Source organism: Pan paniscus, chromosome 8, assembly GCF_029289425.2.
Source record: "Pan paniscus chromosome 8, NHGRI_mPanPan1-v2.0_pri, whole genome shotgun sequence".
In the NCBI taxonomy this organism is placed as follows: domain Eukaryota; kingdom Metazoa; phylum Chordata; class Mammalia; order Primates; family Hominidae; genus Pan; species Pan paniscus.
In genome coordinates, this window is record NC_073257.2 from 112,326,643 (window position 1) to 112,469,965 (window position 143,323).

At 45.2% G+C, this 143,323-nt stretch overlaps 4 protein-coding genes and 1 long non-coding RNA gene across 5 annotated transcripts; 2 read left to right on the forward strand and 3 right to left on the reverse strand.

Annotated features, from left to right (window-relative positions):
• The first annotated feature begins 20,375 nt into the window (after positions 1-20,375).
• WNT8B (Wnt family member 8B) lies at positions 20,376-40,984 on the forward strand. The gene is made up of 6 exons (XM_057298972.1): positions 20,376-20,443; positions 36,279-36,312; positions 37,097-37,235; positions 38,237-38,362; positions 39,152-39,294; positions 39,511-40,984. The coding sequence occupies exons 1-6, from the start codon at positions 20,376-20,378 to the stop codon at positions 40,054-40,056; spliced, it is 1,056 nt and encodes a 351-aa protein (XP_057154955.1). The 3' UTR covers positions 40,057-40,984.
• On the reverse strand, positions 20,856-40,042 carry LOC129393239 (uncharacterized). Its single transcript, XR_008620017.1, has 5 exons — positions 36,208-40,042; positions 35,423-35,557; positions 28,924-28,970; positions 21,758-21,869; positions 20,856-21,296 (listed from the first exon to the last, which is right to left on the reverse strand). It is a non-coding gene; the product is annotated as an uncharacterized LOC129393239 (long non-coding RNA).
• A 2,902-nt stretch (positions 40,985-43,886) lies between the features above and the next one.
• Positions 43,887-79,493, reverse strand: SEC31B (SEC31 homolog B, COPII coat complex component). Its single transcript, XM_063607856.1, is given in 26 exon segments — positions 43,887-45,031; positions 45,263-45,334; positions 46,092-46,208; positions 46,486-46,632; positions 46,939-46,997; positions 47,244-47,558; positions 47,940-48,117; positions 52,599-52,760; positions 53,473-53,646; positions 54,350-54,495; positions 54,882-55,008; positions 55,244-55,422; positions 55,915-56,014; positions 56,370-56,468; positions 56,734-56,808; positions 59,457-59,687; positions 62,549-62,683; positions 63,228-63,389; positions 63,509-63,608; positions 64,613-64,755; positions 65,096-65,141; positions 65,143-65,231; positions 66,188-66,283; positions 66,497-66,692; positions 73,280-73,403; positions 74,055-79,493. Coding segments are annotated over 26 exon segments (3,531 nt in total). The 5' UTR covers positions 74,134-79,493; the 3' UTR covers positions 43,887-44,851.
• Positions 79,494-80,917: 1,424 nt separating this feature from the next.
• On the reverse strand, positions 80,918-93,175 carry NDUFB8 (NADH:ubiquinone oxidoreductase subunit B8). Its single transcript, XM_008950791.3, has 6 exons — positions 91,774-93,175; positions 86,862-87,496; positions 86,475-86,601; positions 84,067-84,166; positions 83,491-83,646; positions 80,918-81,096 (listed from the first exon to the last, which is right to left on the reverse strand). Exons 2-6 carry the CDS (start codon positions 86,944-86,946, stop codon positions 81,004-81,006), a joined length of 561 nt encoding a protein of 186 aa, XP_008949039.1. The 5' UTR covers positions 86,947-87,496; positions 91,774-93,175; the 3' UTR covers positions 80,918-81,003.
• Positions 92,988-110,943, forward strand: HIF1AN (hypoxia inducible factor 1 subunit alpha inhibitor). Its single transcript, XM_003825472.5, has 8 exons — positions 92,988-93,205; positions 93,482-93,732; positions 97,695-97,843; positions 102,012-102,157; positions 103,012-103,118; positions 103,587-103,650; positions 104,209-104,319; positions 105,164-110,943. The coding sequence occupies exons 1-8, from the start codon at positions 93,029-93,031 to the stop codon at positions 105,206-105,208; spliced, it is 1,050 nt and encodes a 349-aa protein (XP_003825520.2). The 5' UTR covers positions 92,988-93,028; the 3' UTR covers positions 105,209-110,943.
• Positions 110,944-143,323: the final 32,380 nt, after the last annotated feature.

The following is a 143,323-nucleotide window of genomic DNA, read 5'->3' on the forward strand; positions in this document are numbered from 1 at the left end:
CTTCCTATCTTTCAGGCCTCCCCTCATGTATCACTTCTTCAGAAATGACTTCCGTGACCACATCTGAGGTAGGCCTGTAGTCAGTCCCTATTCATTATAATTTCATAGCATATATTATCTGAAGTTATTTTGTCATTTGTTCATTATTTCCCTCTCCCAACCACCACCTTCAAGACAACAATAATTAGTTTCTTTCTTCTTCACAGCTGTATCCTCAGTGCATACAGCAGTGTCTGGCACACCACAGGCACTCACATGTTTGTTGAATGAATGAATGGGTGACCTTCAAGCAGTCTGGAAAGAGAGCAGCCAGTTCTCTACTTAAATGTTTTCAGAAAAGATTCCACCATTTTTCTGACAATAAAAATGAAGTCCAGTGTCCAATAATATTTAGTTGTCAGAATGGTTCTCCTAATATCCAACCTAATCCTTCCCAAAGCAATTTCTGTCCTGTCTCTTCTCATTTGTCTGGTGCTCAATGGAATAATTAAATTGGCTTACCATGGTCAATAATAAATATACCAGGCCTTCTCAACAATAATTCTACTTCTCATCATATCTCACATTGCTGTTCTCTCTGGTCCTTGTCAAAAGTTCTCAGTCTCAAGTTTCATCTGTGAAGCCCAGTATTCAACCCAAATATTACTGCTTGAAATAGCCTACATAAGAAAAACTCAACATATAAGTACCTACTTAAAAAGAGCAGTCCTACATCACCTACCTCTTATTAAATTTCTTTATCTGGCCAGGCACAGTGGCTCACACCTGTAATCCCAGCACTTTGGGAGGCTGAGGCAGGAGAATCGCTTGAACCCAGGAGGCACAGGTTGCAGTGAGCTGAGATTGCACCACTGCACTCCAGCCTGGGCGGCAGAGTGAGACTCAATTTCAAAAATAAAAAACAAAAAAAACTATTTATCTGTAGATTCTACATGTGTTTTCATAATGGCCTTTTGTGAAAATGCTTGGACCTTCTCAAGAACCTGCAGGTTCAAATGAGAAGAAATTTTGAAACATCTTAAAGGTTGTAGCTCCTAGAAAAGCTACCCAACATTTCTGGCCCACCTGTGGTTTCGCCACTCCACGCAAAGCGGGGTACAGGTACAGGGTCTGAAATTCCAGTGAATTTCAACCTTCCAGAAGAAGGTTGAATGAATAACCATTAAAAGCACTCTTTTCTTTTTTCTTGAGACAGAGTCTCACTCTTCACCCAGGCTGGAGTGCAGTGGCACGATCTCGGCTTACTGCAACCTCCACCTCCCAGGTTCAAGTGATTCTCGTGTCTCAGCCTCCCAAATAGCTGGGATTATAGGTGCACGCCACCACACCGGGCTAATTTTTGTATTTTCAGTAGAGATGGGGTTTTACCAGGTTGGTCAGGTTGGTCTCGAACTCCTGGCTTCAATCGATCCACCCACCTCAGCCTCTCAAACTGCTAGGATTATAGGCGTGAGCCACCGCACCTGGCCAAAAGCGTACTTTAGTGAGAAGTTATTAAGACTAAAAAAGTGGGCTTTGGGCTGGCTGCGGTGGCTCATGCCTGTAATCCAACCACTTTAGGAGGCCAGGAGGGAGATCACTAGAGCCCAGGAGTTTGAGACCAGCCTGGGCAACACAGGGAGATCCCCCTGCCATGGTCTCTACCTAAAAACTACAAAAATTAGTGGGGTGTGGTGGTGCATGCCTGTAATCCCAGCTACTTGGGAGGCTGAGGTGGGAGGATTGCTTGCACCCTGGAGGTCGAGGCTGCAGTGAGCCAAGGTCGCACCACTGCACCCCAGCCTGGGCAACAGAGTGAAACTCTGTCTCAAAAAAAAAAAAAAAAAAAAGTGGGCTTTAGGGGTAAATCTTAAAGTTGAGATGGGGAAAAAGTAAATAGAACTGAGGATCCTATAGACTGCACTAGCCAAAGTTATGATGAGACCTCAGTTTTGTTAAACAGTATAGCACTATGGTTAGAATAAGCACTGGAGTCAGGCACACCTAGGTTCAAATCCTACCTCTGCCACTTACCTACTGTGTAAATCTGGGCACCTTCCCTTGCTTCTCTAAACCTTGGTTGCTTCACTCATAAATGAGGGCAATGATATTGCATCCCTCATAGAGTCGTGAGATTAAATGACTTCATTCATGTAAACCCCTTTTTAGGGTTGTAGGAATTGCTCAGTACATTTATTTGAGTTACTACTATGAATTCCTTTTTTTTTTTTGAGATGGAGTTTCACTCTTGTTGCCCGGGCTGGAGTGCAATGGCGCAATCTCGGCTCACTGCAACCTCCACCTCCCGGGTTCAAGCAATTCTCCTGCCTCAGCCTCCCAAGTAGCTGGGATTACAAGCATGCACCACCACACCCACCTAATTTTGCATTTTTTTAGCAGAGATGGGGTATATTATAAACAACTATAAGCCAATGTATATGAAAACTTTCATCAAATGAACCATCTTCCAGGAAAAAATACAATTTACCAAGACTGACTCAAGAAGAAAGAAAAACCCTTAATAATCCTATAACAAGGCATTAAAGCAATAGCTAAAAATCAAGTCCAGGTGGTTCCACCGGTGAGTTCTTACATACATTCAAGGGCCAAATGATTCCAACTTGGGCAAATCAATTCAGAGTACAGAAAAGGACAAATCACTCCCAATTAATTTTGTGAAATTGGCAGAATTCTTATAAAACTTGACAAAAACTTTATGAATAAGGAAAATTATAGGTCATAGTCACTCAGTAATATAGATGCAAAATCCTAATAAAGTGTTAGAAAACTAAATTTAATAACATTCAAAACTGACAATACTTTATGACCAAGTTGGGTTTATCTTAGGAATGCAAGCTTGGTTTAGCATTGGAAAATCCACCAACATAATTCAAAATATTTGCATATTAATGAAAGATAATATGTTTATTCACTACATGGATACAATGTATATGAAAAAATCCACCATCAATTCATTTTTTAAAAAATAATTAATTAATTAATTTTAGTTTTTTCTTTTCTTTTTTTTTTTTGAGATGAAGTGTCTCACTCAGTCACCAGGCTGGAGTGCAGTGGCAAATTCTCAGCTCACTGCAACCTCCGCCTCCCGGGTTCAAGCAATTGTCTTGCCTCACCCTCCCGAGTAGCTGGGACTACAGGCATGCACCATAATGCCCAGCTAATTTTTGTATTTTTTAGTAGAGATGGGGTTTCACCATGTTGCCCAGGATGGTCTCGATCTCCTGATCTCATGATCTGCCCACCTCGGCCTCCCAAAGTGCTGGGATTACAGGCGTAAGACACTGCACCTGGCCAATTTTAGTTTTTTCTAAAGAGAGGGTCTTACTTCATTGCCCAGGCTGGTCTCAAATTTCTGGCTTCAAGTGATCCTCCCACCTTGACATCCCAAAGTGAATTCATTATTTTAAAAATCTTTAATGAAACTAGACATAGATGTGAACTTCCTCAATCTGATAAAGCCTCTACAAAGCTCTTTGTATTAGTTATCCATTGAAGCATAACAAATGACCCCAAAATTTGATAGCTTAACACACTGAAACACGTTTATGATCTCACACAGTTTATATGGTTTATATGGGTGAGAAATTCGGGCAGCTTAGCTGAGTGCATCCAGCTTAGTATTTCCCATGATGTTGCAGTCCAGAACATTGGCCAGTACTGCAGTCATCTGAAGGTTTGACTGGGGCTGGAGGATCCTCTTTCTAGGTGGCTGACTCACAGAGCTGGCAAATTGATGTTGGTTGCCAGCAGGAGGCCTCCTTGCTGCAGTGACCCTTCCATAGAGCTGCTTGAGTGTCCTCCCAACACAGCAGCTGGCTTCCCCCAGAGCAGGCAGACCAAGAGAGAGCAAGATGGAAACAATATCTTTTATAGTCTAGCCTCAGAAGTCACACGTGACCATTTCTGCAATATCCTATTACACAGGTCAGCTCTCTTCAGATATGGGATGTGAATATCATTAGGCAAAGATCATTTGGAGCCATATAGAGACTGGCTATCACAATTTCATGTCATATATCTTCTTTCGTGGTGAAACACTAAAATTATTCCATTTCATTAACAAGACAAAAGTTGCCACTATCATCATTTCTATTCTATTGAACTAGAGGTCTTAGTTGACACAGTAAAATTGAACAAGAAATAAAAGGAAGAAACAGTCACTATTTTCAGATCACATATGTCAATATAAAAAATGCAAAAGAATATCCCACAAAGTGTTAGAATTAAAGTGAGTAATGTTTCTGAATACAAAGTGAATATTAAAAAATAAATTGTGCCAGCAACAATCGGAAAGTACAATTTCAGGACCAGGCTCATCACCTTCCCACCTTCTGGAGTCTTCAGTGTCTATTATTCTACTCTGTGTGTCTATGTGCACTCATTGTTAGCTCTCACGAATAAGTGAAAACATGCTGTTTTCTGCTTTCTGCTTCTGAGTCATTTCAATAAGGATAATGGCCTCCAAAACATCGTATTTAACGATGAAATATTAGAAGCATTTCCACCAAAATAGGATAAGATCAGGAGGCCCATTACTATCACCAATATTACATTCAAGTTTAGTCAATGCAACAAAAGAAGAAAAAGAATAGAGAAATATAAATATTGAAAAGGAAAGGCAATTTGGTAATATCTATTAACACTTTAAGTATATATATTCACAAGTTTTAGGTGGCCAAGTGAACACATACAGTTTTTCCCTCTCACTACAGGAACCCCACCCTATTATAATGATGACAAATAACATAGAAATAAATAAAACTTACAGTGGTGAAAAAAATGAAGGGGCCCATCAGCAAATGAAGATTTCAACCAACTTTTTGAAGTTAGAGATAAGGAAAGGGTAATGAAGCCAAGAAGAAGCAGCTACTGCCTAGGGTTTGTGTGGAGGGGGTGGCAGCCAAGGACACTGGGTAGTCCACAGGATCCAGGAGGAGCTTTTAGCTGGAGGCCCCAGATACAACAGAGGGAGCAAATGAGATGTGGGAGTTATTGATTAAAAGTCTGTACATAGAACAGCTGGCCCATCAATTTCGCTCTCCCTTCATCAGCCAAGCACCTGCCCCTCCAGTAAATAATTGATGAGTTCTCCTCAAAATAACTCAAATGGCTCAATAAGAAAGGGCTCAATACCCAGAATGCAGGCTCTGGCATCACAGAACTTTCTTTCATCTGTTGTATGGGATTTGACCACCCAGATAAAAAGTTCCAAAGTGATAAAATCTGAGATTATACAACATCTGAATGTGAGTACAAGGTTTGCTGCAGGGTTTGGGGGTATTTTGGTTGTTGTTATCGTTGTTGTTTTGAGATAGGGTCTCACCCTGTCTCCCAGGCTGCAGTACAGTGGTATAATTTTGGCTCACTGCAGCCTTGACTTCCCAGGCTCCAGTGAACCTCCCACCTCAGCCTCCCAAGTAGCTGGGACTACATGTGCGAGTCACCATGCCAGACTAACTTTTGTATTTTTGGTAGACAGAGAGTTTTGCCATATTGATTAGGCTGGTCTCAAACTCCTGAGCTCAAGTTTTCCATCCGCCTTGGCCTCCCAGTGCTGGGATTACAGGTGTAAGCCACTATGACTGGCCTGTTGGAGTTTTTAGAGTGAAATGTTTAAAGGTATATGTCCTATATGTTATGGATTGAGAGCCTATATGTTATGGATTGAGTTGTGTCCTCCCAAAAGATATATTGCAGCCCTAAGCTCCAGTACCTCAGCATGTGACTTTATTTGGAAATAGAGTTGTTGTGGCAGATGTAATTAGTCAATTTAACATGAGGTCATGCTGGAGTAGCGTGGGCTCTTAATCCAACACAAATGGTGTCCTTCTAAGAAGAAAAGAGGCCAGGGGCAGTGGCTCACACCTGTAATCCCAATACTTTGGGAGGCCAAGACGGGAGGATCGCTTGAGGCCAGGAGTTTGAGACCAAGCTGGGCAACATAGTGGGACCTTGTCTCTAAAAACATATAAGAATTATCCAGGTGTGGTGGCGTGCACCTGTAGTCCTAGCTACTCAGGAGGCTGTGGCAGGAGGATCACTTGTTCCCAGGAGTTCAGGGCTGCAGTGAGCTATGACCGCACCACTGCACTCCAGCCTAGGGGACAAGCAAGACTCTGTCTCTAAAAATAAATAAATAAAAATTTTAAAAATGAAGAAGAAGAAGAAGGAAGAGAAGGAGAAGGAGAAGAAAGAAGAAGAAGAAGGAGGAGGAGGAGAGAAAGAAGGAGGGAACACCGTGTGATGACAGAGGCTGAGACCAGATTGATGTGTCCACAAGCCAAGAAATGCCAAGGATCGCCAGCAACACCAGAAGCGAAGAGTAAGGCTTGGAACAGATTCTTTCTCTGAGCCCCCCAAAGAGGAACCAATCCTGCTGACACCTTAATTTTAAACTTCTGCTCTCTAAACTGTGAGAGAATACATTTTGGTTGTTTTAAGCTTCCCATTTTGCAGTGCTTTGTAATGCAGCGGCAGCCCTAGGAAATGGATACATCTTCCACATTAGTTTTCTATATCAAGTTGTTTTTTCTCAGGCATAGTGTATTTCTTCCAATCTTGGCATCCTTGAAAAGCCAGTGGAAATGGACTAGCAAAGTAAAAAGGAATGGGTTAACCAGGACCCCTCAGTCACCGATTACTTCCTGCCTAGACTTTATTTTTATTTATTTATTTATTTTTGAGGTAGAGTCTCACTCCATCACCCAGGCTGGAGTGCAGTGGCACAATCTTGGCTCACTGCAAACTCTGCCTTTCGGGCTTAAGCAATTCTCATGCCTCAGCCTCCCAAGTAGCTGGGGTTACAGGAGTTACAGGAGTGAGCCACCACATCTGGCTAATTTTTGTATTTTTTTAGTAGAGATGGGGTTTCACCTTGTTGGCCAGGCTGGTCTCGAACTCCTGACCTCAGGTGATCCACCCTCCTCGGCCTCCCAAAGTGCTGGGATTACAGACGTGAGCCACTGCACCCGGCCCCTGCCTAGACTTTTCTTACACAAAAGATAATTCTGAGTAGAGGTCAGTTACCATGAAAGAGGCTCATTGCCACAAGTTGTTATTCAACATTAAACTGCCTCAGCCAGGTGTCACTTATTGAAGTTGATGCAGTCCTTTTTGGTTGTGCAAAGACACACTTGGCTTCTATCTACTACTCTAGGGCTTCTAGATTCTCTAAATCTTTTTCTCCTTGTCATCTATTTTAGAGCGCATTTTGCTATCTCATGTTTCTCCTTTCTGCTCTCACTATTCTTCTTTTGAAAAAAAAATTCATGGACTATTCAGGAAACAGGAGAAGCCCAACTTGACAGAGATACTATTTTCCTCTCTGTCATTCTCTCTCTCATCCAAATTTCCAGGGAAGGAAACCTGATTGGCTCAGCTGGGGAGAGTACCCACTTAGTTACATCATTTATGGTCAGGACTGAGGTCATGTGGTACAAAATTACTGCCAGAGGCCCCCCACTGGAGGTTAGATAGCCTATAAACGTGATTATGAGCTGGGCAGACACTCCAAAAGCACTCTGCTATTAGTTGTAATAATTCAATGAATACCCTTGTGTATAATCTTTATAAACATCATATGATTACTTCCTTAAAATAAATTCCTAAAGGTGGAATTTTTGGGTCAAAGTGTATTAATATGATTAAAGTTTTAAATTCATGTTATCAAATTCATCTCAAAAGCATTGGATTAATTCACACTCCTATTAGCAGTATATAAAATAGCCATTTGACAACACAATATTGGATCTTATTTTTTTAAATCTTTGCCAATTTGATGAGTTAGGTGATGTCTTGTTATTTTAATCTTCCTTTTATAATCAGTAAAGGTAAATTTTTTTTTTTTTTGAGACAATGTCTCACTCTGTCACCTAGGCTGGAGTGCAGTGGCACAATTTTGTCTCACTGCAACTTCCACCCTCTGGGGTTCAAGTGATTCTCCTGCCTCAGTCTCCAGAGTAGCTGGGATTACAGGCAGCCGCCACCACGCCCAGCTAATTTTTTGTATTTTTAGTAGAGACGGGGTTTCTCCATGTTGGCCAGGCTGGCCTCGAACTCCCAATCTCACGTGATCCTCCCATCTCGGCCTCCCAAAGGGTTGGGATTACAGGTGTGAGCCACCACTCCCGGCCAAGGTAAATATTTTCATCTGCTTCTCAGGTGTTTTTTATTTCTGACTTTTGAAGAGCCTATCCATATGAATTTGCTGTTTTAAAATTGGACATTTTTCATTCTAATGGTTTGTTATAGCTCTTTATAGATTAAAAATATTTACCTTTTTTGTTTTGTTTTTTGAGACTCACTCTGTCACCCAGGCTGGAGTGCAGTGGCTCAATCTTGGGTCACTGCAACCTCTGCTGCCGGGGTTCACGCAATTCTCCTGCCTCAGCCTCCTGAGTAGCTGGGATTACAGGCACCTGCCACCATGCCCAGCTAATTTTTGTATTTTTACTAGAGACAAGGTTTCACCATGTTGGTAATCCACCCACCTCGGCCTCCCAAAGTGCTGGGATTATAGGCGTGAGCCACCGTGCCCGGCCCAAAAATATTTACTTTCAACATACATATTAAAGATATATTTCCATTAGTCTATTTTGTTTATAGAAAGGTTTTTTTAATGCCGAGTTAAATTTAAAATGACACGTTTACCTAAATGTTAATTGTCCTCAAATCAACTTTAATAACACATTTAAAAAATACTCTAGAGAACAATAGATTCAATATTAGCAAATGAATCTTGCATACTTAGTGAGTATGAAGCGCCAAGCAAATATTCAATCACAGTGTCCTTCATTATACTAAATAGCTAATTCAATACTCTTCTATTCACTGCCATATTCAGTCTTTGTCTTTTTCACCCAGATTTCTGCAACTGGCCCTAAATTGTCTCTGCCTCCAATCTCATCCTCATCTAAGCCATTTTTCATCACTGCCAAAAAATAAGTCTTCTAATGTATACATTTTATATTACATGTCTGCTTAAACCCTTTCATGGTTTCCAATTGCCTTCATGATGATAAAACCTAAACTCCTTAGAACGGGCGCTTCCTCCCCTGCATACTACCTAATTTCTCTGGCCTTTCTTCTTCTTCTTCCTTTTTTTTTTTTTTTTTTTTTGAGACGGGGAGTCTCGCTCGGTCCCCCAGGCTGGAGTGCAATAGCATGATCTCGGCTCACTGCAACCTCTGCCTCCCAGGTTCAAGCGATTCTCCTGCCTCAGCCTCCTGAGCAGCTGGGATTACAGGCGCCTGCCACCATGCCTGGATAATTTTTGTATTTTTAGTAGAGACGGGGTTTCACCATGTTGGTCAGGCTGGTCTCGAACTCCTGACCTCAGGTGATCCGCCTGCCTTGGCCTCCTAAAGTGCTGGGATTACAGGCGTGAGTCACTGTGCCCGACCTGCCTTTCTTCTCCCTCCCTGTTCCACATACTGCAGCCACAATGGGCTAATAATAGTTCTCCAATGTACCCTGTTGCTTCACACATTTGTAATACCTTTCGTTATTCCCTCTATATGAAACCCCCTTCCTTTTTTTCACTACTGATGAACTCTTATTTCATTTTGTTTTAGACTTAACCAAGTCTCTTCATCTTCTAGGAAGTCTCTCTGCCTCTCCCCCTGTTCCTTTGGGTACACCGCCTACAAGCTCCCAAGGCACGCCATGCATATCTCTCCCTTGGCAATTTTGAATGTTTACTAGTCTGTTCTTCCAGGAAACTATCAATGTGGTGGTAGCCTCCTCTATCACTATGATTCAGAGTCTTACACAGGGCCTGACACATCATAGGCTATTACATTTTTGCCAATTAAATAGACACATTCATGCACCATGTTTTCTTAGGGAAAAGTACAACAAAGCAAATGTGCCACGATCAAAGTTTTAAATAGAGAATAAAGTGTCAGGGCATTAATAATAATAACTTAAAACAGTACTATCTCTAAGGATACTCAATATATTGCTTTTCTGCCCTCTAGCTTAATTTTCACATTTTTATGTCTAAAAGAATAACACTAAGCAAACATCTTTGGAAGATGAACTAGGATAGAAGAATATTAAGAAATTTGGTTGTCAGGGTGGGTGCAGCAGCTCATGCCTGTAATCCCAGCGCTTTGGGAGGCTGAGGCAGGTGGATCACCTAAGGTCAGGAGTTCGAGACTAGCATGGCAAACATGGTGAAACCCCGTCTCTACTAAATATACAAAAATTAGCCTGGCGTGGTGGCAGGTGCCTGTAATCTCAGCTACTTGGGAGGCTGAGGCAGGAGAATCGCTGGAACCCAAGAGGCAGAGGTTGCAGTGAGCTGAGATGCCATTGCACTCCAGCCCAGGTGACAACAGGGAGACTCCGTCTCAAAAAAAAAAAAGAAAAAAAAAGAAATTTGGCTGTAAAATGCTTCAGTATATTAGTTTCTGGTATAAAATTCCAGGAGAGAGGCGGAGATTGCAGTGAGCTGAGATCGCGCCACTGCACTCCAGTCTGGGCAACAGAGCTAGACTCCGTCTCAAAAAAATAAAATAAAATAAAATCCCGGGAGAGGCCAGTCATGGTGGCTCATGCCTGTAATCCCAGCACTTTAGGAGACTGAGGCAGGTGGAACACCTGAGGTCAAGAGTTCAAAACCAACCTGGCCAACATGGTGAATCCCTGTCTCTGCTAAAACTACAAAAATTAGCTGGGCATGGTGGTGGGTGCCTGTAATCCCAGCTACTCAGGAGGCTGAGGCAGGGAGAATTGCTTGAACCTGGGAGGCTGCAGCGAGCTGAGATGGCGCCACTGCGCTCCAGCCTGGGCGACAGACTAAGACTCTCTCTCAAAAAAAAAAAAAAAAAAAACCCAAGAGATCTAAGAATATCTGATTTTTAATTATTAATAATAGTAAATCAAATAATGTAATATAGTCTGTTTTAGAGGAAAAATGCAAATGTAGTTCATTTTTACATGGGGCCCCTGATTTGAGGGCACCAAGAGAAAATTCCAGACTTAGGATTTGAAAATAATGAGAGGGTTATAAAGTTGAAATCAAAACCTGATGGAACTCATAAATTTATTTATAATTCATTGTACCTCAACCATTGAGAAAAAGACTCTATCCTCCAGTATCAAGGTGATTAAAATAGCAATACTTAAATCCAAATTGAAATAAATTAAAAAGTTGACTTTTTTTGTTCCTTTCTTTTCACAGGTGTTGAAAAAGTTGCCTTTTAAATACCCAAAGAATAAAAAAAAAGAAAGAAAAACTGCCAATTCCTTTATTAGACTGCAAACAACCCAAATATTGAGCAAAATAAGATTACTTGTATACCTGACAATTTATACTATCCTGCTCTTTAAAAAATTAAGAGTAAGAGATACATATATATATTTTTTGAGACTGAGTCTTGCTCTGTTGCCCAGGCTGGAGTGCAGTGGTGCGATCTCAGCTCACTGCAACCTCCACCTCCCAGGTTCAAGTGATTCTCCTGCCTCAGCCTCCTGAATAGCTGGGACTACAGGTGCACACCACCACGTCCGGCTAATTTTTGTATTTTTAGTAGAGACGGGTTTCACCATGTTGGTCAGGCTGGTCTTGAACTCCTGACCTTGTGATCACCTGCCTCAGCCTCCCAAAGTGCTGGGATTACAGGCATGAGCCACCATGCCTGGCCGAGAGCTCTTTAGACCCTAACATAGAAAGTTGTATAGAGGTTCCAAGATGGCCGAATAGGAATAGCTCCAGTCTGCAGCTCCCAGCGTGAGTGACACAGAAGATGGGTGATATCTGCATTTCCAACTGAGGTAGCAGGTTCATCTCACTGGGGCTTGTCAGAGAGTGGGTGCAGCCCATGGAGCAGGGCGGGGCATTGCCTCACTGGGGAAGCTCAAGGGGTCGGGGAATTCTCTTTCCTAGCAAAGGGAAGCTGTGACATACAGTACCTGGAAAATCGGGACACTCCCACCCTAATACTGTGCTTTTCCAACGTCCTTAGCAAATGGCACACCAGGAGATTACATCCCGCGCCTGGCGCAGAGGGTCCCACGTCCACAGGGCCTCGCTCACTGCTAGCACAGCAGTCTGAGATGGAACTGCAAGGCGGCAGCAAGGCTGGGGGCAGGGCGTCCACCATTGCCGAGGGTTGAGTAGGTAAACAAAGCCGCGGGAAGCTCGAACTGGGTGGAGCCCACCGCAGCTCAAGGAGGCCTGCCTGCCTCTGTAGACTCCACCTCTGGGGGCAGGGCATAGCTGAACAAAAGGCAGCAGAAACTTCTGCAGACTTAAACGTCCCTGTCTGACAGCTTTGAAGAGAGCAGTGGTTCTCCCAGCATGGAGTTTGAGATCTGAGAACGGACAGACTGCCTCCTCAAGTGGGTCCCTGACCCCCGAGTAGCTTAACTGGGAGACACTTCCCAGTAAGGGCCGACTGACACCTCATACAGCCGGGTGCCCCTCTGAGACGAAGCTTCCAGAGGAAGCATCAGGCAGCAACATCTGCCATTCTGCAATATTTGCTGTTCTGCAGCCTCCGCTGGTGATACCCAGGAAAACCGTCTGGAGTGGACCTCCAGCAAACTCCAACGACCTGCAGCTGAGGGTCCTGACTGTTAGAAGGAAAACTAACAAACAGAAAGGACATCCACACCAAAACCCTGTCTGTACGTTACAATCATCAAAGACCAAAGGTAGATAAAACCACAAAGATGGGGAGAAACCAGAGCAGAAAAGCTGAAAATTCTAAAAATCAGAGCGCCTCTTCTCCTCCAAAGGAATGCAGCTCCTCGCCAGCAGCGGAACAAAGCTGGACAGAGAATGACTTTGACGAGTTGAGAGAAGAAGGCTTCAGATGATCTGTAGTAACGAACTTCTCCAAGCTAAAGGACGATGTTTGAACCTATCGCAGAGTAGCTAAAAACCTTGAAAAAAGATCAGACAAATGGCTAACTAGAATAAACAGTGTAGAGAAGTCCTTAAATGACCTGATGGAGCTGAAAACCATGGCATGAGAACTACGTGATGCATGCACAAGCTTCAGTAGCTGATTTGATCAAGTGGAAGAAAGGGTACCAGTGACTGAAGATCAAATGAATGAAATGAAGTGAGAGAAGTTTAGAGAAAAAAGAGTAAAAAGAAATGAACAAAGCCTCCAAGAAATATGGGACTATGTGAAAAGACCAAATCTATGTCTGATTGGTGTACCTGAAAGTGACAGGGAGAATGGAACCAAGTTGGAAAACATTCTTTAGGATATTATCCAGGAGAACTTCCCCAACCTAGCGAGGAAGGCCAACATTCAAATTCAGGAAATACAGAGAATGCCACAAAGATACTCCTTGAAAAGAGCAACTCCAAGACACATAATTGTCAGATTCACCAAAGTTGAAATGAAGGAAAAAATGTTAAGGGCAGCCAGAGAGAAAGGTCGGGTTACCCACAAAGGGAAGCCCATCAGTCTAACAGCGGATCTCTCGGCAGAAACTCTACAAGCCAGAAGAGAGTGGGGGCCAATATTCAACATTCTTAAAGAAAAGAATTTTCAACCCAGAAATTTCATATCCAGCCAAACTAAGTTTCATAAGTGAAGGAGAAATAAAATCCTTTACAGACAAGCAAATGCTGAGAGATTTTGTCACCACCAGGCCTGCCTTACAAAAGCTCCTGAAGGAAGCACTAAACATGGAAAGGAACAACCGGTACCAGCCACTACAAAAACATGCCAAATTGTAAAGACCATCAATGCTAGGAAGAAACTGCATCAACTAACGAGCAAAATAGCCAGCTAACTTCATAATGACAGGATCAAATTCACACATAACAGTATTAACCTTAAACATAAATGGGCTAAATGCTCCAATTAAAAGACACAGACTGGCAAATTGAATAAAGAGTTAAGACCCATCAGTGTGCTGTATTCAGGAAACCCATCTCACGTGTAGAGACACACATAGGCCCAAAACGAAGGGATGGAGGAAGATCTACCAAGCACATGGAAAACAAAAAAAAAGCAGGGGTTGCAATCCTAGTCTCCAATAAAACAGACTTTAAACCAACAAAGATCAAAAGAGACAAAGAAGGCCATTACACAATGGTAAAGGGATCAATTCAACAAGAAGAGCTAACTATCCTAAATATATTTATATATATTGCACCCAATACAGGAGCACCCAGATTCATAAAGCAAGTCCTTAGAGACCTACAAACAGACTTAGACTCCCACACAATAATAATGGGAGATTTTAACACCCCACTGTCAACATTAGACAGATCAATGAGACAGAAAGTTAACAAGGATATCAAGGAATTGAACTCAGCTCTGCACCGAGCAGACCTCTCCACCCCAAATCAACAGAATAGACTTATACATTCTTCTCAGCACCACATCACACTTATGCCAAAATTGACCACATAGTTGGAAGTAAAGCACTCCTCAGCAAATGTAAAAGAACAGAAATTATAACAAACTGTCTCTCAGACCACAGTGCAATCAAACTAGAACTCAGGATTAAGAAACTCACTCAAAACCGCTCAACTACATGGAAACTGAACAACCTGCTTCTGAATGACTACTGGGTACATAACGAAATGAAGGCAGAAATAAAGATGTTCTTTGAAACCAACGAGAACAAAGACACAACATACCAGAATCTCTGGGACACATTTAAAGCAGTGTGTAGAGGGAAATTCATAGCACTAAATGCCCACAAGAGAAAGCAGGAAAGTTCTAAAATTGACATCCTAACATCGCAATTAAAAGAACTAGAGAAGCAAGAGCAAACACATTCAAAAGCTGGCAGAAGGCAAGAAATAACTAAGATCAGAGCAGAACTGAAGGAGATAGAGACACAAAAAACCCTTCAAAAAAATCAATGAATCCAGGAGCTGGTTTTTTGAAAAGATCAACAAAATTGATAGACCGCTAGCAAGACTAATGAAGAAAAGAGAGAAGAATCAAATAGACGCAATAAAAAATGATAAACGGGATATCACCACCGATCCCACAGAAATACAAACTACCATCAGAGAATACTATAAATATCTCTACGCAAATAAACTAGAAAATCTAGAAGAAATGGATAAATTCCTGGACACACACACCCTCCCAAGACTAAACCAGGAAGAAATTGAATCCCTGAATAGACCAATAACAGGTTCTGAAATTGAGACAATTAATAGCCTACCAACCAAAAAAAAGTCCAGGACCAGATGGATTCACAGCCAAATTCTACCAGAGGTACAAAGAAGAGCTGGTACCATTCCTTCTGAAACTATTGCAATCAATAGAAAAAGAGAGAATCCTCCCTAATTCATTTTATGAGGCCAACATCATCCTGATACCAAAGCCTGGCAGAGACACAACAAAAAAAGAGAATTTTAGACTAATATCCCTGGTGAACACCGGCGCAAAAATCCTCAATAAAATACTGGCAAACCGAATCCAGCAACACATCAAAAAGCTTATCCACCACGGTCAAGTTGGCTTCATCCCTGGGATGCAAGGCTGGTTCAACACACGCAAATCAATAAATGTAATCCATCATATAAACAGAACCAAAGACAAAAATCACATGATTATCTCAATAGATGCAGAAAAGGCCTTCAATAAAATTCAACAGCCCTTCATGCTAAAAACTCTCAATAAACTAGGTATTGATGGGATGTATCTCAAAATAATAAGAGCTATTTATGACACATCCACAGCCAATATCATACCAAATGGGCAAAAACTGGAAGCCTTCCCTTTGAAAACTGGCACAAGACAGGGATGCCCTCTCTCAACACCCCTATTCAACATAGTGTTGGAAGTTCTGGCCATGGCAATCAGGCAAGAGAAAGAAATAAAGGGTATTCGATTAGGAAAAGAGGAAGTCAAATTGTCCCTGTTTGCAGATGACATGATTGTATATTTAGAAAACCCTATCGTCTCAGCCCAAAATCTCCTTAAGCTGGTAAGCAACTTCAGCAAAGTCTCAGGATACAAAATCAATGTGCAAAAATCACAAGCATTCCTATACACCAATAACAGACAAACAGAGAGCCAAATCATGAGTGAACTCCCATTCACAATTGCAACAAAGAGAATAAAATACCTAGGAACCCAACTTACAAGGGAAGTGAAGGACCTCTTCAAGGAGAACTACAGACCACTGCTCAACAAAATAAAAGAGGACACAAACAAACGGAAGAACATTCCATGCTCATGGATAGGAAAAATCAATATCGTGAAAATGGCCATACTGCCCAAGGTAATTTATAGATTCAATGCCATCCCCATCAAACTACCAATGACTTTCTTCACAGAATTGGAAAAAAACTACTTTAAAGTTCATATGGAACCAGAAAAGAGCCCGCATTGCCAAGACAATCCTAAGCCAAAAGAACAAAGCTGGAGGCATCACGCTACCTGACTTCAAACTATACTACAAGGCTACAGTAACCAAAACAGCATGGTACTGGTACCAAAACAGAGATATAGATCAATGGAACAGAACAGAGCCCTCAGAAATAATGCCACATATCTACAACCATCTGATCTTTGAAAAACCTGACAAAAACAAGAAATGGGGAAAGGATTCCCTATTTAATAAATGGTGCTGGGAAAACTGGCTAGCCACATGTAGAAAGCTGAAACTGGATCCCTTCCTTACACCTTATAGAAAAATTAATTCAAGATGGGTTAAAGACTTAAATGTTAGACCTAAAACCATAAAAACCCTAGAAGAAAACCTAGGCAATACCATTCAGGCCATAGGCATGGGCAAGGACTTCATGACTAAAACACCAAAAGCAATGGCAACAAAAGCCAAAATTGACAAATGGGATCTAATTAAACTAAAGAGCTTCTGCACACCAAAAGAAACTACCATCAGAGTGAACAGGCAACCTACAGAATGAGAGAAAGATTTTACAGTCTACCCATCTGACAAAGGGCTAATATCCAGAATCTACAAAGAACTTAAACAAATTTACAAGAAAAAATCAAACAACCCCATCAAAAAGTGGGCAAAGGATATGAACAGGCACTTCTCTAAAGAAGACATTTATGCAGCCAACAGACACATGAAAAAACGCTCATCATCACTGGCCATCAGAGAAATGCAAATCAAAACCACAATGAGGTACCATCTCACACCAGTTAGAATGGTGATCATTAAAAAGTCAGGAAACAACAGGCGTTGGAGAGGGTGTGGAGAAATAGGAACACTTTTACACTGTTGGTGGGACTGTAAACTAGTTCAACCATTGTGGAAGACAGTGTGGTGATTCCTCAAGGATCTAGAACTAGAAATACCATTTGACCCAGCCATCCCATTACTGGGCATATACTCAAAAGATTATAAATCATTCTGCTATACAGACACATGCACACATATGTTTATTGCAGCACTATTCACAATAGCAAAGACTTGGAACCAACCCAAATGTCCATCAATGATAGACTGGATTAAGAAAATATGGCACATATACACCATGGAATACTATGCAGCCATAAAAAAAGGATTAGTTCATGTCCTCTGTAGGGACATGGATAAAGCTAGAAACCATCATTCTGAGCAAAGTATCGCAAGGACAGAAAACCAAACACCATGTGTTCTCACACACAGCTGGGAATTGAACAATGAGAACACTTGGACACAACGTGGGGAACATCACACACGAGGGCCTGTTGTGTGGTGGGGGGAGGGGGGAGGGATAGCACTGGGAGGTATACTTAATGTAAATGACGAGTTAACAGGTACAGCACACCAACATGGCACATGTATACATATGTAACAAACCTGCACGTTGTGCACATGTACCCTAGAACTTAAAGTATAATTTAAAAAATTTAAAAATTAAAAAAATTAAAAAAAGAAAGTTGCATATTACTAAATGAGAAAAGCAATTTGCAAAATATAATTTATATAATCTCATTTTTGTGGAAAATGTTTATATACATATTTACATATGCATATAAAACCTCTTGAAAGACCATCTAAAACTTAACTGCTGTTATCCTAGAGGGGAGAAGGCGGGTCATCAAAGGGGATTTGCACTATTTATCTCTGTCATGTTTAAGTTTTTATTATAAGAATGTATTAATTTTGTGCAAAACAATAAAAGTAGGCCAGGCGTGGTGGCTCACGCCTGTAATCCCAGCACATTGGGAGACCAAGGCTGGATGATCTCGCCAAGCCAGGAGTATGAGACCAGCCTGGACAGAATAGCGAGACCCTGTCTCTAAAAATAAATAGATAGATAGATAGATAGATTAGATAGATAGATAGATAGATAGATAAACAAACAATAGAAGTCTGAACTTTCGCCTTTGTGGAAGAAATTCTAAGGGGATAGGACAGTGCCTCAATGAACTCATTTTAAATTAGCTCTCCCTTTTTACACAAAAACTGCCCAAATCTGCTCTACCTCCCAATGAATTTTTGCATCCCTTAGGAGTTCTCTAGTCAAGTAAATGGCAAAAACTGTAGTCAGGGAAGAAGTCAAGGCTGAAATCCAGGAGTCATTGCTCTTTATCTTCCTAGAACCTGACTCTTGGCCTCAAATAGACTCTACTGCTCCCTTTCTGAATGAAGAGAGAGGAGGACCTAAAGCTGTTTGTGTAGGAGCCACAACTGACCAAGCTCATCTCACAATAAGGTTTGGAGCCCCAAATAAAGACTTGGTCTAGAAGATTCCATGTGGACAACAAAATTACACAGTTAAGATACTGAGGTGAAGACCCCCTAAATTGTCTGGCCTAAGTAATGGAGAAAGTGAATTTGTGTATTAATTCTTTATTTTCTGGTTCAGTCTAGCCAGAGAGGGTTTTGGAGCAAGAGGAACAAGGTTAAAAGAAAAGAACAAAAACCATTGTCTCAGGGAGACCTTAAGAAAGGTGATGTGGATGCTAAAGTAGAAGGTGTGAAAATAGTTAGAAAGAATGAAGAAGACCTAGTATTCAATAGCACAACAGGGTGACTATCGTCAATAATAATTTCATTGTACGTGGTAACTAAAAGTATAATTAGACTGTTTGTAACACAAAGGATTAATGCTTGAGGTGATGGATACTCATTTACCCTGATGTGATTATCATGCATTCATTGTATGCCTGTATCAAAATATCTCATGTACATGTACTCCATAAATATATATACCTACTATGTACCCACAAAAGTTAATTGAAATTTTTTTAAAAAGATGGGGCTATATGGCCACATAGACATCAGTCTGGAGCCCTTTGAGGATCCCCAGTGCTGTGGCTGAGGCCACCCTCCTCCCTAGGGAACAGAAGGAGCAGAGTCCCAGAGAAGTGTGAGCGAGGGCCTGGGTGCCCTCCTGGCTCCGCCACCTGAGTTTAAGAAAGTAGGGATTTTGAGATCACCTTTGTGTGCCTATTGAAATCTCTTCCCTTCTTCGAAACTCAAATTCTACCTTCTTCAGAAAACCTCCCCTAAATAAGCCTACACTATTATAGGCAGCTTGTAGCTATTTAATACTTTATTAAACTGCATTATTTTATTGTCACCTTACTAGGCTGTAAATGTTGTTAGGGCAGAAATCATGTTTTGGTTTTTAAAAATTTCCACAATGCCTCGGGTGGTGTCGAGAATAAAATAGGCATTTGGTAAGTAATTGTGTGATGAAAAAGTTGAAAGGAAGAAAAAACCATCGGGCTTCCTGAAGTTTCTAGCCTTTCTAACTTAGACAGAGAATACACTAGATGGTAGGACTGCATCCCCACATTCTCAAATCAGAGGGTGGAGGTTCACCTGCACCTGGTGTATTTTTTTCTGAAAAAACAAAACAAACAAAAAAATGCTATCCTGAATGCAAATTCAGTCTCAAAGTGCTACAGAGGACAACCAGGAAAGCACAGTCCTTTCTGGATCCCTTTTGGGGACCAGGCTGTGTGTGTGTGTGTGTGGTGTGTGTGTGTGTGTGTGTGTGTGTGTGTCTGTGTGTAAGTGTGCATAGGTGGGGAAAGGTTGTGGTGTGATGGGAGGGGATAGGCAAGAGGGAGGAAAGAGACTCCATGCAGTGATTATGTGGAGGGGATTTGCTATGTCTCTTCCCCCCGCTTCTTTCTTTGTCCTCTTTCTCCTGGTCCCCTTCTTCTGCATTTGTCTGGGAGGATCCTGGAGTGTTCTTTTGATCGACTCAATCTTTCTCTGGCACTTGAGTTCTGATTGGCTGAAGGACTTAGAGGGGAAAAAAAACTTTAATTAAGTAGATAATCTCTTCTTTGGACGTTTGGCAGCTCCATTTCACCTCCCCTTAACTCTGTTTGGGATCGCTTACACACCAAGGAAGTTGGGCTTTGAGAATTCCATCCCACTGGCACTGAGGAGAATATTTCTCTGTCTTGCTCACCCATCTCCCAGTTTTTTGGAATTTTCTCTAGCTGTTACTCCAGAGGATTATGTTTCTTTCAAAGCCTTCTGTGTACATCTCTCTTTTCACCTGTGTCCTCCAACTCAGCCACAGCTGGTAAGTAACCTGGACTCTTACCTGGAGCTGGGAATAGGTAAGTGTATGTAATGTGTTGGGTAAAGCTCATTTAATTTCCAGAAATGTAGGAAGCCTTGAGATCTCTCCTAGGAAAAACTGTTCTATGGGGTAGGGCTCTTCCTAAATTTATGGCTGATTTTAGTGAATCTTTAGGACCCCTACCAATAAAGGACTAAATGATGGGAGCGGGGGTTCCTATTTTTATAAATTGCTATTCCACAAATATTCCCCCAAAGTGATTTGGGGGTAAATGGACAGCAGCCCTTTTCATGAAATCCTGATGTCAGCATTGTAGAGAGGAGGAAGGTAGTTCAAAGCAAGTTCTACCGTGTGTTGAATCTGATCTTGAGGTAAAGTCTGGAGACAAAATTCAATGGGATCTTACTTTGTACTTTCTGACTTTATTTTTTTTTTCAGGATATTCTAAGTAATTGCTCAAATTATCATTTCCTAGACATAAAAAATTTTATTTGAACCACTAAGCAGGCATTGGGTTAGCAAACATATTTGAAACCAGATATTTTAGAAATCTAAACGTCTTGAGAAATGTATTTAATTTGTTCAATTTACAAATATTTCTAAATTGTTCAGAAAATCAGATAATGTATATGAAAGTGCTTTGTAAATTATAAACACAAATGCTAAAGAATATCATCACCATTCTCATTTAGCTCTTGGAAACCACATAAACTATCTATACATGCAACTGTTCATTAGCAAATACACCAGTACACAATAACATACAGAATGCAGGTTGCTAGGGTGTTCGGAGTTTCTCTCCAGTTCAGATATGAGCTCAGTCTCTCTCTTCATCAGCTCTCGTTTTGACCATCTATTTAACAAAGATATAAATCCAATTGCTACATAAACTGTTGAGGAAGCAGGAAAAGAAATTTCTTTGCTGAGATAAGCTTCCTTTGAGAATTGAAAATACATTTTTATCATAAATGAGTGTAGCCGTCTTTATTGGAGTGTTGATAGGAAGTATGCCAACTTCATAAAACTATTTGCAAGTTAATACAATAATTTGCAACATTTCTGATTATAAGCAGAACCACCAATTAGTCCATTTTTAATTGGCATTTTAATTAAATATTTCAACGTTAAAAAAAAAGGTCTCTCTTCTCTCCCCCTCATGAGAACAAAAAGACAAAAGGGAGAGGAGACTATTTCAGAGCATTTCTACTGATGTTCATGGTATTCTTCAGCTGATTCAGTATCAGCAAAAGAGAAACACGAGATTCCCTTCCCTAGTCACCAGGGTGGTGTGAAGAATTGTTCTATAAAAAATACCTTTACTGTGTGTTCCCTTCCCTGCTGGAGGGGGTCATGTTCATTTCATTCCGATACTGACACAGCCACACTGAAAGGTGGCTGGGTTGCTTGTCTGTCCAAATTCAAGTGTCTGGATTCAAAAAGAAAAAAGGAAAAAGAGATGTGAAAGAAAGTTCTAATTTAAAAAAACAGGGTTTAAGAGCCCTTCTCGCCTTGCCTGACTTTGAGGAGAAAATGTACAAATCTCCTTTATAATACAATTAGATTTTAATTGCTTTTTCCTATAAGCCCGAATTTAAATTAAACATTTGTACTTCACCAAGAATCTGTTTGTGGTGGCATTTGAAAAGTGATTTTTAAATTTAACATTAAACGTTGATTATGCTTCTAATGAAACTATCAGGGTTTTGCATAAGGTCATCTTCCCCTTTATGCCATGCAGAGAAATTTGACCAACCACAGCCTTTGAAATGTTTCTCTTAATACTTCATTATCAACCTTTTATGTAAGGACCTCAAAAGCATTTAACAAATAGAGAACCACAATTTCTGCTTGGCTGTTCAATTGTAGGCCTGCCTGAAATTACTATCTAAAAGAGTCCATCTGCAGAAATTCCTGGGCTTGAAAAGGAGAGAATAATGATGACATTCACCTATAATATGCAGTTTTACTAGGTAAATCAGTACAAGATGATTTCTTTGAAAAGTATTTGCCACAGTTTTTTATAGTTGGGACACTTCCAAGGAGAACTGTCTTTTAGTAACTTGAGAAAATTATTTTCTTTGAATTTGTTTGTCTTAATCCTTATGGCTCCAAAGATAGAGAATGAGAATGCATGATAAGCCAAGCAGATGATGATGATTATAATGGTGGCCAGAGATGAACCAATTTGATTTTCCTTCCAATGCACTTACTCATCTGGAATGAGCAGGCCTAGAAAGTGTTTTACCTTAACTGGTTGGCCCCATTTTACTCCAAATGATATGTCATAATGACAGTGGGTCTTACCCAGTTCTGTTCATTTCTCACTCTCTCCCCACCTAACTCAGTCACCAAATCAGAAGGATGCCCTGGGATACAGAAGTAAACTATAGCTCTGCTCTCATTCTTCAACAGAAGTCACCACCTCTACTTCTTTCCAAAGGTCTGCAGCAGGAATTTAAACAGGGTCCATTTCTCTTCTGCAGTAGGGCAAGAATTTACCTAAAATCTTTGGATTTTATGGCAGCTTTTGAAAAACATCATCTTTTGGTCCTCTACATGCATCTTATAGAGTAACCTTTCTATGGCTCTTGAAATCTCATCTGATGATGACATGTGGGACTCCTGACTGGCAAAGGAATCAGTTATTGGAGGAGGGTCTTTGAATCCATATTCTCACCAAGCACTGCATAAAGCTGAAATTATTGATCTCCACACTATGTTCTACTACTTTTAGGTGTATTTTATGAACAATAAAATACAAACTCACTTAAAAATTACTGAATTCATACTGGGGTTCTGTCATAAGTTTTTGCCATGTTGAATTTTTCCCACTAACAGATTAAAAAAAACCATATATGATCAAGTGAAGATCCACTAAAACTGTCATGATAGGGGAGGATTCTCATCCTCAAAGATGCTGGGAATCCCTGAAGTTAAAGAAATAAAAAGTAAGGTGTGAGGAACTGCTTTGGAATCTGGAAAAAAAATACCAGTATAAAAGAGTGACTTAATAGCATTCTTGGTTCATAAAAAAAAAGTGCCTGATCCATTAAAAAAAAGCTGGGATTTGTGGAGTAGCTCTGAGGTGGGCTAGATCAGCAGCTGCACTGTAGGAAGGTCTGAGGGCTCTGAGACATAACCAGAGAAGTTTAATTCCCAGGTTTATCATTGAAGGCCTCCACAACTTGAGCCCTAGGTGTTTCTTTCCAGAATCTCTATTTCTCTTGTCATGAAAGACAATAACTATTATTATTATAATTATTAATAACAACAAAGGCTGTGAGTATCCTGGGAAAAGACACTTCATTACAGCTCTTGTTATGAAACCAGTTTGTGTGAGTGACAAGAAGGATGCTCTAAGATGCATGTTTGTTTTAGTTTTAGTTTTTGGTGGATGACAACATGACACAAAGAAGGGTCTCCTTTGTGTGCTATTACATAGTGACAAATGAGGCATTAAAAAAGGACCAGAAGAAAAGGAGTTTTAATCTAAACCCTCTCCTTCCATGGAAAGATATTCCTTTTTTTTTTTCTTTTTCCCAGCTGGGAAAATTGGTTTAATGCTGCTCTATATTGGGTGATACTATTATCTCTTGGGACTATTAATAAAATTCCTTTTTTTCTGGGCTCCAACGATGCTTGTCTATTTCCAACAGAAAAGTGGGGGAGAATTCATATGGCTTAGAGAACGAGGTCAATATAATTTTTCTTAGGATAAATCTTTATTTTTCAGAAAGTGGATTTTTTTTTTCTTACTCGGTAAAAGATCAGGCTAGGTTAACAGCTGAGGGAAACACTGAGCTTGGGTCACATAAATAAGATTCCCTATTGCCTCCCACTTGAAATATACCTGCACTCCCAGGACCTCTCAACGGAAACTACCATCCACTTTGGACAGATGCTTCAGTCTCATTATGAGCCAAACTTTTATGGTTTGTTTTTCTCAACCTTTATTGTAAGCCCCTGTTATTGATCATTTCATTTCTCTGTATGCTTCTTAGGTTAGAGTTTTCTCCAAGCCAAGAGAAAATCAGATCATAAGGGGATCATTTAAATTCACCATCATCTGACCAGTCCAAACTCGCTTTTTAAAAATAAACCTATTTTTCGCAACTTCAGCATCCTATGGTACCAGCATATTATGGGGCTATATTCCAGTAGTCCCAATAAGACCCTATAAGAGGGCTAATAGGTCAGTCTTTCTATGCAGCTCCATAGATGAAATTCTTATACTCTCCAGGCCAAATTTACACCACCCTACATTAGGAGGAATTTCCCCTTTATTCAAAACTGCAATTAGCATTTGCTGCTCTAAATCTCAGTCCTTTTTCTGTAGTCAGGTTCTTTAGGTTTATCGTATCACACTTTGAAGGTTCCATTATCCAGGACACTAAGTAGTGAATCAATAGATTGTCCACATTATCCTGTCTGGTATTTCCTCACCTTAATCCAAGGCATCTGGTGGAGCCCAGATTCCATAGATTATTGCTTTTCAGAATAATTGGTTTTGTCTTAAAATTTTCATATTATGGGAAAAACATGTTTTTACAAAGGTTGAGAACAGCATATATAACAAACCCCAATTACTCAGCTTCAACCGTTATCAATCTCTGACCAATCATGTTTCACCTATACTTTCTGTAGCATTTTTAACTGCATATTCTCTTAGTCTAAATCTTCCAAGTACTACCATGGTTCAAAACAGGAAGAAGAGGGATAGCAAAAGGATTATCTGTCCTGTGTCTGAGAGATTCAGGCCAGTAATTAGAATGAAGTTTGGGGAACATTGTACATTTCTCCCATTGCCCTTAGGAGAAGATCAAGAATACAAATTAGCAAAAGGGAATAAGTCATTCAAATACATGTTTGTGTTTATTTCTATTGGAGCTGTAAAAAGGCAGTAGAAATTGATGGTTGGATCAGATTGAGGAGAGAACATTTTACCATCTATTTGGATTTAATTCCATTAAGCAGTAAAAATGGCACTAAAGTGCCAAAGCCTGTCAATTTTCCAACCTTAAGCTGTTCACCTAGTTATTTTACAGGATAATTCTTGGAGTTACCATGTACACCCACCTTCTTGATACTGATATAAACTGGTATTGTTTCCATCGATGCAACTGAGAACATAAATGTTTTCTAAAGTCTATACTGCAGGGACCAAGGCAACAAGATCAGAAAACAAAATGGAATTATCTGCCTCCATAACGACTGTGGAAAAAGTTCCCGTGATCCCAGGCTTTCTGGGAATGGTGGCTTGAGCTGTTCCTTAGCAGCTCTCACTTAGAGACCAAGGAAAGGAGCGTGAGTATAGCTTATCCCTGCCACAGTCCTCATTTAGATGCTAAGTGCTGAAGTGCTTTTCTGTAGCTTAGTGTTTCTCAGCAGCGCTTGCTACAATACATAAAGAAGGAAAGAAATGAGGACAGGGAAGATAGCCTACCACTCTATAAAATATCCTGGAATACAAATGACATATCAGTTGCAGGGAAAAAGATGATCCCCTGAACATTTGTGCTTTGCTTGTGAAGGAATCTGCCTGAGCTTCTTTTGCAAAGATCCATGGTACAGAGTTGTCCTGTGGGCTATTACATGGCCTTTGCTAACAATCGTTTGGCAAGGGCTGGATTTGCGATAATGTGGGATTTTAATATACATTTTAATATAAGGACTACTGCTAAGATTGTCACATCTGTTTAACTTTAAAAAAATTTTTTTGTCAATTGGCTTACAAGACTTGTTTTCTCTTTTCATATTTTAGGGCACTGCATCATTATATAAAAAATTCACATTTATAAAAAACATTTTTAGAATGATTTACAGGGCTGAACTCCCTTTGAAGAAAGAAATGGACTTTAATTTGGTGAAATAGTTATGGGAATATGACCAAAAGCTACGCATTCCTGAATTTTTCTTTCTATACTCATCTTGAAAAATACCTTCCTCTGGCCCCAATCTCCACTGCAATCATTTCTCCTTTCACTTTTTTCTTTCAATGCTGTCCTCCCCCAACCAGTCAGCACTAGCTACTATCATGTCATAACTCTTCACTCTCTGCAATCTGGCTTGTGTTCTATTGCCATACTTAAATAGATCCCTCCACTGATACCAGCTTTGTTCCCTCTTGACATATTTTTAAGTAGGAGGAAATCTGATTTTGAAAGTCTGAATATTTCTCTTCCCTTTAAGACTTCAGATACCTTGTAACTTCTACCTCCTAATCCCTTCCCCTAGTTAAATAGGAAAGCCTGATTTCAATACTTTGGAATAGGTAAGAATTAGTCATGCTTTTCACCCTTGAAAAATATTTGCATTTTAAACTTAACTCTCTCAAATTGTACAGTGAATAGTTCCAAGTTCAATACCCTCAAGTATTATCAGATAAGGTAGTGAAGAAAATTTGGGGACCAACGGGATATTATTTCACAGTTATTAGTAAGACCTACTTTCTGTGTAACTGTGTGTGTGGGCACACGTGTGAACATACCTTTGTGTCTGCTCGTGCACGTGTGTTCTACAGGTCAGATGTGTGGATGCTGTGGAACAGAGACAGTCACAAGGAAACTCACTCAGAAGAGCTATCTTTAGGGTCTCCCCAGCCCAAGGCATCTTGGGAGTTCTATGAAGTGAAAAGCTGCTGTCAGAACTCATTCTAAGAGAAAGCTGCATCACTGGAGCACCTTCCAGCTATAGCCCCTGGCAGTTTCCCTACTCCATACCCTCCCCTTAGCCTTTAGCCCTTTGTCCTATATGCCTTCTGTGCTAAATCTTCAGATGGAGATCTATAGTTCACATTCATTCACTACCACTTCTCCTTTCCCCTGGGCCAGCACTCCAATTTCGGTAATCAGACGTCTCTCTCCTAAAGTAGACCAAACTGAGCCTCATGACTCAGAGACAATTTTTTTAAGACAGGATCTCACTCTGTCAGCCAGGCTGGAGTGTACAATCCTGGCTCACTGCAGCCTCGACCTCCCTAGCTCAAGTGATCTTCCCACTTCAGCCTCCCGAGTAGCTGGGACTATAGTGTATGCCACCATACCTGGCTAAGTTTTGTATTTTTTGTAGAGACAGGGTCTCATTGGTTTTTTAATATCATCATTATATCCTCTTTTCTGAGCTCCATCCCATTTATCCATCCTTATTATGATTTTTATTTTTATTTTTCGTAGAGACAGAGTCTCACTCTGTTGCCCAGGCTGGTTTCAAACTCCTGGGCTCAAGCAATCGGCCCACTTTGGCCTCCTAAAATGCTGAGATAACAGGCGTGAGCCACCATGCCCAGCTGATGACTCAGAGACATTTTATGGACATTAAGAGATGGGATTAAAGGTTGGGGAGAAGCCAGAAATATTACGTAAAGATTTGTGGGGAAAGTGATGAGAGGCAGAACAAAACAAAATCACAGGGCACTAAGATGAAAGTCCTGGGTGGTAAGAGGAAAATATCAAATTCTGCAGATTCATATTCAGAATGTTTGTTTCTTATTTTCTATTTTATTTTGTTTTATTTTATTTTTTGAGACAGAGTCTCACTCTGTCGCCTAGGCTGGAGCGCAGTGGCGCAATCTCGGCTGACTGCAACCTCCGCCTCCCAGGTTCAAGCGGATTCTCCTGCCTCAGCCTCCCAAGTAGCTGGGACTACAAGTCCACACCACCACGCCCAGCTAATTTTTGTATTCTTAGTAGAGATGGGGTTTCACCGTGTTAGCCAGGATGGTCTCAAACTCCCAACCTCAGGTGATCTGCCTGCCTCAGTCTCCCAAAGTGCTGGGATTACAGGCGTGAGCCACCATGCCAGGCCTGTGTTTTGTTTAGATACACAAATGCTTACCATCATGTTATAATTGCCCACAGTAGTCAGTACAATAACATGCTGTATAGGTTGGTAGCCTAGGAGCAATAGGCTCTACCATATAGCATGGGTGTGTAGTAGGCTATCCATCTAGGTTTGTATAAGTACATTCTATGATGTTTGCACAGTGACAAAATCACCTAACGACACATTTCTCAAAACATATCCCTGTCATGAAGCCACACACTGTATCCCCTCCCCACCTCTGCCTACAGTGTCCTTTAGCATTTGTTTCTCCCTACTCTTTTATACATAGAACCCAGTGTGAGCAGCAACAGTGCCTAGAAAATGTGCCCAGGGGATGTCGTGCTACCCAGATAAAGCAGGGCCTGTGCCCTGGCAGATGTGGTTGTTTTGTGGACATAGAAGCAGTAGGCTGGTGTAATGAAAGGATAAAAAAGTAGCAGAGACAATGTGATAATTAACTGATTGTATTCATGAGTGTGTGCGAAACATCGCTTAGGCCTCTCAGAAATATTTACCAAGAATTTTTCAGGAATTAGGAGTCCTGGATTAGCCAGTGGGAATAAGAGCAAGGGAAAAACGGGCTGCAGAAAAGCACAGCAGGTAGAGTGCATGCTCTAGAGTAGGACTGCCTAGGCTCCAGTCCTGGCTTCACCACTTACCTAGCTGTGTGAGGCTGGGTGGCCACTCTGTGTTTCAGTCTCTGTTTCTGTAAAATGAAAGATATAATAGTTTCTACCTCATATAATTGTGATCATTATATGAACTTAAAATATGTAAAACACTTCAAAGTACATGGTCAGTCCTGGCAACACAATGAGACCCTGTCTCTACAAAAAATACAAAATAAAAATATGCCGGGGGCGGTGGCTCATCCCTGTCATCCCAGCACTTTGGGAGGCCGACATGGGCGGATCACTTGAGGTCAGGAGTTCAAGACCAGCCTGGCCAACATTATGAAACCCCGTCTCTACTAAAAATACAAAAATTAGCCAGCATGGTGGCATGTGCCTGTAGTCCCAGCTACTCGGGAGGCTGAGGTGGGAGGATTTCTTTTTTTTTTTTTTTTGAGATGGAGTCTTGCTCTGTCACCCAGGCTGGAGGGCAGTGGCGCGATCTTGGCTCACTGCAAGCTCCGCCTCCTGGGTTCACGCCATTCTCCTGCCTCAGCCTCCCAAGTAGCTGGGACTACAGGCACCCGCCACCACACCCAGCTAATTTTTTGTATTTTTAGTAGAGACGGGGTTTCACCGTGGTCTCGATCTCCTGACCTCATGATCCGCCCGCCTCAGCCTCCCAAAGTGCTGGGATTACAGGCATGAGCCACCACACCTGGCCGGAAGATTTCTTGAGTCTGGACAACAGAGCAAGACCCTCTCTCTAAATAAATAAATAAAAGTACTTCGTGTGCACAGAATAAACACTCAATGAAAAGTATAGTACCCACCCCATGGAGTTGCTACGGAAATTTAAAAAGATGATACAGGTAAAGCACTTAGAAGAGTTCCTCACATACTTGAATAAATGCTAGTTGTTATTACATGGTATGATTAAACTTTATATCAGTGTATACACACACACACGTATACTGGACAGCTAACACAAGGAGAAGAAACAATTGTAAAATTTTGACTTGGCAGTGTAAAAGCACAACTAACCACAGTTATTTATGTAAATCGCTTACCACTTATGCCTAATTACTATGAAGCACAATAACAATTATGCACAGCACTAAGTGTGTCAGATTAACTTTGCTAAAGGTTTGATTATAGCACTAACCTCTGTGTACATATGCTCAGTGTTCACTCTGTTACTCTTGTAGTTGATCATCTCCTAATGTGGCACAGTCATCTGCTCACTACAATAAAAAATTAGTGGGAGCACTGGCTTGCCACAGGCTTCCTATATTTCTCAAAATCTTTTTGCAGTTCTTTTTCTCCTTACATTTTCTGCTGCATCTGATGGTCTATCCTTTTTATTTCAAAATCCTTGTATTCAATTCACTTTTATAGGCACTTACTATGTTCAAAGTACTAGATTAGGAACTGGAGGGTATACAGAGATAATTAAGGCAGCCCATACTTAAGTATAAAAGAGGAAAGGGAAACCTTCATATGAAACAGAGAAAAGTTGCTGTGAGGCTTCAAGGTGTGCTGGTTGTGGCTTCTGCACTGGTACTTATTCAAGAATAAGTGAGATTTTTAAATAATAGCTTTATTGAAATATAATCTACATACTATAAAAGGCACCCTTTAACAAATCAATGATTTTTTTTTAGCCAATTCATGGATTTGTGCAACCTTCACCACAATCCATTTTAGAACATTTTAATCACTTCAAAAAGAAACCCTTTATTCATTAGCATTCACTCCCCGTTCCTCCTCCCCTCAGTCCCTGGAAACTGTGAATCTAGTCAGTTTCCATGAGATTGCCTATGCTGGACATTTGATATAGATAGAATCATATCATTTATGGCCTTTTGTGTCTGGCTTCTTTCACTCAGAATGATATTTTCAAGGGTCATCCATGTTGTAGCTTGTATCCAGTACTTCATTCCTTTCTATGGTCAAAAAATATTCTATTATGGGTTGGACATGGTGGCTCATGCCTGTAATCTTGCACTTTGGGAGGCTGAGGCAGGCGGATTGATTGAGGTCAGGAGTTTGAGACCAGCCTGGCCAACGTGGCCAAACCCCATCTCTACTAAAAATACAAACATTAGCTGGACATGGTAGTGCATGTCTGTAATTGCAGCTTCTTGGGAGGCTGAGGCACAAGAATTGCTTGAACCCAGGAGGTGGAGGTTGTAATGAGCCAAGATGGCGCCACTGCACTCTAGCCTGTGCAACAGAGCAAGATTCTGTCTTAAAAAACAAAAAAAGGATGACTCTTCATGATTTTTGTCTGAGCAACTAGGAGGAACAGTCCTTTACTTAGATGGAGAAGACTACAGAAGGGGTAGGCTTGGGTGATGGCAGCGAGGATCAGGAGTTCAGTTTTGGACACGTTAAGTTTGAGGTGCGTATTAAACACTGAAGGAGAGATGCCAAGAATACAGTTGGATATGCAAGTCTAGAGTTCAAGCAAAGGTCTGAGAAGAGCTGGGAGGGTTCAGGAAGTCATGAACCCTTTGAATGGTCCTGAATCTGGGTAATATTGTCAGCAACTTTACAACCTCATGGGAAATGGGAAGCTTGTACCTCCATCTGGGAGTATACTGTTTTACCATGTTCTGTCTATATAGCAGCCTCCATTTGTTAAACAAAATTTATATCTTAAAACAAATTTACATCTTCAGTGTTTGTTAGCATCTTTCCTTCAATCACATAACTGCCACATAGAGGTGGCACCCATACAAACACTTAAATTCCTTCCTTTTTGGTTCCTTTGCATCTTCTCACAATACACACTCACTATGTTTTCTGCAATCTATATTTTACCCCCAAAAGGAAATCATGTCATTGTTTCATTGACCAAGAACAAGATCCTCCTCCTTTGGTACTCACTACAGGACAGTCTTCTTTTTTTTTTGAGACAGAGTCTCGCTCTGTCGCCCAGGCTGGAGTGCAGTGGCACGATCTTGGCTCACTGTAAACTCCACCTCCAGGGTTCAAGTGATTCTCCTGCCTCAGCCTCCTGAGTTGCTGGGATTACAGGCGTGCATCACCACGCCCAGCTAATTTTTGTATTTTTAGTAGAGACGGGGTTTCACCATGTTGGTCAGGCTGGTCTCAAACTCCCGACCTCAAGATCTGCCTGCCTTGGCCTCCCAAAGTGCTAGGATTACAGGCGTGAGCCACTGCACCCAGCTGAGTCTTTTCTTAATATAGGATATTTTGGATATGAACAAGCCAGCCATAAGGTTCAAATATGTCTGCAAATAACTCGGAGGTTAACAACACAAGTTGGCCGGGCGTGGTGGCTCACACCTGTAATCCCAGCACTTTGGGATGTCAAGGTGGGCGGATCACCTGAGATTGGGAGTTTGAGACCAGCCTGGCCAACATGGTGAAACCCCATCTCTACAAAAATTACAAAATTAGCTGGGTGTGGTGGCACACGCCTGTAATCCCAGCTACTCGGGAGGCTGAGACAGGAGAATTGCTTGAACTCGGGAGGCAGAGGCTGCAGTGAGCCGAGATCATGCCACTGCACTCCAATCTGGGCAAGACAGAGCAAGACTCCATTTCAAAAAACAAACAAACAAAAAAACACAAGTCCCGGGAGGCGGAGTCTGCAGTGAGCCGACATCATACCACTGTACTCCAGCCTGAGCAAGATACAGTGAGACTCTGTCTCCAAAAACAAAACAAAACAAACAACAAAAAAACCAAAAACACAAGTCACTTTATAGGAATGTTGTCCAAATAAGGCCTATAGTGTTGTTCCATGACAGGTGCTCAATTAAGTCTCATTCATTGATCAGTTGGGCTTGACCTGGACATCATACAAATCTTTGCATATTGTAGGATCTTCCAGGAAAGAATTCTCTAGAATCTCTGTCTATTACTCCCTGTAGTTCCGGCTTAGACTCCTTTCACAGGAAGACTCTTCACCCCAGCTATGGCAAAGCATTTTCTTTGTCACTCAATTTGCTTTGTTGTTTTGTTTTCTTTCCTGATAATTTCTGTCTTACGGAAAATGGGAACTAGCTCTGTCAGGCTTGGTAATGCCCAAAATCTTTGAATGTTATTCCTAACATAAAAAGTGCCTTTCTGAGTGGGAACAAGCTCAGGCCCCTTTCCCCAAAGCAAAGGGGCCTGGCTGACTCCTCTGACATGTCTTTAAGGATCAGAAATTCATGTCCAAACCTATAATGGCTTTGGAAATTGTGAATTCATTTAGGTCATTCTGAATTGTATTTTTGTGTTTTGCTGGTGCTACTACACCTGATCAAGCAGTGCTTCTTTTCAGTTGAATTAAGGTTGCCTACCAAGCTTTAAAAAGTAGGCCTTAGTGGCTGGGCGCGGTGGCTCACGCCTGTAATCCCAGCACTTTGGGAGGCCGAGGAGGGCAGATCACGAGGTCAGGAGATCGAGACCATCCTGGCTAACACAGTGAAACCCCATCTCTACTAAAAATACAAAAAAAAAAATTAGCTGGGCATGGTGGCGGGTGCCTGTAGTCCCAGCTACTCGGGAGGCTGAGGCAGGAGAATGGTGTGAACCTGGGAGGCAGAGGTTGCAGTAAGCTGAGATGGCACCACTCCAGCTTGGGTGACAGAGTGAGACTCCGTCTAAAAAAAAAATAGGCCTTAGTTTTGATAGACTTCATAGTATTTTTGATTTTCTAAAATTCTATTACAACTCGTTTAGAATCTTTTTCATCTTCTCATATGGCAGCCTCTTAGTTTGTTAATACTGGTTTTCAAAAACTACTCACATTTTTGGTGTTGTATATGTTTTTTATGAAGAAAGTCAGCCAAGCTCTTTTGGCCTGACAAGAAACTTTCTTGGTCTATTTCATTTCCAATCCCCTTTCTGGTGATGTTCAGCATCTTATTGGCCTTCAGAATTGCAGGGGTACACCAGATTTCATGGAACAATACATAATGATTTCCGTATTACTTTCTCACATTATAATGGAAAAACAAAGATAATAGATAATAGATTCTGATTTTCAAATGCCTATACTGAAGTCATTCTCCAAGTCTTTAGCCCTGCAGATCATGTGTATATGTACATATATATTTAACATTTTATTTTTAGATAATTATGGAGTTGCAAGACATGTACAGGGAAGAAACGTACAGGGAAGTCCCATGTACACTTGCCCCAACCTCCCCCAGTGTGAACATCTTACAACGTTAGTACGATATCCATGAAGCTTATTCAGACTTCACCATTTTTACATGCACTTATGTGTACATGTACTCATGTATGTGGCTTTATGCAATTTTGTCATGTGTAGCCTTGTATAACCACAGTAAAGACATTTGGCCATTCCCCCAAGACTTTCTCATGTTACTCTTTACAGCCACATCCATCCCCCATCCCAAATCCTTGGCAACCACTGATCTGTCCTCCAGCTCTATAATTATATAATTTTTATTATTTCACTATTGTTATGTAAATAGAATCATGCAGTATGTATCCTTCTGAGACTGACTTTAATCACTCCGTAACTTCCTTGAGGTTCATCCAAGTTGTTGCATGTATCAACATATCATTCCTTTTTATTGCTGAGTAATATTCCATGGTATGAATGTACCACAGTTTTTTATTTTTTATTCATTTATTTATTTATTTTATTTTATTTTTGAGTTGGAGTCTCGCTCTGTTACCCAGGCTGGAGTGCAGTGGCGTGATCTTGGCTCACTGCAAGCTCCACTTCCCAGGTTGACGCCATTCTCCTGCCTTAGCCTCCTGAGTAGCTGGAACTACAAGTGCCCACCACCACGCCTGGCTAATTTTTTGTATTTTTAGTAGAGACAGGGTTTCACCGTGTTAGCCAGGATGGTCTCGATCTCCTGACCTCATGATCTGCCTGCCTTGGCCTCCCAAAGTGCTAGGATTACAGGCGTGAGCCACCACACCCGGCCACAGTTTTTTAAACTACCCTTTGAAGGACATTGGGTAGTTTCCAATTTTTGACTATTATTAATAAAGTGGCTATGAGCATCCAGGTACAAATTTCTGAGTGAAAGTAAGTCTTTATTTCTCTGGGATAAATGCCCAAGAGTGCAATTGCTAAGTCATATGACAAGTTCATTTTTAGTTTAGTTTTGTTTTGTTTTTTGTTTGTTTTTTTTGGGGGGGGACAGAATATCACTCTGTTGCTCAGGCTGGAGTGCAGTGGTGCAATCTCAGCTCATTGCAGCCTCGGCCTCCCAGGTTCAAGCGATTCTTGTGCCTCAGCCACCTGAGTAGCTGGCATTACAGGCGCATACCACCATGCCTAGCTATTTTTTTTTTTTTTTTTTTTTTTTAGTAGAGACGGGGTTTTGCCATGATGATGCCTAGGCTGGTCTTGAACTCCTGGATTCAGGTGATCCACCTGCCTCAGCCTCCCAAAGTGCTGGGATTATGGGCGTGAGCCACTGTGCCCAGCCCATTTTTAGTTTTAAAAGGGGCAGCCAAACCATTTTTCCAAATCGCATTACTTATTTTTAGAGTTTTATTATGACTCAATCCCTAGAGAGATATTCCACTGTTTGTTTACCTCTTCCTAATTAGAGAAGTATCCTTCTAACGTCCCACGGAGTCAGATGAACGTGGATTCAAATCCTGCTTCACTCACTTATTAGCTGGGTGAGCCTGAACACGTTTAACTTTTCTGGAGTCTCAGATTTCCTGTCTGCAAAATAGAGATAATAATGCCTGAGACAGTAAGGATTTAACAAGAACAACATGTAAAATACCGAGAGTAGAGCATAAGGAACATAGTCAGGAGTTAATGCTAGTTCTCTCCCCCACTTCATGGCAGAATAATCAGCAACCATCACTATCAGGTATATGGTACTGGAAATTTTACCTGGCTTTAACAATGCAAGGAAATGATACTACTTTTATTCATGCTTTTTCTACTAAGTTTTGTGTGTGTGTGTGTTTTGTTTTTTTTGTTTTGAAACGGAATTTTGCTCTGTCGCCCAGGCTGGAGTGCAGTGGCGCAATCTCGGCTCACTGCAACCTCCACCTCCCAGGTTCAAGTGATTCTCATGCCTCAGCCTCCTGAGTAGCTGGGACTACAGGCGCCTGCCACCATGCCCCGCTAATTTTTGTATTTTTAGCAGAGACGGGGTTTCACCATGTTTGGCCATGCTGGTCTCAAACTCCCGACCTCAAGTGATCCACCTGCTTCAGCCCCCCAAAGTGCTGGGAATACAGGCATGAGCCACCCCACCTGGCTGTAAATTATCTTTAGTAGGTTTGTTATGCACAGTGTTTCCTGGGTAAAACTAGTTTCCCTTTCTTCCTATTAATGACATGTGCTGAAGTAATTCTTACCACTCTTGGAAGCAGAAACAAGTTGGTGTCTCTGCATTATATTCTGTTTTTGTTTTTTTTTTCCCTTATAGGTCGGTGAACAATTTCCTGATGACTGGTCCAAAGGTAAGAACAAATTCCATTAATTGATATGGATTTCACTAATCTTAGCCTGTTGACTAAAGATGATAAATGCAGATTTTTCATTATATCCACATATTTTATTATGCTGTATATATTACAGATAGATTGAGACCCAGAGGGTGTTAGGGACACATCTAAAACCACATAGCAAACCACTGTCAGAGCCAAGATAAGAAAGCAGGAGCACTGAATTTATGGCTAGAATTTCCAGAGCCATAAAAGTCAACAGCCTTTTATAGGTGTCAGGCTGCAAAGTCACACATCCTTCTCAGTGCCCCGTGGTGGGATGCAGTTTCCCATGTTTAAAATGCTGGAATTGTACTACATGATCTTTACATTCATGGGCATTTTCAGTTCCAAAATGTTGTTTTCTAAGATGGTCATGTGATGAGAACTCCTTAAATTTCATGAATTAGGTGATTTGGGCTCATTTTGGAGAGACAGGATAGTATAGTGAAGAAAGGTGAATAAAGGATAATAGGGACTAGAGTCTGATAAAACTGAGTTTCATTTCTAGTTCTGCCATTTGCTAGCTCTGGGACTTTGGGGAAATTACTTTAGCTCACTCCCTGGGCCTCAGTTTCCTAATCTATAATATAGTGCCTATTTCACAAGTTATTTGTGATGTCAAATGAGACAGCATATTTAAAGGCTTACTCCATTATTTTGGAGGGATGGGAGAGTGAGCAGGAAGAGGGCTGTTTGGTCAGTTTAGGGTAAATGCCTCCTAAGTTCAGTCTGAATTTTTACCCCTATGTCCCTACAGGCTTACCTGATTTACTCCAGCAGTGTGGCAGCTGGTGCCCAGAGTGGTATTGAAGAATGCAAGTATCAGTTTGCCTGGGACCGCTGGAACTGCCCTGAGAGAGCCCTGCAGCTGTCCAGCCATGGTGGGCTTCGCAGTGGTAAGAAAAGCCTCAGCCACAGCTCCCTGGACCCTCTGGTCACAGGTTAGAGCCCCAGGGATAGCCCCTTGCCTCCTCGACACCCTTATTCCTCACCTGCTCTCTTCTCTTAGGTCATCTCCCTCTCCAGGATCTTCTCTTTTCCTTTTCTACTTCCTTTTTCCCACCTGTAGAGTTTTTTCTTTCTTTCTCAACACTCTCATTGTTCAACAAATGGATCTTGCCTTACTCCCAATCCCATACCATCCTTGGCCTCCCAGGTGGCTAAAGGTCTCCTCACAATGTAAGTAATATCAGGAGGTAGGCAGGGGTCATAATTCCTCAGACCTCTTAGCCCCTTCCTCAGCAGAGAGATACTGGGCAAGTGGAGAGTGACTTGGAGACCAGATTCCCATGGAGAAGATAAAGAGTGGCCATGCCAGTAAATGAAAGAGCTACCAATCAGAGGTTCTTTTCAAGACTAACTGCACATGACTCTTAGACCCTAAGTGTTCCAGGAGGAAGTGGGGATGGGTTCTTTACAACCTAGCCTCCAGATTCATCTCCCTCCCCATTTCTTCCTCAGGCTCTTTCCAATCTAAATCATTTACAGTCATGTGTGTCAACAGTACCCTAGCCACTTGGTCATAAAATGTGTGACCTGAAAAGACAGGAGGTGAGAAGAGCAGGGCTAAGGCCAGGGATGGGGCAGACCATGGAAGAGGGTAAGATACACTATAAAGATGGGAAGGCCAGGCACAGTGGCTCAAGCCTGTAATCCCAAGCTCTTTGGGAGGACGAGGTAGGAAGACTGAGCCCAGAGTTTGAGACAAGCCTAGGCAACATAGTGAGACCGACTCTCTGCAAAAAAATAAAAGTTAAAAAATAATAATAAAGATGGGGAAATAGGATGGAGCTAGGGAAAGAGGATATAATGATGGTTATTAAAGAAAGGTAGCATGTCTGGTATTTCTTTAAGCTGAAACCCCTCCCTCTAACTCTGGATTTTTGGTTCCTGCTAGCCAATCGGGAGACAGCATTTGTGCATGCCATCAGTTCTGCTGGAGTCATGTATACCCTGACTAGAAACTGCAGCCTTGGAGATTTTGATAACTGTGGCTGTGATGACTCCCGCAACGGGCAACTGGGTGAGTAGTAATGTAGGGATGGGTACCATAGGCCAGCCAACGCACATAAAGAATGAAAAGCCTGGTGGGGGTGAAGAAGAGCTGTATTCTTCTAAATATGAAGAAAATCATGCGGAAGATGGGTGAACGAGTTTGATCCCAAGCCCTACAATGACAAGCCAGGCTAAATGTAGCTTAGAACCTTCTTTTCCCATTGAGTAGTTTCCTTAATTTAAACATAAAAATAAAGAAACAACACTCGGGGGATTCCTCTGTTGCTTCTCTCAAACACAAGGGGAACTTCCTTCCGTGTTGCCTATCCCCGTCTACTTTCCACTCTTTACCTCCAAGCGCCGTCTCCAATCTCCTGAGCCCTCCTGACCAATTTGCAACATCGTTGTTCCATATTTCAATTGTACCCCTCTTTCCCCCTCAATGCTCGAGCTTTCCTCATCTTTTTGGCACCATTTTGTCCCTTCTGGACTTCAATCACCAGCAGGGCACGTGCACCCTCTGCCCATGCGAAGAGGCACAGTTGGCAGAGGAGTGTGCTGGCACCTTGCAAAGAATCCACTCGGCAACTACTTAGGTCGTTGAGCCCTGAGCAGGGGATTGGCTGAACCTGGAAGTGGGCGTGTAAAAGTGGCAAAAACAAATCTAGACGGCAACTGATCTGGATACAGGGCACTCGCCCAACCTTAATCCTCTCCTATCCTGGACCCCCCCACCCCCAACCCAATTAGAAACAGCAGCCCAGGAGGCTCTGCGCCCGCTTGCTCAATGACCTGTCCTCCCTCTGCACTTTTCCAGGGGGACAAGGCTGGCTGTGGGGAGGCTGCAGTGACAATGTGGGCTTCGGAGAGGCGATTTCCAAGCAGTTTGTCGATGCCCTGGAAACAGGACAGGATGCACGGGCAGCCATGAACCTGCACAACAACGAGGCTGGCCGCAAGGTGAGTCCCGCAGCCCTTGGAAATAGGCAGCTGCTGGCTATATCCACTACCAGCTCCAGGTGCGGACAACTCTTCAGTTCATTTAAAAGATTGGCAAAATGAGGTACCAAGTGGGCTGGCCCAGTAGACTAACTAGACTTCTCGCAACTCCCACAGGGGCAGTTAAACTCGCCACGCGCTTAATCCCGGGCCTCTCACTCCTAGCTCTCTCCCCAGGCGGTGAAGGGCACCATGAAACGCACGTGCAAGTGCCACGGCGTGTCTGGCAGCTGCACCACGCAGACCTGTTGGCTGCAGCTGCCCGAGTTCCGCGAGGTGGGCGCGCACCTGAAGGAGAAGTACCACGCAGCACTCAAGGTGGACCTGCTGCAGGGTGCTGGCAACAGCGCGGCCGGCCGCGGCGCCATCGCCGACACCTTTCGCTCCATCTCTACCCGGGAGCTGGTGCACCTGGAGGACTCCCCGGACTACTGTCTGGAGAACAAAACGCTAGGGCTGCTGGGCACCGAAGGCCGAGAGTGCCTAAGGCGCGGGCGGGCCCTGGGTCGCTGGGAACGCCGCAGCTGCCGCCGGCTCTGCGGGGACTGCGGGCTGGCGGTGGAGGAGCGCCGGGCCGAGACCGTGTCCAGCTGCAACTGCAAGTTCCACTGGTGCTGCGCAGTCCGCTGCGAGCAGTGCCGCCGGAGGGTCACCAAGTACTTCTGTAGCCGCGCAGAGCGGCCGCGGGGGGGCGCTGCGCACAAACCCGGGAGAAAACCCTAAGGGTTTCCTCTGCCCCCTCCTTTTCCCACTGGTTCTTGGCTTCCTTTAGAGACCCCGGTAATTGTGGAACCTAGGGAATGGGGAACCCGCTCTCCCAGACCTAGGGATCCTGAGAGGGAGAGACTGCAATTTCTCCGAAGCTTGCCACTTTCCAGCCTGTTTCTCCAATTCCTCTGTGCTCTCCTAGAGCTCTGTCTGAATCCTCGCAGCCACACCTAGGTCTGAGAACTCAGGCTTTGAGTTACTGATCTTCCTAGGATTAGGAGAACAGGTGTTCCTCCTCCCCTCTCCTAGCAGCCCTAATGTCTGACCTAGCCTATCAAGCCTTAGGCGCTGGAAGAACCCTTCTCAGACACGCAGGACCCAGGTAAAGTCAAAGCTTTGCCCTTTTGCCCACTGTCGGCTACCAGGGCTCACCCACTGCTGCACCTCTCTTCTGCACAGCTCCTCCCCTGCTACCTGCTGAGCCAGATTCCCCAGGAATCTTGAATGCTTTCTCTCCTCTTCTCCCTTTCCTTTCCCAGAAAAACTGAGGAAACTGGCCCCGGAAAAGCATGTCTTTGGGGTTGGTTCCTAGAGGCAGAGGTTGAAGATGGAAGAGGGAGCTCTGGAGTGCTAACTTGAACACCAAGGGTGCTACTCATCCCTGTGGTATCATATCATGAATGGACTTTACTAGTGGGGCAATGACCTTCCTAGACAATAACCCGAGGGACTCCAGATACATACCCCGAAGGTCTAGGAAATACGTTAAGGGCAGATTACAGTCATTTCCTACCCTTTAAAGGTAACTTCTCCCTTCTCCTGACCTACTTCCTCCTAGCAACCAACTTTACCTCTTCTTCTCCAAAGGATCTTTGTTCCTCTGAGCCAAGACTGAGGTAAATAAAGCCACTTTCCTCTTCAGATCCTGGTCTGCACCTCTAGAGGCAGGTCCTAAGAAGGAGAAACTGAGACTCTTCCTTCTCACTAACCTGGTTCTCAAACAGGCAGGATTCAGAGCACTGGATATCTTCCTTCGATGAGTAAACTTCCTGCAATGAAACTGTTGCTTAATAGGAAGTTCAGCACCTTGAACCTTAATTTATTGCAGTCATTGTGATATGTGCTCTTTTTCTAGGTACTGCACTTATTCTTGAGGATATTCGGGTGGGCTGTGGTAACAGATACAACCTGTAGGCTCTCTCCTCCCTCCCATCTTGGCAGGATACCATCCTCCCTAAAGCCTCACTTCCCTGGTGGCCCAAGCAGTTATCTGGATTGAGGCTAAGCTGCCAAGGATTAGTAAATCATCTATTTAAATCTTCTAATACATTCACTCAATAGCCATGAGCTTGCTGCTTGTGGTACTTGAGTCTTCTGGTTTTATTCTCAGAGAGTACAGCAGGGACTTGTTTATGAAACAGAGCAAGACCTTGGGGAGGGAAGAACCAATCCCTGACAGACCCTCTGTAGCCCAAGGGGCTTCCCAGCCAGCTTCCTTGCCCTAGGACAGTCCCAGGTCTGGGGCTGGGCAGCTCTTCTAGAGCAGAACTGGTCAGATGCTAGACGACCTCAACCTTCCTCTCCCAGAGTAGGAGAAAGCAGTGTGGCTGGCTCCAGGTAACAAAAGCCAAGACTCTAGGGGCTCACCTGTAAGAGTCAAGGGTTCCCGTATTCCAAACTAAGGCAATGGCCAGGTCAGATCCCAAACCCTTGGCCTCACCCACACACCTTCTGGTCTTACCAACACTTACTGAGGAGAGAGTTTCCCCTTCCTGACTGGGGATACACTTCCTTTCAGGTGTTCTTAGTGCTTAATTTCCAGCTTTCTCAGCAAAAGGCCCTTCACGCCTTCCCTCTGCTTTTATCTGAACCTCCTGAATCTCCCAACTCACCTTTTCTCCTTAATCAAGAAGCAGCATATACTAACCTACCTGTCCCACTTTGCAGAATTACTTTATAATGTACACGAAGAAAGTTTGGCAAGGTAGCTAGAAAATTTAAAAGCACAATGTTGTAAAGTAAAGCTACATTCTCCAGGTCTCTTAGCATAAAAGCAGAACTATTGTGCTTCATATTTGGTAACTCCAGGTCAGCACTCTAAATACGTCAGGCCGCCAGAACATTATTTCATAGGTTATTGTTTTATACCCCCAAATGGATACCAGATTCATTCCAGTTCTACCAAGAAAACACGACTGAGATGCCTTGGATCTGTATTGCTTTTCCCTTCCTTTTGCAATATCCACTTGTTCATTTGTTCATTCAACAAACACCAGAGTAGAGATAGTGGTGAACAACCACCATTGCTGCATCATGGAGTTTAAGTTCTCATCTTACACTCAATTGCCAGGGCCGTGGTCCCTTTACAAAGTAGACAACTCCAGAACTGGTGCTTGGGAAGACATCTTTGAGGTCAGCTAGTCAAACCTTTTGTGTTACAGATTTAAACTGATGCTGAGAAAGATGACTGGCTTCTTCCCCCAACTAGTAAGTTACTGTGGGGAGAGTGCAGAGCACAGGCCCCTTCCACCTCTTGTGTGCTCTTCAGGAGCCCATCTGTCTCAGCCAGAAGACAGAAACAGAGGGAGGTCCTGAGAAGTGACAAGGACATTGGTTGGGGTGGGCAAAACACTGTCTCCTTCCTGTCCCTGGCCTGTGAGCCTAAACACAGGCAGAGCTTTTTCTTTTTGAAAAGAATCGCAGCCTCAACTGGCCTTAGCAGCAGGTTAGGGCAAAGACAGAGACGGGGTCGTCTTCGGCGCTGGTGGTGCTGGCGGTGGTGGGAGGGGAGGGCAGGCCAGGGCACTCGCCTATTGTAGGTCTGGATTGGATGCTTCCACTCATTCATTTCCTTTTAATTAACCCGCATTCCTGGAGGAGAAATATTTATGTTGGCTCCCATAGAGGCAATCCTCAGACTGGAAAGAAGGGGGAAGAAAGCCTGTCTTAGCAAAACAATATCTCTAAAGAGCTCAAGAAGAGAAAATAGGAGAACAAAATGCCATTAAAATAGCCTTCTACCCCCACTGGAGTCAATGAAAACTTCATTTCACATGCTAATCCGCCACTCCGCCCCCTTGTCTTCTCACAACACCTTTTCCGAAAGTGTTTGGGAAAAGTCTTCGCAGTCAGTACACAGCTCCCTGCAGCTCAGACTTCTCCTTGTGTTAGTTCAGGGCCCCAAGTGGGGCTCTCGCTCCAGCAGCGGCTTTTTTCTCCCCCACTTTAATTTAAACAAAGACTTCGGAGTTCATCAACCTCCCACTGAAATTCACAGCTGCTGAACAAACTAATCCCCTCTCCCGGCCTTTCTTCCCTTCAATGGGCTCTTGGCTTCAAAGACACTTTGGGAAAGGACTTTGCTAGGGCTCACACTGCTTCATCAATAGAAGTTAGTGCAAGTATTATCTGAAGAGCAAGTGGCTTTACAAACAAATACTGCCTAACAATCCCTCCCTCCCAAACACACACACATCTAGCCCGCAGACATGATGGGATCTACAACAGGATTAGGGCTAGCATCCCCTGGCTTCACACCCAGTCCCTTTGTATAGCTGAGCTCAGCCCCGAAGTGGGGTGGGGAAAACCCTGGAACTGAACACCAGGCACGGATGAAGGGAGACAATCCCCCCACCCTCAACACACCCAGCAGAGTGACCACAAATGCTGCAAGGAGAGAACCTGATTCAGTGGGACTGGACACCTTCCTTTAACTTTCTTGATTTATCTCTCCCTAAGCCTCTCCCCTGCCTTACTAGGGTGCAGGAAGCAAGAATAAAGAGGACTAGAAAGGTAATGGCAAAATAGAACCCAGAGGAGGCAATGACTGGGAGATGACAGAGGAAACCAAATCGAAGCAGCTTTATTGCACCATTAAGTACATCACTGCATCATATACAGTGCCACAAATGCAAATCCAATCGGAGAAGGTAGCCCTGAGACATGTGGTGGCTGCGAGGGAGAAGGACCCCCAACCCTTGAGGAGCAGCGCTGGAAGAGAATCATTCCTTAATATGGCTCCAATTCCAGAACTGGGCTTTATCATCACAGAAGGAATGGCCTTGGGCTAAGGCTCCAACATAGGTGGAGTCAAGGGCAGTTCCCCATAGGCTGTGGTTCCCCTGCTCCTGTCTCACAGCCTAAGACAGCTTCCGGCAAAAGGCAGTTCATCCCTTTCACCTTCCATCCAACCTAGCCCACCCTTAATAATGCCGGCAGATGAGAAATTCCATTTTAACAGCGCCAAAGTTTCCTCTCTTGGTTCTGCTCAGCACCCATCCCTCACGTCCATGAGTTGTTCAAAGGGTGAACAGCAGTCAGCTCTACCCCAGACCCTGGGCTACAGAGAAATACGGACCTGGAAATACGAAGTCAGAGGCAGGGAAAAGGTAAGGGCAGGCTCATAAACCACAGAAGGGAGAAACAAAAGACCCACATGATGGTCACAGCAGAGGCAGGCTTAAAAGTAACAATCCTGTTCACCCTCTCAGAAGCCACTTAAATAGAAGATCCCTGGGGGAGAAGATATCCTGCCCCAGGTCCTTACAGAGTGTAGTATTAGGGAGAGTGAAGAACTGATTCTATGCCCTGCCTCCAGGCCTGAGAGTGTCTTGGACAGATCCTAGAAGGCCAGACATAAAGGAGTAAAAAGCAGGCACTCAGCTGGTTTGGAGCCAAGCCTACAGCATCACATACCTGGCAGCAAGGAAAAGAGTCGGGAAAAACAGAATCTGTTGCAGAAGTCCCCTCTTCTGCAGGGAGGAGTTATGTAACAGCAGAAGTGGCCTCCTAGCAAGAGAGGCTGCCTGGTTTAGACCAGCAGCTTATGAGCGATGATGAGGACAGCCTTCAGGATAGGCATGAAGCTGGACACCTTGCTGAAGCTGCTACAGCCCGCCACCTGGGCATGCACTGCGAGGCCCTGCTCAAAGCTTCCTGCATCCACACATTGGGCAACCTCATGGAGCCCAGCCACGACATGAGGTGAGAGCTGTGGAGGGAATGACCCTTAGGTTAGTGAGCCCAACCCAGCTCCTACCCTGGCAGCATGGAAGGGATAAGGGAAGACTTAAGTTCTGGGGCCCAGTCCAGGCAAGATGCACGTATTTTGTGGGGAACCCAGGTCAGTGACACCTATGGGAAGAAAAGACACTGGGCTTCCTTTGGCCATGGTGATGGTGGAAGTGTAGGAGGCAGTGGGAGCACAGCTAGCTGTACTTACTGTCCCCTCACAGAGCTTCTCATATAGATACTCCAGACGCTGGGCTGCCTCTTCCAGCTTCCTTTTTGTCTTCTGCAGAGAAAGAAATGGATTCCAACCCCAGCCCCTAAGTCTAACACCACACAGGGCCCTAAAGAATCACAGCATATTAGGCCGGGCATGGTGGCTCACGCCTGTAATCCCAGCACCTTGGGAGGCCAAGGCGGGTGGATCATGAGGTCAGGAGATGGAGACCATCCTGGCTGACACGGTGAAACCCCGTCTCCATTAAAAATACAAAAAATTAGCCGGGCATGGTGGTGGGCACCTGTAGTCCCAGCTACTTGGGAGGCTGAGGCGGGAGAATGGCTTGAACCCGGGAGGCAGAGCTTGCAGTGAGCCGAGATCGCGCCACTGCACTCCAGCCTGGGCGACAAAGCGAGACTCCATCTCAAAAAAAAAAAAAAAAAAATCACAGCCTATTAGAGCTAGAATGGCTTCATTTCACAGAGGAGGGAATGAAGGCCCAAGAAGGGTAAGTGACTTGCTCAAGCCGACACAGCCAGCAGGGGAATGGCAGACTTCCTCACTCCTGGCTCTACCCTCCTTCCAGTACCCCTGCTGCCTTTAGGTCTCAATGCTGCTGGGTCCTACCACCAAGGAGCTGGACTTCAGACCAGACTCAAAAGTCTCTCCCCAGCTCCACATGGACGTCAATTAAGTACAAGATAGAGACAGCATGTCCAGGAGCAGTGAGAAGAGAGTCACACAAGGAACTGGTCCACAGCTGAGGGGTCCTGGAGCCAGCGAGGGGTGCGAGGAGGGCACTGTGAAGAAGGTTCAGACTTACTAAGTCAGTTGCAGACAGGGAGCAGCGTTGGAGAAGTGCCTCAAAGCTGCTCTTCAAGGACTGATGCTCTGGGGGCAGCTCCTTCCTTTCCATCTTCTCAGGTGGCAGGTGCTGAAGCTGCTGATAAAGAAGCAGGGAGAAAGGCCAGAGGGGCAAGCTGTCCTTCTCATGGCTTCCCTAAGGACTAGTCCCCAGTGACTCACAGTCACACTGTTCCCATTACAGCAGAGTTGAGGAGATGAGCAGCCTCCCTTTCTCTGCAGTAAGGACACCTGGTACCTGCCCCCAGTCTCCCTCAGCACATGCCTTGAGGAATGAGGCCCATCTACCATGACCTGCACCCAAGGAGGGCTGGAAGGTTTCCCAAGGGAGGGGAATACATTGTCCCTGTCACCTGCAGGCTGAGTTCTCCTGGAACTCCTGCGGGAGCATGACTCACACTGGAGACAGGGGGCTGTGAGGGAAGAATCCCTCGTAGCTCAGGGGTGAGGCTCATAACTGGAGCAGTAATTGGTGCTGGGGGCATAAATGTCTCTGGCAGCTAAAGAGACAGAAGGAAAGACACATGAGTCTAACCTGAGAGACTCCATGGCTCTGGTTTTGGGGAGTGGCAGGAATGACAGTGAACAAGGAGACAGAAGAGTGAGTGTGGGAAACTGGGAAGTGAGGAGACTGGTGTATGTGTGTAAGAGGGAAAGAGAAAGAAGAGGGTTCTGAGGAAAGAAGAGTAAGTGGGAGGAGGGCGGGGACAGTCTGAGAAGGGGAAGGACTGACTGAATCCTCTAAGGAATTAGAACGTGGTCATTGGTGAATGTGCGAGGGAGTGGGTAGGGAAAGATGCATTGACCTTGTTCCTCTGGAGGTTTCCCCTGGGGGCTGGGGCTTCTTTCCAGGAATCTTGAGGTCCTATAGGATAAAAAGATAGAGGTTTTTCGGCGCATAGTGAAAAACACTGGAAGTTTTTTATCTGAAGGCTGGAAGCATTCTTTGAGTTGGAGTTCACCATACCTCCCTCTGCAGACCATCTACACTCCCAGCCACCCTCCACCCAACAGGGCCCTAGCCCTCTGACTTGAGGAAAGACTCCCAAAGTAGTGAGACAGGCAGGGGAGGCAATAACCCAGAAGAGGGATCCATGGAAGGAAGACTGACCTGGGTGAGGAGTCAAGATGCCAGTGGTTGGGAGGACACTAGAGCATGGGGCACCTGGGTCCCCTGGAAGGTATGGCACAGGGAAGCTTGCAGGAGGGGCTGGGGTGTGGGAGACCATGCGGTCGGGACCTAGTGGTCTCAGAGGAAGCAGAGGGAACAGTCTAGGAGTCTCAGGCAGGGAGGTAGAGCCAGGTCGCATGATGCCTGGGCATGCCATGGGTAGAGGGGAACCAGGAAGAGGCCATGTCCCAGGGAATCCCACCGGGTTAGGAACTTGCACCCTTTGCCCTCCTAATAGCTGTGGCTGAGATGAAGCTGAAGTAGAACAGAAATAGGTCATTTGTCACTAAACTTCATTTCAGGAGCAACTCAGAGCATATCAGGGAGAAACAGGATTGCAATAAAAAAAATAAATGATTAATACATGTATATGGAAATCTATAATTTACAAAATACTTTTAACTATATTCCTTATTTGACCTTCAAAACAATCCCATAGCATTGAAATAAGCAACACAACACTTTGGTATATTGCCAAAGGTACGAAGCCCGTGATAGCATTAGGAATTCAGACTTCAACTTCCAAGCTCCTCTCACTAGACAGACATACAGCTTCCCAAATCCATGCTGGCCATGCCAATTGCTTTCCTGAGACCTCTGTGCTCTGCCCAGATAGATCTTCAGTGACTCACTCACCAGGCCTTACCCCAGGGCTCAAAGGCAAAGGCTGGATGGCCTGGGGCCCAGGTGCCCTGTAGTCACTTATATTCTGTGTCCTGGGACCCTGATAAGGGCTAGGATGGGAAGGTGCCAAGGGCATCGCTGGTGATGACTGAGGGGTGAAAACCCTTGGCCTTGGAGATGGAGTTGGGACCTATGAAGAGAAAAAAACATCAGCTCTTGGAAAGGAAAGAGAAAGGTAAATAACAGAAAACAGAAAAATAATAGGGAAAATTAATGAAACAAAAACTAGTTCTTTGAGGAAAAAAATCAATAAAATTGATAAACATCTAAAAACTGATAAAGATAAAAAGCAAGAAGATATAAATCATCATCAGAGATGAAACAGGGAATATTACAACAGACCCTGAAGCCATTAAAAATATAAACGAATACTACAGAAAACTTTACATTCATAAATCTGACAACTTATCAGAAATGGACCCATTCCTCAAGAACCATAAACTACCAAAACTCAGTCACAATGAAAGAAGATCTGGATAGTGCTATAACCATTAAAGAAATTGAGTTTGTAATTTAAAAGCTCCCAAAAAAGAAATCTCCAGGCCTAGATGGTTTCACTGGAGAATTTCACCAAACAGTCAAAGAATTAATGCAAAGTTTATGTAATCTCTTCCAGAAAATAGAAGGAACACTTCCTAACTAATTTCATGAGGCCAGTATTACCCTGATGCCAGCAACAGAAAAAGATAGCAGAAAATAAAACTACATATCAATATTTCTCATGAACTTAGACACAAAAATCCTCAACAAAATTTTAGCAAATCAAATACTGTATATAAAAAATAATATTCCACAAGAAAGTGGGATTGATTCCAGGTCATACAAAGCTGATCCAATATATTTAAAAACCAATCAATTTAATCCCCTATACCAACAAACTAAAGAATGAAAATAACATGATGACAGAAATGATGCAGAAAAAACATTTGACAAAATTCAACACCGATTCATGATCTAGTACACAAGGTGTTATGGTCTGAATATGCTCCCCAAAGTCATGTGTTGAAAACTGAATCCTCAATGCAACAGTGTTGGGAAAGCGGGACTTTTTGGAAGTGTTTAGGTCATGAGGGCTCTGCCCTCATTAATGGATTAATTCCACTACAAAAATGACTTGCAGGAGTGGGTTTGCTTTCTCTTGCACATCTGCTATCTGCCATGTGAGAACACAGCAGCAAGGCACCATCTTGGAACTAGAGGGTGGAACCGTACCTGCTGGAACCATACCTGCTGGTGCCTTGATCGTGGACTCCAGAACCATAAGAAATAAATTTCTGTTCTTTATAAATTTCCCAGTCTGTGGTATTCTGTTATAGTGGCACAAAATGGACTAAGACACAAGGAATAGAGGGAAATGTCCTTGGTCTCATAAAGAGCATCTGTGAAAAACCTAAAGCTAACATCATGCTTAATGCTGAAATATTGAATGTTTTTCCTCTAAGACTGGAAACAAGGCAAGAACATTCATGTTCACTATTTATTTATTTTTTTTTGAGACAGAGTTTCGCTCTTGGTGCCCAGGCTGGAGTGCAATGGCACAATCTCAGCTCACTGCAACCTCCACCTCCCGGGTTCAAGCGACTCTCCAGCCTTGCCTCCTGAGTAGCTGGGATTACAGGCATGTGCCACCATGCCTGGTTAATTTTATATTTTTAGTAGAGATGGGGTCTCACCATGTTGGCCGGGCTGGTCTCAACTCCTCACCTTAGGTGATCCACCCACCTCAGTTTCCCAAAGTGCTGGGATTACAGGTATGAGCCACCACGCCTGGCTTATGTTCACTATTCTTATTTAACAGAGACTGGAAGTCCTAGTCACTACAATAAGGCATAAGAAAGAAATTAAATGCATATAGATTGAAAAGAAAGAAAACTATCTATTTGCAGATTTGCAGACAGCATGACTGTCTAATAGAAAACCCCATGTAATCCACAAAAAACTTCTATAACTATTCAGGAAAGTCACAGGATATAACCAGATCAACACATAAAAATCAACTGCATTTCTATATACTCACAATGAACAAGTAGAAACCAAGAAATTTGATTTTAAACTGCTGAAGAAAAAAATTAAATACTTAGTAGGCATGAGCTGACAGGTGATATAAGAAAATTAAATACTTAAGTATGAATTGGACAAAATATGTACAGGATTGGTGTGACAAAAATTATAAAACGCTGATGGAGAAACATGCCACATTCATGGACTTAAAGACTGAACCTAGTAAAGATGTCAGTTAGGAACTTGTATTTGAATACTCATAGCAGTGTTACTCATAATACCCCAAATTGGAAACTATCCAAAGGTCCTTCAAAGTTTGAATGGCTAAAAAAATTAAAACTGGGGCCGGGCGCGGTGGCTCATGCCTATAATCCCAGCGCTTTGGGAGGCCGAGGCGGGCGGATCACGAGGTCGGGAGATCAAGACCATCCTGGCTAACATGGTGAAACCCCATCTCCACTAAAAATACAAAAAATTATCCGGGTGTGGTGGCGGGCGCCTGTAGTACCAGCTACTTGGGAGGCTGAGGCAGGAGAATGGCGTGAACCCGGGAGGCAGAGCTTCCAGTGAGCCAAGATCACGCCACTGCACTCCAGCCTGGGCAACAAAGCGAGACTCCATCTCAAAAAAAAAAAAAAAAATTAAAACCATGGTACATTCACACCATGGAATACTACTCTGCAATAAGAATGAGTGAACTACTGGTACACAGAACAACTTGAATGAACCTCAAAGAAGTTATGCTAAGGGAGAAGAGCCAATCTCAAAAGAATACATATTGCCATCATTCTATTTAAGTAACAATCATTAAATAACAATTATAGAGCTGGAGAACATATTGGTGAAGCCAAGGATGAGGGAGGCAGAATAAGTGCAGCTATAAAAGAGGTAACACAAGAGAGTCTTGTGGTGATGGTAAAATTGAGTATCTTGATTTTGGTGGTGGTTACACACCACAATGTGACAAAACTGCATAAACACACACATAACAATATGTAAAACTGGTGGAGACTGAATCTGAAATCTGAATCCATGGATTGTACTAATGGCAATTTCTTGGTTTTGATAGTGTACTGTGGTTGTGTGAGATGCCGACACGGGGCGGGGTGTTGTTGGGATGCAGGAGACATCCCAATACATTTCTTGGCCACCTCCTGTGAATCTATGGTTATTTTTAAATGAAAAGAGACGGGGAGAGGGAGCGAGAGAGGAGAGGAGGGGAAGGGGAAAAGGGGAGACAAGTGAGAGAGAAAAGGGAGGGAAAAAAGAAAAGGAATTAGGGTGGGGATCGAAGGTGGGACAAGATGAGCCATCAGAGTTTCTGCCTGGTAACTGTATCCAAATCTCCCTGGATTCTGTTCTCCGGCAGCTCTAGCAAGCTTCTGGCCTCACATCTTAACAGTATCCAATCCCCCCGGGCACTTTGGCCAGAACTTCTTTCCTCTCCCTCAGTCCCCCCAACCACACACACACCTCTCCAAACTATCAGCAATTCTGTCAGTTCTATCTACTAAGTACTAAGTATTTCAAATCCAACCTCACTGGCTAGCTTTAGTTATTTCATGTCTTCATCATCCCTTACTATAGCCTAACTCCCTCCAGCCTGGCCCTTCCTAACATACAGCTAATTATGTCACTCTTCCAAAAACTGTTCAATAGCTCCTCCCTGTCAAGTTTAAGTTCTTTAGCACACAATGCTAGGTCCTTAGTGATCTAACTCCTACCTGTTGTTCCAGCTTCATCTAACTTCACAGCCACAAATACCTGTGTTGCAGCCCCAATTAAATAATAGTAATTCTCAAAAGGCTTCGGCTTACTCTTGCTTCAGTGCCTTTGTACATGCTATTCTCTGTGCCTGAAACAGTCTTCACTTGCTCATTCCTTTGCCTAAAAACTTTTAATCTTTGAAACTCTGATCAAACATCCGACTTGTTCTGAAACACTCCCTGGACTGCCCCCACAACCTCACCATACAGAGTAAACTACTTTCATCTGTGTGATCTTATAGCCCCTTGCCATACCCCAGTCATGGTATTTATGAATTTTACTGTAGCTATTTTTTTTTTTTTTGAGACGGAGTCTCGCTCCGTTGCCAGGCTGGAGTGCAGTGGTATGATCTGGGCTCACTTCAACCTCCACCTCCCAGGTTCAAGTGATACTCCTGCCTCAGCCTCTCGAGTAGCTGGGACTACAGGCGCGTGCCACCATGCCCAGATCATTATTTTGTATTTTCAGTAGAGATGGGGTTTCACCATGTTGGCTAGGATGGTCTCGAACTCCAAACCTCATGATCTGCCCGCTTTGGCCTCCCAAAGTGCTGGGATTATAGGCGTGAGCCACAACGCCAGGCCTACTGTAGCTATTTTTTACATATCTATCTTTCCACTAGACTATGAGCTACTTGAGGGCAAGTATCACGATTTTTGCACCTTTGTGTCCTAAGAGCCTAGTAGTTCAATAAACAGTTATTTATTATAAAAAGAACTGAATCTATGTTCTATGGAAGTTGGGAATTTTCATCAGTTTTGTTCACAATATATTCCAAGTGCCCAGAACCATGCTTGGCACGTATTATTGAATGAACAAATGAATGAACAAACGAGGTCTTACCTGGTGAGAAGGCTGGGATCCCAATCTGTAAGATGATGTCTCTTTAGAGTGGAGGGTAGCTCCCACAACAATCCGGGGGAAGGGGAAAGGGGGAGACTGTTGGCCCAAGACAGCAGAACCTTGAGCATGAAAAAGTCGATCTCTTAGCTGCTGAACTGGTGGCTATAAGTTTTAATGAGGAAGAGCTGTGTCAAGAAATTAAAACAACCAAGGCCCCAGGTAGCAGTCAAATTTCAGCTGACCCTCTACACCAAGCTTGTCCAACCTGTGTTATTTTGTTGTTGTTGTTGTTGTTGTTCTGTTTTGTTTTGTTTTAGGCTTTTAGCAGCCTGAAGCCATGGTTTTTGGTTTGTCTCTAGTGATAAGTGGAAAACAGGGATGAGGAAGGGGCTTTACTGGCCCAACCAGAAACAGAAACTAAGCACCCACGACTGTATTCTGACCCTTGGACACCCCCGCTCTATACTCTAGCCCCCTTAGAGATGACTCAAGGTTCCTGAATCCCTGCCAAACACTTGCATGCCTCCCTCCTTGCTATTCTTTCTGCTTAGAATGTTCTATATCTGCTGGTAAGCTACTTCTCTTTGAAGGTCCAGCTCAGCTGTTTTAACCATTGGGAAGCCTTCCTTGACTTCTCCAGGCAAAAATCAGTCCCTTCCCTGGACTCCCACAGTGCTCAGTATAAGCTTCTGTTATGGCACTATAAGTCATCAACATCTGATCTTCCCCCAGTAGATTGTGAGGTGCTTAAGGGATTCCGTCTTATCTATCCTAGGAGCTTCAGCATTAGCATAGTGCCTGGAATATGGAAGTGCTCAATCAATGTTAGATGACTGAATGAAATGGTTTGCTCTCTCCACATGGCCCCACTTACCTGAGCACAGTCACTGGGTAGAAAGCTCATGGCAGTGGCCAGGCTGCCCTGGGCTGCCAGGAGGTTGGCATACTGAGTGACCCTGTAGGTTGTGGCAGGGCCTGGGCTCACCCCATGAGGACCCCGCAGTTGCTCCAAGCTCCTGTTAAGAACCATCACCTTCTCCATCAGGTCCTGTAAGGACAAGGATGAGGGTGGTAAGACTTCAATGAGGCATATCCTGCTCTCTAAGTCCACACAGCTCATTCAGGGATCTCCCACTATGGGTAGAGATGAGGGCACCTGGCCATACCTAGGTGAAGGCAGCAGATGATGACATGTAAGAACTGTGACAGAGAAGGGCCACCTGGCCTCACCTCCCAAGCTGTTAGGATTGGATTTAACTGGACCCATCTGGGTCTTAGATTTTTGTACATCTCTACCTCTTCCTTTTGCTTTTTTACCCTTTCTGCTTATACATCACCAACCACAGACTCTGTCATACTAATTGTTTCATGTGCAACTTTTGTCTCTCCATGAGTCTGTGACCCCCACTTTCTGTGGTCACCCACAGAACACCTGGCAGTTTAGATCCACAGAACTTTCCACAGTAGCTAATAGAAGGGCCAAGCCACAATTACTCAAGTACTGAATACATCTGTAAAACCAAACCTGAAATAGGAAAAAAATTATGAAGACTAACACTGAAGCAGCTGCTGCTTAGTCTTCTCTGAGGGAAGAGGAGAAGATCCCAGACATTCAGGACCTTTCGCTCCTCCCTAACACCGTGGTTCCAGCCTGTCCCAGAAGATTCGCCTCTGCTAGCTCTGCACATCTCCACCACTAGCCTCCTAAGGGCCTGGTGTGGAGTGGCCAGTACCCTGCAGAGAAGGGGTACCTGCAGAGCCATGGGGGACAAGGCCTGGTGGCATTTTGCCCAGCACTCCACCAGCCGCTCCACACTCCCTGAGCACACATAACAGAGTCTGGCTTCGGAGGTTAGTGCCCTGCTGCCCTCCTGTTCCATGCGAGTTCCCAGCATGTCTGCAGAGAGAGGGAAATTTCATTAATGGCACAGCTGCCCTGTGTGCCTCTCCTTCTCCTGTTTGGAAACAGGGAGAGGACCATGAGCCTGGGACAAGTAGCTGCAGTTTAAGACAACACTGAGACTCACCTTGCTGTACAGAGAAGGGGAAAGTTCTCACATCATGGTGTGACAAGACAAGGTAAAACAGGACAACAAAGGATCCCCTCTGAAAGTAGGGGCATGCACTGTGGTCCCTGCCTCCTGGCTCAGCCAGATTCTAGCCCTGACAACATTGCCTGGCCTCCCACAGCTCAGTCTGCTCCTCCACCTCCCTCCTGCATGCATCCTTTGACTCCATGCTGGAGTCACACCATTTCATCCTGAAGCCTGGGACCACACCTACCACAGAGCTCGGGAAATTTCTCTGTGCCTGAGTATGTCAGTAGCAAAGCCAGTGCCTCTCTCCAGTTCTTCAGGCTACAGGTACACACCACATCCTTCCAATTCTTTTGCACAACACAGGCTAGAAGCTGTAATGGGCAGAGAGGGAAAGAGGCCATCAGCCATCCATCCAGCATAGGCAGCAGGATTCCTGCACAGGCCTCCTGTTAGAGCACTGAGTAGGGGCAAGGGATGAGGTGGGGGTGGTTAGAGTAGAAAGAGAGAGGCAGGCAGATACTCAAACATGGGTCCCAAGGTGTGGGTATCCACCTCACAAGGTCCAAGTAATCCCCTCCCTTCTTCTCCTGCATGATGGGCAGTTACCGAGGAGATTTTGGTTTTCTTCTTGGCCAAGTAGCGCTCCTGTGTTTGCTTCAGCAGATCTGTACCCCCAGCCTGGGCCAGGATAATGGCATCAGCAAAGCGCTCCTCCTTCAGACACAGCTCCACGGCCGGACCCAGTTCCCCAAGGAGGAGAGCCTGGCTTAGGAGTCCATCAATATCTGCAGGCAGAAGCATCCCCTGTGCATTAGTTGCTCTCAAACCCCAACTTCCTGCCCCCTGCAGGGCCCACAGCACACCCTCTATATCTCTATATCACTCAGTGTGCTTGGCTCCAAACTAAATCCTCAAGTTTCACTCCTTGGCAGTAAAATGTATTTTGGTGCCCAGGTCTAAAGACAGGGCCCAAGACAAGGGAGGGAACTGATGTGGCAGTAGCACAGTGTGAGGTGTGCTTGATCACAGTAGGCAGGGCCACAGTCCTTTCAGCAAGAAGAAGAAAATCTGTTGGTAGAAGGCCTTCCATAGGAAGGACGTATCCATGAAAATCTACAACCAGAGAGAGCTCTAACTGGTAAGCGACTCACTCAGCATTTGAGATGGTGGGAGGAAGGCACGAGGCAGGGGACAAGAAGGGAATGTCTCAAGTCCAAAACCTCCGTGCCCACCTAGTCCTAAGCAGAGACTCTCTCTCTCCCTCAGGGTCAGGGTACCTTTTGTGATGGGGATCTCCCAAGGAGTCATGTTCTGAGGGACCAGCTCATCAAAGAAGGCTGAGGAAGCAGAGGCTTCCTTTGTGGTGTGTTTGGAGGCCTGTATGAGGAAGGACAGAGGTGACTACTTAGGGATGAACCCAAGACAGACAGAGAGCTGGCTTAGTAGCCCTGAGAGCTCTACTATTTGGCCGTTAATGGGTAAAACTAAAAAAATAGCCAGGTAAGGTTTGGGGAGGGCCATAGTTTATGGTTAAGACACAGCTCTCCACTCCCAGCCCAAAAGCTTAGGAACTCTGTGTCTCACTCTGGTTCTAAGAGAGTGAGGAGTCTGAAGACTTCTACAGACGCTAAACACTTACAGACAGCAAAGAAAAGGGCCAGGAAGGGAAAGATGCCCAAAAGGCAGGTTTCCTGTGTTACCATAGGTCAGGCTGACTGGACTCCTACCACACCTGGCTGCAGAAGGCCTGTTGTCTGTCACTGTTGAGGTCATTTCCCTTGGGCTGAGGACTCTCACCTAGCCCCACGTCACTCTTCAACCATGTGGCCACCTGCAGGGAGAGACCTCTGAAAACCGCTCTTTCAAGCGTAAGATCAAATAAGCATTATTCTCTTTTCCTATCTCCATACCCCACCAACTGTACTCTCTAAGATCCCTGATCTATTTTTTTCTGAGAAAAAAACAAACTCCAGGATGTAAAATGCTCACATATGCAATAATAAGGCCAGGAAGAGGTATTCTGAGGTGGTTTACTCTGGCAACATTCTCTTCTTCTCTTCAACAAGTACATGTTTCTGATGTGAAAAGCAGCTTACCTTCTTCTGAAGCTCATCTTTACTGTATCCTAAAAGCTTTAGGAATTTCATTCTGGAGTCTTGCTCTAAGGTCACCTAAGAAACCACACAACACAGAAAAGATTCCATTAAATGAACATAAATGACGCTCTTCCTACAACAAGCTGGGTATCTGTGCCAGTATACCCAATATAGTTCTTTGTACTACTAGAAGTGCCCTCGGCAGTCCAATGCCATCTCTTTTTCCTCCCTGGATCTGACTTACTGATGGGCTATCGGCAGTGTTAACATAGCCCCCTGCCCTTTGCGCATGAGAATTTGACCTTTCATTGACTTCCTAGCTCTGTTACCCTGGTAGTCTGGTGAGAGTAAAATGTCAGCTGTTCCTAGGCAATATGCTTGTGATTGGTAACTTGCATCTGGACTGGAACTATGTAACCTAGAAATAATTAATGTGAACAACATGCTATGCATTTCCCTGATTGCAGTGGCTCTTGTAACTGGACAGATTCCTTGCAGGGACTCTGGAAGCTATGCTTTTAGAATTGGTACAAGAGATATTGGCTCTTGTGGGCAAGAAGCTTCTAAGTCAGGGCAACTTACATACCTGCCTGATGTATAGTCTCATCTCCTTGCACCTGAGCTGTCTCTGGGGGGCTGAAGAAGAGAACTCTGAATTACTGCATGACTGCTGAAAGGGCTCCCACAGAAGACACCTGCCTGATGCTACCCTGCTGTGGTCCCTATCCCATATCCTTCCGAGGAGACTGCTGCTAAGTGTAGCCTACAGTAGTCTTGTGAGTCTAAATGTTTCTTTTCTTTTTTTTTTTTTAGACAGACTCTCACTGTCTCGACCAGGCTGGAGTACAGTGGCGCCATGTCGGCTCACTGCAACCTCCACCCTCAGGGTTCAAGTGATTCTCCTGTCTCAGCCTCCTGACTAGCTGGAATTACAGGCGCCCTCAACCACACCCCAGCTAATTTTCTGTATTTTTAGTAGAGACAGGGTTTCACCATGTTGGCCAGGGTGGTCTCGAACTCCTGACCCCAGCTGATCCACCCACCTCAGCCTCCCAAATTGCTGGGATTACAGGCGTGAGCCACCGCACCCAGCCTTGTGAGTCTAAATGTTTCTTTGAGAAGACCTCTGGTAGAAGTTGCACAGGTACAGTAAACAAAGTCAGCTTCCCACTCAATGTCCCAAATACCAAGGAGCAAACCTTTCTGAAGCCCCCGTAATCTTGGTTAGCTGTCCCAGGCCCTTAATTTATTCTACACTGAAACATGATTTCTAACCATACCTTTCTCATAGTCTCTCTGGGCACCCTTCTCCTTCCATGCCCTTCCCTTGGAAATGTTCACCACACCCAACCAGGAACCATCATGATGGACAGCTCTTGGGTAGCTTTTAAACCAGAATGCCTGGCCAGGCGCGGTGGCTCACGCCTATAATGCCAGCACTTTGGGAGGCTGAGGTGGGTGGATCACCTGAGTTCAGGAGTTCGAGACTAGCCTGGCCAACATGGTGAAACCCTGTCTCTACTACAAAAAAAATACAAAAAAAAAAAAACCCCTGTCTCTAAAAAAAATACAGGCGTGGTGGCAGGTGCCTGTAATCCCAGCTATTTAGGAGGCTGAGGCAGGAGAACTGCTTGAACCCGGGAGGCAGAAGTTGCAGTAAGCCAAGATCATGCCATTGTACTCCAGCCTGAGCGACAAGAGTGAAACTCTGTCTCAAAAAAACAAAAACAAAAAAACCCAGAATGCCCTGTCCTATAGGTTCCTCTGTCCTATAGGTACCACTGTCTCCTTTGTTTAGCGGAGTAAAGGCTGAACTCCTGACCACTCCCTCTCTTTCCCATCTCACCATTCCTGGAACTTGTATCCTGCTTATGACAAAAGCATCATTTCTTATTCTTTTCTTCCCACATCATTCTCTGGCTTCACTGTATAGTCAAGATCTTTCTCAAATCCTCTTTCTCTAACTTCCTGATGTCCACCTTCATAAAGCTCTACTATGCCTAAAGCTCAAATTTCAAGTCCCTCTCAGATGCCCTGGTACAGGCCCAATCCTTTTTGCTTTCTTCTAAACAATTCCAAAAATTTGCACAATCATCCCACTGACTGACCAGTCAGCTACTTCCCTTTCTTCCTTCAGATCTCTCACTTGCTCATTTCCTTTGATAGGTATAGTACTCCTCCTGGTGTCACAGGAAACTTGAAATTAAATGAGAACTGGAACTGAACCCATGCCTCCAGTGTACAGTGGCACCTGAACCCTAGGACCCACTCCAAGGACTTGCCTTGGGTTACTTGAAACCAACTCAAAGCCTTCTTATGACAATATGTCCTTCTAACTAATGTTTTTCCTTTCTCCTCTTTTTCTCTTTCCTCCCTTTTTTCTTCCTTCCCATTACCTTATCTGCCCTTTGGCATGATACCGTGAAGGTCTTTGCCTTGGCCCTGGTAAAGTACCTAGGACATCAGCCATAGTAGCAACAAAGGAAAACATCTCGTGTATTCCCCATCTTTCCTAGCCTCTTCCCAAATGGCCTTTAAGCCTCTGGTAAAGGGTGAACGTTTTGTGTCCAGATGGTGGGTATAGCGTGGGGGAAAAACTAATGGGAGTTAAGGCCTCTGTAATCTGGGTCCCAGTGTGCTTGTGCTTCTCCTGCAGTTGACAGAGGTTGGAGTTCCAGGCTTTGGGGAGACACTTCTGAGCAGCTAGCCTTCAGGCTTCCCACCTTCAGGAACTGCCACAGCATCTTTTCACTTTGCAGTAAAGCTTGCTGGCTCTTGTTCTGACAGTAATTCAGTAGATTTCCTGATCCCAAGGCCTCCTGCAGCTCAGCTGATCGCATCAGGAATTCAGATTCTGTGGTGACTTGACTGATGAAGACTAGGTGGGGGCAAGGCTGTGGCACCAGATGGGCAGGGGTGCTGGCGAGGCCAAAAGTAACCAGCTTCCCTCCAAACTGGTGAGGAAAAGCAAGAAGGGTAAAGGTTATACCTTCAAGTCAAAAAGTAACACTAAGTCAGATTCACAGAGAAGGCTATCTAATGGCTGACCCTAGGCTAGGAAATAAATAAAATAAGAGAGTTCCTGGGGGGTGGAAAAGGATCAGGAATTTAGTATTGAATTCGTCTCCCTACCAAAACCACTTCTGCACTCTTAGGACCACCCACTTCAAACTTCACCACACAATACTCACCTTCTGCTAACCTGTCCTGGTACCACCATTCTCCCAGTCACCTGGGCTAAATACCTCAGCATTAGCAAAGTCTTCATACCCCCTATAGCCAAGCAACGACAAAGTCCTACCTATTCTTGTTCACTGTCTTTCATGCAGGTCCCCTCCATCCCATTCCCAGTGCCAGTACCCCCAGATTACTAAAATAGTTTGCTAGCCTTCTGTTCTTTTCCCTCCTCTAATTAAGCCTTAGACTATCCCTCTATTGCTTGTACCAACCTGCTGCTATTCAGGAGCCTGTGTGGTTTCACAAGGCCACAGGAAAGAGCTTAAGCTCCCCTTCCTGCAGTGCACAAACCTCTGCAAAATCAGGGCCAAACCTATCTTTCCCAGCATCTCTCTCCCTGCTTGTTTATTATAATTGCTCCACATCCCTAAAATGCCTGGTGTGTTCCTGCTTCTGTGCCTTTACCCACAACACCCCCACCTGGAGTATCCGTCTCACTAAATTAGATGCCTTATATAAAGCATCTGGCACAAAACAGGACCTTAGAAAAACCCTTTTTACTCCAGCAGTTCTCAACATTGGCTGCATATTAAAACCACATGGAGAACAATCCAGACTTGCCAGGCCACACCCCAGACAATACAATCAGAAACTCTGGGGGTGGGACTAGGCATCAGTATTCTTTGAATTATTCAGGTTATTCCAATGTGTACCCAAGGCTGACAACTTTTTTTTTTTTTTTTGAGATAGAGTTTTGCTCTTGTTGCCCAGGCTGGAGTATAATGGCGCAATCTCGGCTCACCGTAACCTCCGCCTCCCAGGTTCACTCGATTCTCCTGCCTCAGCCTCCCAAGTAGCTGGGATTACAGGTATGCACCACCACGCCCGGCTAATTTTGTATTTTTAGTAGAGACAGGGGTTTCTCCATGTTGGTCAGGCTGGTCTCGAACTCCCCGACCTCAGGTGATCCACCTGCCTCGGCCTCCCAAAGTGCTGGGATTACAGGAGTAAGCCACCAGCGCCTGGCCGACAACTTTTTTTTTTTTAATTTTTACTTTAGGTTAAAAAAATTCCAATGCAGTAAATGTCCATGTTTGTTATATGGTAAACTTGTGTCATGGGGGTTTGTTGTACAGATTATTTGGCGTTGATAACTATTGCTTTACTCCCTAACTATTCACCATTTCTTTTCCCAATATCCACCTCCTAATGAACTCTCCCAGTCAGAATTCTTATTTACCGTGACTTCTGCAGCACAAAATCTACACCACAGATTAGTGCTAAACAAAACCATTTTAACTTTTGATTTATATAGTACTTGATAGTTTTACAAAGTGTGTACATATATTCTTATTTGTGGTTCATGTTAATTTTCTGGGCAGGCATCACTATCCCTGTTTTACCGATAAGAACGGTTAAGTCCTGAGAGGTTAAATGAATTGTTCAAGGTTACCCAGCTAATAAATGACAGAGCTATGATAAGAATTCAGGCCTCTTGACCTCAGAATTCTTTACCTCCCTACTTCTTTTTCTTTTTAAGCTCACAGCCTATTGAATGTGTTAGTCTTGCCTCCCCAGTAAAACTGTTGGCTTTGAAAACAAGAACTTCCGCTTTTATACATCTGTTTTCAATTCAAACCTAATATTTAAAGCATTGTACCAAGTGCTTCAGGGCCTTGTCATTCAAAGTGCTAGTCCTCCGACCAGCTGCAAGGACATCAACTGGGAGCCTGCTGAAAAATCAGAATCTTGGGCCTTACTTCCAACTCAATGAACCAGTTTCTGAATTTTAATAAGATCCCCAAGTGATGTGGATGCACATTAATAGTTTGTGAAGCACCGCTTTGGGGATATAAAAATCGGCAAGACATAGTCCCTATCCTTAAGGAGTCTATTACTTAGTAGGGTAATATGCATATATGTATATAAATAACTTTAGTATAGTTAGAATGTATCGTTACCAAAGTATAAGTCTGTGGGATTATAGAGAGAGGTTAATTTTGACTTGGGTTAAAGACAGGCATCAAGGAGGAGATAGTATTTAAGAGAGGGGCCTTGAAAGGCTGTGGTAGCATTCAATGGGCCCAGGAGAGAAGCTGAAGGTTAGGGTACAAGCAGAGACAGGAAGAGTTGAGGAGTTATTTACAAAACAGAAAGAAGTCATATGTAACTGGAACATAGAGAACATATGAGAATGAGACGGAAATGGAAAGGTAAGTGGAGCCCTGTGCAAATTTAGCCTTGTCTATAAAGCAATGGGAGGCTCAAACGTTTTGAACAGAGAAATGACAGAATAAAACGGTTTTTTTTTTTGCCTTCTTTGTAGTTCCTTACTACCAGTCCAGACACGTAAGGGTTAGAGAAAAGATGGAATCTCAGGCTATTTCTCCACAACCAAGAGTTCTAAGACAGTCAGCTCCTTTTAGACAGGACTGGCAGAAGATATAGAATGGGTGAAGTGAAGAGAAGGAAGCTATAGTAACTCTCTCCTTGAGAGGTAAAGTGGGATCCATTCTGAGACAGAGGCAGTGGGAATACGTCTGCTACAAAACTTAGCTCCATGCTGGGCACATGGTAGGCTTCACAAACACACACACACACACAAACACACACACACCTATACATCCACTACACTTACAGCAAATGAAACACCTGTTGGTCTTCTAATCCATTTGGGGGGTTTTTTCAGGGGAGGTATCAGTGATGCTTGTGCCACTTGCTCTGGCACCTGCAGTGGTGGGAGAGGCTGGCCTTTGCTGAAGGAAGAGGAGATCTGGGGGGAAAAGACACCTGCATCGCCATCCTAAAGTGGCAGTTTAGTCAGGAACTCCACCTACAAACTCCATTTTGGGAGGAATCCTTGAGACACCCAATTTGACCTAGAAAGGTCAGACTCCCATATTCCAGGGCATGGGGAAGTGAGTGGTAGCGAGGGTGGGACTCCCATGCAAGTAGGCTCTTGGAAAGACTACTACATTCAAAGTCTACAATGGAGTGTGGCACAAAATGGATCTATAGAAGAGAGAAAGATAAGAGTCATGCTCTTGAAATAACTGTCCCAGCAAAGGGGTCCCACGGTCCCTGAAATACTACAGGGCCCATCCAATAACAAGAGTCAAGGTGAAGGCCTTCTTCACATTGTGGCAGAAACTGACATCCTTTCAGGAAGATGGGCACTAGGGCAAAGGTGCAGCCCTCCCAAACCCCGGGCCCTGGTCTCCCAATCTCCAATATCTCTGCTTCTCAAGCCATATGTCTCTCTCCCACAAACAGAGACAGCCCCTTCCCTCCAGCATTCTCTACCAAGCCCTTCAAACCTTGTCAGCCTGTCTCATGTGCTGGACTTCCCAGCTCCTACCCATCACAGAGTACAAACTGATCCAGCCGTTGAAGGAGGCAGCAGAGAACACTGAAGGGTCCCGAGGGCACCACTGCACATCAAAGCACCAGCTGCTCTGTGTTGGTAGCTTATATACCACCTAATATGAGGGAACACACCATTAGGGACAGTCCATGAAACCCAAAACACATGGCTGCAGCTGAGATTCTTCTACCCTCTCTCTCCCATCCCAGCATGCCCACAGAAGGGCCAGCCTACCTCACTGCTCCCCAGGTTCCGGCACAAGATCTGGCTGTCCTTAGCACTAGTGAGCAGCAGCTCAGCATCAGCCTGGCTCCATGACACTGACAAGATCCCCCTAAAAAGAGAAGGGAAGAGGAACTAGCATTTGTTGAATGCCTACTATGAGTAGGGTGCCTTATATGTCTTTTATACATTTTATAGGGCATATCAGACCATCCATGCCCTATAAAATGCATGGTCTGATATTATCTTACAAATGAAGAAAATGAGGTTTTGAAAAATTAAGTAACTTTCCAACAGTTGCAGAGTCAGAACCCATACCAAACCTCAGAGCCTGTGCACTATGCAATGTACCACTCTGCCGCGCTTAGATCACTGCAGGATGACCTGCTTCTTTTCACTGATTAGACAGTAGAGATTATGAATCAGTATGAATCACACAAACACTCATCACTATGGGTGCTTTTAGCCCAGGAGGTAGTAAAGACCTAACCATCTAAAGTCCCCAAGGAGGCCAGGCACAGTGGCTCATGCCTGTAATCCCAACACTTTGCAAGGCCGAGCGGGGAGGATCACTTGAGCCCAGGAGATCGAGGTCACAGTGAGCCTTGATCACGCTACTGCACTCCAGCCTGGGTGACAGAGCAAGAACTGGTCTAAAAAAATAAAGGTCCCCAAGGAGATACAAAGGCACCATGGCCCTTTGGTTAGAAAGAAGAGATTGTGGAGGCTGGATAGAGGCCTCCACAGGATAGACAGGAGTCAAGTTGTTTTTATGAAGAAATCCTGGAGGAGGCAAGCTCATCACCTAAAGAAATGAACATTATCCTCATATCAGAGCCTGGAGGCTAAACACTGGTTCCAGTATTTCTCATTACCCCATTCCATTCCCATCTCTGGAATTTAGATGGAATCTCAGCCTCCTCTCCATAACCTCAGGGTCTAAGGGCCTACTCTTGGTTAAGGCTGGAGTAGGTATTGGGTGACTATATGTTGACCGGAATGGCTTTAAAGCCAGGGAGAATGTTTAGTAGCTAAAGTGAGGGATACATTGCCTCCTACCCAGCCCAGTTATATCCACCATCCCCCCAAGGATATGGATGACGTCTGAGATGCTACCTGCTGTGGCTCTCCAGCACCTTCAAGGGCGAGGAGGCAAAGCGCAAGTCCCACAGCTGAATCACGGGAAGTCGATCATCCTCTGAGCACAGCACTAACTGGGTGGCTATGTCAGGATGCCAGGCCAGGCCTGAGCAGTGCATCTGTGAACAAAGCAGATCCCAATGGGTGCTGTAACCTGACTCTTTTGCCCAGTTGAAATGGGACCACTCTGAGAGCAAGTTTTCTGTCTCTTCTGTGACTGGGAACACCACAGGCATCAGAGAGTGATGGCCAGGAATAAGTAAGGAACGGCAGAAGCTTCCAGATCAGCTCTGTTTAGCTTCCCTAAGTTTTCACTCTCAATAGGAAATGTGCTAAGCGGCTGACTCCACATGTCCGACAGCTGAAAGCAGGACTCTGGCCTGGGGCAGAGCAGCTCTAACTGCTAGGCAGGAGAGAGAAGCCAGAGCCCAAGCCTGTGTTCTGGCCTCCAATACTCACCCTGTTGCTGTGATCACTGACTTTGATGATAGGTTCATTCTTCCTGCACAACTGCCTTGCCACTGGGGTGAGCAGAAGACAGAATGTGTTGGGCTTGCCGGTTCCAAGACAGTGCCTTGATGTCCTCTGGAGGCTGCTAAGGCAGGATGGGGACAGAAAGATGACAACTTGTCACCCCCTGGACAAAGTGACATCTGCTGTTCCACTGCTCCCAGCCACCCACAGCAAGTCCAAGAATAGACATGGGGCTACCCAAACTAAGACAGTGTTGCGAAGCTGGGAGTTGAATTTTCCAGGGAGGATCCTTTAGGGTATCAGTGTAGAAGCAGAGGGGATGGCAGGCACATTTAAGTTTTACTCCTACCCAAGGTTTTACTAAGAGGATAGAGTCAAGATTTTAAAAAACAGCCCTCTTGTCTAGGACAAAAAAAGAGGGAGAGAAGGAGGAAGATGAGGGAGGGAGGAAAACAGATACCCAAGACCCCAAGAGAGAGTGAGGCCGAGAGAAAAACCACAAGATGCTATCAAATTGAAACTTAACTTACCTCATGATACTGTAAGCACAGAAGAAAGAGAAAAGGCCAGGAAGCAAAAAGATGGGCCCAGTTACAGATTGACAGACAGGCTCTCCAAGACAGAAGACCAGACCCCCAACTGCATGGCAGAGCCACATACAGGGAGAACAAAGCTGACCCTCCCCCTCCATAAAAAGGACAATGGTATGTCTGGGGTCCTACTCTTGCTCCCTCTTTGCTGGGCCCAATGCCCTACCCAACCCTGCGAAAGCTCTACTGTGATAAACAGCACTCCCATCCCTTCTTGTGGTGTCTTTTGCTCTCCCCAACTTTCATCTGCCTCCCAGAAACTCTTAGAACGAGTAATGAGCACAAACCAACTACCCCATATACACCCTCCACCCACCGGCCATCCTAACTCTTATCTGGCTGGTAGCATGTTAGTCTGTGGAGCTTTATTGCCCTCCAGTGGTAAAGTTTGATATCTCTTGAGCTCCGATTGGCTCCAGAACTCAAGACTTTTACTTAGGAGAATCAGCTGCACACTCCAGGGTTGGGTAGTGGGGGTGCTGCTCACCTGTGACTTGGATCCCAGGGTCATTGGCACATTCAAGTTATTCAGATCCCAAATGAAGATTTCAGAATCGCTGGCCCCTGAAGCCAGGAGGTTGCCCTGTATGAATAAAAGGTGTTTGGAGACATACCACCCTAGGAAGAAACAGAGCAAGAAAGGAGGAAAGAAGCCCAAATTTGGGGCTATCAAAAGCCTCCCCTGAAACAGCCTGGAAAGGGGTCAGAGTTACAGACTGGAGGCCACAAATGAATGCTTCCACTCAGATCTGTTGCTCCCTGGCTTGGCCATGTTTGACTAACTGAAATGTAGTACCTGGAAAGGATTAAAGTCGAGGGCTCTGACAGCCCCCGTGTGCTTCTGTTTCTGAGCAATCACAGGCTCCTTCCCCGAAGACAGGATGTGGGTCATATTGTATAGAATAAGCATGCCATTGTCCCCGCCGCCTGCAATAACCCCGGAGCTTTCCAGAAGCCCACTGCCAAAGCTCCCCCAGACCAGCTTGTGAAACCTATAAAGAGGAGGAACTGGCATCAGTACAAACTTAGGTTCATGTCAGTAAGCACAGGATGGGCATCTCTGTCAGCTTCTGCCATTATGCAGGCAGCCCCACCCCTAGCTGGAACTTGCCTGTCTCCTTCATTTCCCAGACAGAAGGGATGTATCCTCCGCCCAGTCCTGCCCTTTCTCTGAAAAAATGTTTCATCTACGTTACACCAGAAGCCAGGAAGCCACTGCCTCTGAGTTGTGTGGAGGCGTATATATATACATATATATGTACATTTTTAAGTTAACATTGGGGTTATATAGGCTGGTGATATATACTTCAAATAGATTACTTCACATAATCCTCACAACTCAAATAGTCAGGTAATAATAGCAACCACTTACACTGACTGAATACTTGCTATGTATCAGACACTGTTTTAAGTGCTTTAGGTGTATTAGCTGTCTGAACATTTAACAACCTCATGAAGTATTACTATTATTTCCATTTTCAATTGAGAAAACTGAGGCACAAAGAAGTTATAAAATTTCTATACACAGAGGTAGTAATTTTATCCCCATTTTAGGATAAATGCTAGGAAGTAGCAGGGTCAAGGTTCAAAGTCAGGCCCATCTTATTCCAGAGCCTGAGCTCTTAACATCATAAAATACTGTCTCCTATTGAGAGAAAGATCCAAACTCTTCTGTAACTATTAGAAGCAGGCTCCCTAGACCAACAATTCACTCTCAAACTGGAAACGAGAAAAGACCCAATGGCCTCCCCACCCCATGCCTCTCCCATGTGGCTGGCCCACTGGAGTGGCCATGTGGCTGCAAAGGGCCAGACCTGGAGACAGAGGCATGAAAGGATACACTCCCACTCAGGAAATACTTTTCTGGATTTCTGAGGATGCTTCTAACAAGATAATGCCAATGTCTTGCCCCAGAGAAAAAGATCCCTTTGGATCCCTGGATCCCTTCTAGACAAGTTTGGGTCCTCTGCAAAGCCCCTACGGAAGACATGTGAAATCCCTGAAGCCTCATAGGTGGTCTGTCTCTCACTTCATAGCTGCTAGCCAAGGACATTTCCACAGCCCTTTGGACAAGCCAGATATCATGCCAAATGAGGTTACAAGATCTCCAACTGCAAAGAAATATTCCCTGCGAACAGTCAGCAAAGCAACTGAGTAGGTGATAGGCAGGAACTTGTTAGGCCAGTCACTGGAGCAGAGCCAAGTGGTCAGAGGCAAAGTATGGAGAACCAGCTCAGACCAGGTCAGCATCTGAAGCAAAACAGCAGAGCCAACACAATGCTAGCTAAGAGGCTACTGCCAGAAAGGCTGTTTTCTAAGGTTGCAATGATCTTAATATAGCAGAAGGATGTTTTTCCATACAGGCTCAAGAGGCTGCCATGTCATCCAAGGACTGGAGCTCAGCAGGGGTAGAGGGCATGTCAACTGAGTAGCTAGAGAAGCCCACAGTAGGTCACACAGGAACCAGCGGAGGGTATGTCCAGTGAAAAACCCACATGAAGATGCAGAGGGTGCTGCGACCTCAGCATGGTCGGAACACATGACATACAGAGCACAGTAAAAGGTACCTGAGACCTCAAGGGGGAGTCACCAAAGGGCTGGAAAAGAGGGCAGTTACTTCAGAGTGGCAGTTACTTCAGTTTGCCACATACAGGGTGTGACAAAATGATTTTCTTTCTGTATGCATATAGAAAGCACATTTCTGTGGTTAACCACATCACTAGCAAGGGTAAAGCTGGCGCCTGAATAGGTTGTGATAGAGAGCAAACCTGGGCGAATGGGCTTAACACCTAGGTGGAGTTAAGTGAGGAAGGAGACTTGATGGTTCAGGGTGCTCAGGGAGTGTTCCCATCTCTACTCTGCAAATGAAAACGGAACAAGAGATGGGTGGGTGCGTACTATTCTGCAACTTTCCTGTAAGTTTGGATTTTTAAAAAATAAAAAGTTGAAAAACAAAAAAGGTGGTCTAGCTGGGCACAGTGGCTCACACCTATAATCCCAGCTACTCAGGAGGCTGGGGCAGGAGGATCACTTGTGCCCAGGAGATGGAAGCCAGCCTGGTCAATAAAGTGAGACCCTATGTCTATTTTTTAAAAAAAGAAAGAAATATCTGCTGTATAAATTGTTTCCATGATTTATTCATTCCTTTGGTTTGGATTATTTCATTTTCTTAGTAAGATTCTTTTCAAAAAAAATCCTAGCTTCATGTTAGTGAACTAAAGTGAAAAGAGTTTGTCCACATTCAAGCCAAAATAACTTGGGAAACTCAAGCCTCCCTAGAAGTCAAACAGAGTGATTAAGGCAGTACTCCAAGCTGGAGAATGAATGGAGCATTGGTTGTTTGAGAGGAAAGCTACTTTTCTGAATGCCTACGCATCTATTATGAATCCTCAATTTACAGTGGGAAAAAAAGGTTCAGAGAAGTTAGATAAAGCGTCCAAGAGGACAGCAAGTAGCAGAGCTGGGATATAAACTCAGGTCTATCCAACAACTAACCCATGCTCTATTATCTTAATGCCTCTAGAAAGAAGGCAAGTCTTGAGAACAGGAAAACTGAGAGAAGTACACAAATGATTTTTTTCTGCTTGATGTTGTCCCTTACAGAAGGCCCCCAAAGAGAGGACACAGTGCTCCCCAAGTAACTAGAATTGAGATAAAGGTAGAATGACAGAAGACAGATCCTCTACTTTCTCCATGTTACTTGAGGATGGTTCTTCCAGAGGTTATGGGGGCCACTCCAGAGAGCCAGAAACTCAGTGTATAGAGAGGGTAAGGTACAGCAGACCACACATTGGTCTCTCACCTCATTTACCCACAGCAGCTATGTTCTCAGTCAATGATATAAACAGTGTGATATTCTCCCAGAAACCTTTCTTTTTGAGTGAAATTCATCTAACAAACCCAACACTGTTTGCTTCACTGCACATGTTAATCCATATTGATTCTGACTGCATCCAGAGGCATTTATCCATGCACTCTCTTCAGTCTATTTATAGCTTGAGGCTGTCCCTTATCTATACCCATACTGGTGTTTCAGAACATTTTTCTTTCAGTCAAATATTTCTAGGTAGATAATATTTCTCTGATGCATCAAAGATTGAAGATAAGGGGATCTTCAGGATCCAAATTTGGTTGAGGCATGGGTTTGGAGAAAAGAGCAGGCAGAGAATGGGGAAGATTTTGAAAGGTGCATGTTTAGTTGATAAAAAAGAGATATAGGAAGAGGTTTAAAAATGGAAAAATGAGGAAGACTACTAGAAAATAAAAGGGAATAAGAGACTGAACATGAAACCTGAATTCAGATCTCAGCTAGTTTCTTAGAAGTCATCTGGTACAATCTCTTCTTTATACATAAGTGAGGGAACCTAAGATAACTGACTTGATTTGCCCAAGTCACACAGCTCTATTAGTATTATGGCCAATGCTACAGCCCTACACAACTGTGCCTTATGCCACAGCATGCAGAAGACACAGAAAAAAAGAGAGAGGAAGACAGAAAGCAAAGGACGAGTGTCCCTCTATCTGCCCTGATCATCTACGTCAATAGTTTATGATACTGACTGTTGAGCATCTGACCTAACCTAGACTGGAACAGAATGAAGTGGGTGTCTTAGACCCTGGGTGTCTAAGATGATTTCTTCAGAAAGGCCCCAACAGGGCTGTGTCAAAGGTAATCCCTTTGGGATTGAGGTCTTTGGGAATGTGATTTAATCTTCCAACACAGTTACAGAGGTGGGAAAAGAAAGCAGAGATAAAATACTTATCAGTAGGGTTAACTGTACTATTTATTCTGATTACTGGCCCCAAATCCCTACAGAGTGGAGCAGGAGTATGAGGTAAAGTTCATGACTCCCAAATTCAAACTAACAGCTTGAAAAACCCTTAAGACACTAAGACTAACTGTAACTGAAGTGTGGATTTGAATGCTGTTTGGTAACCCAGAAGTTTCTTCTTCTTTTTCTTTTTTTTAGGCAGGGTCTTGCTCTGTCGCCCAGGCTAAGAGTGCAGTGGTACCATCCTGTTGGTTCGCTGCAACCTCCGCCTCCCACATGCAAGCGATTCTGGTGCCTCAGCCTCCCGAGTAGCTGGGATTACAGGTGTGTGCCACCACGCCCAGCTAATTTTTGCATTTTTAGTAGAGACGGGGATTCACCATGTTGGCCAGGCTGGTCTTGAACTCCTGGCCTCAAGCGATCCACCCGTCTCAGCCTCCCAAAGTGCTGGGATTACAAGCATGAGCCACCGCACCTGGCTGGTAACCTAAAAGTTTCTAATATCACTCATTCATATAACAAATATTTATTAAATACAAATATTTATTAAATATAATGCCAGGCACTGCTCTAAGTGCCTGGAGATACAGCAATGAGTAAAACATTAAAATCTCGGCCGGGTGCAGTAGCTCACGCCTATAATCCCAGCACTTTGGGAGGCCGAGGTGGTTGGATCACCTGAGGTCAGGAGTTCGAGACCAGCCTGGCCAACATGGTGAAACCCCATCTTGACTAATAATACAAAAATTAGCTGGGCATGGTGGCGCACACCTGTAATCCCAGCTACTCAGGAGGCTGAGGCAGGAGAACTGCTTGAATGCAGGAGGTGGAGGTTGCAGTGAGCCACGATCGAGCCACCACACTCCAGCCCGGGTGACAGAGTGAGATTCTGTCTCCAGAAAACAAAACAAAACAAAAAGCCATTAAAATCTCTGCCCACATGGATCTCAAAATTCAGTTTATAAGATTATACTGCCTCTTTCTTAAGAACCCTTAGCCCTAAGGAGCCACTACTACGCTGAAGCTGTTGCTTTGCTTGCTGAGGATTAGAACTAGTGCCCCCTCACCCTTTTTTCTTTTCCTATTAGCTTTCTCAGGTTGAACCCCTTTTTTAAGCTCCAGCATATAAACATCTTGAATTAGCTCACCCCTTTGAGGGGACCCTTCTGAAATGTTTGGTTAGGGGCTAAGAGTATCTAATCATCATCAGTAAATCATCAAGTGCCTGCTCTTCAAAGGATACAGGTACTGGAAATACAAAGAGATGTAAAAAAAAAAAAAAAACCTGCAAAATAAGAGATGCTCTCATAAAGTGATGCAGGAGCTCAAGAAAGGGAAAACAACAACTAACTTTTCATTATGAAGTTAAACTATGAAAAGAAAGAGGGTACTTCCGCCTCAATATTTTAACTAATCTCTTAGAGGGACCAAGAAATGCACAAGGAGTTCATCAATCATCAGAAGGAATGTTGCCTTCTAGACCAGTAACCTCTAATATAAAAAAAATTAACAGAAATTACACTTTATTAGTAGTATAACAAAAAAGTTAGCCAGGCGTGGTGGCGCGCACCTGTAGTCCCAGCTACTCGGGAGGCTGAGGCAGGAGAATCCCTTGAACCTGGGAAACAGAGGTTGCAGTGATCCGAGATCACCCCACTGCACTCCAGACCGGGCGAGAGAGTGAGACTCCATCTCAAAAAAAAAAAAAAAAAAAAAATAGTAGAGCCAGCTGGCTCAGTGGCTCACACCTATAGTTCCAGCACTTTGGGAGGCCAAGGGGGCTGATCGCTTGAGCTCAGGAGTTCAAGACCAGCCTGGGCAACATGGCAAAACCCCATCTCTTCTAAAAATATAAAAAATTAGCTCGGTGTGGTGGCATATGCCTGCAGTCCCAGCTACTCAGGGGGTTGAGGCGGGAGGATTGCTTGAGCCCAGGAGGTGGAGGTTGCAGTGAGCCCTGATCGTGCCACTGCAATCCAGCCTGGGCGACAGAGTAAGACCTTGTTCCAAACAAAAACAAAAACGGTATAGTACATGTATACATTTATATTGAATATATAACTTGAGTATAATGAATATTCACATTTTTTCTTATGATATAAAAATTTGGAGACCATCGCTTCAGATTGTAAGCCCCAACTTTACAAGACCTTTAGAAGAAGGGCAGAATAATGGAAAGAAGGTAGGCTTTGGACACAGATAGGCCTTGACTTAAATCCTAGCTTCTCAGAGTTTCAGTTCCCTCCTATGTAAAATGGAAATATGTACTTATCACTTAGGTTTATTATGAGGAATAAATAAAATGTACAGAGCCCCTAGCACAGTGTCTGGCATGTATACATGTGCTCAATGAATGATAGTATCTAGTGCTGGAAGCCTGCAAGAGCCATGAAATCCATGAGAACCAATCAGTGTCTAAAAGCAATGAGGAGAGGATCATTCGTTCTCTTCCTTGTTGGCAGAGAGGGTGATATTGTGTAAGGTGTTTATCTTCAGAAGAGCCAAGGGAGGAAGGAGCCAATATCTCTGGGTTCAAAGACAGACCAGGTACACGTGGGTTCAGGCTTGTCTGAGGCATCTCTATCACATGCATTCAGCCTGACACTGCTATTGCTGCTGACTGGAAAGGTGGGGGTGGTTGTTTTTTAAATCCTTTTGCAAAATAAGCCCAGAATTAACTTCTCTCCAACTTGGCAAAGCTCCTTCTTCCCTCACTTGGCTCCCCATGAGCCCTGAGAAACACACACTGCTCCCAGGATTCCACGTCAGTATCTACCCTGTATACCCATCAATAGATCAGACAATACCTGCTCGAGGCAGAAAGGACTCCTTTGTGTTTCAAGTCCAGAGAAGGGTCCCTGAAATCAACCTCAAATATTTCCAATGTGCCATTTGTGCTGAAGGAGGAATCTAGCTGTTGGGCAGATGTTCCTAGGCACAAGAAAAGGCAGCATATGAGCAACAATATATGCATGGATTTCAGGTATAAGAAGGTTAAGGAGTGAAGAAGAGAAGGAACAGAAGAGGGCTGGGTATACCCTTTCTCAAAGGTAACTCCACAAAAGCAAGAAAACATTGGCTGGGCGCAGTGGCTCACGCCTGTAATACCAGCATTTTGGGACGCTGAGGTGGGCAGATCACAAGGTCAGGAGATCGAGACCATCCTGGCTAACATGGTGAAACCCTGTCTCTACTAAAACTACAAAAAAAATTAGCCGGACGTGGTGGTGGGTACCTGTAGTCCCAGCTACTCAGGAGGCTGAGGCAGGAGAATGGCGTGAACCCAGGAGGCGGAGCTTGCAGTGAGCCAAGATCGCGCCACTGCACTCCAGCCTGAGAGACAGAGTGAGACTCTGTCTCAAAAAAAAAAAAAAAAAAAAAAGACGTACCTAACCTTGAGCCATAGTCCTAGGCAGCCCTCAGGTACCCAAAACACCTAATATCTCCTTGCTTATGCTGTGAGCCACCCTATCTTTCTATGATCTGAGAGCTTTCTCTGATGTTCAATAAATAATTCTAGATACTAAGTTTCCCTTCAACTTATGTACTCCCAGTAGATCCTAATTCACAGTGTCACCATACCTGTGGCCAGATACAAAGGGTATTGGCTGGCTGGGCTCCATGCCTGGACAGCTGGCTGCTCAAGTTCCTTCAGCTTCATGGTCTATCCTGTAGGTGGCAGAAAACTGACATGGCCCTCAGCCCACTGAAAATAGAAACCAGCAAACTTAACAGCCAGATCCAGGGAGCATCTGCGGACAAGAGTTCTTGTTTGTCTTTCTCCATCACAAGATAGGGCATTTCAGGGCAACACAGAGTGACAAATACATGACCATCTGCAGATCTAAAGATAGTTCATTCACCCAATTACTGAAATGTAATGCTTTAAACCTCAAATGATACTCAACCACAATGGCTACCACAGGTCCAGTGGTGATAACCATCAAACCAGACAATCTCTCAGTGATTTCTGTCCATTTCCTTGGCTTTAAATAGCATCCATATGCTGATGATCCCCAAATTTATATCACCATCACAAATCTCTTCTCTAAGCTCCAAGTTCTTATATGCAATTTCTTTTTGTTTTTTAGACAAAGTCTTGCTCTGTCACCCAGGCTGGAGTGCAGTGGCACGATCTCAGCTCACTGCAACCCCTGCCTCCTGGGTTCAAGTGATTCTCCTGCCTCAGCCTCCCGAGTGGCTGGGATTACAGGCATGTGCCACCATGCCTGGCTAATTTTTGTATTTTTAGTAGAGATGTAGTTTTACCGCGTTGGCCAGGCTGGTCTTGAACTCCTGACCTCAAGTGATCAGCCGCTTATATGCAATTTCCAATCAAATATTTCACTTGGATATAGTAGATACCTAATGGGGGAGGGAACTCCCATTTTAGTCTGTCTAAAATGGAATTCTCTATTCCACCATCTTTTATGGGTTTTTTTATTTGTTTTTTTCAGAAAGGAGCAAAGTCACAATCTCTTCTGTCCTTCCTCTAGTTTTTTTCATCTTGGTAAATGGTTCCACTATCCACCCAATTGCTCAACCCAGAAGCCTGAAAATCCCTCTTGATCCCTCCTTCTCCCTCATTCTCTTCTAATCCATCATTTAGTCTCCCTGATTTTACCTCCAAAATATATCTTAATCTGTCTACTTTTCTCTATTTTCGCTGCCAAGAGCCTTTTTGATTGTATCATCTCTCACCTGGAGTACTCCAACAGTCTCCCAACTAGCTATCCCCTTTCTACTCAAGCCATTACCCAATTCGTTCTTTACACAGCAGCAGGAGTGAACTTCTAAAATAAAAAATAATTTTGGCATTCCATGCTTAAAATCTTTCAATGATTTCTATCACACACAGAATAAAATTCAAACTTCTTTGAGCCCTGCCCAAAGGCTCCAGCCTACCACTTCATCTTTTAATACTTTTCTCATTCATTGTGCTTCAGCCACACTAGCCTTTAATTTCCTGACATTTTCCTTCCTTAGAGCCTTTACAAATGCTGTTCGCTATACTTTCAATGCTCTTCCCTTCACTTTCGACATGACTGGCTCCTTAACATATCTTTCTGGGCTCAGCTTCTTACTTCCCCAAATAAGTGAACTACCCAATCACAAAAAGCCTCAGTTTTTTTCTTCCTAGTAATTTATAATTACATATTTATTTACATTGACATTGTCAGTCTCTTCCACTAATATGCAAGCTCCATGAGAGCTGACACCGTGTCCGCTTTTGTTCACCATGTTGTAACTAGTTTCCAAACGAATGTCTGGCACATGGTAAAAGCTCGAATGTGGACATCCATTTTAACTCTGTGGTTTCTGATCTAATTCCAATGTATATTCAAGGTCCCATCCCAACAGGCTAGCAAACAGGTAGAAATGATTTTTAAAAATTACACTGAACTTGAGGAGAAAGCTTGGGACCTACTGTGACCTGCTTGAGTAAGCTAGTCAGATCAGTCTCACCTACAAAAGCAGGAGATAGTATTACTTAATCTCTAAGGTACTTTCCAGCGTGAAGAAAGTTTAAGCCTGCCCATTAAGCCAAGATTTCCAAAGGACCTTTAAACACTTGTGGCTACTATCACGTATCCTGTGACCAGCTCAACACTCTACTATACAGTCACCAGTGCCACCTGCTGGTCACAGCCATTTTAATGTTTCTGGGAAAAGATTCCCTAATAACAAAAATAGGAGCTGCGATAAGCAGCTGTGCATTTGATGTGCATATCTCAGCTAATTCTCTCAGTGGTCCTATCAGGTAAGTACTACGATTATCCCCATTTTCCAGAGACGACAACTGGCTAGGCCGGGATGTGAACCCCCATCAGCATCAAGAGCCCGTATTTCTAACCACTGTACTAGTCGCAAGTAAACCCTAGAAAGTGTTTTAATCGCTGACAAGTCTAGGAACTGGGAAAATGGGCTCTTAATTCACATTGTTAAGAGGCATCTATTCACAAAAAAAGGGCCCCCGCTGGGGTCAGATTGGCCATGGGGGCGTGAGGGGGAGATGACCAATGAAATGCTCGACAGACCTGCCGTGCAGGAGGGCACCAGCTACCCTTGGCAGTCCAGTCCCTAGGGAGGACGGTCAGCACAGCCTCTTTCCCGCTGTCGCCGAAGCGCGGCGCGCCAGGGTCAGCAATGACAGGCCTTCCCGCCCAGCCCAAACGCAGCGACACCGGACGGCCTCGGCTGGGCCAGGTCAGGACCAAGGCGGATGGGAAGGCGCAAGGCAGCGCTGAACAGGGAGACCCTCATCCGGCTGGGGGTTCCCGTGCGGCAGGGACAGTAGAGCCGGATCCAATTCAAGGGTAGACGTAGTGGAGGCCCCCGGGGCCCGGACCTGCGGGCAGGGCAGGCGCGGGCCGGGGGGTCCGCAGCAAGCGGGCTCCCCTCGGCGCTCTGCCGAGAAAGGAGCAGTGCTCCGGGTCCCCAGCGCAATCTCTGCTACCAGGGACCCCAGACCGGCGGGGCGAACCAACCTGTGCGGAAGACCCCGGACAAGGGTCAGGCGCGGCGGCCGGAGCCGGTCCTCTGGCAGGGCTCTCGCGCGGAGCCGGGCGCTGTGGACGGCGGCTGCGGAGGACCAAAAGCGGCGCGGACCCCGGCAGGGCACCGCCGGAAACACGCTCCGCGGGCGCCGAGCCCGAAACACTGACAGACCCACGGAGAACGTTTCCAAACAGGATTATAGCTTTTAACTGGGCCTCCCTCACCTACCCTGTGATTGCGCAGTGGGTCAGATCTGGACCAGTAAGTTCTGGTCTATTCAGTTTGAGCCAGGCTCTAGGGCCAGTCTCTGAAAAGGGAAAATACTAACTCATTATCTATGTATTGAAGCGGGAGAAGACCCGGCCCTGGCCCCAGGAGCCCTCAGTGGAATCCATTTAGTTGAAAACGTAAAAAGCAATCGAGGCTGTAAATGGCAGTTAGTGTTGCACTGCAGCCCAGCAGAAACTGGTGCCCAAAACTTGGTTGAATTAAGGGCTATAAGTGTATGGAGGGTGAGACTACAGGGCCAGGGGCTTCCTGAAGTATTTGAGGAACATAGGAGGGGTGTTATCCTCTGGAGCTGCAAGAACACAGGTGATATTCCAGCCGATAATGTATTTTTTATGTTGAAGAAATTGTGCCACTTCCAAATAAAAATGTTCTGTAGACAGGTCGGGTGCAGTGGCTCACACCTGTAATCCCAGCACGATGGGAGGCCAAGGTGGGCATATCACCAAAGGTCAGGAGTTCGAGACCAGCCTGGCCAACATGGTGAAACTCCGTCGCTACCAAAAATATAAAAATTAGCCGGGCATGGTGGTGCAGGCCTGTAGTCCCAGTTACTCAGGAGGCTGAGGCATGAGAATAGCTTGAACCCGGGAGGTGGAGGTTGCAGTGAGCTGAGATCACGCCACTGCACTCCAGCCTGGGTGACAAGAGACTCCATCTCAAAAAAAAAAAAAAAATTCTGTAGGCAGCTTTAAATCTTAGAAACTAATGCTTAACGCATGAATTCTCTGTATTCCTGCCTGATACACCTCCAAAGATGGGGGCCAGTTATCATGATGGGGCCCAACTCATTGTGACACGACTCCAGTTCCCTTCCATGTGGATTTGGCAATTTTGAAGTTAGACAGAAGGTAATTCAGTGCATTATCTGTGCCTAGCCCATGCTTCCTACCTACTAAGTACTCAAGTATTTCCTGAACTTTTTAGCTGGCACAACAGGGAATGAAGCCTGAGGAAAAGTAAACAGGGTTGAAAACTAAACCTGAGAGAAGGAGGCAGAAGAGTTACTGATGGAATACTCCTAAAGAAATTTGAACCAAAAGCTTAAGTCACAGTTTCGGGTAGGACATGATTAAACCAAATTAAAAGTGCACTTTCTCAACTCACACCTCTTAAGAATTCTTGCTGGGAGCAGTGGCTCATGCCTGTAATCCTAGCACTTTGGGAGGCTGAGGCGGGCAGATCACTTGAGGTCAGGAGTTCAAGACCAGCCTGACCAATATGGTGAAACTACATCTCTACCAAAAAATACCGAAAAAATTGGCTGGGCGTGGTGGCATGTGCCTGTAATCCCAGCTACTCGGGAGGCTGAGGCACAAGAATCACTTGAACCTGGGAGGCAGAGGTTGCAGTGAGCTGAGATCATGCCACTGCACTCCAGCCTGGGTGACAGAGTGAGACCATGTCTCAAAAAAAAAAAAATTCTTTTTGGCCTGGCATAGTGGCCCACACCCATAATCCCAACACTTTGGGAGACCAAGGCAGGTGGATTGCTTGAGCCCACAAGTTTAAGACCAGCCTGGGCAACATGGTGAAACCCTGTCTCTACAAAAAATACAAAAATTAGCCAGGTGTGGTGGTGCATCCCTGTGGTCCCAGCTGCTTGGGAGGCTACAGTGAGAGGACCACTTGGGCCTGGGAGGTAGAGGCTGCAGTGAGCTGTGATCACAACGCTACACTGCAGCCTGGGCAACAGCGTGAGACCCTGTCTCAATAGTAATAATGATAAAGAATTATTTTCACTTTGTATTATAACTGCTGGTCTCCTATGTAATATTTGAAGGTGATTACTTTGTCTTGCTCAGTTTTATATCTCCAGGGCTTATCAGTGTTTGATACATATTAGACACACAGGTGTTTGTTAAGGAAATGATTATCAAATGCTATAGAGAATGAAGACATATAAAAAGCCAGTGGGGACCTTCAAAGAATAGCATTCCACAAGTATCCACTCCCTGACCTCACAAAAGGTCTCTCACTGCCTGCACAACTAAGACTCCACATCTAATTTGAATGAACTTGCTTCTTTTGGTCACATTAAATGTATGCTTTTCTATGGGACAGGTTTTCCGGCAATATACTGTAACTTAAGAATATGTCCCCAAAGGAATATGGGTTGGTTCACTTAAAAATAGACATGAGGGCTGGGTACAGTGGCTCCTGCCTGTATTCCCAGTGCTTTAGGAAGCTGAGGCAGGACTGCTTGAGGCCAGGAGTTCGAGCCAGCCTGGGCAACATAGCAAGATCCCACCTCAACAAAAAATAAGAAACTTAGGTTCGTACATACCAGTAATCCTAGCTACTAGGGAGGCTGAGTAAGGAGGATCCCTTGAGCCCACGGGTTTGAGGTTACAGAGAGCTATGATTGTGCTACTGCACTTCCACCTGGGGAACAGAGGAAGATACTATCTCTAAATAAAACAAAAAACAGATGAATGATAAGACTCTCAAAAACATAGTTTTTCTCTAAGACTGTTATAGGAGTGTGGATGAGTCATTAAAAGTAATCAAAGCTATTAACATGTTCAGTAGTAACTCACTGACTGTCCTCCAATTCATAAATACAGGTAATGTCAACTTATTAAGAAGCTATGATTCAGAAGCTGCTTTGGAATAAGGAATATTCTTATAACGGAAATAAGATCAGAGGCAGTCGCAGCCTTAGGCAGACAGGACAAAAACACTTATCAGTCCTGTAATATACTTGAAACACGTTAGAGCACATTTTTTTTCAAGTAACCACTATTATTAAGGAGTTTTTTTTTTTTTTGAGACGGTCTGGCTCTGTCGCCCAGGCTGGAGTGCAGTGGCACCATCTCACCGCAACCTTGACCTCCTGGGTTCAAGGCAGTCTCCTGCCTCAGCCTCTGGAGTAGCTGGGATTACAAGCATACACCACTAAGCTTGGCTAATGTTTTGTATTCTTAATAGAGACGGGGTTTTGCTGTGTTAGTCAGGCTAGTCTTCAACTCCTGGCCTCAAGTGATTCACCCGCCTCGGCCTCCCAAAGTGCTGGGTTACAGGCTGAGCCACCACGCCATGCCAAGGTTTTTTTCAAGACAGGGTCTTGCTGTGTTGCCCAGGCTGGAGCAGTGTTGCAAACATGGCTCACTGCACCCTCCTGGGCTCAAATGATCCTCCCAGCTCAGCCTCCTGAACAGCTGGGACCACAGGCACGCACTGCTGTGCCCAGCGAATTTTTTGAAATTTTTTTTTGCAGAGATGAGGTCTCGTCATGTTGCCCAGGCTAGTCTCAAAGTCCTGAGCTTCAAGCAATCCTTCCACCTCAGCCTCCCAAAGTGTTGGGATAATAGGCGTGAGCTACCGGACCCAGACTAGAAAGGTTTTTTATGTGAAATAAATCTTGTTCCAACTTGGAAAGTTAGGAACATTTCTTCCTTGACCCTGTAAATGGGAAAAGGAGCGACCCTTAACACCTCCACACAGCTAAAACCCTTAAGTACCTTCACAACCCAAGTGAAATTAACAAATTAACATTTTGTGCCTAAGTCCCCATCCACCCCACCCTCTTATCCTTTAAATTTCAGAATAAGAAAACAGGGAAGACAGCAGACATCAAGCAGAAAAAAAGGGAAAAGGATGAGGTTCCTCAAGGCAGTGACTATTCCTGGGGAAATGAGGCACAAATAACACAGCGCTGAGTTTTATCAGGGATTTCATTAAGCTTAAATTTCTAGGAATGAGGGAGTCCTAGTTAAAGGACCCAAAAGCCCACGAAGCCTCCTCAGATCTCATAGTGAACCACCCGCTCAGGTTCTTTGGAGGGATCACCGCCTCGTTCCAGGTACAGATTATTGTAAGGATACTGCTTTGGTCCCTACGGAAAAAAACACAGGTCAGCAAGAACATACATTCAGTCAATACCTGGCTACACCCCACTCTGAGTTAACAATCACGCATGGTAAATGGGTACACAGTAGCCTCTGGTCAGACCCAGCTGGGCTAGGAAGGCAGGAACAGCACTCCTCTTCCTCACTCAGCCCAAGGCAGAGAGAAAGCCTAAATTGTAAGAGAAGTGGTGCCTACACTGTGAGAGAGAAGGAGAAAGGGGGAGGGAAGGGGGTTAGGGAAAGGAGGGGAAGGGAGGAAGACAGGGAGGGAGGTAAAGAAATAGAGAAGAGTGTGTTAGAGTCAGAGGCAACGCTTTCTAAATGAGACGATGCATCCATCCATCCCACTCTCTCTCGGGGTCGAGACAGACTCAATCTCCTTTAAGTCACTCAGCCTCTAATGGTTCCACCACTAAAGTGGCCCAGCAAATGAGGCGTGCAGGAGCAGTGGTGGGGGAAAGCACAGAGGAGACAAGGCTGGGACGTGCTTTAGGGGCTGCTGGCTTTACCAACAAACAGCTGTCAGAGAACACAGCTCAAGGGGAGGAGAAAAGGGTGATGTGCTTACAGAACTGAAAAATGGAAGAGCCACACTGTTTCTTGCTCTCCTTAAGTGAAGTTAGTGCTCACCCTAGCCCTACGTGCATTCTCCAGCATGGAGCCCCTGGGGCTTGGTAGGAAGGCTCGTGTCAGTGCACACAGACATACCAGCTACCTTCAGGACATTGATTGTCTCTGCAGAGGTAGCACTGGGCAGCCAACAGCAAACACAGCAGCCTCCCTGCTTTCAGCTTCTCTCCTTCCAGTACATCCTGGAGACTACTCCTGGATTAATCTTCCTAAGAACTCAGCATTCATTATGTCACTTTTCTGTTCGAAAACCCAAAATGGCTCCCTGCCACCTAGAGGCAGACCAAGTCATCACTGTATCCCCAACCGCTAGTACAGTCTGCATCTGGTACATAGTAGAGGCTCCATAAATATTTGTTTAATTAATGCTTTATTACACCATCAAGTCCAAATCCCTTAGCAATGAAATAAAAGCTGCCCGACCTAACTGACCAACTTACCTCACAATATTTTTTAACACAGTGATTTCCAAATCTAGGTGCACATCAGAATTACCTGGGAGGTTGTTAAAAATACCGCTTCTAGAACCCTACTGTGATGCTACTGAATTAGGAGCACCAAGAAGTGGGGCCTGGGAATCTGGATTTTTAGCAAGTCTCCAGGAAACCAATGCAGCTGGTTATTTAGGAACTATTCTATACCTCTATTCTACTCTAGCTAACTCACCCTCCTTTTCCTTCATTGTTTTCTTTTCTTTTTTTTTTTTTTTTTTGAGACAGAGTCTTGCTCTGTTGCCCAGGCTGGGGGGCAGTAGTGTGATTTCAGCTCACTGCAACCTCTGCCTCCCAAGTTCAAAGGATTCCTGTGCCCCAGCCTCCCAAGTAGCTGGGATTACAGGCACGCACCACCATGCCTGGCTAATTTTTTTGTATACTTTGTAGAGACAGGGTTTCACTATGTTGCCCAGGCTGGTCTTGAACTCCTGAGCTCAAGCAATCTGCCCACCTCAGCCTCCCAATGTGCCGGGATTACAGGCGCAAACCATCATACCTGGCCGCCTTCATTGTTTTCTCTTGCCCCAAATGTTTTCTCCAACTTCCACCACCCAAAGCCTGTGTGTGTGTGTGTGTGTGTGTGTGTGTGTGTGTGTGTGTGTGTGTGTGTGTGTGTGTGTGTGTTAGCATCTAGGTAGCCCTTCTCCTTGACAGTAACTCATACCACTAAGCACATACATTCACTATACACATATATACACATAGATTGTACAGAATTCCCATATATCTGTTCAAATGTTGCTCATGTAACTTATCTAAATTTTCTTAACTAAACTTCCTTAAAGCTAGAGAATTCATTTTCTATGTCCTTTACATTCTCCAAAATGTAAGTCTATGCCTGTAGTAGACACTTAATTGCTTCCAATATACTACAGGAAGTGCCCTTCACATGTCCAACAAAGGATAAGATTTTCACTCAAGATTCCTTAACTCTACTGTGAAAGATCACTTAATGAAATATTGTTAATAAATATAATCCCCAAATGGCAACTCTGGTGACTAGCTGGTTTCCACACACTCATTGCTCATCTAGTCTTCAAGTGTATCTACTCACCCAGACTGGTCCAAGAAGTAGGGGTGGAGAAGTGCTGTGGTACTTGTGGCAGGCCAATGGGTCAAGGCCCTCCTATCTTCCTATCTCCTAAGACTCCAGGAAGCCAAGCTTGGTATTGACTGGATTCCTACCCCAGAGACTTCACTCCCTCAGGAAATGGGGCTAAGCAAGCGTGCCTAAGGGAGCACTTCTCGGATACTCACCACAGGCTGGTAGACAGGGTACACGTCCCCCACCCAGCACATGAATATCATGAAAGCCAGGAAACCGAAGAGCTGCATACACATGACATGCCAAGAAAGAGGTGTGGGGGATGTATCCACACGGTTCCTGTTGTACATGTCTAGGTGCCAGTGCATCTGAGGCAGAAAGACAAATAGCTGTCACATACTACTCTTCCTGCAAAATGCAGGCAAGTCCCCAGTGATTAGAGCCTGATACAAGGCTAGACAGAAGCATTCTACTGCCCTGGGACAATATGCTGAGAACCAGGTCTGAGGCACACTGCCCTACAGGATTAGATGCTGGCCTCTGTCTAGGTTCTGCTGAATAGGGACAGCTCCATCATGGAAGTGCACAACTTTCACAGTACAGAGTTTCATGATTCCCAGACGTCCCATTCAGTGTGCCACATGCAATCTCAGATCTCATATCACTGGACCTTGCTTCCTTGAGCAGGAAAGCTTAGTGTTACTTGGTCAAAGAAGTGCCATCTGAGCTAAAAAATCGCCAAGAAGACAAAGAGAGAAGGAAGGTCAAATGAGATATGGTTCTCTTACCGGTTCACCCCAGTTCAACCTCAGGCCCGGCTGGTCCCAGCTATACCATGGATCTCTCTCATGCTGTGAGCGGTCAGGGAGCTTCGGGTAGTCGCCATACCTGAAAGACAGCAAGAACTTCTGGAAAGGGCTGTGAGCAGCCTCAGACAATTCAGAGTCTCCTCATCTTATAGATGAGAAACAAAGTGACAGAGATAACTGCCTCACCTAAGGACAAAGGAACTAAACCTTAAGGCAAGAGCTCAAGTTCTAGTCACTAAGCACAGAATTAACCATATAAGTCCAAATTGTATTTAAAAGTTCATGGCAAACTCTGAAATATTTTAACGTACATAAGCCTTCCCTGGGCCAGGTGTGGTGGCTCATGCCTATAATCCCAGCACTTTGAGAGGCCGAGGTGGGCAGATCACCTAAGGTCAGGAATTCAAGACCAGACTGGTCAACATGGCGAAACCCCACCTTTACTAAAAATACAAAAATTAGCTGGGTGTGGTGGCAGGTGCCTGTAATCTCAGCTACTCAGGAGGCTGAGGCAGGAGAATCACTTGAACCCAAGAAGTGGAGGTTGCAGTGTGCCCAGATCGCGCCATTGCACTCCAGCCTAGGCAACAAGAATGAAACTGTCTGAAAAAAACAAAACAAAACAAAAAAACCCAGCTTCCCCAAACTTCTTTCAATAAAAAGAAAAAAAGTCACACAATCGTGTGATATTAGAGATGAAAGGGAATTTAGCAATCAATTACAGTCATGTGCCACATACCATTTCGGTCAATGACGGACCACATACTCGAAGGGGGTCCCATAAGTTTATAATAAAGCTGCCCTATACATATGTACCATTTTTTATCTTTTTCTCTTTTTTGAGACGGAGTCTTGCTCTTGTTGCCCAGGCTGGAGTGCAATGGCACAATCTCAGCTCACTGAAACCTCCGCCTCCCGGGTTCAAGCAATTCTCCCGCCTCAGCCTCCCAAGTAGCTGGGATTACAGGCACCTGCCACCACGCCCAGCTAATTTTTGTATTTTTAGTAGAGACAGGGTTTCACCATGTTAGCCAGGCTGGTCTTGATCTCCTGACCTCGTGATCTGCCTGCCTTGGCCTCCCAAAGTGCTGGGATTACAGGTGTGAGCCACTGTGCCTGGCCCATTTTTTATCTTTTATAGCATATTTTTATGTACCTTTTCTATGTTTAGATACACAAATACCATTGTGTTACAATTTCCCACAGTATTAAGTACAGCAATATGCTGTACAGGTTTGTGGCCTCAGAGCAACAGGCCATACCATAAAGCGGAGGTGTGTAGCAGGCTATATACCATCTAGGTTTCTGTAAGTACACTCTCTGATGTTCATACAATGAGGAGATCGCCTAACAACACATTTCTCAGAATGTATCCCTGTTGTTAAGTGACATATGACTGTACTCTGATTCCCTCATTAGATAGAAAATGAAAAATTAAAGTTTAGAGTCTGAATCCAAAGTCACCCAGCTAATTGGAATAAAAACAAAAAGGGTACAGATTAGAAAAGCACTCTTCTCGTAATAACTGTGTTCTTGACCACCCAGTTGGCATTCATCTCTGCGTCTCAAACACCTCATGGGACCTCTTGCTAAGCTGGGTTTTCCCCAACAAATCCAGGTTCATCTGACACTGGCTTCGAACAAGGCTGCTCTTGTCCACAACATAAGAAAAAACAGGAAATGATGACAACTAGACATATGCTACAGAAAATGAGTGTATAACAAGAAGAATAGAAGTTGCTGAAACCAAGATTGAAAGAGTGACATTAGGACAGGAAATAAAGGCGATGATCATCACTTCAGATAATTAACCATTGGGATGTTATGTGGGTATGGATACGGAAGAGTGTGGAAGGGATAGGATAACATCAACTGGAGTAAGTAAGGGGGCTGGCTGTTTAATCTGCTTAATAGTTGCTACGATTTCCACAGCACTAACAGAAAAACTTTTTTTTTTAAAGAGACATACACACAAATATAGAGTACTCCGTTTACAAATAAGATTCTCATGACAGGAGTCCAGCTCCAGCCTGGTCACATGCCTGGATGACAGCACCTGAGCGCAGCAGATGCTCAATCTAAATGAAACTCGACGCTCTGGATAGAGCCAAGGAAGGCTCCTGCTATTCGGGGGTCCTCAAGGGAGCCATTAAAACCTCGGCTTCCTCATTTGAGGAAACAGCTTGAGCCAACGAGAAAATTGAAGTCCTCTCAGCTGCAGCTGCTCACCCACCCCCTCCCACCTCCCTCCACAGAGAAAAGCACCCACTCCATTGACTCTGAGGGGTCACGAGAAGGTTCGGGAGAAAGGGTCACAGTCAAGCCACCCAACCCAGCCGGCCTTCTCCCATCACTACTTGGGTGCGAGCAGACCCTCTCTGTCTCACCCCATGCCATCATCCGGGTAAGGTTCGTAGTCTTCCACACGCATATTATACTTCTTGGCGGCGGCGGCCCGTTCTTCTGGGGTCCTAGGATAGGGCCCCGGGAACATGTCCTTGGTCATGTGGGAGGCTAGAACGCAGAAGAGAACAGGTCAGAAGCGAGCCCGCTCTCCAGCCGCTCCGAAGGCTTCAAGTCGCAGGGGCTGCAGAGGTCCGAGCCCGGGACTTCGCAGGATCAGTGCGACCCTCCACCCCATTTTCTGGATATATCAACGCCACCTCCACACCCTACCCGGAGGCTGCCGCCGCGGCATCCACGATCCCCCCTCCCGATACACCAAATTTCAGGTACCCCCTTCCCACACTGAGGTCTCGCCCGTTCTCGCGGACCTGTCCGTGCGCCCAGCGGCATCACGTTCCGGGATGCCCTTTGCAGCCACTGGACTCCCAGGACCCCGGCCCTGGCCACCGCCATCTTCACCTTCTTCACGTCTCCCTTCTGCACATGCGCAAAGGCCTGTCACGGCGGCTGAGCCGGGCCAAACGTGACCGAGGAAGCCGGGAGTGAAGAAAAGCCGAAGGGGCGGGGTTTAAATACGGAGTTGGGAAGCCAAGAGTTGGATAGAGGCTGGGAAGGATAAGCGGGAAGAAGGGAAAACCAGGCAGGTCTCTGACATTTCAGAATGTTGTGTCCTTTTTCTCCCTGAGCTGACTTAGACCCATCCAGGGATGATGGGAACTCGGAACCTGAGCAACTCAGGTAGACAGCTTAACCACCTCCCCCAGGAGCTGTACTAGTGAAATGAGCCTGTCTTACTCTCTTCTCTGGCTGCTTGCTTTCCTCTCCTTCACGGGCACTTCCTTCCATCCCCAAACATGATCATTCTTCAAATTCACCTGTTGGTCTTGCTTGTTCTGTTCTCCAAATGGGTTGATCTTCACTTAGACGCCAGTGCAACACACAATTCGGCCCTGAATTGGCTCCTTAGTTTCAGTCCGTGTTTCCATCTGCATGTCTCAGTCACCTCAACCCAACAAATGTAAAATTAAACCTATCACCAGAGGCAGCTCTCCAGAGACAGCTTAAAGCCTCGGAGTTGGTAGGACTTGGATAAAACAAATTACAAACCGGCCCATAATGAACAAACTCTAACTCAACAGAAGAATTGGAGACATTATTATGTTTGCATATGAATGTTTTCACTTGGGATTTGAATAACTTACACATTATAAATATGCACGTATTTCCAGTGACTTTTCAGGTGACCACTGTTTTGGAGCAGAACCTATTATTATAAACATTCTCAAGTATATATCAGAGCAATAAAAATGCATATAAGCTGGGAGCTGTGGCTCACACCTGTAATCCCAACACTTTGGGAGGCCTAGGTTGGAGAATGGCTGGAGACCAGGAGTTTGAGACCAGCCTGGGTGACATAATGAGACTTCGTCTCTTTTTTTTTAAGTTATAAAAAGTAAACAAACATGGATATATACTATTTAATATATAAATTTTGGGAAGGACTACACAGCAACTTGCTGTCTTGTAAATGAGCATCACTAGTTGATGTTCAGAATAATTGGACAACATCTGCATTCAACCAATAGCAAACCCTGATCCAATTTAGGTCAAGAAACAGAGTTGATCTAATTTATTTATTTTTATTAAGATATTATTCACATACCATAAATTCACCCTTTTAGGCCGGGTGCAGTGGCTCACGCCTGTAATCCCAGCACTTTTGGAGGCTGAGATGGGAAGATCACTTGAGGTCAGGAGTTCAAGACCAGCCTGGCCAACAGAGCAAAAACCCATCTCTACTAAAAATACAAAAATAGCTGGGCATGGTGGTGTACACTTGTAATCCCAGCTACTCGGGAGGCTGAGGCAGGAGAATCACTTGAACACAGGAGACAGAGGTTGCAATGAGCTGAGATCACGCCACTGCACTCCAGCCTGGGTGACAGGGTGAGACTGTCTCAAAAACAAAAAACAAACAAACAAAAACAAAAACAAAAAAACCTTTTAAAGTGTACAGTAGTTATTTTTAGTACATTTACAAAGTTGTGCAATCATCATCACTATCTAAAACATTTTTATCGCTTCCGAAAAAACCCATACACATTAGCACGTTGCCCCTACTTCTACCCACTGGCAACCACTAATTTACTTTCTGTTTCTATGGATTTGCCTATCAGACAGTTTATATAAATGGATCATGCAATATGTGGCCTTTTGTGTCCATTTTCTTTCACTTAGAATAATGTTTTCAAAGTTTGTCTGTGTTGTAGCACATATCAGTACTTCATTCCTTTTTGGGCTGTATAATATTCCATTATATGAATGTACAGTACAATATTTTATTTATACATTTATCAGTTAATGGACATTTGAGTTGTTTCTGCTTGTTTGGCTATTGTGAATAATGCTGCTGTGAACATTCTTGTATAAGTTTTTGTCTGGATGTATGTTTTCTATTCTTTTGGTTATATGCCTAGGAGTAGAATTGCTGGGTCATAGGGTAACTCTGTGGTTTAACTTTTGAAGAACTGCCAAATTGTTTTTCAAAGCAGCTGTGACATGTTACATCCCCATTAGCAGTGTGTGAGAGGGTTCCAGTTTCTCCACATCTTTATCAACACTTGTTATTGTCTCTTTTTAGTATCACCATGCAAGTGCCTGTGAATGGTACTTCACTGCAGTTTTCATTTGCAGTACCCTGATGACTAGTAATGCTGAGCATCTTTCCATGTGTTTATTGGCCATGGTATACCTTCTTTGGAGGAATGTCTGTTCAAACCCTTTGTTCATTTTTAAATTGGTTTGTCTTTTTATTGTTGAGTTGTAAGGATTCTTTATGTATTCTAGATACAATTCCCTGATCAGATACACAATTCATAAATATTTTCTCTGACTCTGTAGGTTTTTTTGCTTTTTTACAGTATCATTTGGAACCCTGTGTTTATCAGGAAAGGGTGTTGGAGTTTGTCAAAAGCTTTTTCTGTGTCTATTGAGATGATCATGTAGGGTTTTTTCTTTTACTAATATAGTGTATTATGTTGATTATAAATATTAATCAATAAAATATTGATTACTACATGGTGTGTTATATTGATCATTCTCAGATGTTGAACTGACCTTGCATTCCTGGAATAAATCCCACTTGGTCATAGTATATAATTCTTTTATATGGTGTTACACTGAGTTTGCTAGTATTCTGTTAGGATTTTTGCATCTATATTCATAAGAAATATTGGTCTATAGTTTTCTTTCTTTCTTTTTTTTTTTTTTTTTTGAGACAGAGTCTCACTCTGTTGCCCAGGTTGGAGTGCAGTGGTGCAATCTTGGCTCACTGCAAGCTCCGCCTCCCAGGTTCACGCCATTCTCCTGCCTCAGCCTCCTGAGTAGCTGGGACTACAGGTACCCACCACCATGCCCAGCTAATTTTTTTGTATTTTTAGTAGAGACAGGGTTTTACCATTTTAGCCAGGATGGTCTCGATCTCCTGACCTCGTGATTCACCTGCCGTGGCCTCCCAAAGTGCTGGGATTCCAGGCATGAGCCACCGCACCCAGACCAGTGTTAATTTTTTAAAAAATGTTTGGTAGGATTCATCAGTAAATCTATCTGGTCTTGAGCTTTTTTTTTCTTCTTCTTCTTTTTTTTTTTTTTTGAGACGGAATCTTGCTCTTTTGCCCAGGCTGGAGTGCAGTGGCACAATCTCAGCTCACTGCAACCTCCGCCTCCGGGGTTCAAGCGATTCTCCTGCCTCAGCCTCACAAGTAGCTGGGACTACAGGCGTGCACCACCATGCCTGGCTAATTTTTGTATTTTTGATAGCGATGGGGGTTTTACCATGTTGGCCAGGCTGGTCTCGAACTCCTGACCTCAGGTGGTCCCCCCCACCTCAGCCTCCCAAAGTTCTGAGATTACAGGCATGAGCCACTGTGCCCAGCCTTTTCTTTTCTTTTGAGACAAGGCCTAGCTCTGTCTCAAAAGGCTGGAGTGCAGTGGTGCAATCTCAGTTGACTGCAACCTCCACATTCCGGGCTCAAGTGATCCTCCCACTTCAGCTTCCCGAATAGCTGGAACTACAGGTGTGCACCATGCCTGCTAATTTTTTTTTTTTTTTTTTTTGGCTGGGGGGATTTGGTAGAGATGGGGTTTCTCCATGTTGCCCAGTCTGGTCGCGACCTTCTGGGCTCAAGTGATTCGCTTGCCTCTGCCTCCCAAAGTGTAGGGATTACAGATGTAAGCCACCATGCCCAGTTTCTGGGCTTTTCTTTATGGGATGTTTTTGATTCCTAATTCAATCTCTTGTTACAGGTCTATTCAGATTTTCCATTTCTTCTTGAATCAGCTATTATAGCTTGTGCCTTTCTAGGAATCTGTCCATTTCATCTAGGTTCTGTAATTTTTTGACATACAATTGTTTACAGTATGTCCTTATATGCTTTTTTTGGGAGGTAAAGTCAGTAGTAATATCCCTGTTTCATTACTGATTTTAGTTCTTTTAATCTTCTTGATCTTAATTTATTTCTTTATTTTTAGTAAGACAGGATCTTGCTCTGTCATCCAGGCTGGAGTGCAGTGGCATGATCATGGCTCATTGCAGCCTCCACCTCCCAGGCTCAAACAATCCTCCTACCTCAGCCTCCCTAGTAGCTGGGACTACAGGCATGCACCGAGCTAATTTTTAAAATTTTTTGTAGAGATGAGGTCTTGCTATGTTGCCCAGGCTGATCTGGAACACCCAGGCTCAAGTGATCCTCCTGCCTCAGCCTTGAAAAGTCCTGGGATTACAGGCATGTGCCACCATGCCTGGCCTAATTTATTTTTAATTCCCAAGGTTATGAATTAATACATTCTTGTAAAAATTCAAACATTCAGCCTGAGCAACATGGCAAAACCCTGTCTCTACAGAAAGAAAAAAAATTAGTCCGGCATGGTGGCGTGTGCCTTTAGTCCCAGCTACTTGGGAGGCTATGGTAGGAGGATTGCTTGAGCTGGGGAGGTGGAGGTTGCAGTGAACCAAGATTGCACCACTGCACTCCAGCCTGGGTGACAGAGTGAGATCCTAGCTCAAAAAAAAAAAAAAAATTCAAACACTGCAGATAAAATGAAAGCCTTGATTGCCCCCTGCAGCCTCAAACACTTCCACGAGGTAGCCCTATTATCGGTTTGGTGTAGCATGGTTACTATGTAGCATAATTACATAGTTAAGCCAGTGCATTCATTTCTATTACTGCATAACAAATTACTATAAATTTAGCAGCCCAAAACACCAACTTATTTTCTCACATATTCCGTAAGTCCAGGTACTGGTTGGCTGAGTCCTCAGCTCAGGGTCTTATCAGGCTGAAATCAAGGTGTTGGCTGGGTTAGCGATCTCATCTGAGGCTCCGTGTGTGTCCTTTCCCAAGTTCAGTGGTTGTTGCCAGAATTCAGTTACTTGCATTTGTAGGATTAAGGTGCCCACTTTCTTGTTGGCTGTCACCCAGGAGCCTTTCTCAGCTCCTAGAGTCCACCTGCCATTTCCTGCCATATGGCAGTTTGCTCCTTCAAGGTGAACAGGACAGCTGTGCTGTGGCTTCAAATCTCTTAGATTCTGTTTCTGACCTCTAGCCCTGATTTAAAGGGCTAGAGTGATAAGATGAAGCCCACCAGGATAAATCACCTCTTTTTGACTGCCTTAAAGTTAATTGATTAGGGACTTTAATTACATCCTTGTCATATAAGCTAACCTAATTACAGGAGTGATGCTCTATTATATTCACAGTCGTGTTTTCTTTTAAGGGGAGAAATGTACACAGGATGTGTACACTGTAGGGTACAAATCTTGGGATACATCTTAGAATTGGGCCTCTCACAGCCAGCCATAAGAACTGTCCAAGTAAGCAATAGAGGTATTAATATGGCCTTTTATAATCAGTATAGATTGTTTGAAAATGTGAGATGTCCATGGTTGGCCACTAATAACATTCGTTTCACGGCAAACATATATTCAAGTAGGAGAGATGGTGATATAGGCAGAAAAATCAAATGATGCTAAACAAAAGAAAACTGTCCTTGATTTTGAAAGAATTCAACTTGCTGTATATCTTTTGCCTAAGCCTTCAGTCAGCCTTTGCTCTACATCTACCAATGTGATCACTGCTTTTCCTTCTGACTTCTTTAGGTGGGTCAAGAGTTTGCTTTTCTCCCCATTCATGAGTGTAAAGTTTAATGCCTAACTGAACTTGCTTCCTTCTTTGACTCTTGTGTAGACTTGGGCACATGGGGCAACTTTTTTTGTGTTTTGCTCTACCAGGTCATCCCTATTCCATGGGACTAGTGTCTAGCCCCATTTCTTCAGCAGTAGAGCCTAGGATGTAGAGCTGCATACTATCATTAGGAGGCGCACCCTCAGGCCTCGGCTCCGCGTTCTTTATGTCTCTGGACCGCTCTCTCTCGCAGCTCATCTCTATGGTTTCCGTTGTGTGTGTGGTGTTTTTTTTTTTTGGTCCGGAATAGGCGGAGCTTCCGGTTCCGGTGGGGGCCGGCCCTGGCGGCGGAGATGGCGGCGACAGCGGCGGAGGCTGTGGCCTCTGGCTCTGGAGAGCCCCGGGAGGAGGCTGGAGCCCTCGGCCCCGCCTGGGATGAATCCCAGTTGCGCAGTTATTGCTTCCCGACTAGGCCCATTCCGCGTCTGAGTCAGAGCGACCCCCGGGCAGAGGAGCTTATTGAGAATGAGGTGGGGGGCGGGGCCGCGTCTAAAGGGAGAGGAGGAAGGTACCCGGTTGAGAGGTCAGAGGTGAATGGTGAAAGAGATGGGAGACTGGCAGGGCTCTAGACTAGGGCCTATGGGAAGATGGAGAGAAAGGCGAGGAGATACGGAACTTGAGGGGTTCGTGCTGATTAACGGGAGAAATTATTCTGAAGTTGAGAAGTAGTTGGGATCATGGAGGCCAACCCACCGGCTCCTTGGCTTTACTTCATTTGGTGTTTTTCACCTGTTGTTTTCATTTAGGAGCCTGTGGTGCTGACCGACACAAATCTTGTGTATCCTGCCCTGAAATGGGACCTTGAATACCTGCAAGAGAATATTGGCAATGGAGACTTCTCTGTGTACAGTGCCAGCACCCACAAGTTCTTGTACTATGATGAGAAGAAGATGGCCAATTTCCAGAACTTTAAGCCGAGGTCCAACAGGGAAGAAATGAAATTTCATGAGTTCGTTGAGAAACTGCAGGATATACAGCAGCGAGGAGGGGAAGAGAGGTAAATTCCCAAAGCTTAATTTTCTGTTGGATTTAGGGCACTCATTTTTCTTTCCTATACTTGTTTGAAGGTGTGGCAGAATTGGGTCAATTAGAGATTGGCCTCTCCCATCTCTGGATTCCTGTTGAAGGAGTAGTCTGGTCTTCCAGCCTTTAAGGGGTTTGAGTTCTTAGTGGTTCTTGGTGCTACAGCCAGCTAGTTCTGTAGCTTGAGGGATGAGGGAATGATTAAACTTGAGCTATGAATCTCTGGGTTCCCATCTTCTTCCTCATAAAGAGTTAGTTGCCTAGAAGGGTCAGGCAGGTGAATGGAAGGAGTAATATCGTCTGTGTGAAATCAGTGATGAAGCTGAAGGCATAAGCCTTGTTCAAAGTGAGAAGCCAAGGCCGGCGGGGGTGGCTCATGCCTGTAATCCCAGCACTTTGGGAGGCGGAGGCGGGAGGATTGCTTGAGTCCAGGAGTTCAAGACCAGCCTGGGAAACGTGGTGAGAGCTAGTCTCTACAAAATTAAAAACTAAAACAAAAAACCATGGTGAGAGGTCATTACTTGACTCTGCTTGCTTCAGTTTTGGAGTGCAGTTCTAGGGTTGCGAGATATTCCGATTTTCAAGAGAAGTTCAAAATCAGGATTTTTATTTAAAATCTTTTGACTTTAAATGGAGCAACTAAATCAGATTTAAAGAAAAAAAGTTGCAGGGGGCCAAACAAAAATGTTTGTCACTGGATTTAGCTCTGAAAATGCCTGTTTGTAGCCATTGTCCTTAAGTATTGTGATGACTGAGGATAGTTCAACCTGAAAAGTTGTATAGTTTGTTGTGATTCTGCAGTAAAGAAGGTCAGGATTCTCTAGCTTAGGGAAGATCAGATTAAATTTGTTTTTCCTATCACAACAGCAACACAAGACACACAAGACAGTGATTCTTCCTCTCTGCTTTTATTCCTGCTTATGAGGACAGCCTCTTATGTAGGTCCCAGACAGTATTCAGTCCCACACTATAACAACTGCCTCTGGGGAATTGCTTTTGCTCAGTACTTCACGGTGAATGACCCTCTCGCATTTGGTGTCCAACCCTGGGTTTCTCTCTAGTCTCTTGCTTCACTCACTCCTGTTCCTGACTCCTTATCAGCAGTCTGTGGCTAAGTGAATGGATTTGAAATATCTTTTTTTCTTCTTCTTAACACTTAGCAGCTGTCATAATGATGGGATTTTTGACCAGAAGAGTTTCCAAGATATGAACTGTGGTCGATCTGTCCATGATGTCTTAATATATTGGTTCAGTTATCTCATGCATTAATTTTCAAAAATTTAACACAGTATGTGTGTGCACACTGCCATATACACACACCCAACATTGAGAGATTGATTTAAATGATGCTGTTGGAGTGTGTAATTCCATTGAATGAACATATACCCAAGAATAAGCATAAGATATGTGAATCTTGTGGTTCTTCAGTCGCTTGAAGTTTCTTGTGTCCCATAGTGAGAGCATTTTGCATAAGAATGAGTGTAATCTGTACTTTATGGGTGATTAAAGAGTTTTCAAGGAAAATCTTTAATTGTTTGGAAGTTTTACCCTATCAGCTGACTTTAGCACCGACCAGCTTCACCAGTCAGCTTCACTTCAACCTGATTGGACAGGTTGTGGTGACTATGGGGTGAAATGTATTAGGATCCTCTGAGCTATTTTGAGCATTAACCATTCTGGTGTAATCATAATATTGTTTAGATTCATATATGGGGAGTATCACTGACTCTTTCAAAGTTACTTGCATATTTTTTGGGTGAATATATAATTATTATCTTTGGGGAGCGTTGCATTGAGTCTTGAGGATTTCATGTTCCTACAAAGGTAGTGTTTCCAACTCATCAAGATTTCCTATTAAGGCTGGGCATGGTAGCTCACACCTGTAATCTCAGCACTTCGGGAGGCAGATCACCTGAGGTCAGGAGTTCGAGAGCAGCGTGGCTAACATGGTGAAACCCCGTCTCTACTAAAAATACAAAAATTAGCTGGGCATGGTGGCACGTGCCTGTAGTCTCAGCTACTTGGGAGACTGAGGCAGGAGAATTGCTTGAACTCAGGAGGCGGAGGTTGCAGTGAGCCGAGATTGTGCCACTGCACTCCAGCCTGGGTGACAGTGAGACTCCGTCTCAAAAAAAAAAAAAAAAAAAGATTTCTGATTAACATTGCCTTAAACATTGTGATTCTAGGCAGTGAGATGAGATGCCTTTGAACCTTTCTTTTTTTTTTTTTTGAGACAGGGTCTTGCTCTGTCACCCAGGCTGGAGTGCAGTGGCATGATCTCAGCTTACTGCAACCTTCACTTCCCAGGCTCAAGCGATCCTCCCACGTCAGCCTGTCAAGTAGCAGGGACCACAGGCATGTGCTGCCACCACCATGCCCAGCTAATTTTGTGTATTTTTAATAAACTATTTATTTATTTAAATACATAAGGTTTTGCCATGTTGCCCAGGCTGGTCTCGAACTCCTGAGCTTAGGCAATCCACCTCCCTTGGCCTCTCCAAGTGCTGGGATTACAGGCGTGAGACACCGCACCTGGCCTCTTTGAGCCTTTTGAAATAATGATCTCAGGACCAGGACAGAGATGCTTCTGTCTTTTTTTTAGGTTTGCACACTTATTAAATGTCTCTTGTGAGCTTGTTCAAGTGTGTCTGGGTTTTCATATCTCTTAAGTAACTTATGACCTTCCTCAGGTATGTTAGGAGCCTGAGGCCTTTACCTAATAAGCTGTCTTCCTTACTTTAGCTGTAGAAGGCTGCAACAGGATAGGTGGCTGAATCAGTTAAGATAAACTAGGCTTCAAGCCAGAGCTCGGGCTAGAAACAACAGAGGCTTATTTCTCACTTACTACATGTTGATCATGGGTAATGTCATATTCTTTACATCATCTTACTCGCTCTGGCACCCAGATTTCCCCAGCAGCTACTATCTAGAACTTTGGAGTTGCTGTGGCAGAGGAAAAGAGATGTGGTAGTGGTGACTTGTTCTTAAATTACAGATGGAAACAACACAAGTCGCTTCTGTGGACATTTCCTTGGCCAGAGCAGCGTAAATAAGCAAGCCTGGCTTCAAGGGGATGAAAGAAAACTCCCACACTGAGGGAACCAGCTCTTGGTGAACAGTAATACAGTTTACCATAGTGGTCATCAAGGGCCAACGGAGATGTCTCAGGCTCTGCGAGTCTCTGGAGTAAGACTGATTCATCATTCTAGGGTCTGTGGATAGGCTTCTAGGAGTCTGAAATTGTGTGAAAGTTCTGGGTGTATGTGCATTTTTATGGGGAACCTCCGTGGATTCTTTTATTTTTATTTATTTATGTATTTATATTTTTTGAGATGGTGTCTTGCTCTTGTCACCCAGGCTGGAGTGCAATGGCACGATCTCAGCTCACTGCAACCTCTGCCTCCCAGGTTCAAGTGATTCTCCTGCCTCAGCCTCCTGAGTAGCTGGGACTTCTTCTCCAGGTTCTTTTTTTTTTTTTAATTTTATTTTTCATCTCACCCTCCTACTCTTTGGATTCTTAAAGGAGTCATTCTGTGACCCAAAAAAGGTTAAGCATCACTTCTTTAAAGAAAAAGTTTGGGGGCCAGATGCACTGTCTCACACCTGTAATCCCAGCACTTTGGGAGGCAGAAGCAGGAGGATTGCTTGAGCCCAAGAGTTTAAGACCAACCTGGACAACATATTGAGACCTTGTTTCTTTAAACAAAACAAAGAAAAACCAGTAAATTAAAAAATTTGGTGTTGAACATAACTCAATGAAGGATAAGTAAGAATTCAGTTGTATGAGAATCCATGTTGGCTAAAATTTGCCTGACTACATCTGTTCTCTGTGGGAGATTCTGGTATGGATTTGGGCTTGGATTTTCAGATGTTGAGAGGCCATGCCAGGGGCTGTGTGTGCATGCACTAATAGGATTTTCTTCTTGGGGAACATAGGTTGTATCTGCAGCAAACGCTCAATGACACTGTGGGCAGGAAGATTGTCATGGACTTCTTGGGTTTTAACTGGAACTGGATTAATAAGCAACAGGGAAAGCGTGGCTGGGGGCAGCTTACCTCTAACCTGCTGCTCATTGGCATGGAAGGTAAGAAATCTTTCAAAAGCAGCATGGCTTGGAGTCATATGAACCTGATTTCTAATCCTGTCTTCACCGCTTATTAGCTCCATGACTTTGAACAAGCCACTTCACTTTCTTAAGCCTCAGCCTACTCAGTTGTAAAAGAAACATAATAGGGGCTGGATGCCGTGGCTCACGCCTGTAATCCCAGCAGTTTGGGAGGCCAAGGTGGGTGGATGATGAGGTCAGGAGATGGAGACCATCCCGGCCAACATCATGAAACCCCGTCTCTACTAAAATACAAAGAAAACAAATCAGCTGGGCATGGTGGTGCGTGCCTGTAGTCCCAGCTACTCGGGAGGCTGAGAGAGGGGAATTGCATGAACCCAGGCGGTGGAGGTTGCAGTGAGCCAAGATCACGCCACTGCACTCCAGCCTGGCAACAGAGCAAGACTCTGTCTCAAAAGAAAGAAAAAGAAACATAATAGGGCCAGGCATGGTAGCTCATACTTGTAATCCCAGCACTTTGGGAGGCCAAGGCAGGAGGATTGCTTGAGGCCAGAAGTTTGAGGCTGCAGTGAACTATGATTGCACCACTGCACTGCAGCCTGGGCAACAGAGTGAGATCCTATCGCTTAAAAAAAGAAAAATGGAAAGAAATGAAACATGATAATGTCTTGTAAATAGTTGTGAAGTTGTGAAGATTAAATGAAATAATGTATGTCGAGTCTGTTTTTGTTTGTTGTTGTTGTTTTGTTTTTTTGAGACAGAGTCTCACTCTGTTGCCCAGGCTGGAGTGCAGTTGTGTGGTCTCGGCTCACTGCAACCTCCGCCTCCCATGTTCAAGTGATTCTCCTGCTTTAGCTCCCAAATAGCTGGCACTACAGGCGTGTGCCACCATACCCGGCTTATGTCGAGTCTTTAAGCTAGTTTCGTGTATTCTAAAAAGTTCCCTTTTCCCTTCCTCAGCTGTTATGTGAGTGTGTATACTGAGATATTAGGGACCTCTCTGAAATACAGACATGTGATGCTTAATGTCAGGGATACGTTCTGAGAAATGTGTTGTTAGGTGACTTCATCATTGTGCAAACACCATAGAGTATGGTTACACAAACCTAGATTGTGTAGCCTTCTATATGCCTAGGCTATATGGTGTAGCCTCTGACTAAACCATGTACTACATGGTATTAGCATATTACTGTGCTGAATATTATAGTCAATTCTAACACAATGGTAAGTATTTGTGTATCTAAACATACCTAAATATAGAAAAGGTATAGTAAAAGTATGGTATCAGATACTGCAGGAAAAAGGTGACAAAAGAAAAAAGTATATAAAGGTTAAAAAATGGTAGTTTGGGAATTTTTTTATTGCCAAAAAAAAAAAAAAAGATAAAAAACGGTATACCTGTATAGGGCTGCTCCATTATAATCTTACGGGAGCACTATCGTAGATGCAATCTGTTGTCGACTAAAATGTCATCATGTGGCACATGACTGTACCACTTTTCTCTACTAGATCTGTCTATATTCAGACAATTTTTATCCCTGTGAAAGAGGAAAAACTTATTTTTTTAGTGTAAATTCAACTTTATTATTTTTATTTTTATTTTTATTTTTTTGAGACAGAGTCTCGCTCTGTCGCCCAGGCTGGAGTGCAGTGGCGCGATCTCAGCTCACTACAAGCTCCGCCTCCCAGGTTCACGCCATTCTCCCACCTCAGCCTCCCAAGTAGCTGGGACTACGGGCGCCCGCCACCACACCTGGCTAATTTTTTTTGTACTTTTAGTAGAGATGGGGTTTCACCGTGTTAGCCAGAATGGTCTCGATCTCCTGACCTCATGATCCACCTGCCCCGGCCTCCCAAAGTGCTGGGATTACAGGCGTGAGCCACCGCGCCTGGCAAATTCAACTTTATCTTTTAAATAGATAATACATTCATGGAGTTCAAATTCAAAAGGTGTAAATAGGTACATAGTGATAACCACCCCTGTCTCTTAGCCTCCCAATTTCCTCCCTGGAGGTACTGCATATTATTAGTTGCTTGTGTTTTCTGCTAGAGAAATTTATGCATACACTAATAAATATGTGAATGTGTTTTTTTGTTTTTTTGTTTTTTTTCTTTTGAATGAAAGGAGAGGCCCTTAAACTCCACTCAGGAGAATGAGAGCTTTTTATGAGGCAGGGTCATTGTCTCATTCTTATTTTTATTTCTCGCAGTAGCTCAATGCCAGGCCCATGGTAGGTACTTAGTAAATGGTGAATAACCTGGGTTGAACAAGGAAACAGAGAAGTTATTTATTGTCATTCACCACTTAGCTCCTTGGTTTCTTCTTGTTTGATTGTCTGTTCTTCAGATTTGGATCCTTTGCTGCTGGTACTAATAAAGATTTCCAGCCATGTGGCTTGTGAATTGACACCACCTGCCTCTGTTTTTGTTTTTGTTTTTTATTGAGACAGTGTCTCACTCTGTCACCCATGCTGGTGTGCAGTGGCATGATAGGGCTCACTGCAGCCTTGACCTCCCAGTCTCAAACGATCCTCCCACCTCAGCCTTCCAAGTAGCTAGGACTACAGGCGTAAGCCACCATGCTTGGCTAATTTTTAAAGTATTTTTCTGTAGAGATGGGGGTCTCCCTATGTTGTCCGGACTGGTCTCGAACTCCTGGCCCCCTCTCACCTTGGCCCCCTAAGTGATCCTCTCACCTTGGCCCCCTAAAGTGTTGGGATTACAGATGTGAGCCACTGTGGCTGGTCTTACCTGCCCCTTTGAAATCAACTCTTGGTTGACTTGCCAAGAAAGAGCCAGTTCTGGTTTACTTGACTCTTTTTTTTGAGACAGAGTCTCGCTCTGTCGTCCAGACTGGAGTGCAGTGGCGTGATCTCAGCTCACTGCAAGCTCTGCCTTCTGGTTCACACCATTCTTCTGCCTCAGCGTCCCAAGTAGCTGGGACTATAGGCGCCCGCCACCATGCCCGGCTAATTTTTTTATAGTTATAGTAGAGACGGGGTTTCACCGTGTTAGCCAGGATGGTCTCGATCTCCTGACCTCATGATCCGCCCGCCTCGGCCTCCCAAAGTGTTGGCATTACAGGCGTGAGCCGCTGCGCCCGGCAGTTTACTTGACTCTTATGTCTTTCTGTTGCCTGCGTTTCCTGTGGTAGGGTGCATGGAAGTGGATCCCTCAGGTAGAGATGAGAGAGCAAGTCTCCTTTGAGGATGCACGTGGACTCTCATTACTTAAGAAAGCATCTGTCTTGGCATACCCAGACAGAGCTGGGGAAGATTGTCTAAATTCCATGCCTTGCAAAAGTGTGTGTTCAACTCATGGACTGTGCAAAGGCCAAACAACAGACGTGGTCCTAGTTAGAAAGGAGTAGATGGAACATACACTAGGGCACAACTAATTCAAGGTGGCATTTAAAATAATGTGCCATATTTAAATTATACAACACTCTCTTCAGTCATCTGTTATTCTTTCCTCCAATGAAAATCACTTGCACCAGTGAGCCCCAATGTTGCTTTAAGAAGTGTTGTCTTGGCTAGATGTGGTGGCTCACGCCTGTAATGCTAACACTTTGGGAGGCTGAGGTGGACAGGTCACTTGAGCCCAGAAGTTGGAGACCAGCCTGGGCAACGTGGTGAAACCCCATCTCTTAAAAAAACAAGTATTGCATTCGTTAGGTGTATTGAAGTGGGAGGAAAGGTGGAGAATCTTTGAGTTCCACAGAGCTACCCAAAATAAATACAGAGCTACATAATCATACAACTTAGAATGACTGGTTAACTCCTCATGTATATGTTGTTGATACCAGTCATTTCTGTTTTGCTTCCCTTGAATTCCTGCCGTAGTCAAGAAGAGTACATGGTATACACAGTTGATTACCCTACCTGATTTTTGAGGATCATTTTGATGTGCTGTTGCTTCCAGTAAGGGCAGCAGCCTTTATTTAGGGAAGTTGACTTAGCTAATAGTGGACCCTTAACCAGTGATGTTTGCTAGAGTTATTACCATACAAGCTTAACACCTAATTTTCTGAGAGTTGTAATTGGAATTTCCCTGATTCTGCCTAAATTTTGATTTGGAACTTTTAGCTGGGAGGGCAGGCTGGGTTTCTCTTTAGCACTGGGTCCTATATTCCAGCTTGTGCAATAGAACCACTGCTCTGCATAAGAAAATGCCTTTCTTCTTACAGGAAATGTGACACCTGCTCACTATGATGAGCAGCAGAACTTTTTTGCTCAGATAAAAGGTTACAAACGATGCATCTTATTCCCTCCGGATCAGTTCGAGTGCCTCTACCCATACCCTGTTCATCACCCATGTGACAGACAGAGCCAGGTGAGCTTGTGTGGTCTGAGAAGGGTATAGAACTCTAGATTCTAGTAATGCCTAGGCTGGAATGTCTTTCCCCTTCCCCGTAGTGATATGCCAGGTTCGGATTACAGGCTGTTCTTGCCTTAACACACCAAGAGGGTAATTTCATTGTAGCTCACATATTCCAGGCTCCCTGGAGTGGCCACCAGATGTTTGTAAGTATAACTAGCCCCACAGAGCTAATTCTCAGGACAGACACTGTCATTGATGCTGATGGACTCTGGTTACTCTGTTTGATTGGCTTATAAGTTTATGGAACAAAATGTGTATGTCTCCATTGGATTTAATCATTGTTTGCTTTTGTCATGGATGCTATTTCTTTTTGATAAGAAGGGTGAATAAAACTGAGCTATGTTATTTAATGTATTTCCTGGATCTAAGTGAGGTATGTGGTTAACTGTGGCCAGCCAAAGATATCCTTTCCTTTCTTCAGAAAGCTGTCTAGCTACTTCATGTGGGAGTCTTTGCTGGTTAGAATATGTTTTTGGGAAAAGTTTCTGAAGGTTTAGGTGGAGGATAATTCCTAATTCCTCATATCCTCAGCTGTGGAGTAGGTCGTCTGACCTCAGGAGCACTGAAGCCTAGGATTCTTTATCACTTAACATTCAAATGTGGACTGTCTTATATTGTTCTCTCTCAGGGTTTAATGTGCATTATATCTTCTGCTGGATATAAATTCCAAAGACTTTTTTTAAGGCATCGTTTTTTTTGGTTTTTTTTGTTTGTTTGTTTTTACTGCCAAACTGGCATATAGTAGTTTTACTGGTGAAGATTTGGTGATTGACTGATATTTTTTTTCTTTCTCTTGAACCTCTTAGGTGGACTTTGACAATCCCGACTACGAGAGGTTCCCTAATTTCCAAAATGTGGTTGGTTACGAAACAGTGGTTGGCCCTGGTGATGTTCTTTACATCCCAATGTACTGGTGAGAAGGGGGCTAGGGCTGGGGGCTATTTGGGAGCTTTCTTTTCCATTCCCCGGAAAGCCTTGTCTGTGTCGCTTCTGAGTTATGGCATGATTGGTTTTATGTGGTCTATAGGAAGGTTGGCATATCCAGACATGAGCGTACTGAACCTGTGGGGGATAGTGGGGGGAATGATAGCCCTGTCTCTAGGACAGGATGACAGTTCTTCAAGTCCAAAGAGATTCCGGAGGCTTGAGCCTAGAAAAACTGTTCTTGGCTCTTTGGTATTTAGAGACTGAACACCAGTACCTCTAACCCCCAAGTGTGTGTTTTTTTCACAGGATGAGTGTAAAGATATTGTCTTCACTATTTTCTGTAACTGGACTCCACCTAGTTTTTCAGCCCAACCCTGCCGCCCCCCCGCACTTCGCCCCTCCACCCCCGCCAAAAGTATCAGTAGTAAACAGGAGCCTGTTTGTTTTCTTGCAGGTGGCATCACATAGAGTCATTACTAAATGGGGGGATTACCATCACTGTGAACTTCTGGTATAAGGTGAATATGGTTTGCTTTTTTTGTTTTTTCCAGATGGAACTGGCTCTTGGGTGAGGTAGGTATAATAAATGATTTTGGATGGGATGGTTGACTATCCCTGGAAGTGATTGTCAGGTGTCTGGGGAGATGAAAGGGACAGGATTGAGTTGGGTTTCTTTTTTTAAAATATATTTTTTGAGACAGAGTCTTGCTCTATTCCCCAGGCTGGAGTGCAGTGGCGTGATCTCGGCTCACTGCAACTTCTGCCTCCCGGGTTCAAGTGATTCTCCTGCCTCAGCCTCCCGAGTAGTTGGGATTATAGGCACACACCACCATGCCTGGCTAATTTTTGTATTTTTAGTAGAGATGGGGTTTCACCATGTTGGCCAGGCTGGTCTCAAACTCCTGACCTCAAGTGATCCACCTGCCTCGGCCTCCCAAAGTGCTGGGATTACAGGCCTGTGCCACCGTGCCCGGCAAGAATTGGGTTTCTTAGAAGGGAGGATGGTACTAAGAACAGTAGAGTGACACTGACGCCTGCTGCTAAAGGCATTTCCTGAGCTACTGCTTCCTTTGTAGGGGGCTCCCACCCCTAAGAGAATTGAATATCCTCTCAAAGCTCATCAGAAAGTGGCCATAATGAGAAACATTGAGAAGATGCTTGGAGAGGCCTTGGGGAACCCACAAGAGGTAGGTGACTGCCCCAAGGTGGCTCAGTGGGTGGGTTGACCAAGGAAAGTCAGGATCAGAGCGACATTCTTTACAGCTTCTGTGTTTCAGTATCTGGTGTCCTCTCTCTCCATAGAGGTTATGGGTATGTTCAGAAAAATTCTTGTTTTCTGGTGATAGCTGGGCTTGACTGGCAGATCAATTATAATTAGTTCCATGCTAGTAGTAATGTTCCCCATGGGTATTATGTACCATCTGGGGACCCCCTGAGGGGATTCTTCTGGAACAGGAAGCGAGCACTAACACATCTCCTTGCACTTTCCCAGCTGTGCCAGGGCTGCTGTAGGTAATGTTGAGAGACCTGCTTCCCATGCAGGTGTGCCAGTGGCGCATTGGGTAAATGGGGGAGGTTTGTATTTGTAGGGTTCTTGCTTGCCTCTTGGAGGTAACCTCAGCATCCACAGACACCTGTGGTGTTGGGAGATAGCATCAGCCCCAGTTGCAGGTGATCATTTTTTGAGGATATGGAGGCAGTTAACATTCTGGAGAAACATGCAGACACTCTTGGGTGTTCGGGGATTATTAGCTTCTCTGACCATGTCTGTCCGTTTGGGGCAGATTACGGTAAGAGACAGGGTGTTGTGCGAGAGAAGAATAATAGTACAAGATGGACCCCTGAGGGAAAGGCTATGTCCCAGAATACTGGGTTGACCTTCAGGAAGATAGGTGATTAGAGGATTCACAAGATTGTATGAAAACATTGTCTCTGTCCTTGGCTGGACATCTGATGTCTCCAGACACACCCTGTCCAATTCCAGGGCCAGGGAACAGCCAGTTCTGATTGGCTCCTCATGTTTCTTTACAGGTGGGGCCCTTGTTGAACACAATGATCAAGGGCCGATACAACTAGCCTGCCAGGGGTCAAGGCCTCCTGCCAGGTGACTGCTATCCCGTCCACACCGCTTCATTGATGAGGACAGGAGACTCCAAGCGCTAGTATTGCACGCTGCACTTAATGGACTGGACTCTTGCCATGGCCCAGGAGGCAGGTGTTCGGAGCGAGGCAGGGCAGTTGGCACTCCACTCCTATTTGGAGGGACTTCATACCCTGCCTCTTGTGCCCCAGCACCTTCTCTCTCTGCCCCCCGCCTAAAGTCCTGCATTCAGTGTGTGGAGTCCCAGCTTTTGGTTGTCATCATGTCTGTGTGTATGTTAGTCTGTCAACTTTGGAATGTGTGCGTGTGTGTGCATGCACACGCATGTATGTATCTGTTCCCTGTTCCTTCTGGGTCAGGCTGTCACTTCCGGCTCTCAGCCCTATCTCCTGCAACCTCAGTGCCTCAGCCTGAGAGAGAGATGAGATGCTCTTGGACTCCCCACTGCATCTGGGCTGCAGGGCCAGAGCTAGTCTGACCATTAGGTCAGTCTGCCTCCTGACAGTTTTTGCGTAGTCAAGCTCTAGGCGGTATGGGAATGGCTACCGGGACTCTAATGGGGTGAAAGAGAGGGGAGCTTTGCCTTTGAGAGCCTATATAGCCTTCCTGTGAGAGAGGATTAGATAGGGTTCCAACTGGGCCTACAAGCTCAAGCCATACGTAAAAGGACCTTGGGACATAAGAACCAATGATTGTGCATAAGTTCCAAATTAGAGACACATACAGTTTCTCTCTTTCAGCACCAGCTCTTGCCCCTATGCTGGGTACCAAGGGAGTTCTCCTAGCTGTGGCTTCTCTAGGTTCTAGGGGTGCAAGCCTCTGTGTGTGTGTGTGTGTGTGTCTGTGTGTGCGTATCCACACTAGGGGTGCAAGCCTGTGTGTGTGTGTGTGTGTGTATCCACACTGGCCAGCCTCCCTACTTACCAAGGTTCTCCACTGCTTACCTTTTCCAGTGGGACAGTACAGTGTGAGCCCCCGGGAAGTACTGCCTGACCTATCCTAAGCTTTTACACTTGGATTTTAGCCATCATATGTTGGCCAGGTCTCACTGCAGCCTGCCCGAGGCTAACTGGCTAGAGCCTCCAGGCCCTATGATGCTCCCTGCCCAGGCCATATCCTTTATTCCTGCTGAGCTTCCTGGCTGAATAGATGAAATGGGGTCAAGCCCAGGCAGCTCATTCACTACCTGTGATCCACCTCAGGGCACGGGCAAACACATAGGCTTGCGTCTTAAAGCCAGCTCCTCTGCCAGACCCCGTTGTAATGTGCCACAACACCCTCAATAGTCAGGGCAACTGGTAGAGCATGGAAGTTGAATTTCCTTTTCTGTTAGGAGCTACTCATGGGAACCCCTCTCAGGGCTGCAGCTTACAGGTGGGCAGCTGTGATTGCACAACTTGAAGGGCCATCATTCACCTCTATTCAGTGGGAGTGGGGTCCCTGGGATTGGGCAATGTGGTGGCCCTGTGTCTCCTCACCTCTGCTCCTGTCTTCATCACCTTCTCTCTGGAAGGGAAGAGGAGTTGGAAGGTCTCTGGTTTTCTTTTCTTTCTTTTTTTTTTTGCCAAAGGTTTATTTCCAGCATCTGAGCTCTGGCTCTCACCCCCGAAGCTCAGTTATAGTGCACTGATGAACTGAGAGGATGCGTGTGGATGTGTGTGCATGCCTGAGTGTGTTTTTTGGGGAGGGGTGTTTATTTTTAGTACCCCATTCAGGGGTTCTCTGATGCAGTGTGGATGTGAAGACATGGTACCTTCTCAAGTGTAGCTCTTTCAAATATAGTCAATGCTGGGAAATGTGATTGCAGTGATCTCTATCTCTCCACTTCTTTTGGGAAAGAGGAGCACAGGAGCGGAGGAAAAACTTGGCCACAGTCACACTTGGAAAGATAGTAGATTATTTTCGTTCTCCTCAGCAGGTCTGCTGTATTCCTCGCTCAGCGCTCAAAGATGTGGGTGATGTGTCAAGGAGGCATGCACTCAGCTGGTCCTTGCTGAGTTATTTGCTGACACAGGTCTCACTAAGGTGGCTGAGGGGTGGGAGGGAGAAGGCTAATCTTGGAACCTTCACAGGATTGGCCTTGATCCTTGGGTAACACAAGAGTGATTCCTGATTTTTAGACACCTAATATGTGCCTAGTGCTTTTCTCTTTGTTCCTCACTATCCTGCAAGGTAGGTATTCTCACTTACAGATGAATAAATGGGCTCAGAGAGATTAGGTGATTAGTGACAATCAGTTGTAACTTAGCACTGTTTGGCTGCAAACCCCTTGCTCCTTCCTTTCCACCAAACTATGTTGATTTTCCTTCCTTACCTCCCTCCTTGTACCACAGGTTCTGTCCTCAAGATATCACCCCACTGGGCAGTATCTGAAGGCAGACCCAGCCCAAGATGGTGCAGAATATACAGCTCAGGGTGAAAGTTCTTCTGGGCTCCTGCTAACAACGTCTTGGAAAAACTGCCTGGGAAGCCATATTATGAATTAGTGCTAGAAGAAGCTGTGGGGGGAACTGAGTTCTATGTCTAATTGCATTACTTATGTGTCCTTGAATAGGACCCATAACTCCTCCCGGCATGCTTTTGCATCTATAGAACTGAAGCTGTAGTTCTAGGTGGCACTAAGGGTCTTGGTTCATATTCAGCTGCTGCTTCCCCCCAAGGAAAAGATGAGGTTTTTCCCCTTCAATTACCTTTTGAGGGATGTTTAGGCTCAAATTCTGCTTGCCACAGAGGAAACATTTCTGCTGTATTTGTTTACCTCCATCCTAGCTGGCAGTGTGGGACACACAGCAAGTGAAGGTGGGGGTTTGGGCCTGTATAGAGGTCAGCTACGCTGCAGGCTCATCTATTCACACCAGCAGGTACAGAGAAAACTAGTGTTTTGTAAAATCAAATATTTGTTGGGGGTTGGAGTTCTGGGGTTGGAGGAGGGGCTGTTCTGGGCATCAGTTGAGCAGATGCCCAGGATGCCTGGGGGAGACCAGCTTCCCCTACAAATCAGAGCTCTAAATTACAAGGTTTTTACCAACGTGAACAGTTGGGGGAAGTCGTCTGCTCTCATTTGCGTAATGGTTTTTGTCACTGGTGATTAGACACAGGATGAAGGAAAAGAAATTTGACAATTAGGAATGAGCGATCATTAATCTGAATCTGTTAGGAGACAGAGAGGGGAAGGATCCTTATCAGTGGGCCAGCCCAGTATGGGGAGACACTCCCTCCCTCTGCCCCCAGAGACTCCTGGGCTACATCCTCTTTCAGTATTGCCACAAGTGGGCAGAGCTTGTATTTCTTAACAAAGACTAGGGACCCAGTTGCCAGCCTGAGATGGATATAGGAACAGACATCTTTGGGCATGAGCCAGCAAAGATAGAAATAGATGAGTGTCAGGTACAAGCTATAAGGCAAAGAATAACAGTGGAAAAGTTTTGACATGTGTTTGCCATTTGTGGAAAACGTTTTTGTAATAGTCAACACCCCTGATAGCCCACCTGTGACAAGTACTTGTTACATTCCAGCACTGTAGGGCGTGAGGAAAATCTGGTCCTTATCAAATCCCAGGAGCTTCTGCTTAGTTGGGGAAGAAATTACATGAAGCAACCAGAGGTTATAAGGCCACACATGTATGTCGTGCACCCCGTGTGGACAAGATTAGGGACTGTTGAGAGAGGAGGAAACCAGTAGAGAGCAAAGCTCTACCCAGGCTCCTTGTAAGCCTCTGGGCTCCCCCGAGAGGGCCTCACTACTCTACGCTTCCTAGCAACGTTGATGTCCCCACAACCCCACATCAGTGCAGCTGTGGCTGTGTGGAGGGGCTCTGAGGCCAGATGTGTAAACAGGGCTGAGGTTCAGTAATAGGATGAGTCTTCAGGTGTGGAGCAGCCCACCTTGGCTCTTCCCATGTCTCTGTGTTACTTCTCATATTCTGCTGTCCTTTCAAACTTCAAGGACAGTATTAATTTATACTAGTATTTCTTCCTCAGTTTTGTGACTTGAATGCAGTGAGTGCCTTAGATGAGAGGATCCCTCAAGGTTGAAGGAATGCGGGTTGGTGGTTCTCTCTTTCAGAATGGGAACTTCCCAAAAATGGGGCTGCGTCTCGCCTCTCAGCAGGTTCCCTACCTCTGGGTCTTCCACCCTTCAAAATCTGGTACAGAATTTAGCAGGGGCTGCAGGGAATGACCCTCAGGGACCAGTTTCACCCAGATAGGGTAGATGATGAGGTATGCCTAGAAGTAGCTCAGGGCTCCAGAGTCTGGCCTTTCAGCTGGTATCTTACTCCCCTTTGAGACCTTCAGCTGCTTGTCTTCCACTGCCTGCATACTTCTCTGATGTCTTCTCAAACTGTTGGCTCTAAAGGGATGTTCCAGCCTCCCTCTCCAGAGCTGCCTGCAGTTTCCCTTATTCAGCTGTCTCCTGCCTAGTCTCTCCAGCGGCCTCCTTACCAAGACCCTTTTTCCTAAACAGTTGTCCTTCCCTCAGAAACTCCATGGCTGCAAGTGTTGAATAGACTTGTCTTTAGGATCCCTCTCTCTGGTCATCCCTGATCACCTTAGGGCCGTCTCCCTTTTCTGATTTTTGACAGCTCTGTTTATTTTGCCCATGGCTAGTCCTCTTGTTTTGTGTCTGCTGTGTGTTCTTGCCCTTCCATTGTCAGTTCTGTGCATCCTGGTTCAGCTTGTCTCACTGTGGTAGCCCCTTCTGCTTGTCTTCAGCCATCTTGGTTTAATCCTCATAGGTCATGGATGAATGGAGCCTTGCTGAGCACTTTGAGGGCATTTCTGTTGGGCACAACCTCAGAAACGGGAAGTCTTGAGGCCTGGGGGGCGTGTGGTCAGTGAGGCCTCCAGAGGTGGGTTAGGGGTGGGCACCTACAAGGGCCAGTTGAGGGGAGAGGTGCAGGGGTTGCTGAGGAGACTTTCTGAGAATGGTGTCAGGCCCGGGAAGCTGGTGCGGAAGAACTGAGCTGTCAGAAGGAGATACCAATATCCCCTTTGCAGAGTGGTGATGGGCATCAAACATGACGTGGAACATGTCCCCTTCATGGAGAGTTTCCATCTAAATGCATCTGTGTGCCTTAGGGACCAGTAGTTCAGGGGTGGTGGACTTTTTTGAGTGTCTCCTAATTTCTCTGAGGTGTCTTTGGCTCTGTGTCACCAAATGTGCCTGACCTCTGCATCCCAGTGGTTGCTGAAAGGGAAACAGTATATTGCGTAGTCAGATGTCAGGAGTAGAGATCTTAATGAGAAAGGCCCTGGCAGCTGGAGAGATGAGAGGACCTAGTGGTCAGCTTATACCCAGACTATCTCTTCACTCCTCCAAGAGTTTGAGTCCCATAGCTGATTAAAGAATTTACATATGGGCTCCCCCCTGCTTTCCCACTTAAAATCTATTCTCATATTTTGGGAAGGAGCATATGTCCTTTAACTTTCAATGGTAAACAATCTAGGATAGTGTTTAAAGGCATGGATTTTGGAGTCACATATAGTTGGTTTGAATTTCTAGCTTCACTACTTACCAGCTGGGTTTGACCTTGGTTGATTTACTTAACCTCTCTGAGCCTCAGTTTCCTCAACTATAATAACATGGGTGGAGGGAGGCATGTTGAAAATATCTACCTCAGGGTTGTTGGAATAACTGAAACAATGTTTGTAAAGCTTTAGCACAGTGCCTGGCAAGCACTTAATAAATGGCTGTGGTGGTGGTGGTTGTATTTATTATGTGATTTATTCAGAAACTTGGTTTCAGTGATCTCTAAACAGATTTCCAGTGGTTCTTTCTCTCTCAAGAAAAGCATAGGGAAAAACGAGAAACACCTTGGATAAACCATATTGAGTTGAGGGTAGACAGAAGAGTCTAGTACCTAAACTCACCCTAGAGGAAGAGAAACAGGAAGTGTCTTATGCCTCTTCTGCCTGGGCAGCCAGACTTTACTTCTGTACTACCAGCCCAGGGCCTTGGGTGAGAAGGTTTCAGGTCTGAGCTCCCCTTGCACTGTGTGAGAGGCCGTGGAGCCGAATGAGCCCTTATTACACCTGGAGAAGCTGTTGTCTCCTCACACCATGAAATGCAATAGCAGTCAAATCAGGCCCCTCTTGATTCAATTTTAGTCCATGCCTTTCCATGTATTTAAATTATATAAGTGTTGGCCAGGTGTGGTGGCTCATGCCTGTAATCCCAGCACTTTGGGAGGCTGAGGTGGGTGGATCACCTGAGGTCAGGAGTTTGAGACTATCCTGGCCAACATGGTGAAACCCTGTCTCTACTAAAAATACAAAAATTAGCCAGATGTAGTGGTGGGTACCTGTAATCCCAGCTACTCAGGAGGCTGAGACAGGAGAATCACTTGAACCTGGGAGGCGGAGGTTGCAGTGAGCTGAGATCACGTCATTGCACTCCAGCCTGGGTGACTACAGTGAGACTCCCTCTCAAAAAAAAAAAAAAAAAAAAAATTTATGAGTATGTTAAGATTGTTCTAGGGGAGAAGGGCAATCAAAATTCAGAAAAATATGAGTGGGATATTAATAGCTACCATTTGTTGAACACTTCTGTTCCAGGCACTGTATTAGTTCGTTCCCGTGTGGTGCTCTCAGATCAGTAGGGGAGACAGGCAGGCAGTTAGAATTATGGTGTATAGAGGAGAAGCATCGCACCATGTCCAGTTTTTTATGGTAGGCTTCCTGCAGAAAGTGATAAGTCCAAGCTGATATGTGGAAGATGAATAATTAACCAGGGGTTGGGGGGTTTCCCCCTTAGCTTCTCTTTCTTCCAGTCCAACAGTCCAAAACAAACACTGCTTCCCAATGCCTAAGGGTTTTGTCGTACCTTACTCCAGGGAATGGGTGAGACAGTAGATCCCAAGAAGAAAACCCTTTGGTTAGTCACAGAAATCTGAAAGTCTTGGTTGCTGGCTCAGATTTGTCCTGGAGTGGACGTAGATTGGACTTGCTTATTTGTAGCCCTCCACCGTTCTCATTTGTGTTCTGGCCTCTGGAGCCACCCTGCCAGACCCTACTTGGAAGAAATGTTGAATCAAGCTACTCAGACTTCAGCCTGAGATGTATTATGGCTGGCTGGAATTCTCAGCCCTTTCCACATCATGATCCCATTAATCTCTTGGGTCTATCCCCACCCCCAGCCACCTCTCCTCCTCACTATAAGCCAAGTCTCCCTGCAGTTCTCTATAAATACTCAGATCCTCTTGCCTCAGACCCTGGTCCCTAGCCTTGTGGGTGAAGAAGATACCTCTTTAGCTTGTGCCAACCCATCCCTCTGGGCTACAGGCCATTCTGTAGTCACCTTGCAGTCACGTCTTTCCTTCTAGATAACTGGCTCTGGGCCTTGGAAACCTCTTTGGCTCTAGCTAATTTTGCTGTTTTATTCCGTTTACTTAAAACCTATTCACTTGGTCATTGAGGTCAGAACTATCAGGAAAGCTGTGCTCCTTAACCCATCATCTAAGCTAAGCTTGGGCCAGGTTTTTATTACCTCTTGAATATATATAGTGCAATATAGTGTAGTGGTTGAGAGTGGAGTCTGCATACCTGGATCTGCCATTCTGCATGACTTTGGGCAAATGACAAACTGCCCGAAACTTGACTTGTTTTTATATATGGGGAAGACATCATTTACATTGTCAGGGTAAGGCTTAGCAGAATGACCGGTCCATAGCAAGGGCTCAGCCTTTCTGTGTCTCTCAGTCTTTACCTCTCTTCCCCATCTAGCTTTCTGACTAAGTTCCTGTTTCTAGTCTCAGGGCATATCTAGTTGTCAGCTCCTGAGCAGAGCAGAGGTATAAGTGTCAACTCCTGCTCGTGTTACCAGTTCCTACCCCTGTCAGTAACCTCTGATGCTTACAAGGATACTATCACCTATGCCATCAGTGGGGAATGACCTTCCAAAAATATTTTTAACAATACTAAAAATACCTGAAACATACTGGGTGAAAATAAGACATTGGAGCTGCTGCTCCCCAAGGAGATAAAAGGACAGTTCCTAAAGAGGCATTGAAGGTTTGTATGAGCCAGCAGCACAGTCAGAAGGCAAGAAGGAGACCCTGGGATGTGTGCAAGGATGCAGGAGACGAGATTGTCACAGAGGCTGCCATGCTAGTAAGAGTCAGAGGTTACTGATGGGTAGAGATTGTCACAGAGTCTGCCTTGCTAGTCTAGAGATAGGACCATGGATTTAAGAACGTTGCCTCCAAATTTTTGAATTGTGAATTTTTGATCATATTATTTGAACAAAACCCCACCTACAGTCTGCATTGTCATTGTTCTCACAAGGGTTTGTGTGATGCACTGACAAGAACAGAGGCTTTGGAGGTGACTCCTGGGTTTGGATCACCATTTGCCACTTGCTAATTCTAACCTTAGGTAAGTCAGTGTTTCTGGGTCTCAACCTCTTCCTCTGTGAGGGGTAGGAAATAGCACATAACTTGTAGCATTGTTATAAGGGCTCGTGATAATGTTTTTAAAACACCTGGCTCAAGCACTCAGGAAAATGTTTTATTATGAAGACCAAGTGTCTCTGAAAAGTGTTTCCTTAGTGTCTGGAGAGAAACTACAGCAGCGAGGCTTTTCTGATCCTACTCTGACTCTCAAGATAATGGTGCTTGAAGTGAAATCACAGAAGAGATGACTGGGGCAGGAAAAGCAAGATGGAAAAGATAAAGTTGTGGAAGGGACTGAAAGTCCATGAAGTGCTGGGCTGGGGACAGAAAGGGTTTAATAGGGCAGGGTCTTGAGGAACAGGACAGAGACCTTGGTTCTGGGTTGCCATCTGATTCCCAGAAGAATAAAGGAAATGGGGCAGGAGGATGTCTGTGGAGGACACAGTGTGGTTGACTGGAGAGAACACAAGCTTCTGGCCAGTGAACCTAAGTGAGAATGTCAGTGGACTTTGCACAGGCTGGGTGCCTTTGGGGGTGTTCATCTCGCTATGCTTTGGTCCCCTCATTTAAAAAAATTGGTTAATAATATGACGACCTGCCAATGTGTGTGGAAATACTATGTAAACTGAGTACTATATAAATGCTGGTTGTTGAGATATTGGGAGTGGGGGTTTCGGGAGATTTTGTTTGTTTGTTTTTTTGAGATGGAGTTTTCACTCTTGTTGCCCAGGCTGGAGTGCAGTGGCGTGATCTTGGCTCACCGCAACCTCCACCCCCTCCAGGTTCAAGCAATTCTCCTGCCTCAGCCTCCCGAGTAGCTGGGACTCAGGCGTGCGCCACCATGCCTGGCTAATTTTGTATTTTTAGTAGAGATGGGGTTTCTCCATGTTGGTCAGGCTGGTCTCGAACTCCGGACCTCAGGTGATCTATCCGCCTTGGCCTCCCAAAGTGCTGGGATTACAGGTGCGAGCTACCACACCTGGCCCTGGATTTCTTAATAGGTCCTCTTATGTGGCTATTGAGAATGAATGAGACAACTCAAGTGAAACAGTTAATTCAGAGCTTAGTGCCTAGTAAGTGCTCAATAAATGTTAGTTTCTTTTCCTCCATTTCTTAGGAAGCATCGTTTACCCAGCATAAACAGGAGGACTCAACTGTGCATGTCTTAGTGTGAACAAGTAACATCAGATTTCCCTTTTCTGAGGAGAGATCAGTTCTGTAAGAGGGAGCATGAGTGTGAATGGGGAAGAATCATGGAGAAGGGAGCAGGACTCCACAGTACTGGAGATGGAGTAGGGACCTCTGGGAATCGTTGGCATGGGGGTGTGGTGCAGAAAGGGTGATGCTAAGAGGTGAGAGTCTCAAGAAAGAAGATGGGTGTTCTAGAGGGGAAAGCTAAACGATGATAGGCAATGAGGAGCGGAGGACAAGAGCCTGAACTAAGGGTGAGGAGGCCAGCATTCTGTCAGGAGAACCTTAGGAATTGTGACCAGAAGTCAAAGTTGTTACAGCAATCCTGCATTCAACCAGGTTTCATCTGAAAAACTTAAGAGTTGCTAGGCACAGTGGTGCACACTTGTAATCCCAACACTTTGGGAGGCTTGAGTCAGGAGGAAGCTTGAGGCCAGGAGTTTGAGATCAGCCTAGGCAGCATAGTGACACCCCATCTCTTGAAAAAACAAACATTCTTAAGAGCGGTGGTTCACCTAGAAATAAAAAGCAGAAATCATCAAGATGAGAAGACATTTTGTGTTTTGACAGCCAAGGAAATTTGCCACTGAGACAAGGTATCTGACAGCCTAGATGGAATTCTAGACTTCTGTGAGAAAGTGCAGTTAGGCCCTGAATAGCGTCAAACTCAGGGATGTGAGCTGACTGACTGCCTTTTTATGTAATGGAGGCCATGTGATAGGGCTTTATGAGGCCACAAATAGCGCTTTCTGGGTCCTTTCACAGTCTAGTCAGTGGCCCAACCAACATATCTGGTTGTTCTGCAATCTCAGTCATCTGAGAAGATAACCTCCAAAATACATGCAGTGGCATCAGTTGTTTCCTTGGTAGGTGTGCATCTTTTAATGATGGAGGACTTAGGATGAAGAACAGGTGTTTTTAAAAACATCAAACCCCCACATCATTACTATTTGCTGTAAGGATCTACGCAGTTTGTATTTTAAGTCCTTGACATATGGAAGAGCATTTGTGAGAGTAACAGGTTTGCTTTGTAATGCCAACTAAAAAGTGTGTATTTATACTCGAATTTTAAGTTGAAATTTTGCTAAGTTTCTTTTTTTTTTTTTTTTTGAGACGGAGTCTCACTCTGTTGCCCAGTCTGGAGTTCAGTGGTACAATCATTGCTAAGTCTCTCTGTAGTTTTAGAACATTTAGAACGACTTAAGAGTTCCTGTATTTATAAACTTAATTTATTGGAAATATAAGTACTTGATCAGGTTTTGTCTTGGTCAGATAAATTAAGTACTTAAGGAAATCAAATACATTAATCATATAAATGCCATTTAAGTGTTTAAAGGAGTTTAGTTAAATGTAAGTTGGATCAAACATTAAACTTGTTTTATAACCAAAATAATAAGATTTGTTAGCAGAACTTAAAAGCTTAGAAAAGAGATAGGATTTTGGATATGTAACTTTGAAGAGGTGAATAGTTTGCTCTTTTTTGAGACAGGGCATTGCTTTTTGATGCAGGCTGGAGTGCAGTGGGGCAAGCATGGCTCACTGCAGCCTCAACCTCCTGGACTTAAGTGATCCTCCTGCCTCAGCCTCCCATGTAGCTGGGATCACAGGCACATGCCACCACACCTGGCTAATTTTTTATTTTTTGTAGAGACAGGGGCCTCACTTTATTGCCCAGGCGGATCTCGAACACCTGGGCTCAAGCAGTCCTGCCTCAGCCTCCCAAAGTTCTGGGATTACAGGCATAAGCCACTGTGCCTGGCCTTGAATATATTTTTTAACCCAAGTAATTTATGAATATAAATTGTTTCTATATAACCCAAAGTCACTCTCATTGACATTAAGAAACTCAGAGAGTGGGTTCTAAATGTAATATTACCACATACCCAAGTCACTTAGCCTCTACAAGTACCACGTAACTAGCAGCTGTTAAAAGATGGCCACCGCTAGTCCAGTCAGGGCCACAGACATGGTTTTGTTTGGCCAATACAAGTTTTTGAAAGTTTTAAAAAATTGACAACATTAAAGATCAGAAACTTGCACCTAAAAAGATTTCTCTCTTTGGAAAATCCGATCTGGCAGTAATGAAATCGCCTTTCCCATGTGACAGCAGTTGGCTGGAGCTGAAGAGCAACTGCCCCCTTGGCTGTGTTCCTTTCAGTTTGTCAATCTCCACTCTTCACTGTTGTACCCTAGATCTCACTCACGTGACCTGTCTGGCCCACATAGATATTTGAGGGTATGGCCCTGAACTTGAGGCACTCTGGAGTTGCTAACAACTGATGCTGGGCAGCCTAGAATAAGGGCTCAGGAAAAGTGTAGGCCCTACCTCTCTCTGTTCACATCATTCCCCCCTCCAGCCAGGCTGTCTTCCCAGCTGACCTGGCTCCAGGACTGATTCCAACCCCTATAGCAACTGTGTAAGAAGTCCCCAGGCTCAGGCTTCTCAGTGTTCACTGCTCTTGTCTGTGACCAGGCACTTTGCCTAGGCTCTGACCTCATGTCTCAGTCCTTTTGAACATTCTGGTCACCTGCCTAGTTTGACCGCAGCCTGACTTTGGTCTGTGAGGGGTCCTGGGCTCTCTGCTTTATGCAGCCACCATATCTGATCTTTGTGATGTGGTTGTGAATCTTCTGCTTCCATCTCCACCATCACTGTCCACTGCTTGGGCAATATGGTTGCTCAGCTGAGAGATTGGCAGCCCAGATTGCTAAAGGTTTAGGAGACATGAAAGGTGAGTTTGGAAGTGTTTGGATTTTCAAAAGGAGGACAGAGGCAGAAGCCAACCACAGTTTAAGGAGGCAGCTAGTAGAAGGCTTTTTAGGCAAGGGAGGCCACTGCACATTTATAGGCAGAGAAGGTGGCAGGAGAGAGAATTTAAGAGAATGAGGTCTCAGAGGAGGCATAGGATGATGGGATATGAAATAGCAAAGGCACACCCAAGGTGATCCTGAAGCTCAGAAATATTAAGTCATGCAGGAGGGGGCACCATTGGAAATATAATCCCCTAAAGTTATGAGTAAACAAATGATGGTGGGGTGTGGAGGGTAGAAAGAAGGCCTAAGCTTGATGTGGGGGCCACAGCCTGGGCAAGAGAAATTTCCAGCAAAGCCTCTGACAAATTTCTGACAAAGCCTCTCATGTTATCTAGTTGTGGCAGAAGCATCTGAACCAAATGGCTGGGAAGCTTGGTGAACAGTCAGACCCAGTGAGGGTTGATTAATGGATCCATGTCAGCCTAGACTAGAGGGAAGTCTCCAGCAGTATGCCTTAGGGCTCAGTCTGGGCCTGTGTCCTCTCTGACATTTTTATTGACAACTGACCGAAGCAGCAGGCTCATCAAGTTTGCAGGTGATAGAGCTAGGAGGGGCAGTTAATACTTTGCATGAAAGAGTCAGGATTCAAAACGATTTCAACAGGCTGGAACACTGGGCTGGAACCAACAAGATTAAACTTAACAGGGATAAATGTAGAGTCCTGCACTTAGGTTAAAACAAAATCAATGACATAAGTACCGGTTGTGGGGGCTGGCCCAGCTTGACAGCAGTTCATGAAGAAAAGACCTGGGGGGTTTAGTTGACTGCAAGCTCAATATGAGTCAACTGTGTGATGTGACTGCTAAAATCCTAACACAGCCATGAATTGCATTAACCAAACGGAGCAGCCAGATCAAGGGAGGTGTTACTCCACTGCTTCCACCTCTGAGCACTGGGTCCAATTCTGAGGTCTTTTCCCCTGCTAAAGTCAGTGACAAATGAGAATATTTTTGATAGGAAGCCACCATGGCAGTGGGCCTGAATACTGTCCGAGACTTGCCAGTGATTCTATGGTGCTGAAATTTCTGGAATGAAGGACAGGAGTCTGTAATCTGAACCCAGGCAAAGACTTTTATCTGGAGCATATTTCTAGGATTTAGGGGAAAATTTGGGGTCTGCATTTCCTCACTTCCTATGGCTGCCCAGAGGCATTGGGCTGTGACTCTCATCCCTGGCCTTCCTGAGGTCATGGGATTAGCGATTAGTTAGACGGGGTCTAGGGTAGAGGTCAGCCTGAGGGGGCGGCTATAAAACGAGTCATTGAGGTGGGAGGAAACCTGGAAATTGGGACCTCACGCACCATATTTCCCGCGCTCTCCCTTGGGACGTGCCGTCCCTGCTGCAGTCGCAGCGTGGCGCCCTCGCTCCACGCAGGGATCCTGAGCCAATGGCGGAAGCGGAGTGCGCGGCGAGGTCGCAGTTGCGTTTCTCGCACTCCCCACTGCGGGGAGCCCGTGGGCCCCGCACTGCAGGGAAGCCGCCGGCCCAGGTCTCCTGCGTGGCAAGAAGACGCCTGTGGTGTGGAAGAACCTCGCCCGCAGCCCAGCACGCGTAGAATCCAGATGTGGCTTCCGCTGGAGCCACGTGTTCCAGCCTGAGCGACGTCGCACGTGGCCTCTTGGCCGCGGAGCCCATGGCGCGGGGGGCCACTCTTCTGACGCAAGGGTCTGTGGGGCCGCGCAAGAGCCTGGGGCCCCCGACCTTCCACCGACTGGCCGTGGGCTGGCCGCAGCCCAGCTCGGCTCTGTCTCGAGTTCCTTCGCTGTTCAAAGCAGAGTGGCGGCCACGTTCGGGGGCACTGGGGCGAGGGGTCGGGCGTCGGACGGGGCCCTGGGTCTGTACCGTTTCGGGCTCGCCGGAGGGGCTGCAGGCCGGGCGGGTTTCGGGTTCCACCGCCAGAATAATTCGGCAGTTCTGGATGGGGCCCAGGAATTTGTATTTGTGACCAGTTTCCCAGGTGAGTCTGAGGTCCGTGGTCCTCTGACCTCGTTTAGGGATGAGATCTCGTCCTCAGAGCCCGGGGCGGGGCTGCCGAGGACACCGGCTTGCTCTTCAGGCAGCTCTGGCCCGGGTGGCGGGAGGAGGCGGCCGGGGCTGGGATCCGGGCGCACCCTGGAAGCTCCAGATGGGCGTTGGAGACCTAGGGCGAGATGAACCGAGGACCGTCCATGTGTGTGGGTGCCGCTCAGGAGCGGGGAGGTGGGGGTGTGGGTGGACGGGCGTGTTGAGGGTGATGGATTGCTGCAGGGAGTGGACTCAGCCTACTGGGAGGAGTGGGAGAGGGGAAAGAACTGGAGGAACGGCGGAGTCCGTTGGCCTTTTCTTGGAGAGCTGGAGATGGAGGTTGGTTCTGTCCTGATGGGGGCAGGAGGACGGGTAATGGAGGCTGCCATGCTCAGTGAGGCCCCATGGGGGCAGCCATGCTTTGTGGTTTGTGGTGAGGCACTGAGCCCCAGGATACTGACTATTCCCTTTTTTGGAGAAAGAGGGGAAGAGGATGCTCCTTAAGAGCTTCTAGGGGAAGTTTCTGCCTCCAGGGGGTTTAGGTGAACAGTGTGTGTGTGTGTGTGTGTGTGTGTAGGAAGGTTAGCATATTGGAGATTTTCAAGGGAGTTCGTCTCCAGGACACTTCCCTCACCCCTACATCCACACACAGTATCTTATGATCCTCTTGGTTTCTCTTGGGCCTCAACTCCCCAAAAGGGGGGCACTCTTGTCAGCAGCTCACAAACATGTGGATATCTGCTAACTGAAGACACTCTGAAGACTTTCCCAGAGAAACGTTATAGAAGGAACCCTCAAATTCCAAATCCTTGAATATTGGAGCTGGAAGAGAACTTACAAACCATCTGATGCCGTCTTCCCCAGTTTGGCCTTGGAGAGTAGACACCTTAAGTGAAGGCCAAGCTTCATAAGCCTCTGAGGATCCCAGTACCTGGTGTGGAGACAGGACTTGTGCATTGCCTAGAGAAGGGAGAGACACAGCAGAGTCAAGCGGTGGGTGGTGAGCTTTGATGGTGAACACCTGGGAGCTCAGAGGTGGGTAGGGGCCTATAAAAGAAGGCCCCTTGAAGGAGGGAAGCTAGAGCTGCATCTTTAAATGGGGAAAATTTATCTTTTGTGTTTTTCCCCCTGATTATGAATTTATGAAAATGAAGAAAAAATATATTGGGGCCGGGTGTGGTGGCTCACACCTGTAATCCCAGCACTTTGGGAAGCCAAGGCAGGCAGATCACTTGTGGCCAGGAGTTTGAGACCAGCCTGGCCAGCATGGTGAAACCCTGTCTCTACTGAAAATACAAAAATTAGCTAGGTGTGGTGATGCATGCCTGTAATCCCAGCTACTTGGGAGGCTGGGGCATGAGAATTGCTTGAACCCAGGAGGTGGAGGTTGCAGTGAGCCAAGATTGTGCCACTGCACTCCAGCCTGGGCAACAGAGCAAGACTCTGTCTCCAAAATATATATATATGGATGGAACACTGTGACATGTTGGTCTTCAGGGGAGCAAAGCTACAGAGGCCTGAATTTCCTGAGGTTTGGAGGGCAGTGAAGAGATGAAGAGGACAGCTCTGACCATTGTTGGAGCACAGTGAGCGCGTAGGGCAGAGGGGTCTGGCTGCAACAGAAAGTATCTGGCAACAACAGGAGGTATGAGGCTGGAACCCAGGGGAAAGAAACAGGGTTGGGCTCAGCTTCATAGAGGTAGTGAGGATTAGGCAGATGAGAACACCCAAGGAGAAAAGGAGAGAAAAGAGGGTTTGGGGGGAGGGGGGTAGGTGTGAACATGCCTGAGAGTCATTTCCCAGGTAAATAGGAGTGGAACTGAGGGTGGAGTTCAGTGAGAGGGAGGGAGGAAGAAGGACACAGGAGGAGTGGGAACCAGGGTCACCTCTGAAGAGGGGTTTGAGTGCAGGAGACAGGAGTGAGGCCCTAGTGAAGGTCATTAGATTTGGGGATGAAGAGGTCAGCAGAATGGTAGGGGTTAGAGGGTGAGTTGGTGGAGAGGAAATGGGGGCATCGCAAGTGTAAACTGCTATAGGTTATCCGTTGAGAAGTACACAAAGGACTGGAGACAGGTTGGGGTTTTGAAAAGGAAACTGCAGCAACGCTTTTTTAGCCAGGGGAAGAGGAGCAAATCTGTAGACAGAGGACATAGGAGATGGGGCCACTGGAGAGGGGGAGATGGAAGCTACCAGAGAGAGCAGACACTTGAAGGAGCTGAGTTCCAGAGGGAAGGGGGGACAGGGCCTGCAGGAGGTTGAAGCCTCAGAGAAATGGGGAGGAGAGGAAGTCATGGGGTTCAACCTGGACCCAGGTTTTGATCTCCTAAAAGTAAGAGTAAAGGTTGAGGTTGGCTTCTTCAGGTAAGGGTGGCCAGGGTGAGGCTGGGCTGGACAGACACAGAGGGAGGGGTGGAAGTGCTGTTGTGAAGAATTTGGGAGTCAAAGGAGCAATCTAGGCGTGTGATGTACTGCCTGGTAGGGCGGAGGTGCAGTGCAGCTGGGCTGGGATTTGCCTTGGGTGAAGCTGATGCTGCATCTTGGGGCAGGATGGAGTAAGCAAGCCATGGTCTGACCTGATTACAAATGATAGGTTCAGTGCCAGGCTGAGGGGCCTAGGGGCCAGGACACGATGAGGACGGTGAGGGGCCTCCCTGGGGAAGGGAGGGACAACTGCCAGAGCCTAGGCCAGGAGGGCCCGATAGATGAGTATGGGCAGCCATGCAGTGTGTGGGGTCAAAAGCCTGGACCCTGGACTCAAGAGCCTGAGTTCAAATGTGAGGCATTGTCATTGTCATGATTTTTAAGTATCTGAGGTAGGCTCTGAGTGGAGGGAAGGACAGGAGGAGGTACAGAAAGGGAGTGCTTGCTTCATGCCAAGGAGTGTTCTATATTCACGAGTCCTTTCTAAACCACCGCGAACTAGGTACTGTTTTATCATTTTACAAATTAGGAAATTGAGGTTCAGAGAAGGGAAGTAAGTTGGCCAAGGTCACACAGCCAGTTGGTGACAGTTGGTTTTCGAAGGGCTTTTTTTCTGTTGCTTTGATAACAGTCCCTTCTGAGAAGTGGCTCCAAAGTCTGACTTTCTGCTATGCCTTTTCGTCAGCTACTTACTAGGTAGGTGACCTTGGGCAAGTTACTTAATTTCTCCCTCAATTTTCTCATCTGAAAAACAGGGATAATAGTAACACTATCTCATAGGGTTGTAATGATAATGAATGAATATATGTAGAGGATTTGAAAAAAAAAACAGTGTCTAGTACATAGAAAGTGCTGCTTAAGAGGGTGCTGCCATTGCCAGCATCCTCCTCCTCCTCCTCCTCCTCATCATCATCACTCCTTACAGCCTCCAGCCAGAAGCTAAGGACTTACAGGCAGGTGAAAGAAAGTCCTGAGGCATATTAGTCATTTAGAGAAGGTCCCATGGGGAAAGGCAAGAGAGTAGCATCCAACCAGTGGTTCTCAACAAGGACATTTTTGCTGTAACAGTGGCCTGGAGGAACTACTGACTTTTTTTGTGGGGGTAGGGAGAGGGAGCAATGGGGTGGGGCAGCAGGGAGTTACTGACTTTTGGTGGCAGGAGCCAGGAGTGTTAAAAGTGGTCATTCATACCCAGTTGAGAGTGTGGAGAAGTTCAGCTGGAAAGGGTGCTTGGGATTTAACTCCTCAGAAGAGTTGCAGCTCCAGCTATTGGAGCAGCTGGAAAAGGTATGGAAATGAGCTTGGAGGTCTGTGAGGGGCTGGAAAGAATCAGACTTAGGAGGGGGCAAGGCTTCCTGGAGGGGAGGGTGGGGGTGAGGCAGGCTGAGGGATCTGGACAGTAAGCAGGGGCAATAGAGAGCCATGGGGTTCTGGATGAGGGACATGATGTATTTGGGGAGATCACTCATGCAGCCAGGGAAGAGGTTGGGTTAGAGAGGGATAAAAAGGGGGCCCATTTGGGGATTGGGAACAACCCCTAAGGCGGTAAAGACACCTGGGCTGGTCTGGGGTTTGGGGTTGGAGCATGCAGATAAAAGACCACACTGAGGCACATTTGAAGGAAAACTCCGTGTGAAGATGAAGGAGTGGTGAGTGGGCTGGGCTGGCCCTAGCAGGTGCATGACCTGGGAAGGAATTCTGGGAGAGGTGGGCTGGTCGGGGACTCAAGGTGATCACAGTGAATTTCAGGTGATGCTGGGGAGTCTGGGAGCTGTCTAGTGAGGGGCTAGAGATGCCAGTTGGAAGTTAGGACTGAAGTACCAATTTGGGAGTCATTTTTCCACATCTATTGAGTACCCCTGACACTCAATACACATATAAAATAGGGCCCCTTGGAGGGTCATTCCTATGGGGTTGCTAGTTGAATTTGAAGTCTTGCTTACAGATGAATTTGTCATACGAAAAAGCGGAGGGGTAAAGCACTGGAAACCTGCATCCTAAGCCTGGCTGGGCCCCTTCTGCATAGCGAGGGAGTGAGGAGAGAGCTGCTGGGAGAGCCAGCGAGAGGTTGGAGAACTAGGAGAGGGCATTGCCAGTGCTGCCGGCTGCAGGGAAGAGGCCTAGGAGCTGGCAGAGTAGCAGGGTGGAAGCCAGGAACAGTGGAGCTGCTGAGGGTGAAGATGACTCAGGGGCGGGAGGAATTTGGGAGTTCAAGGAGAGTGGACCGAGCCGTGGTTCAGGAGGCAAGTTGAAGAGGGTGTGTACATGAGAGCGGGGCGGTGGTGGGGTGCGGAAGCACTGAGGCCTGCAGAGGGGAAGGGAGCAGGAGAAGAGCGTTTCCCTGAACTAGGGTTCACAGGGAACCACCCCCAACCTCAGCCAACCTCAGGTCCAAAGTAGTGGATTTCTCCAGGCTCTATTCTCTGACTTCCACCTCCCCGCAACACACACACTTGACCCCCAATTTGAGGCTATTTCCTCTGCCGTGGCCTCAAGGAACATGGAGAAAAATAGCCTGTGTCCTCACTCATCTGGCTCCAGGGGATTCCCTGCCTCCTCTGCCCTCAGCATTCCCTTCCCTAGGAGAAAGCTCTGCTCCCGTAAGGTGACCTGACTTTAGAGTTTTTCCTATTTGCCATCCTCAGTGCATATGGGCTTTCAAACAGTGGGTGGGCCACCCTGCATCTCCCACTTCCCCCAGTCATCATCTGCCACTGCTATTCGGGCCCGACTAGGCTTTTCTTGGCTGTTGCTTTGATCACAGTCCCTTCTGAGAAGTGGCGCCCCGACTCCCTCCCCCACCAGCTCCCTGGTCTCTTTGAGTCTGTCACCGGAGTTAGGAATCTGCATGGGATGTTGAAAACTCCTCTCCTCTAGGAATCCTCCTCCAATTGGGCTCATTCAATTCTTATTGCTCCTTTCCTCGGTTGAGTCTGCAGATATGGAGTCCACTTAGATAACTTTGCAGATAAAAAGCGGCTCGTGCTCTGCTCTCTGACTGGGAACCATTTTTGCCTCTATTGCATTGTAATATTCTGTAAGGGAACTAGAGCTCACCTAGTCCAGGAGTTTCCAAGGATATTTTTAACTTTAGAACCTTCAATTCTGAATGTACACACACACACACACACACACACACACACACAGAGAGAGAGAGAGAGAGAGAAAAGCAGAAATACGTTGGCTGAAATTTACCCTTGCTCTAACCTTTACCCATAGCAGCCCTAGACACTCCTGAGAACCCTTAGAGTTCCACGGAGCACATTCTGAAAGCCCAATGTCTTCACTTACAGATGAGAAAGGCCCAGAGAAGTGAAGGGACTCTCCCAAGGTCACACAGCAGGAGCAAAAACTCAGGATTCCCCCAATTCCCAATTCTAGCATTCTAGGATTTATTAACATCCAGCCAAGCTCTCCCTCTAGTGTTTTTTAAAAATGTAATTTGTGTTTTTCATTCATTCACACAGCAGATATTTACTGAGCACCTACTATGTGCCCAGTACACAGTCTGCCCTTAAGACTATTAGGTACAAGTCCTAGGAGTCAATGGGAAGCAAAAACAGACACTGTCTGCCCTCATAGGGCTTTCAGTCTAGTGGTAGGGACTGAAAAACTTCATGTGTGAGAAGTGCCACAAAGGAGAGATCAACGGTATGATAAAGAGGGCTCATTAATGGGGGATTTAACTTAGTTAGAAAGTAACCCACGGCTGAAAGCTAAAGGTAAACTAGGAGAAGAGAGAAGAGTGTTCCAACAGATCCAGCAGCAGCACATGCAAAGCCCCTGTGGCAGCAGGGAGTGAGATGGGGTGAAGGGGTGAGAGAAGGCTGGTGTGGCTGGAGCTCCAGGAGCCATGGCCAGATGGGCAGGCAGGGGCCACATACCAGATGGGCTGTGCAGGCTGTTAAGTAGTGCTGGGGCTTTATTCTAGGATTAGATTTGTGTTTCAAAAAGATGTCTCCAGTTGCAAAGGGTAACTGAATGCCCTGTCCCCAACCCTGACGGAGGTGGGTTCCTTTCGTTCTGTCTCCTTCTTTGGTCTGCTTCTCTGACTAGTCGCGTTCTGCTTGGGACATTCTTAGCAGGGCTTGTTTCCACTTTTTGTGCTGTATCTATTTCAGCTGTAAGGTACATATGTGTGTATCTTAGTCTGTGAATGTATTGCCACTGTATCATTCAATAAATATTAAGTTATTAAGTGCCGCTATGAAGCAGATACTGTCAAATTATCATTATGGGCAACGAACATCATGAGTGATTGTGTGTCTGTGTGTGCAACGTTGGTGAATTGTGTCGTGTGTGAATGTGTTAACCATGTGCTCTAAGTGACTGACCACATGGGTAGCTGTGTTCTTGTATGGTTGTTGGTGTAAGTCTGTTGTAGGTGTCATTACGTGTGACTGTCATAGTGGGTTTTGTGTGTGACTTGATATGACAGCATCACGTGGCTGAGGTGGTGTGTGGTTGTGTGTGTTACTGTGCAGTGTGAATGTACGACTGTCAGCATGTGTGCCCTGACCGGGTGACACTTGGTGGGTGTGAAGCGTCTGTGGGTGGCACCGGAGACCCCATCTCCTGCTGTAAATCCAGAGCCGAATGAGCTCCCCCCAGACTATTGGGGGCGCTCTTCATGGCCCCTGGGATGATTAATGCAGGCAGTGGAGCCTCTCTGCATGGGATGTTGGAGAGCAGGAACCTCCCCCGCAGAGCTAGAGGGGAGATGGGGGCAACCTGGGGGGCCAGGGCTGGCCAGACGGGGCCAGATTAATAAAGAGGGACTTGGGGGAGGGAAGGCCAGGGCGGGCGGCTGCGGCGGGAGGCGGCCGAGATGAAAGTGTCCCGGCTGGCGGGCAGGCAGGTGGCCTCTCCTGGCCCTGTCAGCACTTTTTAATGTCCCCTTGGTTAGAATGTGTGGGAGGAGTGGGGCGAGGGAAGCAAGAGCTCACCTTTCCCAGGCCCTGGAGGAGCGGGCCGGGTCAGCTGCTAGAAGTGGGTTTTTTTGGTGGGGCGAGAGGCACGCGTAGGTGTAACTGAGAGGAAGAGCCTGGGCCATGCCACCTCCCTCTCCCACTAAAACGTCACCTTAGCTCAGTCTGTCTTGGACAGGCAGGATAGGGCAGCAGCTGGGGAAACAGAAAAGCAGAAGGGACGTAGAAAGGGATGGCTCTGTGTGTGTGTATTACTGTCCAGGGTGTGGACTGGACGTGCGTAAATTAATGCATGTGAGGCTGAGTGCCTAAGAATGTGTGAGCAAGGCAGTGTGTGTGTGTGTGTGTGTGTGTATTCAGCTCTCTGTGTGTGGGAATTTAAATGGTAAAGCAAGAGACTGGGCCCTGGCTTGGCCTGCTGTTCATGTTCGGCTTCGAGTAGGGCATTTATCCGCCCTGTGCTGTGTTGCTTGTCTCTAAGTCGAGATAAGGGTGTCTGGTTCACAGGATGAGTGTGAGTCTTCAGTCGGTGGAAATGTCTGACTGTAAGTCTCTAAGTATGCAATGTCGTTGTTAATAATTGAATGCGGGTGTGTTGGGTGACTGTGATGATGTGGATGTGTCTGGGGGCCTGGGGCTCTTTGTGGGTCAGTCACAGTGGGTGTCTGGGTGAGAGGACAAGGCTGTTAGTGTGAGCTCTGTCTGCTGTGAGTCCATTGTGAGTGGACAGGTGTGTAGATGTGTGTTTGGCAGTTGTATTGAATTATGTGGATGTATTGGTGTGGATCCGGAAGTGGTGAGTGTCAGTCTTTGTGTGCTTCTGAATGTCTGTGTCCTTATCATTGTGTGTAACTATTTGCACTGGATTCCTTTGTGTCTCTTGGGGTACATCCAAGTTGCCCTGGAGACTGAGATGGAGTGTGTGCTGGCTCTGTTGGGGATGTGTGGGGATGGGGTTGGTGTGTCTTTGTGCCCTGTGTGTGTCCCAACATGAGTGTGACTGAATGTGCCTTTGTCTCAGTGTTGTGAGTGTGATGGCATGTGTGGTGCCTTGGTGTGGCTGTGTGTGGCTGTGTGTGACTGTGTGTGACAGCGTGTGTGTGCGTGTGTGTGTTTGGTGAGCGGCTCTGCTGCCTTAAGCACCTTTCGAATACATTGGCCACAGCTCATTGAATCCTTTAACAATCTGACTCTGCTCTTCCTTCCCCGTTTTTTCTAATTCAGTTCCTCTTATTACAAAAATAAAAAATAAAGCGCTGCGCCTTTCCAGTGGCTGGCCCTACGGAGCCCCCGCCTCGGGACCAGCCTCGTTTCACTCCATTTCGGAGAAAACGGGAAGTCGGTAATTTTAAAAAATATTTTCTACTTTATTTGGGATTTAATGTTCTTACAGAATCCTGCTGCCTCCCTCTGCCCCCCCACCCATCCACCCCCAGCCCCGCATGCAAGAGGTGTAATGGCCCGTTCAGCATATTAGGGGAGCCGAGTGCGCGCGTGTGTGCACACTTGGATAAAAACACACAGAGACCCGCAGCAGACACACATACAAATACACAGCAGCTCAAACATATACTCAGACACGAACTCAAGCACTCTACCCTTATGCCACTCAATATTCACACTGAAACACCATACAAAGACAGAGACCCATTCCCAGATACTCCAAAGGGAAAGAGAACCAGGAGCACTGTCAGAGGAGAACCTCTGGAGACATGAAGGAGGCAGGTGGTCAGAGATAGGAGAAAGGAGAGAGACATGTTCACGGTGAGAGACAGTTTGGAAGCAACTTCTATGCTGTAAAGGAATGTGAATTGAGTAGTCCAGGGGAATGAGTCGGGGGGTTGATCCCTGGGCCAGGTGTGCCCCATTTTGTACAAGGGAACACCGTATGGTCAAGAAATGATTACTCAAGGTCATGCAGGGAGTCGAGAAGATGTGGGGCTGGGTGCAGTGGCTCACACCTGTAATCTCAGCACTTTGGGAGGCCAAGGAGGGCGGATCACCTGAGACCAGGAGTGTGAGACCAGCCTTGCCAACATGGTGAAACCCCGTCTCTACTAAAAATACAAAAATTAGCTGGGCGTGGTGGCGGGGGCCTGTAATTCCAACTACTCAGGAGGCTGAGGCAGGAGAATTGCTTGAACCCAGGAGGTGGAGGTTGCAGTGAGCCAAGATCGTGCCACTGCACTCTAGCCTGGGTGACAAGAGCGAAACTCTGTCTCAGAAAAAAAAAAAAAAAAAATGGTCAGGCGCAGTGGCTCACGCCTGTAGTCCCAGCACTTTGGGAGGCCGAGGTGGGTGGATCACAAGGTCAAGAGTTTGAGACCAGCCTGGCCGACATGGTGAAACCCCGTCTCTACTAAAAATACAACAATTAGCTGGGCATGGTGGCATGTGCTTGTAGTTCCAGCTACTCGGGAGGCTGAGGCAGGAGGATCACTTGAACCTGGGAGGCAGAGGTTGCAGTGAGCAGAGATCGTGCCACTGCACTCCAGCCTGGGTGAGAGTGAGACTCCCTCCCCCCCTCCCCAAAAAAAAAAAAAGAGTAGATGTGGGAACAGAAATAAGGAATCCTGTGCCCTCCTATGGGGGCCTCAGGGCACTAAACACTGTGTGTATGTGTGTGTTTTTGTGTGTGTAAGATGTGCTTTTGAACGACACTGGCTTAAGTGCCATCCACATACTAGGATCAACAAATGTTTGCAGAGGCTGGCAGTACCTGACGCGGCAGTGTATATCTGCAAATGTATATTTGAGGACTTGTGTGTACGCACGCATGGGGGGGATCATGCTTGTCCTATTCGCTTCCGTATCCCCATCACTTAACAAAGGGCTTGGCACATAGTACTCAATCAATATTTATCCAAGCATGAATGAAGGAATAGAAATCCTCAGGGATCTCAGGTATAGGAGGGCCTGATCACTGGTAGAGACCGTGGCAGCTCAGCCTCTGGGTGGGGCCTGGGAAGGTGAGACATAGTAACTCTGGCCAACTTGCTGCCATCACTGTTGCTATGAGGGGCCCTGTGGTCTGTGCTCTGTCTAAGGTAATGAGTTTCATGAGTTATTTCAGACCATTCTGTGTGGTGGGCATGGGGAGGGGGAAGGAAACAAAAGACCTGTCCACTTGTTAAACATGGGACAGGTAAGGGAGAGAAGGGCAGTAGTGGACGGAAACTCAAGATGGATAGATAGCGACAGATCGGCATACTGACGAAAGACACCAACTGGTGGATATATTTATTTCTAGGTAGACCAAAAGACAAATAGAGACATAGATAAATAGATGTACAGATAGACACAGACTGACATGAATAGGCAGGCAGGCAGACAGTCCTGAGGAGTGACTGAGAGATAGACCAACAGACAGGCAGACAAATCAATAGACAGACAGATGGACAGCTGGTTGCACAGAGAAGATGGATGCATAGCTCAGGACACAGAATGGAGCCAGCTCTGCTGATGGCCTACCCCGCAGCCAGGCCCCACATTCCATCGTTCTTTGTTAAGGAACCCACTTTCATGGGTTTGAAGTCCAATGCTTTGGAGAAAGTTAAACACTTCACTTGTCCTACAGGTGACTCTTAATTGTTCTAGGAAAATCATGGTAACTCCATTCATCTTGGATGGATGATTTGGGAATGGACATATGATACAACTTTTTTTTTTTTATACAAAGTTTTGCTCTTGTTGCTCAGGCTGTAGTGCAATGGTGCGATCTTGGCTCACCGCAACCTCTGCCCCCCGGGTTCAAGTGATTCTCCTGCCTCAGCCTCCTGAGTAGCTGGGATTACAGGCATGCACCACCACACCCAGCTTATTTTGTATTTTTAGTAGAAACACGGTTTCTCCATGTTGGTCAGGCTGGTCTTGAACTCCCGACCTCAGGTGATCCACCTGCCTCGGCCTCCCAAAGTGCTGGGATTACAGGTGTGAGCCAGCACGCCTGGCCTATGATACAATTCTGACCATCGATATGTGGGAGGTAGTCTATTACGAAGCCTTTTGGGAAATTTTACCGCAGTCTTAAAAAAGGATAGATGGAAGGGATGTGCCCCTTTCCTCCTTCTGGATTCTTGACTTTGCTATGTGAAGATGTAATGTGTTGGGTTGCTCCAGCCTTTTTGACACCCTGAAGTTCAGCCTGAGTTCAAAAGCTGACATGCCAAGGATGACAGAGAAGAGATGTGAAAGGAATCTAGGTGCTGGTGATGCCATGGGGCCACATTAATCAAAGAGATAAACAGGTGAACTGAGGAGCTGACAGTTGGAAAGATCATCAGACTCTGAGCCCCTGATGTTTATGTTTAGCACCTGTTACATACTTGTTTGTATTGACTATGTTATTTTCTAGTTTGGGAAAAACATTCTGTCTCTGTGTCTCTGTCTCTGTCCCTTCCTCCCTCTCTCCTCTCTCTGCCCCCTTCTCTCCCTCTTCCCCTCTATTTTCCTTTTCCCTCTCCCCTACCCTCCCTCTCTGCCTCCTCCTTCCCCATCTACCTGCTCCTGTCTCTAAGAGTCCCCATACGCATGGCTCAGCTCTGCCTCCCATTATAAGGCATTTACTTGTGTGTCACAGGCTGCCTCTGAGCAGGGCCTGGGTTTGGGATGATGAGGGGAGAGGCTGGGAACCATGTGAAGGCAGAGTACCTCCTTCCACCCCCTACCCCATGCCCGGCGAGCTCAAGCAGTCTTTCCCCCAAATCCATCAACTTAGTCCTGGCCTAGGGTTCTTTTCCTGACCACCCCCTCTTCCTTCCTGCCAGGATTCCAAGGACCTGGGGTTATACCTCTGAAGTAAGTCATTTTTGAGACCTGTTCACTTTTCAGGCTTGAGTCCAGCCTTTGGACTTGCTTTTTTTTTTTTTTTTTTTTTTTTGCGATGGAGCCTCGCTCTGTTGCCAGGCTGGAGTGCAATGGCGCGATCTTGGCTTACTGCAACCTCTGTCTCCCGGGTTCAAGCGATTCTCCTGCCTCAGCCTCCTGAGTAGCTGGGACTACAGGCACCTGCCACTGCACCCAGCTAATTTTTGTATTTTTAGTAGAGACAGGATTTCACCATATTGGCCAGGATGGTCTGGAACTCCTGACCTCAGGTGATCCACCTGCTTTGGCCTCCCAAAGTGCTGGGATTATAAGCATGAGCCACTGCGCCGGCCGGGACTTACATTTTTGTTATGGGGCATGGAAATGATGGCAAACAGATGGCCGCAAGGGCAGGGAGGACCACCAACCCCCCACAAAAAAACTTGGCTCTCCCCGTTTTTGTGTTCATCTCAGTTGTTGGCCACTTTATGAATCTCTGAGTCTCTCAATTCAACAAATAAATATCAAGCTTTTACTCTGTACAAGGCACTGGCTGGTGCCATGGGAGACAAATGAGAAATAAGACACATTCCTCTTCTGGAGGAATCTTCTCTTTTTCTTCTTCCCTTTGTATGTATCTCTCTTTGGGTGTTTCTGTCTTTCTCTTAGTCAAATGATCAAGAAATTTTCATAGGATAGGCTCTGTACGCCATGTATTTGGGCTTGCTTTCCTCCTGTAACTCCGCCCTCTCTCCATGCCATCAGCACTCTCCCTGCACTGTCCATCTCCAGGTCCCACTTACACTGCAGCAAGATGATGAGAGTTACGTGCTTTCCGAGAACACGAAACCCCGAGGGACCGATGACTCTTTGATGGTCCCCTTCTCCTTTCGCCCAGGATAATCAATCTGTCAGGGGACCAGGGGAATGTAGGAGATGACTTCACAAGCATGCAGGCAAAGGGTGACCCCAGGATATATTCCTCCTGGCTGTTATGGCTTCCCTCCTCATCTTTGCCCCCCATCTCCTGTTGCCTGGCTATTCTTTCTGAAGCATTATTCCAAGCAAGTGCCCCACTGGCAAAGATGGTTCAGTGTGGCATTCCAAGCTCTGCACCATATGGACCCAACTCACCCCTTCCAATTCCACTACTCCCACCCCCCACAAGACCTTCAAGACTGGCCACCTTCCCTGACAGCCAGCAGTTTCCTGCTTCACCACCATCCACATTATATTAATACAGCTTTTAAAGCCACGTTTAGAAGTCACCTGTTCCAAGAAGTCTTCCTTGATGCCCCTACAAGAGGCTCCAACTCAGATCCACAGGCACCAAACACGCCCTTTTATGCCTGCATACTGACCTGCCGGCAACCAAGGTTGACATCAGTACCAACAAGTTCATGGCCATGTCTTGTGCTTTCCACCCTGCCCTGGTCAGAGTTCGAGGCTCCTCCGGGCTCGTGGACAGCTCACCCCCAAGACTCTTTCATATTCTGAGTTCCACACTCCCCTGGGCCCCAGTGTGTCCAAGCAAGCCCTGGAGTGTCCTTTGGGTCATGGCCCCAACCTGTTCCCTCAACCTTCTTCATTACCTGCCTAGACAGTGGCATCTTCCTTCCTCCCCTGCCCTGCCCTTCATCCTCCTCCTCCTCCTCAACATCAACAAGTTTCCTTATAACCTACTATGTGCAGGGTATAGTAAATTACAGTAGTGGATCTTCACTGAGGACTTATCACATGCCAGCCTGACCTATACAATCTCACTTCGTTCTTACAACAACCCTAAGAGGCAGGCACTATTATTATTCCCATTTACAGAGGAGGTGATCCCATTTCACAGATGAGGCCCTCCCACACCTAGATAACAGACTCTGGAGCCAGACTGCCCAAGTTCTAATTCGACCTCTTTCTAGCTGTGTGACCTCGGGCAAACTACTGAGTTCTGTGATGCACAAATATTCCTCTTGCTCCAGGCTCCCATTCTTCCCCTTCTTCAGCTCCCTGGACAGGCTTTCAGCTGATGTTTAGCAGACCTTTGAGACCCGTAAATGACGCTTCCTCAGGGTCTTGACCCCTAGACAGCTCCTTGAATGTGGCTCTCAAGGCTACATTCTACTTAACTTCTCTGTGTCCCATTTCCTCAAGTGCAAAATGAGGTTAATACTAGTATGTACCTTGCAGGATTGTTGAGGACCGAGTTAGAATAGACTGCTTAGAACAATCCCTGGCATAAAGTCAGTACTATACAAGCAAGAGTTACCATTTTATTATTATTTTGGCTCTGTGGACTCAGGATTCTCAAGTTTAGAGGAAAAGAGCTAACGGGTACCAAGTGGCCTCTGCGTGCTGAGGGTCTTACAGATGGTATCTTAATGAAAAACAAACCAAATCCTCATGAGAAGGGATTGTCATGGCATCTCTTCCACAGATGAGGAGATGAAGGCTTCAGGTAGTTAAAGTTTCTTTCTTTCTTTCTTTCTTTCTTTTTGTTTTTGAGGCAGAGTCTTGCTCTGTTGCCCAGGCTGGAATGCAGTGGCCCGATCTTGGCTCACTGCCACCTCTGCCTCCCAAATAGCTGGGACAACAGATGTGCGCCACTATGCCTGGCTAATTTTTGTATTTTTAGTAGATGGGGTTTCACCATGTTGGTCAGGCTGGTCCCGAACTCCTCACCTCAGGTGATCCGCCCGCCTCAGCCTTCCAAAGTGCTAGGATTACAGGTGTGAGCCACCATGCTGAGCCAGGTATCTAAAGTTTCTTACCCAAGGTCTCCGCCAAGAAGGGGAAGATCCAGGAATTGAACTCAGATTCATTTGCTTCTAAAGTCATGCCTTTTCTAAGACACAGTGCTATTTCTTTGATGTGAGGATCAGGGATTGGGATTTGGAATTTGGAATTCAAGGATGTGAGGTCCGAGAGTGCTCATGCTTTGGGTGTTTGTATTATCATAGCTGAAAGCGGTGTTAGTGTGAGTAACTTGTTTTCAGAGTGGTCCCAGTGTGTGACAGGGTGTTGAAACCTCACAGATTCAAGGCTCTGGCCTCATGGTCTAGTTTGGGGGTTACTGGGGGTGTGGCTTGGGAGTACTGGAGGACAGCAAGAGTCACCAAATTAATGACTCACCTGGGGCCAGGAAGTCCAAGGCCACCTGGAGATGAATTATCTGATTAAGAAGCTGTGAGCAGGTGAATCGATGAAGGCAGAAGTTTTGTCATGTATTGCCCCATGTTTAAAGAGCTACCCCTGGGGCTAGGGCTCATGGGGGACTGCGCCTTTCTCCGGTAGCATCCCAGCTCTTTATCAGAGTCTGCAGGGAGCTCAGAGCCTAGCTGGGGGGACGTGAGCACTGGGGGCTTCACAAGGAAGCAGATTCTGAGATGGAGATTAATGTGCAGGGAGCTCTGGAGATAAGAACCTGTGGAAGGGAGAGGAGGGAGTCAGGTTGGGCCAAGACCTGCCCTCTGGGTTACTCTGGAGCTGGAATGGCCCTTCAGCTTTTTCCCAAGTTGTGGCCTGAGGGCTCGGCTTTTATACTCTGACACTGATGGGTCAGGGATAAGGGTGGGCCCAGGAAGTGGGTATAACCTTGGGCCAGGGAGCTTTCTTCCGCTGAAGCCATTCTCCTATGGGAGCTGACAGCTGAGGCCTGTCTGCTAGCACTCTGAGCAACTGGTGATAAGTCCCTCATTGAAGGGGATCTGAGTGGCATGTTGTAGTGTTCACCACAGGCACCGACCCAAACTGGAGAGAGCAGAGCATCAAAGAAGGTTTCAGTGTGAGACAATGCCTGGGCTGAGGTTAGAAGAATGAGTAGGGGTTACACAGGCCACAAAAAGTCAGGAGGGGAGACAGAGAGAAAAGGGAGTTTCTGGCAGAAAGACCAGTATGTACTAAAACCCAGAGGTAAAGATGGCACAGGAGAGGTGGATAGGTCTGCTGGGCTAAAGAATTTGAGTCGTTGTATTAAGGGGATGGGGAGCCCATAAAGGATTTTAGGACAATATATGACATAATTAAGATTTGCATTATGGAATAATCCTGGCACTGCCACTTACTTACTAGCTGTGTTGCTAACAACTTACTTAACCTCTCTGTGCCTTGATCGCCTCATCTGTGAAATGGGAATAATAATAGTGCCTGCCTCTTAGGGTTGTTGCAAGAATGAAGTGAGATTGTATAGGTCAGGCTGGCATGTGAAAATGCCCTTAGTGAAGATTCGTTACTGTTATTCACTGTAACAGACTGGACTGGGGCTAGAGGAGACCACTGGAAGGCAGAGTTTGAAGCCTACTGCTGGGTACTGCAGAGAAAATGAAGGCCACAGCTAAGGCAGAAGCAGTAGATGAGGCCAGTTGAAAAGCTCTCCAGAGGGAAAACTCACAAGACTTAGCGACTGCTTAGATGAAAGGGGTGATGAAAAGATGGCATTCACAATGACTCCCGGGTTTCCAGTTTGGGTGGCTGCCTCTGGGAATACACAAATAGATTTGGGGCAGGGAGATTTGGTGAGTTCATTGTAGATGAGTTGAGATTGAGATTCTTGAGGAACTTCCAGCAGGAGATGCAGATATTCTGAGCTGACCTCTGAGGTCTGAATGGAAAAAAGAAGTGCCAGTGTGGTCAAGGGAGCCCTGGGCCTGGATGAGGTCACCAGGGTGAGTGTGTGGGAAGGAGGGGGTGTGGGCTGCGGATGGAGCTGTGACAACACAGTCATTAAGGGAGCATGTGAGTGAAATAGAAGAGTCCCTAGAGAAGAGGAGGAGACCTGGAGCTGCTGTTGGCATGAAAGCCAAGGAAAGGAGGAGACCTGAGGAGGTGCCAGCCAGCATGGCTCAACGCTACAGAAAGCAAGAAAGAGAAAGGTGGCAGAGTCTGCCAAAGAGGGCAAGAGTTTCCTGGTAGCTGACTTTGAGATGAGCACTTCATCAAAGTAGTTGGTGGTAGGCAGGTTATGACGGTTTGAAGAATGAAGCTGAAGCTGAAGGTTGCCCATTTCTGAATGGACAGACCTGTGGATAGAGAGATTCCCAGGGGTCCATGTTGCAAGCAGTCCAAATGCGGTCTTCCCAAATGACCTTTACTTGTGCTCCTTCTCTCACGTTTCTGGCCACAGGCTGCCTTTTATCTCTGTTCCTGCCCTATCTCCTCTACTGGTCTGTAAGCTCCTTCAAAGGAGGATCTTCATCTGCCTTTCCCCTGTGCCAGTGTAGAACTGGTGATCAGCAGTTGCTTGGGGAGTGAATGAATGATCTATGTTGAGACCATGAAGCAAGTTCCCTGGTTTGCAGACTGGTCAGTCAGCAGAGAGGGAGTGAAACTATGTTCTGGAAGAAGATGTATGATAGGAAGATGGGTGGCTGAGAATATGGGAAGGTGTGAATCAAGAAACTTAGGGAAAAATAAACACAGCTGACCTCTGAGCAGAAGTTCATAATCTTTTTACATCCTGGCCCTCTTGGAGATGCCATTGTAGATAATGGACACTTGCTCAGAAAATACATCACATTCTTACCCAGTCTGCACGTGACTTTAGGAGTTTCACAGAACCCGCAAGACCCACCATGGACCTGCCCAGTTGGTTCATGGATTCCAAGTCAAGAATGTGCTTTCAAACTTGGAGTGCCTACCAGTCCTCTGACCTTGGGTACATCACTTACCCCCACTGGGCCTCTGTTTCTTTATGTGTAGGATGAGGAATCATGAGGTTGAGGTGGAGGTGGAGAGTGTAAAGACACTAACAACTTTGCCAGTATCTGGTGCGGGTATTTTAACTACCATAAAGATTCTACCCTTTTAGTGGGTAGAATTTATCTCCATTTTGAACATAGAGAAAGAGAGACTCAGTTCAAGAAACTTGACAAAATGTACACATGGGTAAGTAAAGGAGCCAGATTCCACCCAGGTCTCTCTGACTCCTAATCCTGGCGCTTTCTTATTGACTGTGGGGCCTACCAGGCCAACATTTTCCATGTTTGTCTGCTCATCTTGACATGGTTAATGCACTGATGAACATGAAAACTATTTGGAAACTAGAAAGCAGTTATGCAAATAGAAGGTATCCCATTGGTGTCATCACTATTGATCACTCTGTATCCTGAAGTCCCTTCTTTGGCATCTGTTACATTCCTTCCCCTAACCCCAGCCTGCTACTTCCTTGTTTCTGTCACCTGTTCCTCCTTCTCCTCCAATCTCCTGAGGGTGGGTTTTCTCTAAGTCTCCACCTCTTGCTTTCTGTTCTTTACTCTCTAAATCCCCTCTTCCTACAACTTCAACCTTTGACCTCCAACCAGGTAACTCTCAAGTTTGTACTCTAGTCCAGAGTACAAACTTATTTCAACCACCTGCTGGGAGTTAGCAGTTCTCAGACTTTACTGTGTATCAGAATCACCTGGAGTGTTTGTCAAAACACAGATTGCTGGGCCCTAATCACAGAGTGATTCAGTAGACCTGGGGCAAGGTCAGGGAGTATTTTTTACAGCATTATTAACATATCATTGATATATAATGAACTGCATATCTTTAAAATAAGCAATTTGATAAGTTTTGACATATGAATTCATCCATGAAAACAACACCACAATCCAAATAGTGAACACTACCACCATCCCCTCGGAATCTCCTTGTTCTCATTTGTAATCCCTTCTTTTCTCCCCTCAACATCCAAACCCATCTCCAGGCAACCATTAACCTGTTTCTGTCACTATACGTTAATTTATATTTTCTAGGATTTTATGTAAATGGAATCCTATGTATACTATTTATTGTTTCTGGCTTATTCTATTCAGTATAGTTATTTTGAGATTAATCCACATTGTTGCATGTATCAATAGTTCATTCCTTTTTATTACTAAGTAGTTATCTATTGTATGAATATACAACAATTTGTATTCCTGTTCACCTGTTGATGGACACTTGAGTTGTTTCCAGTTTGGGGCTATTACAAATAAAGCTGCTAAGAATATTCATGTCAAAATCTTTGTGGTTTTATTTCTCTTGGGAGGGGAATGGCTAGGTCATATAGTCAGTATATGTTTAACTCTATGAGGATCTGCCAGACTGTTTTCCAAACTGGTTGTACCATTTACACACTCACCAGCAATATATGAAATTTCAATTGCTCCACATTCTTGTCAACATCTAGTATGGTCAGTCTTAAACTTTAGCCATTCCAGTGGGGATGTAGTGGTGTATCTTTTACTTTGCATTTTCCTAATGAGCAATAATATTGAGTAGCTTTTCAGGTGCTTATTTGCCATTCATTGTCTTCTTAGGTTAAGTATCTATTCATATCTTTCGCTTATTTAAAAAGTTGGATTGTTGTCTTTGTACTTTTTTAATGTGTTCCTTATGTATTCTAGAACACAAGTGCTTCATTGGATATATGTTTTGCAAATAATTTCTCCCTGTATGTGGCTTACCTTTTCTTTCTTTCTTTCTTTCTTTTTTTTTTGACTGAGTTCCCTCTGTTGCCCAGGCTGGAGTGCAGTGGCATAATCTCAGCTCACAGCAACCTCCGCCTCCTGGGTTCAAGTGATTCTCTTGCTTCAGCCTCCTGAGTAGTTGGGACTATAGGCATGTGCCACCACCCCCAGCTAATTTTTATATTTTTAGTAGAGATGAGTTTTCACCTTCTTGGCCAGGCTGGTCTCGAACCCCTGACCTCAAGTGATCCACCCACTTCGGCCTCCCAAAGTGCTGGGATTATAAGTGTGAGCCACTGTGCTCAGCCACCTTTTCATTTTTTAAAACAATATCTTTTGAAGAGCAAACATTTTAAAATTTAAATCCAATTTATTGATTTTTTTTTTAAGTGTGTGCTTTTTAGGGTCACTTTTCTTTCTTTTTTTTTTTTTTGAGACACAGTCTCACTCTGTCACCCAGGCTGGAGTGCATTGGTGTGATCTTGGCTCACTGCAGTCACTGCCTCCCAGGTTCAAGCGATTCTCCTGCCTCAGCCTCCTAGGCAGCTGGAACTACAGGTGTGCGCCACCACATCTGGCTTTTTTTTTTTTTTTTTTTTTTGGTATTTTTAGTAGAGGCAGGGTTTCCCCATGTTGGCCAGGCTGGTCTCAAACTCCTGGCCTCAAGTGATCAACCTGCCTCAGCTTCCCAAAGTGCTGGGATTACAGATGTGAGCCACTGCACCCAGCCTGGGGTCACATTTAAGAAATCTTTGCCAAACCCATCACTAAGATTTTCTCCTATGTTTTCTTATAGAAGTTTAATGGTTTTAGCTCTTATATTAGGTCTATGATACTTTTCTAGTTAATTTTAGTATACAGTGTGAGGTAAGGGTTGAGGTTTATTTTTGTGTGTGTGTGTTTGCACATGTGTATTCAGTTGTTCCAGCATCATTTGTTGAAAAGACTATCCTTTCTTCATTGAATTGCCTTGGTACTTTTTCAAGAATCAATTGATCATCTATGTGTGATTTTATTTCTGGACTCTATTCTGTTCCACTGATCTGTTTTTCTGTCTTTATACCAATATCATACTGCACTGCAGTATCTCTATAATCTTAAAATTAGGTAATGTAAGCCTTCCAACTTTATTTTTCAAAGTTGTTTTTGCATTTCCATATACACTTTAGAATCCATTTGTCAAGTTCTACAAATAAAAAAAAAAGCCTGCTGGGATTTTGAGATTGCATTGAATCTGTAGATCAATTTAGCGATTATCAGCACCTTAACAATATTGAGTCTTCCAATGCATGAACATATTTCTCCATTTATTTGGGTCTTCTTTTACTTTCTCTCAGCAATGTTTTATGGTTTTCAGGATACAGGTCTTGTACATTATTGATTAAATTAATCCCTAAATATTTAATTTTTTCTTTTTTTGAGACAGAGTCTTGTACTGTCACCCAGGCTGGAGTGCAGTGGCCCATTCTTGGCTCACTGCAACCTCTGCCTCCTAAGCTCAAGCGATTCTCTTGTCTCAGCCTCCTGAGTAGTTGGGATTACAGGTGCCTGCCACCACACCCAGCTAATTTTTGTATTTTCAGTAGAAACAGGGTTTCACCATGTTGGCCAGGCTGGTCTCGAACTCCTGGGCTCAAGTGACCCACCCGCCTCGGCCTCCCAAAGTGCTGGGATTACAGGCCTGAGCCACTGTGCCTGGCCAATATTCAATATTTTTGATGCTGTTGTAAATGAAATGTTTTAAACATCTCTATTTAATATCCTATTGTTTATTGCTTTAATGTATGGATATACAATCTGTATTTGTTAAAACACACTGATTGCTGGGCCCTAACCCCACAGTTTCTGATTCAGTAGGACTCGCATCTAATCTATGAATTTTCATTTTTAACAAATCCCCAGGTGATGTTGATGCTGTTTGTCTGGGGACCACATTTTGAGAACCATTGACATAAATGTTTTGCCTAAGCCTTTTGTTCCAAACCAAGCTCATCGCCTTGCCTCAAATAAGCTCTTCTACTGATTTCCCTCTTTCCAGAAATGGCCCTACCATTCAATTCCATGTCCATTGGTCAACTGTCTGAAGTTTTCCATTGAAAAATCAATCTACGGTTTACTTTAACACTCACATCCAATCAGCTGCCAATCTAATAATACACTCCTGAAACATGTCTCCCCTCTGTCCCTTTCACTTTCTATTGCATATCTTCATCACTTCCCCCCTTGACCAGTAACATTGCCTTCTAACTGATCTCTCTGCCTCTAATCTTTCTACTGCAATCTGTTTTCCACACTCCAAGACTAATCTTTCAAGTCAGCAATTTGCATCGTACCTGTCTTCTGCTAAACAATCCACCACAGGGCTCCCACTTCCTACTGAATTAAGTCTAAACTCCTTACTCTGATTTTGCAGAACTTTCCAGTTGTCAATTCAGTATCCATTCTCCTTTTCATCTTTGGTAATAGAACTCATATCTTATCTAAAGCAATATGCCCAGATTTTTAAGAACTTTATTTCTCAGCATCCCTTGCAGATAAGTGCCCATGTGGTTAAGTTCCAGCCAATAAAATACAAATATAAGTTGTTAGGTACCACTTCCTGGAGGATTCTTTAAAAGTTCCATAAAGAAGGTAGATAGTTGGATAGATTGCCTGTCTTTCCTTTCTTTTTCCTGCCTGCCTGGTGCGCTGGAGCTCCAGCTCCATCTTGGACTATGGGCCAGCCTTAAAGATGGAAGCACTTGCTGAGGATCTACAGAGTCTGGGTTCCTGGTGACAGTAGAACTGCCACACGAATCCCAGATTGTCAAAGTCTGAACTTATTATACCAGAGAAACATAAACCCTTATGTGTCTAAGCTATTGTAATTTGACTGCTTGTAGTCAACTCTAATCCTGACTTATACACCTTATATCCAAAGCTCTAAATAGTAGCCCCAGCATACTTTCCAGCCTCTTCTCATTCTATCCCTTACAAATACACATGTAGCCAAACTTCACTATTTGTTTTCTAAGGAGACAACTTTTGCTTTTCTGTCTCTAAGTTTTTGCTCATCTCATGCCCATTCTCCATGTCTATCTATTGAAGTGCAACTCAGATGCCCCTTTCTCCAAGAATCCTTCCTTGATTCTTCTACTCAAATGTGATTTCTCCTCTTTCTGAGCTCAGAATATTTTGATTGTATCCTTCTTGGCACTTAGAGTCTGTCAGAATTATCATTACTTTGCTGCCTATTCAGCTAGATTTTCAGTTCTCCTTATGGTGCCAAGCACAGGGTCAGTGTTCTATAACGATTTGATGCAGTAATGCATGAATAAATAAAGGAATGAATGAATAAAAACAGAAAGTGAACATTCTTTTGCCTCTCATCCTGTGTACCCATTCATCTTAACCCCTCTAAAGAGACAGGTGGAAAAGGTTCCCACAGTTGATTAAAGAGAAAAGAGAAGCAGTAAGCACAAAGTAAGTGATGGGGACACCTCTGTCTGCAATGGACAAGGCTGAAAAAAAATTATTACAGTTGGCCCAGCCTGCCTTTTAAGAGCAACAACTAATATTTACTAAGCACTTGCCATGTGCTGACACCATGCAAAGTGATTTAAATGCACTATTTCATTTAATTTAATCCACCAACAATCTATGAAATTGAACTAATTGGGCCACGCGCGGTGGCTCATGCCTGTAATCCCAGCACTTTGGGCAGCTGAGGCAGGCAGATCATGAGGTCAAGAGATCGAGACCATCCTGGCCAACATGGTGAAACCCCATCTCTACCAAAAATACACAAATTAGCCAGGTGTGGTGGTGCATGCCTGTAGTCCCAGCTACTCAGGAGGCTGAGGCAGGAGAATCACTTGAACCCGGGAGGCGGAGGTTTCAGAGAGCCGAGATCGTGCTTCTGCACTCTAGCCTGGCGACAGACTGAGAATCCGTCTAAAAAAAAAAAAAAAAAGAAAAACATAAAGAAATTGGACTAATCTCTCCCATATTTTGTAAGTTAGGAGACTGAAGTTCAGAGGGATTAACTAACTTATTCAGGGTCACAGAGCTTGAAAGTGTCAGAGCTGGAATTGGGACTCAGTCCTGTCTGATTGAAGCCATGCTCTTAATTGTGAT

Coding starts and splice junctions, on each gene's coding strand:
- HIF1AN (XM_003825472.5), top strand. CDS start 93,029: ATGGCGGCGACAGCGGCGGAGGCTGTGGCCTCTGGCTCTGGAGAGCCC. Junction 102,158..103,011: donor CATGTGACAGACAGAGCCAG/GTGAGCTTGTGT, acceptor TGAACCTCTTAG/GTGGACTTTGACAATCCCGA. Junction 104,320..105,163: donor CCTTGGGGAACCCACAAGAG/GTAGGTGACTGC, acceptor GTTTCTTTACAG/GTGGGGCCCTTGTTGAACAC.
- WNT8B (XM_057298972.1), top strand. CDS start 20,376: ATGTTTCTTTCAAAGCCTTCTGTGTACATCTCTCTTTTCACCTGTGTC. Junction 20,444..36,278: donor CTCCAACTCAGCCACAGCTG/GTAAGTAACCTG, acceptor TTTCCCTTATAG/GTCGGTGAACAATTTCCTGA. Junction 37,236..38,236: donor CCATGGTGGGCTTCGCAGTG/GTAAGAAAAGCC, acceptor GGTTCCTGCTAG/CCAATCGGGAGACAGCATTT.
- NDUFB8 (XM_008950791.3), bottom strand. CDS start 86,946: ATGGCGGTGGCCAGGGCCGGGGTCCTGGGAGTCCAGTGGCTGCAAAGG. Junction 86,602..86,861: donor GCCGCTGGGCGCACGGACAG/GTCCGCGAGAAC, acceptor TCTGCGTTCTAG/CCTCCCACATGACCAAGGAC. Junction 83,647..84,066: donor GGTTGAACTGGGGTGAACCG/GTAAGAGAACCA, acceptor TTTCTGCCTCAG/ATGCACTGGCACCTAGACAT.